The sequence below is a fragment of the Triticum aestivum genome, chromosome 3A (assembly GCF_018294505.1).
Source record: "Triticum aestivum cultivar Chinese Spring chromosome 3A, IWGSC CS RefSeq v2.1, whole genome shotgun sequence".
Taxonomy (NCBI): domain Eukaryota; kingdom Viridiplantae; phylum Streptophyta; class Magnoliopsida; order Poales; family Poaceae; genus Triticum; species Triticum aestivum.
In genome coordinates, this window is record NC_057800.1 from 37982087 (window position 1) to 38119622 (window position 137536).

Genomic DNA, 137536 nt, shown 5'->3' on the forward strand with positions numbered 1-137536 from the left:
GGCCTATCAAGGAGTATGACATGCCCCAGTAAGAGGATGGGTGAGTTAATAGGACATCATGCACATTCAAACAACAACACGCATGTTTTGATTGCCCACCGCTAATGTTTGCATATGTACTAGGAACTCTTGTGGCATTTTTGTCACAGAATGTCTAGAACATTGGGACGGGGACCGAATGACCCGCGATCTTTCATAGGTATGCTGTTATTTACGTTTGTAGATCTGCTACTATGGTCATGTAGCAACTTCGGTTCATGTAACCTTTACGTCATTTTTTACAGGCCACCGTTGACGCAAGGAGAAGACATTTCGTCACGGAGTTGATTATGTCACCTTCGAACACGATGGAGTGTGTGAAGAACAAAATTCACGAAATCGCAAGGAAAAGGCGCGCCTGAAGAATTCATGCGGCATGCAAAATTGAAGGTTTAGTGGTTTGGATTTACTCCGGTCGAAGGGTTCGACGACATTATTATCTTAGGGGTTCTATCATTTTTATGTAATAAACAGGACATCTCGAATATTGTGACACGTACATGTGTATGTGTTTGTCAGACAACTCGCTCGTATCAGACAATTCGGTCATACAATTCGCTCGGAGAAGACAATTTGGTTGTACCAATAAAGTTTTGGCTTCACTTATCAATTGTTCTTGCTTAATATTATTCTCGTTCTCCAATTTTTTATAATTGTATTTTTCACGGCTTCACTTATCAAGTGTTCTTGCTTAACATTTTTCTCATTCTCCAATTTTTTATAATAGTCTATTTTTTCTCTTCAACTGCTCTCGTAAGTTTCATATTAAAATTTTCACAATCTTTACTTTTTTTAAAACTCTACCAAGCTTAGCCTTCTGCCTTAGCTATCTGCATGTCATCATCTTGCATAATCTCCTTGTAGTTCCCCCTCATCACATGATTATGAAAAGTAGTCATGGTAGATAAGTAAATATATCGAGCCAAAATGTAGTATTACATTGATCAAAATTAATCATGTCAGCTCGTTGGCTCTATCGCGAGTTATCAGGCATCGTTTCTTTATATTTTGTTTTACAAACCCGTAGTTTTTTTATTATATGTATAATTAACTTTTTCTTTACTCACCATGATGCCAGGCACGGCCCATCTAACCAGGTGAGGGTCCCCACAGGCGGGCTATCGTGCCGGCAGCGCTACACCAGCCCATTTTGCGAGGTTCACATCTACGTTTCCCCTTTTCTCGTTTCCCTTTCCAAATCCCTAGCCCTCTCTCTCCATTTGCGCCTCCAAATCTTTACTGCGAAAGCATGACAGCGAGTTGGGCGTCGGGCGGCGGCGGCTGCGGCAAGAAGAGCGATGGCGACCGCAAGTTAGGTCGAACCCTGGGTCCTGCAAGCATGTGGGGCGGATTCAGTGGCATAGGAGGCAGCGGCGGTGGATCGAGTGGAACAGGGGCGGGGGTTTCGTGGGCCACGGCGGGCCGGGAGAACCCACGGCCAAGGTTTCTTCAGTGCTACAACCCAGCATTATCGGCCACATTTCATCACCTGTGGCCATGAAAAGCTCCATCTATGTGGTCACTAGGAAACTCCTGGTGGCCGTGTCTGCATAAATCCAGACAATTTTGGCAGCGCACTCGGGGGATGTGTGTTTGAGGTTAATCTACTAAGCATGATCTTCAAACTAGTACTGCTATTGTGGTCAAGCTGCAAAAAAGTTTAGTGTTTAACGGTTGCAGTGACAAGTTCATTTATAAAATGACTTGAATTGCTGATGATTTATTTAGGATGATATCACTTCTGAGTATGTTGAATGGGTTGATGGGGAGTGGGATAGCAAAGCAAAGGCAATCATTAAGTATCTTGCCATGAAGAATAAGAAACTGGAGACTAAGATTACAGAATATGAAGTTGGAATTAAAAGGAATGAGAAAGAAAAGAGGGCAATGGTTAAGATTCACAAGGAAATATTGCTCTATAGGGATAGGATTTTAGGATTTGGGTGTCTTATGTATCTTGGCCTGCTTGCCATTATAATCGTTGTCATAGTTAGCAAGTAGATTGTTCATAAAGTTATTGACATCATTGTAATTGACATGATGAAATGCTGGTGACTTATTTGCTATTCAGTTTATGGGCAAAGTGTAACAGAGATTGCAGCATAAATAACATGGGGCCATCATGATTGGTAGACAATGCACTTTTGGCAGGTTCTATATTTGGCAGACAATGCACTTTTGGCATGTTCTATATTTGGCAGACAATGCACTTTTGGCATGTTCTATATTTGGCAGACGATGCACTTATAGCATGTTCTATATTTGGTAAGTGATGCACATGGGGACATCACCTAGCAACACTACTGATTTATGCAGCAGCCCAGTTCATTGTGTTGTTGCAACATGTAGCAGCACCTACACCTTTGATGCAACACTGAAGCAAAGCAACATTACATATTCAAAATTCTGTAATTTAACTAAACTTGACACTTAGGGTGAGTAGTAGATATTCAGTTCTTCAGCCATAAAGAACCCAACCAAACCGTACCGATTGCATAACTTATATGCTTACATATAAAAGCTTACCTAACCAACAGCAAACCCAAAATAATGGTAACTTATATGCTGAAACATATAACAACATAACTAACTTAAGATAACGAGCAGCTTCCTCCACCTTCAGCAACTATGCCCATCTTCACTTCTTCGGAAATTTGAGGCGGGGTGAGCGGCGCACCACACACGGAGAAGCCTTCTTCTTGACCGCCGTCCTGTTCGACAGCTGCGCCACCTGATCCTGAGCCACCTCCTCCTCTTCCACCTTCACTATGTCAGGGAGGAGGGGTAGGAGCTCCACGTCGATGGGCATTGTCTTGCCACCCTCGACGGCGACCGGCGCTACCATCTGCACGGCGCCTCCTTGCCCTCCTCATGGTCATCAGGGATGACCAGTACCTCCTCCACATCGTCCTCCACGACGGCAGGACTGGCTTCGGCACGTGGCGGACCTGGTAGTCCGGGCTGACAGGTGCAGGGAGAGCGAGCTCGACGTCGACGCGCTCCGCCCTCGACGCGACGTGTGCTGGAATTGGCCGCATCGTAATGGTGGTGGAGCGGTACATCCACCACCTTGAGCACTGAACAGGGGAGTCGCTCACCGTGGCCTCTCATGTTGCCCACACGAGGAGGAGAGCCGGCGGGACGCCGCGGCCGTAGGGGAAGGCGCGCTTCTTCTCGGCATCGGTGAGGACTTTGACGAGGCCACGCGCGTGGTTGACCAATATCTCCGTGCTGGGGAACCAGCCGCACACCTCCATCAACTGCGCGCGCCACCCCTCGTCATCGCCGGCGAGCTCCACCAACGCTCTCTGCCAGCCAAGGCTTCTCTCCATGGAGGCGGCTGCAGCGATCGCCAGCGAGGGTTTTCTCGATCTACTCTAGGTGGGGATAAGAGGGGAGTTCGAACTGGCGCCCGTGGGAGGTGGGTGAGTGCATGGTGGGGAGGAGAGTGGAATAGTTACTTATTTAATGGCATTTAGGACGTGGGGAGGGGAAATGTACACTATTCTTTCTACCTCCCGCCCCGGTCATTACACAGTAAAGAATTTTTTTGATTTTTGTTTTGAGGGAAACATCTTACTTTATTTAAACAAAGTCTGGGATCTCGTCTACTAATACAATAAGGATACAATCAGGGGGTGAAAGCCTCCAAACCAAAGAAATAGAATCCCCTACAGCTACCTTAGCATGAGCCGCCCAATTAACACAGTAAATAATTGAAGCAAGTGTTCTACTCTTCTTCCTTCTCCACTTTTCTGCACATGATAAAAGACAAGGTAAGTTAATGAATGACAAAAAAATTTATATTCCACAATGCATACAAACACTTACTTCTGATTTAGTTTGCATTTCCTGCTACGTCTACTGTGTCCTAGAAATTTGCAAACGCCACACCGGGTTTTGAACTCATCAAAAGAGAGTGGTCTACCATTTTTCGAGACAGGGCGGCTCTCATCTACCTTTGTTGCACCTTTGCTTGACACTTTCATATGATCTTTAACCGCAATCATGTTGCCTTCACCATCATCCACATATTCAACTGCACACTTACTGATGTCATTTGTTTGCTTGATCAAATTTTCCTGTAGCAGATCATACTCATGACTCTTAGCTATCACATCCTTCAAACTCTCCTGTAACTGATCCCACAAAGCAGGGTGTTTGCATGCCGCATGCATAGCTTCTGACGCTAACACACTGACATGGCTATATTTCATTCTTTCCCCGGCCCCAGTCCAACCAAATCCCAATAGATCGCTTGTGCGCCTTGCGGGCAGTCCCAACCTTGCTTCTTTTGTGAATCGAACAAGAACTAAACACTTTGGTATTTCAGATATGTTCAAGTGCTTCAGTACATGGAATATGTGCTTGCAAGGTAGACCCTTTCGAATCATTCTTCTGCAACTGCACCTTATAGTTTCTGCGGAATTTTCTGGTGTATACTCCACCCAAAAATGGCGCTTCCAGTTATTCTTCCAGGACACGATGTATTGCTGTGATTCGTCTCCCAGCTTAATTTCTACAATCTCCATGCCGCCAATTTTTCTAAGATCATGTTGCAACATATAGAAGTTTGCTGGAGTGAAGACGTGAGAAGCAGCTATCTCAAGTTCCCTCCAGCTAGTAACTGGCACCGGTAAACTCTGTGAGGCCGTGCAGTCATCTCGCGCCTCGTTTTCACGGATACGCACAACGGCGTTCTCATAGTGCAAAATCATATCCACCAGGGTCATTTCACCATCTAGGTGGAGGTGAAGGCATGAGTTCATGCTTTCAGTCCGCCAGTTGATTTTCATGCCAAGCCAAAACCCCTCTCTCAGATAAGCCGCGGCCCACAGTATCCTCTTCTTATACATCCGTCTCAACCATGTTACAGTTTTTTCCGACTGCCATCTTTTGGAAAATGCGTGCCATCTCTCCTCAAACATGGCCGTGGACGTGCTGTAGTACAGAAGAGTTCGGAACTCCTTCAAGGACTTGTGACTGAGGTCAATCTTCATATTTTTCTCTATGTGCCACGTACACATATGGTGCCACATGTCTGGCAAGACTTCGCGAATTGCCTTGATCATCGCAGCATCGGCATCTGTGATAACACTCTTAGGCATCTTTGACACATGGACCTCAAAAAAGTCTGCAGAAGCCACACGTATGTCTCCTCAGTCTCGTCTGAAACTATGGCATAACCAAAAACAGTGGTCTTCCGATGATTGTTAAGACCAACAGAAGGTATGAATGGCATACCATAGCGGTTCATCTTGTACATGCTGTCAAATACAAGCACATCGCCGAAGGCCTCATAGTCATGACGAGACTGGGAGTCGCACCAGAACATCCTATTCAAATGTCCTTCCTTATCTAGCTTGTACTCGAAAAAGAAACAAGGATCCCTTTGTTTCCTACTGGCCATGACGCCTATGGCTATGGCAGCATCACCTTTTGAAAGCAACTTCCTCTTCTCCTTGGCACAAAGGTTGTATATTTCACGCCTGGTAAACCAACACCGCTGTACCATACATGTTTGCTGATGAAGCAATCCATCATGTCGTGAATTCTAATCCGTGCAGCTCCCATGGGCATTATCTCATGCTTCTGGTACTCTTTGATTTTTTCTGTGGGACCAAAGAAAACGTACCTCGTCCCGTCCTGCCAACATATGGCTATGCTTGTCCTCAAAACATTCAACATACCAAACCCCACGCTTTTGGTCAAGATTGATGGTCAGGTGCGCTTTGCAAAAGTAGCGTGTCTCGGCTCTGAGCCTACGGCTGTGTCCTTCCTCGGCTAGCAACTTGCTGTCACGTTTCCCTTGTCTGGAACAAACAAACCGCCTATAACGCATATGACGTGACTCTGTTTTGCTATACCTGACCTTATTCTTTCTAATGCTGAAACCATTATCTCTAGCATAGCCATTGTAGAAATCATACGCAGCATCGTGAGATGTAAAGGTCATTTCTATTATCTGCATGAACATATCCCTCTTATTATCTGCACTGGCAGTATCTTAGACATTCTTTGCCCCATCATCTTGTGTCACCTACACAATCAAATCATAGCCATGAAAATAGTTTTCTATGGTTTAACACTACTTACTTCCATAGAATATTGATTACACACATACCTCACTCATGATGACCGACGACTAGGACTCCCAGAATCAGGTGCATCTAATGATTCATCGTTAAGGCATGTCTCCGCGTCGGATTCACCATAATAGTCATATGCGTTATGACATTCGGTAATGAACTGAAAAATACAACACAAATACAAAATTACTTATCATATAATATTCCAGAACAAATTCAATTTGCGTGCCAACAATTTTTTTTCACTTACGTACCTGACTAATGTAATCTTCATTCGAGAGCTCCGAGTTGTTATCCTGATCATCATCAAGCTCATCGATCTATAAATTTTCAACACAAAGATTTAATGTTGTCGGATGCCACCAAAAAATTACAACAAGACAATGCCACTCACATTAAGATCGTCCCATTCGTTCCCATTCTCTGACCGATATTCACGATCTGAATTTTCATCATCTGACCAATCTTCTATCCAGTGTTTCATCAGTCCTCCAAACTCCATGTCTACCATGATATCAGTTAACTCCTCATCCGCCATTTCCTAGAACCAATAATATGTATCATCACATGTGAAAACATTATCAATGATGAAATATACAACACATAGCACACGATCACGGATGTTATGTAAACAACCGCAACCGAGGCCGTTCAGATCTGCCAAACTTAGTAAGGAAGATGGCCACGGCACCCGTCGTGATCACTTTCAATCGCGAGGAACTGCACGATCTCAAAACCTAGCTTGATCTATGATTACCTCTGCCGCCGGATACCTAGGTTAGCCGCCACATCAAATAACGATACCAGTGGTGCGCACAGCCGACGGCAACCGACGCTACGTGAACCCAGATCACGAGGAGCTGCACTACCGGAACAAGATCCACGATCGCATGTGCCGCCGGGTAGCTAGGTTACCTGCCCCGCTAGGTTAACCACTACCACTGGCGGCGGCAGTTTGTTCGATGTTGCCGCGAGCGAGACTAGAGGGGGGACGCGGGATGCGGTACCTGTGCGAGCCCTGCTCCGGTGCTCGACGTTGTCGCGCTCGCTGTCCGACGAGAAAGCCGCCGCTGGAGATCTAGTACGTGACTTATTGAGCTGCGTCAATGCTCGCGAGATTGATGGAGTTGCATGAATGATTGGATTCGGCAGGTCTTACGTGGACGTGGGTCGTGTGATGTTTTTTTTCGGACCAGGGTACTGTACGTATACGGTCTGGGTTATACAGGGCTAGACAGGGCTTGGGTCTAGGCTACGGAAGGCCAGGAAAAAAACAAACTCACGGGGACAAAAATACCCCTCCGAAATTAGGTCCGGGGGGAGCACGGGAGCAGGGCTCCTGCCTGAATCGGCCTAACTCTGCCTCCCGCGTGTGGGTGCAGCGCGCCCTGTGGTAGTGCAGTGCGTGGTGATCCACACCGCTAGCTACTGTAGTTATTGCCCACCCTGCTGCCTGGTGCATGGCATGCCGTCGGCAAAGGGTGTGTGAATGAAGGTCGTGATCACGAAGTCACACATTTAGCAACTTGCACATCAACTATGAGAGTACAAACTAGTTAGCTACAGCCGTAATCCTTCAAGTGAAAATCTGAAAATACACCTCAAACCATAGCAATCCCAACTCCTGTCTCTAAGCATAAGAGCAAGAATTGTAAGAAGGGACCAATTTTCGGTCACTCATGTGAGACCTTATCCCCATTAGAAGCTAAAGCATGCTTGAAAAAGGTAACCATGGTCAGATATAGGTAAGAAACAAAATCCATGCCAAGTTTTTATGATAAGCAGGATGTGGCCTTTTTTTTATTTTGTTCCTAGGGGGCTCCCAGTTCTGTGTCGCGGCACCCAGCAACCATGAATCATGTTAGCACGAAAAATTCCATCATGCTGACTTGCAAATAGAGTAACAAGAGCACAACTGAAGCAAAGAAGATCAAAATATGTAACAATAGATCAACATTATAGACAAAAATACAGATGAATGAATAAAAAAACTCTTTCCCCTAAATCTAACATAGCAGAGTATGCATGTCTATCTACTAAAATTCCTACACATGTAATGTAGTTTGTTTAAGATCCAATAAGATAATAACCATGTTTAACACAATTTCTTACAAACCCTACTAGGATTTATATTGTAATACTAAGAGAGAACGCCCAAAGAGCTACATGCTGTATAGATTTATTTCAAGGTCTTCCATAAATGATTATGTTTACTACAAGACCAACATAAGGCAAACTGCCATTGTTCTATCCTTACCAATTGCGGTGAATTAGTAAGAAAACTGAAATATATTTTGGCATCCCCAAAGAAGTTATTTTGTTCAAAGAACAAATTATCTGGACCGAATTCTTTTGTCATCCACAAGGAGGTTGCTCTACTCACAAAAACAAACAAAAAGAAATGAAACACCGCAATAATTAACCAAACAAAGTAGAAAGAAATTTAGAAAGTGGAGATGATTTTAACCAAATAGGGGATCAAAATATTCAGATACATCAGCCTGGCAAGACATATGAAACGACATCATCCTTCATTTTTACTAGCATTAACAAGCAATAATTCATGGTAAACTAATAATGTTGTGAGGGCCAGGTCATCGTAGTCCTCCTCCCCACCCATCAAGCCGTCAGTTTCATACCTCGACCGGGAAAATCAAGAAATTCGAGTAAATGCATTGAACATCATTCAGCAACCATACAGTTCTTAGTGTGTTGAATTCCATCCGAAAAGTAATTTAAATAGGATAGAGCCTGAACACTGAACTTAGTAACGACAATGTATATTATCTTCTCAATGCTAAAGTGACACATGCTCGAATTTTTCAATCTGACCACTGTCGAAAAGAAGCCAACCAAGAAAACTAAATAAATGTCAAGTGTTGAAGGAAAATGGTGGAGTAGCCAAGCAATCTAGAGTAGCAGGAATCCAATAATAAGACCTTACCTTCATAAAAAAATAAGGGAAGAACACTTCCTTCACAACCTTCCTACAAGTACATAACATACTCAATTGGCATTGTTTCAGTCTCATTGTTTTGCAAATAAAGTGTCATAATTACCACCTGTTTCTTTTGCCACTAATAATTACCATATCTGACTGACCTCCGGTAGTAGATTCAGGAAAAATAAACTCATCACTTACAATATAATAGCTGCACGCTCCAAGTCAAAGTAGAACAGATCACAAGGATCCTGTGACAACCAGCCATGGTCAGATCAGTTGGCTTTTAATTTCGTTCCATCTCATAATCCATTGCCCGCTCTCTCTCAATGGAATGAAACTTAGAAATGTCACAAGTTGTCATTGTTGTTAACATTCAAAAAAATAAATCAAAGGAAATCTATAATCAATTCCAATGATTGCATTAAGCTGTAAGTACATGATCTGTAAATGCTGCAAATGCAGAAGTACCACACAGCTATGCCACAGCCCTAAGAAATATTGTTGTGCTATCCTTCTTCAAACTCCTGAAGAATGTATATATATACTATCCCCAATTTCACTCACGTGTATTCACGAGGTATGATAAGCACGAATAATAAAGTATGGCAGTAACAAAAAATGACAGAAAATACATAAAGTTTCAGAGCCCCCAAACTGAAAGTGTATCATAAATTAGTGAAGAATCCAAATCACCGCCATGACTCCAGAACGGACTAATTAAAGTTTTGACATACCAGTCATAAAGTGTTTCCTTTCTCTTATACAAAAATTAAAATAGCTCTACAAATGATGTCAGAATCTGAACAATGGAAACTTGTTAGGAAATCAGTGACAAGAACTTATCTCATTAGTGGCATGATTTCATAATGAAATGATCACTTTCATATGCATTATCAATATTTTAGATCATGTTCTTCATATACATAACAGTAGACTTGTTACAAAATTCAGTAACCTTTTAAAATACTTCAAGTATCAATCCTAAAATTCAATAGTACTACGTATTATCCTGAACTTGTATTCAGAAGTGATATAAAAGTGTAGGAAGTAGTACCTAATAAATTCGAAGTTGTATAGCCTCTGTGCTAAGATTTTTTTCACCACATCGCTCCCGTTCACTTTTAGTTACAGTCAAATGCTTAGGCCACGATCAACCGGCCGGACCCGCACCTGCAGAATTAAACAAGTTGGTAGTCATTTCCGGTGAACCTGAAAGAATCTTCAGGACGTAGTCCCTAAACTACCCCATATTTCATGCCCAAGTCAAATCATTTGCATCCACTTCACCATATAATTAGTATGTAAATTTCCTATGGGCTGAAACAACTCTCAGATGTGTCCATAGTAAGCTAGCAAGCAGGAAACAGAAGACGATCTTACCAAATTTTTGCAGTTTCGATGGGCCTGAACCTGAGATTTCCGCGGGAGACACCGTGGCAAATGTGTGCCTGTGCAACCACCTATCGACCTTCACATTGTTCAAATTATCACTATCTGCCCTGATACAGCCAATCTGGTCCGTAGTTAGTGCAGAAAGATTAGTAGCAAATCAACCACAGGGCCGAGGAGATCGACAGTGCGGCTGCACGGTTGGCGGAGTCGAAGAAGAAGGGGCTCGAGCAGATTAACGCGGAGGTCCCGCTGTTGATGAGGGGCCTTCCGGGCATCCTCGCTACTTGACACTCCATGCCATGGCCTACCACATACAGAACAACACGGGAATCTCCTCCAGCGCGTGCCACGAACTTCCCACCATCCTCGCCCTGCTATAACCGCCACGGACGTCATTGAGTGACATTATGTTATGTTGCAGTTTTTGCTAGAACTTAGTGTCATTATCGAAATGTAGTAGTATAGGAAGAAGTGGGTGAGGCGAACCTACAAAAAATTATCCATCTTGAGCGGGCGAGGTTATGGCACTTAAGTGACACGAGCAAGTTGACAAGGCCTGCAACTTGCAATGCAACCAAGAGCTCCCTAGCGGTGGCGGCATGGTTTATCTATGCAACTAGAGGTCATGAAAACAGAGCGAAATTTCAGTTCTAGTAATAATGACAACATTTAAGAAAGAAAACTTTTCACCTAAATTCAGAACATGGGATCCATACCAGAACATGAAAACTTTTCATTTAGTACAAGCGCTAATATGAACCAGTCTATAGAATCAAGAAACTGTAGTACCGAAGATTACATGTGCAAATTCCAGCAGTGAATAACAGATGCTAATAAAACAGAGTCAGTCAAACTGAAATCCCAAGATTCATTGTTAGGAAGTTGGTGTGCAAATATGAATTCAACTCCTGCATTTTGCGTGAGCAACACTAAAATCTACTTGTGTCCAAGTCACGATTGTTACTTGTTCATTACTGTGCATCTATACAGAACCAGAACCAGAATTATAAAAGCATTTCAGAAATCTCCCTAAGGGTGTCACGGGTGATTCAGGCCAATCAACCCAGTGTCCCATAATTCTTCAGATCAATTGTTTATCTCAAATAGACGAGGTGTAACCCAGATCCAATAAAGTACCAAAATAAATTAAGAAAACAACTCATGGTCATGATCAGGAGTTAGATTTCAGATCGATTAGGACTGGTGGGTGCTGGTTAGGTAGATAGGTATGCAGGTGTGTCTGAGGGAAAGACGCGTGGAACAGCGATGGTAGGTAACTGATGCTGAGGGCGGCGACGGTGGCTACAGAGCTGTCGAGGTCGGGCTAGCAAGGTATTGACAGAGGGAGTCCACCAGTTCTGTCGCGATGGTAAAACCAGCGGACGGGAGGCGGGACAGGGGACGAAAAAACCCAGCAAACAAACGGTTGAAAATGGTGGGACGAAAATAAACCATACTATTCAACCAACTCAGACATTAGGAGTAGAGATTAGCATTGTGGAGATCTTTCCGTGCCGTGGATGGTCAAAACATGCAGAGACGTACGTGGTGTGGAGGTTGGACGTCTACTTCTCCCGCGTGATTCAATTCCACGATCGGTGGGAGGAGAATGCGGTTATGGCCTATTCATCGGTAGCTGTACGACTGCGCAAGTGACAACGTTAGCGCACGTATGCTAATTGAACACGAAGAGCTCATCCATCTGAAGACTATGTTAGAGTTATATTAGTGATGCCTTTTGACCTTTTGCATTCAGTCTTTTGGCATACTCCTGTAGCCTTTTGGCATCCTCATGTATGTGTATATATGTTGGCTTTGGCCTCCTAATAATACAAGTCGTTGTTCCTAACAGACTAGACCTGATTTGGACACACAAGCACAAATATTGCTCAATTTCAGTGCACTGCAGATATGAGTCGATGTATGCATATGCTTTTTCACCTTCTACCTGGCCTGACTGCTTATAAAGCAACAGAGCTTGTGATGCAAAACCTGATAGAGCAACTGAGCTCAGCATGGCAAACCTCGTGCAGGAGCTCATGCTAGAGACGCCCCCGCGGGCATGGTTTCTGTTCCTGCTCCCCCTCCTCCTCTTGTCTCTGCATCACTAGTTCACCAGAAAGACAGGATCGACAGGGCAACGCCTCCCACCTCCGTCGCCGGAGCTGCCCATCATCGGGCACCTGCACCTCGTCGGTGCCCTCCCACACGTCTCCCTCCGTGACCTCGCCAGGAAGCACGGTCTGGATGTGTTGCTCCTCCGGCTGGGCGCACTATCGACCCTCGTAGTGTCGTCACCGCGCGCCGCCGAGGACGTGCTGTGCACGAAGGACCACATCCTGGCATCGCGGCCCCCTTCCGTCGTCCCCGACATCATCATGTATGGCTCATCTGACATCGCCTTCGCGCCGTACGGCGAGTACTGGCGGCAGGCGAGGAAGCTCGTCACCACAGACATGCTCAACGTTAAGAAGGTGCAGTCTTTCCGCAGCGCCGCCATAGAGGAGGTACTGATGTTTAATGATGTTGCAATTTTAGCCGCTCTGACAGACTTTTCTTTCAATGACGTTGCAAACATTATTGTCACACTCATTTGGAAGACACTAGTACATCAGACAAGAAACAAAGGAAAACAATGACTTCCATGTCTCTCGTCAAAAAGGGACTTCCATGTGTTCCATGTCTCTTGCAAAAGAAAAAAAATGACTTCAATGTTTCCGTCTTATAATTAACAATTGCATATATGACTGTTAGCTTCTCGTAATTTAAGGCGCATGCTATCATCTCATAGGTCAACATGGCAATGGCCAAGATCAACGAGGCAGCCACAGCTGGTAGTACAGTCGACATTAGCGAGCTGCTCAACTCATACTCGAATGACATGGCGTGCCGTATCGTGTCGGGCAAGTTCAGTTTTAACATGGTCCCTCTTATCCTCTCTTTTCACATGAGAGGTAAGAGTATAAAATAGATCTTAGCCGTTGATCTCATCAATGAATGGCTTGATTGACTCTTAACTTCTTACCTCACACGAAAAAAAAGGAGGTAAGAGGGACCATGTTAAAATTTGCCCTTCCTGAAAGATGGGCGGAGCAAGTTGTTCCGGGAACTCATCAAGGACTCCTCACGGCTTGTAGGTGGGTTCAACTTGGAGGAGTACTTCCCAGCATTGGGTAGGGTTGTAGTGCTTAAGAGGGCGGTTTGTGCCAAGGCGGAAAGAGTGAGGAACAGATGGGCCAATCTGCTGGACAAAGTGATCGATGATCGTGTGAGCACGCGCAAATCAGTGTCTGATCACAAGAATGGTGATTTCGTAGATATTCTGTTGTCTATTCAGCAGGAGTATAATCTCACAAGAGAGCACATGAAAGCTCTCCTCACAGTAAGTACAGATAATACCTTTCAAATTATATACCTCGTATGTCTTTCGGTATCCCATAACTGTTAGACTGTATGTACCTAGCCTCTGTACATATATATTGTAACATTATATTGTACCCCATGGGTACATCTATATAATGAAAGAGCCACACTCCGTTTAGGGTGTCGTGCAGTTCCCAACATATTACGTTTTACATGGTATCAATGTAGTTTAAGATGGCTTCCCCTGCCTCCACCGTCGCCTCCACCGTCGTTGCGCCGACCTCTGTCGCCGCCCCTGCCATCGCTGCGCCGGCCCTTGGGTCGCCATTCCTGGCCTCGCCCCCCCCCCCTTGCGATGGCCCATGGCGCCCCTGCATCGCCTGACCCCCAAATTGGACCGGACCCTCCTGGAGATCACATCGCCCCGCCCAACGTCGTGGCGGGCAATCTCCTCCCATGCGGTGCTCCTGCAACGGCCCCTGGCGGGCCAGCACCGCCGTCGCCCTAGATGGCACCGCGGTCCAGTGCGCCTCCTGCCCCACACTACTACGGCGTCCAGTCGCCCCAACCCTACGGGGCCCCCGACGCATCTCTACCCTACGCCGCCCCACACCTACCCGGCTCCGTCACCGCCGCCCCATGTGGCTGCAGCTGCCTTGCAGTATGGGCCGCTAGCTGCAGTGTCCTACGGTGCCTCGACGGCTGGCCCTATCGGATCCTATCCGTCCTACTCGGGACCGACTGCACATCCGTTGATGGGTTTTTACGCACCGCCGCATGCTCACGGTGATCAGGCCGCAGCGTCGTCGCCGTTTTACTTCTCACACCTTCTACCGGTGAAACTCACGCCAGACAATTACTTGTCCTGGCGTGCCCAGGTGTTGCCTCTTCTGCGGAGTCGCTACCCGGAGGGCTACGTCGACAGATCCATCCCGTGTCCGCCCCATCAGCACCCTGCATATCATGCATGGGTGGCCCAAGATCAAGTCATCCTCTCCGCCATCCAGTCCTCGCTCGCTCTGAGCCTCTCGTCGCTGGTCATCTTCGCCGCTACGTCACGAGAGGTGTGGGCGGCCCTTCACACCAGCTTCGCCTCTCAGTCTCAGGCGCATGCCCACTCTATCCGCACTGAGCTAGATGAGACCAAGCTTGGTGACCTCAGCATTACGGACTACTTCAAAAAGATGAGGGGCCTCGCCGACACACTGGCTTAGATTGGCCAGTCTCCGCAGGACGAGGAGTTCACCACCTTCGTGCTTAATGGGCTTGATGATGATTATGACAATCTCGTTGAGAACGTTCATGGCCGTGACGATCCACTTCCACCTCCTGAGCTTTATGCCCGACTCCTTGGCCGCGAACAGCGCATCAAGGCGCGTCGTGTCTCACCAGGCTTCGCCTCCGCCAATGCCGCGACTCGTGGCAAACCTCCACAGTCATCATCTTCAGGTGGCAAGCCGGCACCGTCTCCACAACCGGCCTCGCGTGGCAATGCGCCATCCATCACGGGTGGAAACCATCCGGTTGCTTGCTGCTCCTCCTGCGGTGCCCCGCAGGCCTGCCAGTTGTGTGGTCTTGAGCGCCCCATCGCCTCTCGCTGTCATCTATGCTACAAGCAAGATTTTCTGGGCCTCGGCAACAATGGTAAAGGGAACGACAAGCAGGCCACCGCCGCCGTGACGAGTCATGATCATGGTCGCACTTCATCCTACTCCATTGTTCCGACATGGTATATGGACACCGGAGCTACTAACCACCTCACCGGCGAGATGGGCAAGCTCTCTACTCAGGAGCCATATCGTGGTCATGATCAGGTTCACACCACCATTGGAGCAGGTATGCACATCTCTCATGTTGGTCAGGCTTCTCTCCTTGCACACAATTTTCGCAAACTTCATCTTTCCAATGTCCTTCGTGTTCCCTCTGCTACGCGTAGTTTGTTGTCTATTCCTCAACTTACACGTGATAATAATGTCCTTACTGAGTTTCACCCTTTTCGTCTCTTTATCAAGGATCGGGACACGAGGGCTTTTCTGCTTATCGGTCGTCTTCTCCATGGCTTGTACGCACTTGATGCGCCGCGCACACCCTCCATGCAGTCTTCTCCTCAGGCGTTCAGTGGTGTCCGTGTGTCGCCCACTCACTGGCATGCGCGCCTTGGTCATCCTGTAGCTCCCATAGTTCGTCATGTGTTGCATCGTTATGAGCTACTAGTTGTGTCCAATAAAACTGCTGAAACTGTCTGTGATGCCTGTCAGCAGGGCAAGAGTCACCAACTTCTGTTTTCAGAGTCTAGTCGTGTTGTGAAACATCATCTTGAGCTTGTGTTCTCTGATGTCTGGGGTCATGCCCAGACATCCGTTGGTGGTCACAATTATTATGTCAGTTTTATTGATGCTTATAGTCGGTTTACATGGCTATGTATTATTAAACGCAAGTCTGATGTGTTAGATGGTTTTCTTCAGTTTCAAGCACACGTTGAGCGTCTCCTTAAACAGAAAATCATCCATGTTCAATCCGACTGTGGTGGTGAATACCACAACCTCAACTCGTTTTCTAACAAACTTGGATTTTGCATCGCGTGTCATGTCCTCATACACATCAGCAGAATGCTGCCGAACGTAAGCATCGTCACCTTGTTGAAACTGGCCTAACCTTACTAGCTCATGCATCCGTTCCGTTTTGGTTCTAGAGTGATGCTTTCTCCAAAGCATGTTTTCTTATTAATAGACTTCCCTCACGACTTCTGAAAATGCGAACCCCACTTGAAATCTTGCTCAATGAAATCCCAAACTACACGTTCTTCATAGTGTTTGGGTGTGCATGCTGGCCTCATCTCTGTCCATATAACAAGCGTAAGCTCGAGTTTCGGTCTAAGAAGTGTGTTTTTCTGGAGTATTGTAGGGGATGTAGCTATCAGTTATGACCCACCCAGGAGGGGCCGGGTCAGCCCCAATGGCGGGTTACACAAGAAGCCCAGTAAACATTCCAGACGATACTTTATTAAATCTTATAGAAGGCCCAAAGGCCTGGAGGCGGCTTAAGGCCCGGTATTGTGAACCGCCGTATGTAAGGAAAGGCTTGTAAAGAAAGGCATGTAAATGAATTCACCGAGCCGGACACGATTATGAGCCGGCCGGGACTCTGTAGGCCACCAGGCATCAACCTGTGTATATAAGGGGACGACCCGGCGGCGGCTTAGGGCAAGAAAGAAAAGATCGATAACCAAGCGGCGAATTAAGCCTCTTGGTGATTGAAACCCCAGCAATACCAACATAACTAGACGTAGGCTTTTACCTTCATCGTAAGGGGCCGAACTAGTATAAAACCTCTCGTGTCCCTTGTCCCGATTAACCCCTTTAAGCTTCCTAGTTGCGATGGCCCTACGGTTAAGTCCTTTCACTAGGACATCTGCCGTGACAATTCCACGACAGTTGGCGCCCACCATGGGGCCAGCGCACGGTGGATTTGAGTTCTTGAAGGGCAACTTCGAAGGGCTCAAGGGATACGCTGTGGGCCGGATGTGCAAAAGTCATCGCGGGAAGCACTACATCGACGATGAAGGTTGGGGCCCCGAGGCCGGCTCAGTTGAGTACGGGTACTGGGTACCCTTCGGCGGAATTCACGTCTTCATCGGCCGGATCGGCGAGTCAGGCCCTGAGCCGGACATCCATACCAACCTCATCGAAACGGCTCGACGCGCGAGGACCACCCGTGTTCAATCTGTCATGAAGCATGCCTTCGTAGGCTGCGTCCACGGCGTGAATACTCTGAAGGATCGGTGGAGGGCGGTGAGAGGGCCGTCTGTTCTGACACTGCATCATCAACGGGCAAGACGGACTCTTTGTACCAGCTGCAGGATGGCATGCTCGGGGGCTGTTCCGATGACAGCAGTATTCCGGACCCCCTTCAGCCGCCGAATTGGACCGGAGTCTTCATGGCAGGGACACAACCCGGGCAGAACTCCACAGCAGCAGCAGCAACAACTACCGGGTCGGCCGCGGCTGGGTCAGGAGACCCCGCGCGCCCCCGGCTCAGATTCTAATGGACCTCATGGATAAACTGACGACTCTGTTGACTACCGTGGTAGAGCCAGCGGATAAAGCCCAGCATGACGCAGAGGTGGCATGCATACGTGAAGAGATGGTGCAAGCTAAGGAAAGTCTGGCCGCAGAGGAAGTCAGGATGGCAGCAGAGCGGGCGGCTTTGGACGTTCGTGCTCAATAGCTTCAAGCAGAGACCTTCTGGCTCTCGGTGGATCTGAACGCGTCAAATGTGGTCATGAGAAGAAGGCATAAGAAAACTCAGTCACGTCTACCTCTGACGCTTGATCCTAGGAACCTATTCCATACACCCGGAGCCGGGGGAAGCAACCCGCCAGAGGCACGCCGGATCACGACACCGGGTGCACCGGTTCAGCCGCGTGCCATGGAACCACCTCGTATAATTACCGCTCCGCCTCATTAAGTACCAACGCCGTCGGGTCACTTCTCCAACCCCTTGGAAAACCTCATCGCAGCGTCGGCTCATTTGGCGGCTCTCCCGATGGAAGGTGACTCACCGGCGGCGGTCGAAACACGGAGGGTAAGAGAACTTCTTTAGACAGCTCTGGCACAACAGGATGCGTACTCCTACAGTTGAGACAGGATCCATTCAACTTATCGCCCAAGACAGAGCCCGAGCTACAGTAGGCACATGGAATCCGCGGACATGTCAAGCAATGCTCAATGCTGCAACCGGCCACATAGGCATGAGCTGGTGCAGGCTGGAGTCCTTAACTTGACGGATCAGGAGAGGATTCGACAAGAGGCGGAACGAGCAGTTCAAATGGCAGCAGATCAGGCGGCTCATCAAACTTTTCCGGCTTATCCAGCAACCTTGGTCGAGGCAGGAGTGGCCACAAGAACCGGAGGCGTCTCTTGCTTGGTGCCGTCCATACGTAATGAGCGTTTGCCAAAGGACTTTAAGGGGCCTCGTAAGGTGCCTAATTACACGGCTGACTTACAGCCCAGGGCTTGGATTGATAGTTATGAGATGGCTATGGAGTTGTTGGAGGACAACGACATAGCAATGGCCAAGTATTTCACTATGATGTTAGATAGAACAGCTCGTACTTTGTTGAAGGGGTTGCCACCCAATTCTATCGGCTCATGGGCGGAGTTGAAGGCACGGTTCATCCAGAACTTCAAAGACACGTGTAAGCAGCCTATGTCGATTGTGGACCTAACTAATTGTAAGCAAGAGGACGGTGAGTCTACAATCCATTGGGTGCACCGGGTCAAGGAGATAATACATTCGTCTGATAAGATGGATGCCGGCTCAGCAGTCTTGATGTTGGAGAAAAATTGCCGTTTTGACATGGGCCAGTTGATGGCGGCTCTCGTTGATAACCCGCAAGTATAGGGGATCACAACAGTTTTCGATAAGTAAGAGTGTCGAACCCAACGAGGAGCTAAAGGTAGAACAAATATTCCCTCAAGTTCTATCGACCACCGATACAACTCTACGCATGCTTGACGTTCGCTTTACCTAGAACAAGTATGAAACTAGATGTACTTTGTAGGTGTTGTTGAATAGGTTTGCAAGATAATAAAGAGTACGTAAATAAAAAGTAGGGCAAAGAAACAATAAAGTAAATATAGCAAGTGTGGAAAAGTGGTGGTAGGAGTTGCAAAATTGTCCCTAAGCAATTGACTACTTTACTAGACCGATAGCAAGTATTATGTGGGAGAGGCCACTGCAAGCATGTCATCCCTTACTTGGAATTCTATGCACTTATGATTGGAACTATTAGCAAGCATCCGCAACTACTAATGTTCATTAAGGTAAAACCCAACCATAGTATTAAGATATATTGGTCCCCCTTCAATCCCGTATGCATCAATTTCTATGCTAGGTTGAAGCTTCAATACATAGTCCTATCAACATACAAATAACCCTATGGTGTGATCCACACGCGCGCTCATATGATGGGCACCAAAGGACAACAACATAACCACAAGCAAATTAAATCAATCATAGCAATTTATCAACCACCGATAGGACAACGAAAATCTACTCAGACATCATAGGATGGCAACACATCATTGGATAATAATATGAAGCATAAAGCACCATGTTCAAGTACAGGGTACATCGGGTTGCGGGAGAGTGGACCGCTGTAGATAGACAGGGGGAAGGTGATGGAGATGTTGGTGAAGATGGCGGAGGTGTTGGTGAAGATCGCGGTGATGATGATGATGGCCACAGCGGCGTTCCGGCGCCACCGGAGGAGAGGAGGAGAGGGGCCCCTTTTTCCTCTTCTTCCTTGACCTCCTCCCTAGATGGGAGAAGGGTTTCCCCTCTGGTCCTTGGCTGCCATGGCATGGGAGGGGTGAGAGACCCTCCGAGATTGGATCTATCTCTCCGTTTCTCTCCAGTTCTGCGTTCTGTTCTGCTCTGTTTCACCGTTTTGTATATATATGGAGATCCGTAACTCCGATTGGCCTGAAACCTTCGCCATGATTTTTTTAGAATATTAGCTTTCTTGCGGCAAAATAAGAGCGTCAACCGCCTTACGGTGGGCTCACGAGGGTAGGGGGTGCGCCCTAAGGGGGGGCGGCCCCTGCCTCGTGACCACTTCGGGCACTGGTTCGCGTTGATTTTCCTTCGGAATTTTCCATATTTTCCAAAAATAAGCTCCGTCCGTTTTTATCCCGTTTGGACTCCATTTGATATGGATATTCTGCGAAACCAAAAACATGCAACAGACAGGAACTGGCACTGGGCACTGGATCAATATGTTAGTCCCAAAAATAATATAAAAAGTTGCCAAAAAGTATATGAAAGTTGAATAATATTGGCATGGAACAATCAAAAATTATAGATACGATGGAGACGTATCACTCGTCAAGTATGCTGATTCTGGTGGTACCAAAGACCCGGTGTCTGACGAAGAAAAGATAGTGAAGGGAAAGAAGAATGGCAACGGTAAGGCTCACCAGCATATCCCGGCAAATCAAGGAGGTAATAAGCGTAAGGCTGATGAGTTTGTCGCTAACACTAATGCACAGGGCGGAAACCAGCGGCGCAAGGGCAGGCAACCCACTCGGTAGGGCGGGTCAGGTCCCACCCTTGAGCAACTATTGAATGAACCATGTCCAAAGCACGGCACCCGAGAGAAGCCAGCCACCCACCTGTGGAAAGATTGTACAATCATGAAGGCGTTTAAAAATTCAAACGCTTTTGATGGAGGTCACGGCCCAGGTGGCGGTTCAGGTGGAGGCGGTTTCCGTGGCCCAGGCGCCGACTCGGGTGGCGGAGGATTTCACGGTCAGGGCCATCCTGGTAACCAAGGAGGATATAATCCACAACCCGGACAAGGTAATCAACAGCAACAGTCCGGATATCAGAGCAACCCGAAACAGGTGAATAGTGGGCAATACCATGTGTTCACCACTAGTTTAGGTAAGAGGGACCAGAAGCTTCACAAGAGGGTCGTTAATGCCGTTGAGCCGGCGATTCCACGTTATTTACGTTGGTCAGAGCAGCCTATTGTGTGGAGCAGAGAGGATCACCCACCTCGGGTTGATAATCCAGGTCACTTGGCCTTGGTAGTGGCGCCTCAGGTTGGTGGATACAAATTCACTATGGTACTCATGGATGGAGGCAGCAGCATCAACATCCTCTACTATGAGATGTTCCGCCGGATGGGGTTGACTGATAAGAGTCTTCAACAATCCAACACTGTTTTTCACGGTGTGGTACCTGGCAAGTCGGCATACCCAGTTGGTAAGATTGAACTGGAAGTAGCCTTTGGAGATGAGTATGACTCCAGAGCAGAAAAATTAACCTTTGAGGTAGTTAAGATCAAAAGCCCATATCATGCTCTGTTTGGACGGCCGGCTTATGCCAAGTTCATGGCTCAGCCATGCTATGTATATTTGCAGCTCATGATGCCGGGTTATAATGGTACCATTATAGTACATGGGAGCCGGAAAATAGCTTCAGAGTGTGAAGAAGGTGATGCTACCTATGCTGAATCTGTTTGTGCAACAGACGAGTTAAAGTTTTACAAGGATCACGTTGACCCGGCAGACATGACGTCGTTAAAGAAACCACTGTTGGGGATATACATAACAGGTAGGCCCACGAAGGGTCGAAATATCATGAAGCATGGGGCCCACACAACATGTGGGTCCAGGTCAATTTCATACAGACACACTATCCACTCGGACAAGCAGCATACTATCCACTCGACCAAGCAACATACCATCCACTCGGATGACGGCTCACCACTCGACCGTACGACTCACTCGGATATACGAAGACCAGCAGGCAGCAAGGCAGTCAGCATCTTTCTAATAGTGAGGGCTTAATAGCGGGCTGGCATTATGGCATTCATACCCCACTTTGTAACATAGGAGGTGAGGGGGTGGCGCACTCTATATAAGCCACCCCCCACCACTAGACAAGGGGGCTCTTCTGCCACCTCTCTCTCTTTTCACCATTGGTCTCAGGACTTAAGCTCAGGCATGGGGATCCGTCCCTCTCGCTCACACACATTGTAATCTCCGGATATATACTCAGATAAAACAAAGCCTCTCCGGAGCACGAGACGTAGGGTTGTTATCTCCACCGTGAGAGGCCCGAACTCGCTAAAACCACCGTGTCACCCATATGCATCTCGATAGATCATGCTCCGTTACCCTATACCTTATTATTGTCGGAATCGTTCCCACGACAGTTGGCGCCCACCGTGGGGCATGGCGTCTATCGAGCCATGATGCTGATGGCTTTTTCATTCATATATTTTTAATTTTATGTTCATGCTGATCATATTGTTCGTCTTCGCAGTAAGTAATTGAAGCATCTCAAAGGTAGGGGAGAAGATACATCTTCACTTGACGCTGCCGGCGTGCATGGCCGTTCACAAACGGATCAATCAGGAGATTTCTTTCTATACTATCCTCTTATAATCTAACAATCGTCTTGGATCTAAACAAGTCCGTTGTTGTCTTCCTGTACGAGCAGGCACTCATCGGGTTCAACAACTAAATCTTGTGATGAGTATATCAGACAAGAGACGAGGAAGGGAATATGGCACCGACGCGCTGCGCAAGGGTTGTAGCCATCGTCCGCACTCACGGCCAACAGCGCGCCGACCTGCTCCTCCTACTTCCTCCTCTCCATCGAGCTCGGCCCGCCCGTCAGCCGGCTGCTACGACCACAGGCGCTCGGCCAGCGCGAGGGCCCACGCCGCCCGCTTCATCTTCTGCGTCGACCTCAGCTCGCCCGTCAACCGGCTGCAGCGACCGCAGACGCTCGGCAGTCTCTCTGGCGGCGCGGGTGCTCAGCTGTGATCGAGCGGCGTCCCCAGCGGCGGCGGCAACCCCAGCGGTCGACTCACGGACCTGACACGGCACCAACGCCGGGGCTGTCCACGTCAACAAGACGGGAGCCGCCGGGTCGACTCGGCAGTCGGCACCACCTCGAGCTCCGCCCGCCCACAGACTCTCAGGAGAATGCCGTCCCGCACTGGGACCTGTCACGGGCCGCCTCACCTTGCGCTGGGTCCGAGTCAAAGCCGCTGCCGCCGGCGTTGCCAACCAGGGAGCTCTGCGCCCCTCCACTCTCCTAATCTTAATTCCTTTTCATTTATTTCCTGCATGCATGGGTCAAACGGCCGTGGGAAAGGGAAACTTCCCTTACATGCATGAAGGGCCTTAACTCTTGCTTAACTGCCGCTAATTAGCGCCTCCTGCATGTGCGTACAGGTTTTGGAGGTGGGCAACCCCATCAATGCATTGTAACGGCAGGCGTTGGCGAAACCTGGCGACCGATGGCCTTTGGCACCGCACGACGCCCTGGCGGTTCCTCGGTCCGACGTACGGCAAGCGCTCGCTGATAACCTGTATGATGGAGTCAACAGCACACGGCATCATCTGATGACGGCAGCAGCACACCGCCGCAACCGGAAGCTGGCTCTGTCGGTCTGCCCTCGCACACGACAGCGTCCTCCGCGCTGGAGGCACAAACCCGACGCGGCGTGGGGACCAGGAGTTGGCCATGCCACCCTGCTCCACAGCTTCCCCCTCCGACGTCGATGGTTCGGCGACAGCCCCTACGGGCGCTCGACTCATCCCTCATGTATCGTCTGCCCGGCGCGGCACGGGCACACACTGCCTCTGGCATCGTCCACTCGGCGGAAACTTCCACCAGTCGACGTGGTCACTCGATGGGACATGCTCACTCGGACCAAACCGGATCATAGGCACTTGGCCGCCCGTGCTCCGCTTCCTGGCCGCCCGTGCGTCATCGCTCGGCTGGACATGACCTCATCATTCGGCCGCCCTACACGCCGTGACGAAGCTGTTCGCATCTTCATCAACTTGTCCGACTCGGCCACCCCATGCATTGTCACTTGACTGGATATATCCTCGTCACTCGTCACTCGACCGGACGCGTCTTCATCACCCGGACGCCTCGCGTATCGTCGCCTCACGTGACGCTTCTACTTCATGCCCCGTGCATCGCCACTCTGCGGGACGCGTCTACATCACCCGGACCCCTCGCTCGTCGTCACTGCGGCACGCGCCTCTACTTCATCAGGACGCCCCGCGCATCGTCACTCCGGGCCACGCGTCTACATCATCTGGACGCTCCGCGCGTCGCCACTCTGCGGGACGCGTCTACGTCACTCGGACGCCTCGCTCGTCGCCACTGCGCGGCACGTGCCTCTACTTCATCAGGACGCCCCGCGCATCGTCGCTCCGGGCCTCGTCAATCGGTTGGTCACCTCATCACCACTCGGCCGCTCCGCGCGTCGCCACTCGGTTGGTCACCTCATCACCACTCGGCCGCCCCGCGCGTCGCCACTCGGTTGGTCACCTCATCACCACTCGGCCGCTCCGCGCGTCGCCACTCGGTTGGTCACCTCATCACCACTCGGCCGCTCTGCGCGTCGCGACTCGGTTGGTCACCTCATCACCACTCGGCCGCCCCGCGCGTCGCCACTCGGTTGGTCACCTCATCACCACTCGGCCGCTCCGCGCGTCGCCACTCGGTTGGTCACCTCATCACCACTGGGCCTCTCGGCGCGTCGCCACTCGGTTGATCACCTCATCACCACTCGGCCGCTCCGCGCGTCGCCACTCGGTTGGTCACCTCATCACCACTCGGCCGCTCTGCGCGTCGCCACTCGGTTGGTCACCTCATCACCACTCGGCCGCCCCGCGCGTCGCCTCTCGGTTGGTCACCTCATCACCACTCCGCCGCTCCGCGCGTCGCCACTCGGTTGGTCACCTCATCACCACTCGGCCGCTCCGCGCGTCGCCACTTGGTTGGTCACCTCATCACCACTCGGCCGCTCCGCGCGTCGCCACTCGGTTGGTCACCTCATCACCACTCGGCCGCTCTGCGCGTCGCTACTCGGTTGGTCACCTCATCACCACTCGGCCGCCCCGCGCGTCGCCACTCGGTTGGTCACCTCATCACCACTCGGCCGCTCCGCGCGTCGCCACTGGGCCGCTCTGCGCGTCGCCATCGGTTGGTCACCTCATCACCACTCGGCCGCCCCGCGCGTCGCCACTCGGTTGGTCACCTCATCACCACTCGGCCGCCCCGCGCGTCGCCACTCGGTTGGTCACCTCATCACCACTCGGCCGCTCCGGGCGTCGCCACTCGGTTGGTCACCTCATCACCACTCGCCGGCCCGCGCGTCGCCACTCGGTTGGTCACCTCATCACCACTCGCCGCCCCGCGCGTCGCCAACTCGGTTGGTCACCTCATCACCACTCGGCCGCCCCGCGCGTCGCCACTCGGTTGGTCACCTCATCACCACTCGGCCGCTCCGCGCGTCGCCACTCGTTGGTCACCTCATCACCACTCGGCCTCCCTGCGCGTCGCTACTCGGTTGGTCACCTCATCACCACTCGGCCGCCCCGCGCGTCGCCACTCGGTTGGTCACCTCATCACCACTCGGCCGCCCCGCGCGTCGCCACTCGGTTGGTCACCTCATCACCACTCGGCCGCTCCGCGCGTCGCCACTCGGTTGGTCACCTCATCACCACTCGGCCGCTCCTGCGCGCCCTCGGGCACTTCACACTCGGCCGTTGGGTCCACCGGGTCACTCATCACCACTCGGCCGCCCCGCGCGTCGCCACTCGGTTGGTCACCTCATCACCACTCGGCCGCTCCGCGCGTCGCCACTCGGTTGGTCACCTCATCACCACTCGGCCGCCCCGCGCGTCGCCAATCGGTTGGTCACCTCATCACCACTCGGCCGCCCCGCGCGTCGCCACTCGGTTGGTCACCTCATCACCACTCGGCCGCTCCGCACGTCGCCACTCGGTTGGTCACCTCATCACCACTCGGCTGCGCCCGCGCGTCGCCACTCGGTTGGTCACCTCATCACCACTGGGCCGCTCGGCGCATCGCCACTCGGTTGGTCACCTCATCACCACTCGGCCGCCCCGCGCGTCGCCACTCGGTTGGTCACCTCATCACCACTCGGTCGCCCCGCGCGTCGCCACTCGGTTGGTCACCTCATCACCACTCGGCCGCGCCGTGCGTCGCCACTCGGTTGGTCACCTCATCACCACTCGGCCGCCCTGCGCGTCGCCACTCGGTTGGTCACCTCATCACCACTCGGCCGCCCGCGCGTTGCCATCGGTTGGTCACCTCATCACCACTCGCCGCTCCGCGCGTCGCCACTCGGTTGGTCACCTCATCACCACTCGGCTGCGCCGCGCGTCGCCACTCGGTTGGTCACCTCATCACCACTCGGCCGCCCCGCGCGTCGCCCCTCGGTTGGTCACCTCATCACCACTCGGCCGCTCCGCGCGTCGCCACTCGGTTGGTCACCTCATCACCACTCGGCGCTCCGCGCGTCGCCACTCGGTTGGTCACCTCATCACCACTCGGCGGCCCCGCGCATCGCCACAAGTCGGTCACCTCATCAGCACTCGGCCGCCCCGCGCGTCGCCATCGGTTGATCACCTCATCAGCACTCGGCCGCCCCGCGCGTCGCCAATCGTTGGTCACCTCATCACCATTCGACCGCCTGCGCGCCTTCAGACAGCTAAGTCATTTTACATTCTGTTATTTTCGTCTTCCCGAGTATTCCATAATTCACACATCAGCTTCACTCGGAGGCCACACCACCGAGTGTACCTCTACGCTCGACTACTTATTTTCGCATACTTGCTTAGTACTGGTTATGTGACTCCGAAGTCCAACTTCCTTTTTTTCGCATATATCATTCACGAACACCATGTGTCGTTCTTCATTTCGAGTTTGCATCGGTCCTCCGGGGCCGCAACTCAGTCAAAACACTACACTTCCGTTTTATTTTAGCCAGTATTCCAACAAGTTCAGTAGGATTTCTCGCTTCGACAAGTGCGAACGAATCCTTCGCTCTTTTAAACTTTTGCTGGTCAACCAGCAAGCCCCTTGCACTCCCAGCGGGTGTCTATGGGTGTTATTCACACAAATCATTTCAGCACACATCAAATTTCCTCAAGAAATTATTGTGTTGACTTGTGCCATTTTTTACACAAGTTACCACGATCACTCGACGGTCCTACGCGCCAACTTCATCGCTGCTCGGACTCGGTCTCCATACTGGTCCTAGCGCACCACAACACTGACTTTGTCGCCCTATTGATTTCAAACATGTCCGGCCAACCCCTCTATGGAATTCTCTTCATCGTATCAATTATATAGACCTCGTCGGGCATGAGACAGATAAGTCCCTTTCATAATTAAACTTCACACTTCACTCTTTTGCGAGTTTGCTTCTTCCGAGCATCACTCGGAAGCTTCTCCTCATCTTTACCCAAATCCGACTCGATGAATTACAAATCATCCATTCAAAACTATATTTCTCATATTCCGACATGTCCGCTGTCGAAGCCTGTAGTATGCTCGGGGGCTACGCCGCACTCGGGGGCTGCATCTCATTTGGAATGACACTCTCCTAAGTGGTCGAGTACTTCATCACCAATCAGACCCTTCACTTCAACAAGTACATTCGATCCGTCACTTTGACAAATTGCATGATCACCCAGACACTCTGCGTGCCATCTTCGTTCCTACTCAAATTCAGTTGTCGCACCGGTCTTGTTGCGCCACAGCCACACTACACCGACCTTGTCGCTACATCAGCTTCAAAAGCATCTGGCTAACTCCTTCAAGGACCATTTTTGCCACTCAGCTGGACACTTAGTCCTTCACTCGGCCGCCCCGCGCATCGCCACTTGGTTCTGCACGTCTTCACCACTCGCCCGCCCCGCGCGGCGCCACTCGGTTTTGCACGTATTCACCACTCGACCGCGCCGCGCGTCGCCACTTGGTTCTGCACGTCTTCACCACTCGCCCGCCCCGCGCGGCGCCACTCGGTTTTGCACGTATTCAACACTCGGCCGCCCCGCGCATCGCCACTTGGTTCTGCACGTCTTCACCACTCGCCCGCCCCGCGCGGCGCCACTCGGTTTTGCACGTCTTCACCACTCGGCCGTCCCGCGCGTCGCCACTCGGTTATACACGTCCTCGCCCCTCGGCCGCCCCGCGCGTCACCATCAGTTGGACATGTCTTTACCTCTACACCCCCAGCACGGGAACGACTAAGTTACTCATATGGTCAAACCTCATATCACACTCTGTAGCAAGCTTACCTCCTTCGAGCATCACTCGGGGGCTACGCGCGGCAGTTGGCCATGTCACCCTCAGGGGTTACGCCCATTTGGTCAACCTGTTGATCACATCAAGATATTCTTCTGACCATACATGCTCGGTTCGCCGAAGATCTATAAGTGAAGTACGTCCACTTGGATAAATACCCCTTTTCATGCAAAAGGGTAAAAATGAAGCGCCATCGCTGAATCGTACAGGCGACCTTACTCATCGTTCGTACAACCACCTCGTTACGCATCCATCCGATTGATTCAATTCCAGACAAAGATATTTTCCATGCCAACTGCATGGAGGTTTACCGAGAGACTTAAACCCTCTGCCAGACTCATCTAGTCCGACAGAGGCTCGGGGACTACACCCAGTGGGTGCACTCAGCGTGCCCCCACTGGAAGAGGATTCAGAAAGAAACATTTTGCTCGATGCAAACCCATCTCCAGTATTACTCGACCTCCGAGTCAGAGAAGAACAAGTTCGATCAGTACCAGCTAAGAAGAGTTTTAGTTCTCTCATACTCCCGCCGACTGCCCACAGTCGACAGCAGTCTCGGGACTACACCCAGTGGGTGCACTCAGCGTGCCCCCACTGGAATGGTATCCACTCGGAACGGTCCGCCCAACCCGAGTGACGGCCAAACAACAACAAAAAGACAAGCTCTAAGACTCCCGCCGACTGCCCGCAGTCGACAACAGTCTCGGGGACTACACCCAGTGGGTGCACTCAGCGTGCCCCCACTGGAATGGTATCCACTCGGAACGGTCCGCCCAACCCGAGTGACGGCCAAACAACAACAAAAAGACAGGCTCTAAGACTCCCGCCGACTGCCCGCAGTCGACAGCAGTCTTGGGGACTACACCCAGTGGGTGCACTCAGCGTGCCCCCACTGGAATGGTATCCACTCGGAACGGTCCGCCCAACCCGAGTGACGGCCAAACAACAAAAAAGACACGTTCCAGGCGTGAAGAAATTCCGAGTAATCAGTTACTCGATGCAGGCCCAGCTCCAAATCACTCCAAAAAATTCTATAAGGCGAGTTTAACGCTCCTCCATGGACCTGTTTTGAACCTTCTTCTAGGACTCAAAGCGTGAAACTCACAAGTGTGGATCTGAAACCGACTCGTATTGGCGTTCCTCCGGGATAAGAATGGCATCTCTCTAAAAGAGCAGTCCATGTGTCAATCTGGTTGCACGGATTTAATGACACGCCCATACTCAGATCACGAGTTAAACCTCTCCCGAGAGATGAACGAATGTCACCAAGTTGCTCCTCGCAGACGCTTACCTCGATTAGTCGGGAAGCATGGTGCCGGAATCCATTGAGATTTTGTTCAAACCTTGGTTGTCTGAAAGCGCAGCGACATGTACCGAGTATTTCTGTAATCACTCGGACCAAACTGTGTCTTACACCAACTCGTTCTGCAAAATCGCAATCGATTCGGGGGCTAATGTTGGGGATATACATAACAGGTAGGCCCACGAAGGGTCGAAATATCATGAAGCATGGGGCCCACACAACATGTGGGTCCAGGTCAATTTCATACAGACACACTATCCACTCGGACAAGCAGCATACTATCCACTCGACCAAGCAACATACCATCCACTCGGATGACGGCTCACCACTCGACCGTACGACTCACTCTGATATACGAAGACCAGCAGGCAGCAAGGCAGTCAGCATCTTTCTAATAGTGAGGGCTTAATAGCGGGCTGGCATTATGGCATTCATACCCCACTTTGTAACATAGGAGGTGAGGGGGTGGCGCACTCTATATAAGCCACCCCCCACCACTAGACAAGGGGGCTCTTCTGCCACCTCTCTCTCTTTTCACCATTGGTCTCAGGACTTAAGCTCAGTCATGGGGATCCGTCCCTCTCGCTCACACACATTGTAATCTCCGGATATATACTCAGATAAAACAAAGCCTCTCCGGAGCACGAGACGTAGGGTTGTTATCTCCACCATGAGAGGCCCGAACTCGCTAAAACCACCGTGTCACCCATATGCATCTCGATAGATCATGCTCCGTTACCCTATACCTTATTATTGTCGGAATCGTTCCCACGACAGAGTCTGCATTCCAGTCGTCCTGTGAGACGTAGCCTGTTCACATTCACCCGACCGACCCCGAAGCAGCTCCGACCCGCATCTCCACAACACTCGACCCAAAATAGGAAGAAGCGCTCATCCAGTTCCTCCGTGAGAACTGGGACATTTTTGCATGGAAGCCCGCTGACATGCCAGGTGTTCCCAGGGGACTGGCTGAGCATCGCCTAAGAGTCGACTCGTCTGCAAAACCAGTCAAAGAGCATCTTCGGCGGTCCGCCGTCCAGAAGAGAAAGGCCATCGGTGAAGAAGTGGCTCGACTGTTGGCGGCAGGATTTATCCGAGAGATATACCACTCCGAGTGGCTCGCTAATGTCGTCATGGTTCCTAAGAAGGACAAGTCGCTCCGAATGTGCATTGATTTCAAGCACATCAACCGGGCCTGCCCGAAAGATCACTTTCCTCTCCCTCGCATAGATCAAATTGTTGACTCGACCGCGGGATGCGAGAGGTTGTCTTTTTTAGATGCTTACTCCGGGTACCACCAGATCCGTCTGTACGGGCCCGATGAGGTAAAAACAGCTTTCATCACTCCATTCGGGTGCTTCTGCTATATCACCATGCCATTCGGCCTCAAGAATGCCGGAGCCACATTTATGCGAATGATTCAGAAGTGTCTACTCACCCAAATCAGTCGGAATGTGGAAGCTTATATGGATGATATTGTTGTCAAGTCACAAAAAGGTTCCGACCTGCTCGCTGACCTCGCCGAAACATTTGCCAACCTCAGAAGGTATGATATCAAGCTCAATCCATCAAAGTGCACATTTGGAGTTCCTGGTGGCAAGTTACTCGGTTTTCTCGTTTCCGAACGGGGAATCGACGCTAACCCAGAGAAGATTGGCACTATTCTCCGAATGAAACGCCCTGTGCGAGTGCACGATGTCCAGAAGCTTACTGGATGCTTGGCCGCATTAAGTCGATTCATCTCACGACTCGGTGAAAAGGCACTGCCTCTTTACCGACTGATGAAGAAGGCTGACAAGTTCGAGTGGACTCCAGAAGCTGATGCAGCGTTTGCCGAGCTAAAAGCTCTGCTCTCCACCCAGCCGGTGCTTGCTGCTCCAATCAGCAAAGAGCCTCTGTTGCTCTACATCGCAGCCACAGGACAAGTCGTCAGTACTGTGCTAACGGTCGAGCGGGAAGAAGAAGGAAAATCTCTCAAAGTTCAGCGCCCAGTGTATTATTTGTCTGAAGTCTTGACTCCATCCAAGCAGAGATATCCTCATTATCAGAAGCTTGTGTATGGAATATACATGACCACAAAGAAGGTTGCTCATTATTTCTCTGACCATTCCATCACAGTCGTCAGCGACGCTCCACTATCAGAGATTTTGCACAACAGAGATGCAACTGGTCGAGTGGCCAAATGGGCGATTGAACTTCTTCCCCTTGATATCAAGTTTGAGGCAAAGAAAGCCATTAAGTCCCAGGCGATAGCAGATTTCCTCGCCGAGTGGATCGAACAACAGCAGCCGACTGAAGTTCACTCGGAGCATTGGACCATGTTTTTCGATGGCTCTAAGATGTTGAATGGTTCCGGTGCTGGGGTTGTCCTGGTTTCCCCCAGAGGAGATAAGCTCAGATATGTTCTCCAGATTCACTTTGATTCCTCCAACAATGAGGCAGAATATGAGGCCCTCCTATATGGGTTGCGCATGGCCATTTCACTCGGCGTCCGTCGCCTAATGGTCTATGGCGACTCGGATTTAGTGGTCAATCAGGTGATGAAAGAGTGGGACGTGAGAAGCCCAGCCATGACTGGATACTGCAGTGCAGTGAGGAAGCTGGAAAAGAAGTTCGAGGGGTTGGAGCTCCATCATATACCCCGACTGAAAAATCAAGCAGCTGATGATCTAGCAAAGATAGGTTCCAAGAGAGAAGCCATTCCGAGTGGTGTGTTCTTGGAGCATATACACACTCCGTCAGTCAAAGAAGATCCTTTCACCGAAGAAACTCCGCAGCCCAAGAGCGCCACAGATCCGACTGAAGTTGAAGTCCCAGCGGTGGTCGACTTGATCATGAAGGTTTTGGTGGTCATTCCCGACTGGACGATTCCGTATGTCGCATATATCTTGAGGAAAGAGCTTCCGGAGGATGAGGAAGAGGCTCGACAGATCGTCCGTCGATCTAAGGCCTTTACCGTAATCAAAGGACAATTATACAGAGAAAGCGCGACTGGAGTCGGTCAGAAGTGCATAACGCCAGAAGAAGGTCGACTCATCCTCAATGATATTCACTCGGGGACCTGTGGTCATCATGCGTCCTCTCGGACCATCGTGGCCAAAGCATACCGAGCCGGATTTTACTGGCCCAAGGCGAATGAGATGGCAAAAGAGATAGTAGATAAGTGCGAGGGATGTCAGTTCTACTCGAATATGTCGCACAAGCCTGCGTCAGCTTTGAAGACCATCCCACTCGTCTGGCCTTTTGCAGTTTGGGGGCTGGACATGATCGGTCCTTTGAGAACAGGACGAAGTGGCTTCACGCATGTACTGGTGGCAGTCGACAAGTTCACCAAGTGGATCGAGGCTAAACCAATCAAGAGCCTTGACACCGGTACTGCTGTTAGCTTCATCAGGGAACTAATATTCAGATATGGAGTCCCGCACAGCATCATTACGGATAACGGGTCGAACTTTGACTCAGAGGAATTCAGAGCTTTCTGCGACTCCCAGGGCACACGGGTCGACTACGCATCAGTCGCCCATCCGCAGTCGAATGGACAAGCAGAGCGAGCTAATGGACTGATTCTCAAGGGACTGAAGCCTCGACTGATGCGTGATCTCAAACACGCGGCTGGAGCTTGGGTCGACGAACTTCCATCTGTACTCTGGGGACTGCGGACCACGCCTAATCGGTCGACCGGAAGAACTCCATTCTTCTTGGTCTATGGAGCTGAAGCAGTCTTGCCGAGTGATCTTCTCCACAATGCTCCTCGAGTGGAAATCTACAACGAAGCAGAAGCTGAACAAGCGCGGCAGGACGCAGTCGACCTTTTAGAGGAAGAAAGGGAGATGGCTCTGATCCGGTCGACCATCTACCAACAAGATCTGCGCCGTTTCCACGCCCGAAATGTGAGAGGTCGAGCCTTCCAGGAAGGGGATTTGGTTCTCCGAGTGGATCAGCACAAACCACACAAGCTTGCTCCTTCTTGGGAAGGCCCCTTCATCATCACCAAGGTCCTCCACAACGGGGCGTACCGTCTTTACAACGTCGAGCATAATATCGACGAGCCCCGAGCTTGGAACGCGGAGCTACTCCGCCCATTTTACACTTAAGTTTTATCACTCGGATGAGTTGCAATAAAGTACTTCTGTAGTTCATGGACCTCAAAATAATAGTGTCATAGTTCCTCCATAATTTCTATCACTTTTTATTTTTGTCCACAATAAAATTCCCCCTCAGTGGGTGACTTAGCCGCGAATCCGTTTCGCCTAAGTTTGTAAAAATCCTAACGAGTGGTGAGCCAGACTCTCAGTCGGAGGCTTAGCTGCGAATCCGTTTCGCCTAAGTTATAAAAATCCTACCGAGTGGTAAGCCAGACTTTCACTCGGGGGCTTAGCTGCAGCCCTATGCTCACCTAAGTTGTAAAAAATCCTACTGAGTGAAGAGCAACCCTCCCACTCGGGGGCTTAGCTGCAGCCATGTGCTCGCCTAAGTTACAAAAATCCTACCGAGTGGTAAGCCTGACTTCCACTCGGAGGCTTAGCTGCGGCCCAGTGCTCGCCTAAGTTATAAAAATCCTACCGAGTGAAGAGCAACCCTCTCACTCGGGGGCTTAGCTGCAGTCCAAGGACTCGCCTAAGTTATAAAAATCCTACCGAGTGAAGAGCAACCCTCTCACTCGGGGGCTTAGCTGCAGTCCAAGCACTCGCCTAAGTTGTGAAAATCCTACCGAGTGAAGAGCAACCCTCTCACTCGGAGGCTTAGCTGCAGCCTCGTGCTCGCCTAAGTTATCAAAATCCTACCGAGTGGTAAGCTAGCCTTCCACTCGGAGGCTTAGCTGCAGCCTCGTGCTCGCCTAAGTTATAAAAATCCTACCGAGTGAAGATCAACCCTCTCACTCGGGGGCTTAGCTACAGTCCAAGCACTCGCCTAAGTTGTGAAAATCCTACCGAGTGAAGAGCAATCGTCTCACTCGGAGGCTTAGCTGCAGCCTCATGCTCGCCTAAGTTATCAAAATCCTACCGAGTGGTAAGCCAGCCTTCCACTCGGAGGCTTAGCTGCGGCCCAGTGCTCGCCTAAGTTATAAAAATCCTACCGAGTGAAGAGCAACCCTCTCACTCGGGGGCTTAGCTCCAGTCCAAGGACTCGCCTAAGTTATAAAAATCCTACCGAGTGAAGAGCAACCCTCTCACTCGGGGGCTTAGCTGCAGTCCAAGCACTCGCCTAAGTTGTGAAAATCCTACCGAGTGAAGAGCAACCCTCTCACTCGGAGGCTTAGCTGCAGCCTCGTGCTCGCCTAAGTTATCAAAATCCTACCGAGTGGTAAGCCAGCCTTCCACTCGGAGGCTTAGCTGCAGCCTCGTGCTCGCCTAAGTTATAAAAATCCTACCGAGTGAAGAACAACCCTCTCACTCGGGGGCTTAGCTACAGTCCAAGCACTCGCCTAAGTTGTGAAAATCCTACCGAGTGAAGAGCAATCCTCTCACTCGGAGGCTTAGCTGCAGCCTCATGCTCGCCTAAGTTATCAAAATCCTACCGAGTGGTAAGCCAGCCTTCCACTCGGAGGCTTAGCTGCAGCCTCGTGCTCGCCTAAGTTGTGAAAATCCTACCGAGTGAAGCGCAACCCTCTCACTCGGGGGCTTAGCTGCAGCCCTGTGCTCGCCTAAGGCACCTTGCTTTGAACCTGCAAAAGACATTCCGAGCCGAAGGCAATCGTATTCAAGCACCAAATCCAAGTTTGAATCGACATCTAAAGGAACCGAAAGTGCTCAGGCGTCAAGCCTGTTAAGGTTTGTCGGTTACAATTTCACTCGGCATACCGAGGCAAATTTAAAGCGTCGAGCCAGAAGAAGTTTTTTACCCCTCCTGTGGAGGGCTGGAAGGTGCAACAAATTCATCAAGGTCAATTCCGTCGGCGATCCGAGTGGCAGCTGTAAGGAAAGTCTCCATAAAGGACCTGAAGTCGTGCTTCTTGGTATTGGCCACCCGAAGGGCCGCCAGCTTCTCTTCTCGCGCATCTTTGCAGTGGACTCGGGCCAGACACAGAGCGACATCTGCACCACACCGAGCCGAGGACTTCTTCCACTCCTGCACTCGACCAGGGATCGTGTTCAAGCGGGCCATCAACGACTCAAGGTCATTCTGAAGCGTCTCCTCAGGCCAGAGCGTCGAGTCGATGCGAGATGTGGCGGCCTTCAGCCTTGCGAGATAGTCCACGACAGCTGCAACACGAGACTCCAGTCGGAAAACATCCATGGCAACTTCGTCATTCACCGGAGAATTGACGGGGTCGAGGTTTGGCTCCAGTCGGCTGGTTTCTTCTTCAAAGTTTTGACAAAATTCTGCAAGGATGATCACTAAGTCAAGGAGATAGTCGAATGGAAAAAGCCACAATTGGAAATATTTGCCAAACATGGAGGTTTACCTTCAAGCATAAGAAACAGCTTCTTGGCAAGGCCACTCAGGAAGGCCTCCAGTTCAGTTTTCTTCTCAGTCAATTTGCTGACTTGGACGGTCAGGGCAGCTTTATCAGTTTTCAGTCGACTGACCTCCTTGTTGGCAATCCCAAGAGCAGCTTTCAGATTGGTATTGTCTTGTTCGAGCTTGGTGACTGAAGCTAACTTCTCGTCAGCAAGCTTGATCTTCTCAGCTAGCTCAAGGTCTTTCTTCTGCTGGGCCTCCCTTACCTTACCTGCAAGTTACAGCAAGATCAGATTTTGAAACAAGCAAGGGGAAAAGCAGTCGTCAGGGTCTCACCAAACATACCTTCGGTCTCCTCCTTTGCCTTTGTCAATTTCTCCTGAACCAGCTTCAAGCTCAGCTCGACTTGAGTATGTTTTTGTTCCAGCTCTGAGTAGCGAGCCACAAGATCACAAGAGTTCTGCGAAGAACCAATCGACTAAATGTCAAAAATAATTCACTTCCGAGTGAAAAGGGAAAAACACACGTTTCTAAGACTACAGCCGAATACAAGCATTCGACCGTAGTCTCGGGGACTACACCCAGTGGGTGCACTCAGCGTGCCCCCACTAATCCTGTTGAAGACAAAGTCGACCAGTCGACCTCAAAAAAAAAAAAGAGATGCATTCTCTAAGACTCACCCAGTGGGTGCACTCAGCGTGCCCCCACCGGTTTGTGAAATCCAGTCGACATAGTCGACTGAAAGAAAAATTGACGTCATAAAGCCTAAAGCCGACTGCCAGCAGTCGACCTTAGCCTTGGGGACTACACCCAGTGGGTGCACTCAGCGTGCCTCCACCGGTTTGTGAAGTCCAGTCGACCAGTCGACTGACAGAAAGATTGACATCATAAAGCCTAAGGCCGACTGCCAGCAGTCGACCTTAGCCTTGGGGACTACACCCAGCGGGTGCACTCAGCGTGCCCCCGCTAACACGGAGTTTATTCGACACACCCAGTGGGTGACTAATATAAATTCCGGAAAAGAAAAGTTTTTGGTAGCATATCCAACAGAACAAACAGCAGTCGACTGACCTGGACATTGCTTTGGAGGGCAGAGCTGGTGTCATAGGCTGCCTGGCTCGCGTCCCGGATGGTCTTCAGCTGCTCCATCATGAGTCCCGCCTGGCGTATTGCCTCCTTCGCTGCACCAGCTTGGTCCTCTGGGACGTGGTGAGTCGTGAAGAGGGAGGGCTGCTGAGCACTCGTCAGTGGATTTGCGAAGGACACCGTGTGTCGAGCGGTGTTCTCTTCCTCCACAGTCAGAGTCTCAGGCGCCGTCACATCCTGAGGCACCTTACTGGCGGGCGTTTTCCGACTCTTACTGCGTGCCAGTGGTTCTTCATCCTCGTCGTCGTCAGGAAGATTGATAACAGTATGGGGCGGAGCTGCGAAGAAGAATCAGGATCAGAGGTCGCGAGTCAGTCGACTAAAAACGGTGTTAAGAATACAGTACCTGGGTTCGAAGTTGCCGCATCCTCCATCTCGTGGTCATCGGCCCGGGCCGAGGTCTCAGAAGTAGCAGCACTGCAACTCCAAAGGATCAGTCGACTAACTTCAGCGTCGACCAGAAATAAAGTTCACACAGAATAAGAAAATATGAGCAGCACGGTTACCCTGATATGGTAGGGATGGACACCTTCATCTTCGGCAAGAGTTTGATCGGCTTCGACGAGGCCGCCCTGGGCTGCTTCGGCGCCTTTTCAGTCGGCGCTGGAGAGGTGGTCCTAGGGCGCTTGGTCGACTGCGTCGCAACCCCCTTGCCACGTTCAGTCGAAGGGTCGTGGACGAGCTTCGACCGCCTTCCCGAGTGTGGTGGCACGACCTCCTCCTCCTCCTCTTCCTCGTCCTCGACGTCGTCTTCATCATTGACATCATCATCATCGTCGTCATCGTCCTCTGCGACATCCGAGTCCCATTCCTCCTCTTCCTGGCTCTCGCCTCCGCTCGCCTCGCCCTCCTCAGTCGAAGCTTGTGCCCCATTGGGCATCGAGTACAGCTCGGTGAGGGCCTAACAAATGCCCAGACAATGATCAGTCGACCAGTCGGCAGAGTAAACAGAGATGAATGCGACAAGAATGCAGTGGAGAGCAGGGCAAGTGTACCTTATCTGGATCACTGTTGTGGTCGAGTGGAAGAATCCGTCTGGCTCCGCGTGGGTTGTCCTTGTTTCCAGTGACGGCTACCATCCATCTTTCCAGAGTGACATCGTCGACTACTTCTGGATGGACTCTAGTCTCGTCTTCGGTCCCACAGTACAACCACATGCAGTGGCTCCGGAACTGGAGAGGCTGGATTCGACGCCTGAGGAAAACCTCCAGGAGGTCCATGCCCGTCACTCCCTCCCGAACCAACTGCACCACGCGCTCCATCAACATCTTCACGTCAGCTTTCTCCTCTGGAATCAGCTTCAGATGGGAAGGCTTGCTCACTCGGTCCATGGTGAACGGAGGGAGTCCACTCGACTGCCCTGGCGTCGACTGGACCTGGCAGTAGAACCAAGTCGACTGCCAGCCTCTGACGGACTCGGGAAAGGTCATGGGCGGGAAGGTGCTCTTATTCCTCACCTGGATCCCCAGGCCCCCACACATTTGGACGACTCGGGTTCTCTCATCACCTGGGCTCGCCTTCTTCACGGTCTGAGAGCGACACGTGAATATATGTTTGAACAAACCCCAGTGCGGTCGACAGCCCAAGAAACCCTCACACATGGACACGAATGCAGCAAGATAGGCAATGGAGTTTGGGGTAAAGTGGTGAAGCTGCGCTCCAAAGAAATTCAAGAAGCCACGGAAGAAAATACTTGGCGGCAAGGAAAACCCACGATCAACATGAGTGGCCAAAAGCACACACTCACCCTCTTCTGGCTGTGGCTCCCACTCCTTCCCCGGCAACCTCGCAGCTCCGTGAGGGATCAAGCCCTCGTTGGCCATGTCGAGGAGGTCCTTCTCTGTGATGGTCGACTGGATCCAGTCTCCTTGGACCTAGCCCTTCGGCAGGCGGGATCTGGACGAGGACCCTCCGCGGCTGGTGGATCTCCCCTTCGCCTTCTCCGACGCCGACGCCTTCTTGGCGCGCTCCAGCGCCGCCGTCTTCTCCTTGGCCATGGTCGCCGGAGAGATGCGCGAAGGGAAGTGGTGCGGGGGCGAGAGCGAGCACGCTGAGCTGGGAAGAAGGAAGCAGAGAGAGAGGGAGAATGCTGGGGCGCAGCACAGAAATCCTCGCCGGGCGCATTTATAAGGTCCCTTCCGAGGGGCTGACATATGGGCCCGGTCGATCTAATCATATCTGAGAGCAGTTATGCAGGCTGGATACATGGCGAAAAAGGCGGCGCGGAGATCAAGGCGTCTATGCCTCGTCCCATCCGAACGCCGCGGTCCGCCCCGCTTCGCGCGCGCCCCCAAATTTCGCATCCCGCGGAATCCGCGAGCAACAAATCAGTCTGTCAGACGCGGTGTTTCCGGCGATCCGTCGCTCGGAGATCGTCGAAGCCCGAAAGATCACTCGACGCAAAAACAGAATGGATCGAGTCGACTGAAGGCAAATTACTCCCTGTCAACGAAGAGATTCTTTGGTCCAGAACAACACACAACTAGAGCGCAAAGGTCAATCGGAAACGACATCGACTCCTTCTTCACTCGAAGCCTCAATCCATTCGGGGGCTAATGATGGGGTTATGTACCTAGGGTAGGGTCGTGGACCTGATCCAAGTAACTTACCCTAGGACTGCCTTAGAAGAGGTCGCCTTCCAGTCGACCAACGAGGATTCACTCGACTGGCCTGAAGGACTCGACCACGAAGACTCACTCGACCACCAGGAGGTCAAGAGGCACTCTGCACTGCAACGGCCTGTAATCAAGTAGACTTTATGATAGTAAAGGCACTTTATGTGGGGCGTTACCAGTAACGCCCCAGACTTAACTCACCTTAAACCCTCTCCTGCGTGGGCTGGCTAGGGTCCTGGCGCACTCTATATAAGCCACCCTCCTCCACAGGCAGAGGGGTTCGGCACCTTGTAATTCATACATTCATAATCCACTCGACCGCCTCCGGGCTCCGAGACGTAGGGCTGTTACTTCTTCCGAGAAGGGCCTGAACTCGTACATCCTTTGTGCTTACAACCTCTCCATAGCTAGGACCTTGCCTCTCCATACCTACCCCCCACTCTACTGTCAGGCTTAGAACCACGACAACCACCAACAGAGCATGAGCCGGTGTTGAAGTTCAAATCAGCTGATGACACCAAGATGGTTGACTTTGTGCGTGGCGACTCATCCAAGCAGTTCACCATCAGTGCAAACTTGGATCCAAAATATGAAAGCACGCTCATCGAGTTCATCCGTGAGAACCGGGACATCTTTGCATGGAAACCTTCCAACATGCCGGGTGTCCCGAGGGAACTCCTGAGCACACTCTCAATATTGATCCAAAGTTTAAACCTGTTAGACAGTTCAGGTTATCATCAGATCAAGATGGCAGTCAAAGAGCAGGAGAAGACAGCCTTTATCACTCCTTTTGGAGCTTTCTGCTATGTGTCTATGCCTTTTGGGCTTAAGAGTGCCCAGGCGACTTACCAACGGTGTGTGCAGAATTGTCTTCACAATCAAATTGGGCGTAATGTTGATGCTTATGTGGATGATATAGTGGTAAAATCCAGGAAAGAGGAAACCTTGGTCGCAGATCTGAAAGAGACCTTCAATAATCTCCGGGTCTACAAAATGATGCTTAACCCAGCCAAGTGTGTTTTTGGAGTCCCAGCCGGCAAGCTCTTGGGTTTTTTGGTGTCCAATCGAGGTATTGAACCTAACCCGAAGAAAATCAAGGCAATTACATCCCTAGCCAAGCCAACATGCATCAATGACGTTCCATGGCTGGCGGGTCGTGTTGCTGCTTTAACCCGGTTCATAAGCCGATTAGGGGAGAAGGTGATGCCTTTATATCAGATGATGAAGAAAACAGATGATTTTGTTTGGAGCCAGGCTGCAAACTCTGCTTTTGAAGATTTGAAGACACAGCTTGCTGAGCCGCCGGTCCTTGCTGCTCCAGTCGAGAAAGAGCCATTGTTGTTATACGTAGCCGCCAACTCACGAGCTGTTAGTGTGGCAATTGTGGTGGAGCGCAAGGAGGTTTACAAGGAGCATCCAGTTCAACGGCCGATTTACTATGTCAGTGAGGTGTTAATTGAATCCAAATAGCGGTACCCACATTGGCAGAAGCTCGTATATGGGGTGTTCATGGCGAGCCGGAAGCTTAAACATTATTTTCAGGGTCACCCAATCACTGTGGTCAGCTCTGCTCCTTTGGGAGACATCATTCAAAACAGAGGAGCCACTGGACGAGTCGCCAAGTGGGCCATTGAGCTTGGGTCTCATGGGTTGAAGTATGTACCACGTACTGCGATCAAATCTCAAGCACTGGTTGACTTCACTAATGATTGGACAGAGATGCAGATGTTACAAGAGAAACCAGACAACACATATTGGACTATTCATTTTGATGGGTCCAGACAGTTAGAAGGCTCGGGGGCTGGAGTTGTTTTAACCTCCCCTCGAGGTGACAAATTTTGTTATGTGTTATGGCTGATGTTTCCTTGCACTAACAATGCAGTAGAGTATGAAGCCTTGCTCCATGATCTTCGAGTGGCCAAAGAGATGAGTCTGAGCTGGGTCAGATGTCTTGCCGACTCAGATTTAGTGGCTCAACAAGTCTCAGATAAGTGGGATTCCAAAGATCCTCTCATGACAGCTTATCACGAGGAAGTTGATGTTGTTGCAGGGCATTTTAAAGGTTATCAGGTGGAGCACATTTACCGTAGGAAGAACGAAGAGGCTGATGCCTTAAGCCGGTTGGGGTCTCAATGTAAGCCCGTGCCACCTAATACCTTTTTGGATGTTTTGCATACCCGTCCATCAAGTTACCCACGGAAGAAGATCTAGCCGTTCTTGACCCAGAGGCACAGTTGGTGGCGGCTCTTCATGTCATCCCATATTGGACAGTGCCGTTCTTGGCTTACATGACCCAGGGAGAATTGCCAGCAGATGAGACCCTGGCTCGACAGATAACCCGGCGGTCTAAGTCAATGACGATTTCTGATGGAGAACTATACCATCACAGCGTCTCTGAAGCGTTTCCATGGTGTGTTTCCCCTGTAGAAGGCCAAGAAATACTTCGTGAGATCCATGATGGTGATTGTGGTCATCACGCCGGGTCAAAATCTCTGGTGGCCAAAGCTTTTCGTCACAGTTTTTACTGGTTGACGGCTCACGCTGATGCAGAGGATCTGGTCAGCAGATGAGATGGATGTCAAAAGTTCGCATGACGAGCACATGTTCCCGCCCAAGAGCTCCGGTTGATTCCAATCACTTGTCCATTTGCGGTCTGGGGGCTTGACATGGTGGGGCCTTTCAAAAGGTCTAAGGATAAAAATACACATCTTTTAGTGGTAGTTGATAAATTCACAAAGTGGGTTGAGGCAGAGCCAGTGAGTAAGTGTGATGCGGCCACGACGGTTCAGTTCATGAAAAAGGTGATCTTCCGTTTTGGTTTTCCACACAGCATTATCACTGACAATGGCACTAATCTATCTCAAGGGGCTATGGAGGAGTTTTGTCAGCGTGAGCATATCCGGCTTGATGTTTCTTCTGTAGCTCATCCTCAATCCAATGGTCAAGCTGAGAGAGCAAATCAGGAAATTTTAGAAGGTCTCAAACACCGTCTTATGGTTCCCTTGCAGTGAACGCCGGGTTGTTGGGTAGAAGAATTACCCTCGGTGCTCTGGAGTATCAATACCACACCTAACAGGTCTACAGGTTACACACCTTTCTTCATGGTGTATGGAGCAGAAGCAGTGTTGCCTAGTGACATCCGTCATGACTCGCCCCGTGTGGCAGTTATGTGGAAGCTAATAATGAACAAGCCAGACAGGATGCACTCGACTTGTTAGATGAAGAAATAGACTTAGCAGCGGCTCGATGAGCAATTTATCAACAGGACCTGCGGCATTATCACAGCCGTCAGGTTAAGTCCAGGACTTTTCAGGAAGGCGACCTCACTACTAGAAAAAGGGCTATAGATGGGATTGACACTAATGGCGCACCAGACAAGCGGTGCGCCATTAGTATATACTAATGGCGCACCAGCTTCTGATACGCCATTAAAGCTGAAACTACTAATGGCGCACCTGGCCCAGGGTGCACCATTAGTATCAAAAAAATTTTTTTGAACTAGTGCGCCTGTCCAAACATACTAATGGCGCATCCAGACACAGTGCGCCATTACTAGTTGTAACTAGTAATGGCGCACCTGTCGGAAAGTGCGCCACTAATGTTGTTTTTTTTTATTATATTTTTTATTCCTTTTTTTGCAAAACTACTAATGGCGACTGTTGGACCGTGCGCCATTACTAGTTTAAACTAGTAATGGCGCACTGTGGAACAGTGCGCCATTAGTATGTTTTTCTTGCAAAATTACTAATGGCGCACCACCAGAAGGTGCGCCATTAGTAACCTGGATTACTAATGACGCATTTAGAGTTGGTGCGCCATTAGTAAGTGGGCAGCAACAAGATATTTTGGACAGCCTCTCCTACCCACACTCACTTTCTCCCCACTTCATTCTCTCCACCTCCTCCTTGTCTCGGGTGCCTCCTCTTTTTCACCTCATTTCCACCATAGATTCATTCAATTTAAGTGGTTAAATTATCTTGTTTTGATAGGTAAGTAAGGGGGGAAGCTATATTTATGTTGTTCTCCCTACAAAAATGTGCACATGAACTTTTTGTGGCCTAGCTAGATCTATGTATATTCGTGGTGTTGCATATGTTTGTGGTGTTGCATATGTGTTTGTGTTTGGAGGTGTACCGGTATTTGAAATGCGATAGTTGCCAATATTTTGCCGGAATGTTGATTCATTTCCGTTTCGCCGAGAATTTTGGCATTAAGCATTCTTTTTGGTCCTATTTTTAGCGAAAGTCATGCCAAATTTTTTCTTGGTTCTAAAATATCGTTTTGCTCTACCCCGCAGGCGACCATGGTCCGCACGATGACCGAAGGCATCGTGAATAGGTTTTTGAGGTCCGCGAAGGCCGAGATGCTTCAAAAGAACGAGACAGAGATAATATGTCCGTGTCGAAGATGCAAGCTGAAGAGCCTTATTGCGGACCCGGAATCCGGGCAGGTGCGGGACCACCTGCTCTTGCGTGGTTTCATGGATGGCTATCGGTGGCAAGGTGATGAAGATGACTACGAAGTCGTCCATGGGGGCCGTGCAAGAAATGAGGAAGGGCAGCAAGACAACCACCGCGGCTTGGGCGGGCGAGAATACAAAGAATCCCCAGGAGATGATCACGACGGTGATGCTGTACACAGTCATCATTGAGAAGATGCAGGACATGATGATGAGGAAGATGCCGGAGCAGACGACGGGCATGATCATGAAGATGACGATGCCGGCGGAGCAGACGACGCTGGACCATCGATGGGCTGGGTGCAGGACCCTCATATTCAAGAGCTGCTTCTCAAGTAGACGGATAACGCAAGAGCTGCCGCCCGAAAGAAAGCCAAGATGGATCAACTTGAGTTAGACGCGGTTACTCCAATGTATGAAGGATGCAGGCCCGAGGATACCCGCGTGAAAGTAACGCTCATGGCTCTGGAGATGAAGGTAAAACACAAAATGAATGACGCATGCTTCGACGAGAACATGTCATTCTGGCACGAACGTCTTCCCAAGGGGAACAAGTGCCCGACCAGTTTGGAGGAGGCGAAGAAAATCGTGTGTCCTCTGGATTTACCGCACGTGAAATACCATGTGTGCATGAACAATTGCATCATTTATCGGGACGAGCACGCGGAGTCTACCATATGTACGGTCTGCGGCCTCACTCGATACAAGAAGAGGAAGAAAGCTCCTCGAAAAGTGGTGTGGTACTTTCCGATCACTCCTCGTCTGCAGCGGTATTTCGCAGACCCTAAGGTAGCAAAGCTCCTGCGTTGGCACGCGGATAGGGAGGAGAAGAAGCGTCAAGATGACGCAAATGATCCGGAGATAGATAAAAAAGACAAGATGCTGAGTCACCCTAAGGATGCGAGCCAGTGGCAAGCGTTGAACTTCGAAGACCCAGAATTTGGGAACGATCCAAGGAACATCGTGCTGGGCGCGAGCACCGATGGAGCACCGTTTGGCAGCCAGAGAAGCACACATAGCACCTGGCCTGTGTTTGTGTGGATGTACAACCTTCCCCCCTGGCTGTGCATGAAGAGGAAGTACATTCACATGAGTATGCTAATTGAAGGACCGAAACAACCAGGGAACGACATCAATCTGTATCTGGGGCTGCTGAAAGAGGAGCTTGACACGCTGTGGAAAACGCCAGCCAATACGTGGGACACCGCAGAGAAAGAATATTTCCCTATGAGAGCCGCGCAGCTCACGACGGTGCACGACTATCTCGGTTACGGATATGTCGCGGGGCAGGTGGTCCACGGATTTTCTGGATGCGTCAGGTGCATGGATGACACAACGTATCGCCAGCTAGATAGAGATCCCGGGTCTTCGAAAACCGTGTTCATGGGACATCGAAGGTGGCTTCGCGATGATGACCCATGGAGAAAGCGCAAGGATCTTTTCGATGGTGAAACCGAACCCCGAGGACGCCCGCATATGAGGAGCGGCGAGGAAATAGACGAGCTGTTGAAAAATTGGAAAGACTGCCCACTGCCGGGAAAGAAGCAAAAGGCGCCAGAGCCGGGAAAGAAGCGAAAGGCGCCAGAGCCGATGCTGAAGGTATGGAAAATGAGGTCTGTTTTCTAGGACTTGCCATACTGGAAGATCCACCGTGTGCCTCACAGCCTTGATGTCATGCATATCACGAAGAACGTGTGTGAGAGTCTGCTTGGTACCCTGCTCAACATGCCAGAGAGGACCAAAGATGGGCCGAAAGCAAGGGCAGACTTGAAATCAATGGGCATCAGGCAGGAGCTTCACGCTATATATGATGATGATGATGATGATGATGCGGCGAAGCAGGACACGGAAAGTCGTCGCAAAGGCAAAAAGGCCAAGAAGACCGGAAATGACTACCCTCCCGTGTGCTTCACTCTAAGTCAGGAGGAGATCGAGCAGTTTTTCACCTGCCTCATAGGAGTAAAACTTCCTTACGGTTACGCGGGGAAGATAAGCAGATACCTAGACCCAGCGAAGCTGAAGTTCAGCGGGATGACGTCTCACGACTATCACGTGCTGATGATGCAGATACTTCTAGTTGCAATCCGTGGGATCATGGACGCGCACGTCCGTGAAACCCTATTTGGCCTATGCAACTTTTTCGACGTCATCTCTCGGAAGTCTGTTGGCGTGAGGCAACTCAGAAGGCTACAGGAAGAGATCGTGGTGATACTATGCGAGCTTGAGATGTACTTCCCGCCCGCATTCTTCGACGTTATGGTGCATCTGCTGGTCCATATCGTGGATGATATCATCCAACTCGGGCCGACGTTCCTGCACAGCATGATGCCATTCGAAAGGATGAATTGTGTCATCAAAGGATACGTTCGCAACATGTCACGTCTAGAGGGAAGCATAGCCAGGGGCTTTCTGACCGAAGAGTGCATCTCCTACTGCACGAATTATTTAGGCATCGAGAACCCCGTTGGTCTGCCCGTCAACAGGCACCTCGGCAGGCTCGCTGGATGGGGTCACCGTGAGGGTCGCCGCGAAATGCATGTCGACTTCGAGGGTCGACTCGCCGACTTTGAAAGAGAAAACCTAGTCTCGCTACAACACATAGACGTGGTCGATCCTTGGGTGGTAGAGCACAAAACCTTTATTAAGAAGACGTACAATGACCGAGGCCAACAGAGGACGGACGGAGATATACTCAAAGAGCACAACTCATGTTTCACGCGTTGGTTCAAGCAGAAGCTTCTGTCGTACCCTTTACATGAGGATTCTTCCGCGGAAGAACAACTCATATTCGCCTTGTCACAGGGCGCCGAGCACAACCTAATGACCTATGAGGCGTACGATATCAACGGCTACACATTCTACACCGAGGCCAAGGACATGAAGAGCGATGGTTATCAGAACTCCGGGGTAACAATGGAATCCTACACCAGTAACGACAAGGACAGATACTACGGAAGGATCGAGGAGATCTGGGAGCTGAGCTACGCTGGAGAGAAGGTCCCGATGTTCCGTGTTAGATGGGCCAAGAGCATCCTAAAAGAAGACCGGTATTTCACCACCATGGTTATACCTGAAGCTAAATCCAAGACCGCGTGCGCAAACGTCACTGCGAAAAATGAGCCATGGGTACTGGCTTCCCAAGTGGACCAATGCTTCTTCATTACCGACCCATCAAAGCCCAGTCGTGTTGTCGTGAGGAGAGGCAAAAGGAAGATCATCGGAATGGATGTAGTAGCCAATGAGCAAGACTTCGACAAGTACGGCGACCCGAGGATCGAACATGACGACGATGATGAAGTAGCAGCATACACCACAAGAAGAAGCAGGACCACCCTACCTAAAGGACGTCTGTTCCACAGAAGAACTCCATTTGCAAAAAAGAAGGGCAAGAAGATTGTGAACAGATAGCTAGCTAAGATCGATTGTATTTAAATTGTAGCCTTCATTTCTCGATTGTATTTCATGGGCACTTTTTGAACTATCATGAATATTTTTAAATTTCATGGACACTCGATCTTGATCCCCCTCCATCTCGATCGCTATCCCACCTCGCCAGATCCGGTCCCCCTCGCCGCCGAGCACCCCCCGGTCCACCGGCCGCCGCCGCCGACCCCCCGCACCCTCGATTCCCCTACTCAAACGCCACCGCCGACCCCCCGCACCCCTCCCCTACTCAACCGCCGCCGCCGACCCCCCGCACCCCGCGCACCCTCCCCCGCTCCACCGGCACTACTGTTTGATGATATTTTTAAAAAAATTATTACTATCTTATAAAAAAATATTACTGCTATGATTTAAACCAGTTTGAACATATTTAAACACAAATAAGTATCAAACAGCATTTTAAATGCATAAAAAAATTGTGGAGCCTGGGAATCGAACCCAGGACCTCCTGGTGTGAGAAATGGCTGCTAACAAGTCGAGCTAGTAGAGGGAACTTGGTGTGGATCAGGTCAGGTGGAATATAACCTGTTGGCTCGAGCAGAAATAAAAAAAATACTAATGGCGCACCACGGTGAGGAGCGCCATTAGTATGGATGTACTTATGGCGCACCTAGGGGTGGTGCGCCATTAGTATTGGGCCATTGCTATAAGAAAAAAAACTACTAATGGCGCACCACGAGGTGGTGCGCCATTGCTATAGGATACCCCTTCGCCCGATCCCCCCTTCCCTCTCCCCCTCGCCAGTTCCCTCTCCCTCGATCCACCGCGCCGCTCCTTCCCTCTACCCTCCCTCCACCGTACCACCACCGCGGCCCCGACCCACTACGCCGCAGCCGCCCACGCGCCCCCGCCGCCTCCCTCTCCCCTTCCTCCCCCTCGAGCCCGCGACCTCCTCGGACGGACGGCAGCGCGAGCCTCCCCGCGCTCCCCGTGACCGCTCTCCACCGCCGCCGCCGACCCGCGCGCCCACTCCACACCCGCTCCAGCTCCCCCGCGCCCGCTCCGATGACCCCCGCGCCTGCGCCACACCTCCGCACCTCCCCACTTCCCCTCCCCTCGCGCTGCTTCACCCGACTAGGTCGTCCCCGTCGACACCGCAGCGTCCCCGCGACCACCTCGTCCCCGCGACCACCGGCCCTCCTCCGCCGCGACGACCAGGCGCCGCCGTCCGTGGTCTGCCTCGAGCTCTATCCCCGTCCGCGCGAAGATCCCCTCCACTTCGCGGGCAGGGGCTCTTTTTCTCCTACCGCTGTAGCTACAAGAGGAGAGGAGCACCGGCCAGCCACCACCGACGGACGCCTTAGTTTGGTACGACCTCGACCCCTTCACTGTTTTCTGCTTCAAAAGTAAGTTTGTAGAGCCAACAGGCATAGTATCCATTAACTGGAATTGAGCTAATTTTAATGGTATATTCAAAGTTAATATTTCGTTTAATCTAGTATACGTGTTTGGTTTTCCTAACTGATATCAATGCCATGATTTCCAAGAACAAGATATGATTGATGGGCCCCTGAAGCGATTTCCATTAACCTTCCTGTTCAAATACAGAAGCAACACCCGGCGAGTACACAAACAAAGACAATCTGTATTCACAAACTGCAGTATTTCTTCCTGTTCCACAACTTGGCGTTGTAGCTTGACATAAAGAGAATCATGAAGCACTTTTATTTTAATTAAACACCTGTAGTAGTATACTTGACTGAATTTAAACACTTGCAGTAGTACTTTGACGAGTCTGCTTGATCAACTAAATTTAAACACTTATAGTCTTTCTACTGCTGCTTGATCAACTGGAGTACTCTGGTACTTGATCAGTAGCTGTTTTGGTGTAGCAAGTGTAGCAGCTGTAGTACTCCATTTGGTACTCCATCTGGAGACTTTAACTGGATCAGATTAGGTACTCCATTTGCTGTAGTACTCTAGTTAACTGAAACTAGTGACATCACTTGAAGCAACTTAAGTCCGATTAATCAAATTCATCATACACTATTACTTGAATAAAAGATTATGTGCTTGCAGTGGAGTGCATGCGTTTTGGAGTAGCATCAGTAGCTACTGTTACTTTTCCACATGAAGTACAGTACTGGAGTAGCAAGTGTACCAGTATTATTGGAGTAAAAAATTCAGTTAAGTTGTGCAGTAGTGTGCTCCTGCTTGCTCTTCTCTGAATCTTTTAAGTTAAATGAAACCTTTTTACTCCAGTAGAATTAGATGAATTTTGTCAGTACTGTGTATTTAAATGAATCTTTTGCTGTGTATTTAAATGAAAGGGGAGTATAAATACTGTTTGGTTAAAACCAAGATTCAGTATCTTGAACTACTCCAGTTGTTTAAATTTGACTTGGTGTAGTAATCCAATACTCCGAACTGTTGATGGACAGATGGCCATTAGTTGGTGTAGTACTGCTTGGAGTAGCTTGCTGTAGAGATTTGTGTATTCTGAAGTTGAGTGCCAAAATAAACCTTGCTAGGTGAATCTTGTTTGCATTAGGAGTAATCGCTGGAAATTTACTGAATTTTGTTTCCAGTAGATACACTATTGGAGTATTGGATTACTGCCTCTGTTTTTAATTAACCACTACTAGAAAAAGGGCTATAGATGGGAGCTCTGTCAGTAGCTAACTGCCTCATGTTCTGCTCTGTGAACTGCTATGTGGTGCTGCTCATGGATGATGGTAGGAATTTATGCAAATATTCAGAGACACAAAATATTGAAGTTGCTGTAACTGATTACTTTCCCAAGTGAGAAAAATACATTCTATTCTACCTATTTCAAACTCAGTGATTGTTGCAGCCAAGAAATGCCTAGCCAATGTTAAATGGTCCTATAAATGACAGTACCCTAACAACTATTCTGCTCATGCTCTTATTTTTATTTCTTTGATGAAAGTTGGTTCTTTTCTTCCCAAGTTCACAAAAATCTTTTACATTTCTAGTGGTTGCCAAAAGCATAATATGACCAGGACAAACATAAACTTTGAGGCTGAAAGGAAATCAAGTAATGAACCACATAGGAATAGAAGGTAAACAAACTATGCTAGTTGAGAATGTACCTCAGGAGTTGATCAGAAGTGGGACATCTCAATATTTCCTGAAAACCCATATTGGCTAGGATAATTTGCTTTTATTACCTTATTTACACCAAGTTTTAGTTAAACAATGATACTTGAATAATTTTGTGCTATTTCTGTTATGGTTTTGTGGACAGTATTTGACCTTATGGTAACTAGTTGGGGTCAGGTTTTGGGGTTTTGATTATTGGTATGAAGTACTGACAGAGGATCTTATTCACACAAAGTTTTAGTTAAACACTGGTACTTGAATGATTTTGTGCTACTTTTGTTGACAGAGAATGGCATGTTAATACCATATAGGTACCCAAATAATGTTGCTATGATGTATTGGGGGAGAAATGGTCTAGTATTGCTTGAGTTGGTTTGTCCAAAATGTTGAATGATACTGCTTGGAGATGCATATATTGTTTCACCTCTTCACATGCCAATGTATTTTCCATGTTGTGATGGAGGCCTTTTTTACCTTGTCCACCCGAGAGGCCCGTGAGTTTGCTGGAATGTTGATTAACTTCCGTTCCAGCAAATTCGGGTACTCCATATGTCCTATTTTCAGCAAAGGTCATGCTGAAATTTTCTGTGAATTTTAGCATGACTTTGCTAAAAATAGGACATATGGGGTACTTGTGACTAATGCATGGGCCGGGGTATCTTAGTAGTTAATTAAGTAGGATCAAGTGCCCCGGCGTACTTGTGACTAATGCATGGCTTTTAGGGTGCCTCGGTGTCGATAAAAACTGAAATGATGAAAGCTTAGGCTTTTAGGGTGCCTCGGCGTCGAAAAACCCTCAATGATAAAAGCTTAGCTTTTAGGATGCCTCGGTGTCGACAAACCCTAAATGATGAGACCATGATCTTGTTCCTTGACAATAACCAACTTTTTCACCAAACTTTGTTCCTATTTAGAGAGAAACATGGCCAACAACGATGAGGCCGGGGGTTCGGGCGGCAAGGCATTCTGGAAGCTGTCCCAGGAGATGGAGGAACAACCTCACTTGTATGAGGACGCCGCCTTCCCCACCGATCCTGAGACCACTGATGGTACCGCCGAGGATGACCCCACTGATGCCACCACTGATGGTGCCGCTGAGGATGCCACCACTGATGATGGCAGCGCACACACAGATGGCAGCCAACCGAAGAGGCAACGGAAGGACCGGCGCCCGACCGTGCTCCGCACCCTCAAGGAGGAAGTTACTGAAGTGGACTCCGATGGGAATCCAACGGCGCCCGAACGAATAGTCAAGGGGTACTCGCTTCAGCTCGGGTGCATTCTCCGAAGCACCATCTCGATCAACACTGAGAACCTGAGGCATCCTGACTGAGGGAATTTGCGCAACCTCCTCTTCACGAAGCTGCACGAACGATACAAGTTCCCCGCTGAATTTGAAAACACAAGCCTCAAAGGGAATAAAGTGAACAATGCTGCCCTCACGAAGATGAGCAAGGCCCTGTCTACTTGGAAAAGCAATGTGAAGAGAATGATTGAGAAAGGTGAGAGTTATGAGAAGATCAAGGAGAAAAATCCTTCGATCACCGAAGATGACTACAACGACTTCAAGATCAATTGCTCGACCACCGCAAACTCCGAATCAAGTAAGTGGGGGAAAGAAATGCGGGAGCTGAACTTAGGGGAACACACACTCGGTCCCGGCGGTTACAGAGTGGCGGAGCCTATATGGGACAAGGAGGAGGCGGACCGTGCCGAGCAAGGCCTACCGCCCCTCTTCGATAAATACGGTGACAAGCAGACCAGGAACTTTGTCAGGGTCCGGTACAAGAAGGACCCGAAAACAAAGGAGCTTACCACGGATCCGAAGACCAGGGCGCTTGAGCTTGTTCTGGTAAGGAATACACCCCCGCGTAATTAGCTCCATATGGTTGCATTCTAATTAATGAAGCCAAATTTCTAAATGGTTCACATTCCTTCCGCAGGAGACTGAAATCAGTAGTGCGGGGTCGACTAAGAGCAACCCTTGGGACACCACTCTAATTAGGGCGTTGAATGTAATGAAGAACAAGGATAAGCTTAGTAAGTCGACGTCAGCTGGTCGTGTGGCCGGCAAAGGCTTGTCGACAAAATGGTCGTCATACTATAACACTGGTGGGCGAAAGGAGAAAAAGACCAGCTCGGAAAGCCAGGCGCGCGAGGTTCAAGAACTCAGGGCACAGGTGGCGCGGATTCCGGAGATTGTCCAAGAGCAAGTGCAACAACAACTCGGAGCGACGATCACCGCCATTGTGCCGACCTTGATCCAGGGGATCAGTGCGTGGATTGCGGGCGCCAACAGGGGCCGCCCCTGATTCCTAGCTTCACAGCCAGCAACTCGCAGAACGCGATGGCGGGGCCATTGGTGTCTCCGGAGGAGGCGGCATTGGTGTCTCCGACGCCGGCACGGGAGCTTAATGCACCCGGGTGTACGCCGGCCGGCACCTCTGCAGCAAGCGGCCCCTCCGTCAACTGCACGTCCGCCGTTGGCGGTGCCTCGACATTAGCCGAGCTCGACACCATCATCACGGTAACTAATTAAGCCTCTCTCGGCCGAGGACTTCATCTCCTTGCCTTTGACTGGGCACCCCTGACGCCCTACATGTTTTCGCAGGGCGCCGTCGACGTTCCGTGCACTCTCCTGCACTTCGTGAACAATGAGTTGGTCGATGTCGCCAAGGGAAAAATCGTTCAACCGGGCAACCCCTTGTTCCACGGTACCCAGATGCCACCGAAATTGTTTAGGGTTCAACTGGTTCGGGTGCTGCCAGGCTGCGACGAGTTGTTACCTCCGATTCGACCCGTCGGGGCCGACGATGATGACCCTCAGCGCCTGCCTGAGCTGGCCCCTGCTTTGGCCGAAGAGCCAGATTCGTTTGGGGGCGAGGCACACCACCCCAAAGATAACACCGCCAGTCGTGCCGGTGCCAAGTCGGCCCCATGGCAAGACCGCTGCAACGGTGCCGGACATCCCTATGCCACTGGATCCAAACATGCATATGGCACAGGATCAGAATGACGACGACGACGATACATTTGCCAATGTCGATCAGTACTTTGCCGATCATGGGTACGGTGGCGACTTCATGGGGCCTCCTTCTCAAGAACCCAACCCAACAAAAGACGTGTGCGATCTAGCTGGTACCGCGGGGAAGCCAAGTTGCAAGAGGCATCGTTTGCCGTTCAGCTCTCAGGAGATGCCTGCTGCCGACTTCACCGAGCCTCAGATAGGCGAGGTGCGAAATATTATCAGCCCCAACACACTCAAGAAGGCGGTCTGTGAGCAGAACTTGGTCCCATTACAGGAGAAGAAGAAGGCACGCAAAAGAAAGACTAACAAGGGTGCGGGCTAGCCGTCACCGAGTACGATCCGTGCTCAGGACGGGCCACCCTCACCTGAGGATATCTCGAGGAGGGTGCATGTGGCGGGTAGGCCGATGCTACCGAGAAATATGCTCGATGCTGCAACCGGTGCTATGCGGAGTCTGCATGATAGTGTTCTTTCTTTGAAGAAGCGGCGTCTCGGAGAGAAGGATGTGGCATACCCGGCTTTCGCAGCAAAGGTGCCAGAGGGCAAGGGCTTTGTGGATAACTCCATCGGGGGTACGATCGTCCTGCGGTTTGATGACATCCACCCTATGTTGAACCTTCATTCGCTACACTACACCTTCGTTCGGCTATTTTCGCTGAGTATGGAGATGCGGATCATTCGCGACAAGACCCCGGACATCGTGATAGTCGACACCTTCTACATGCGTGCCAAGATCTTGGGCAGCGCTGGGGACCGGCAAGTCGCGACTTCTTACCTCGAAGGCGTCATTCTGGCAAACCAAGATGAGGATAACTTCCTTGTGCCTTACTTTCCCGAGTAAGTCCTCCCCGCAACTGCCCCGTAACATATGAATTCTTAGATTTCGATCGTTTTTCTTTTAACATTCCGTGTTTTCTGCAGTGACACACATTGCACGCTCATCCTCCTAAGCCCCAAATATTCCATGGCCACGTATTTCGACCCGAACCGTCAGTCGAACTTAGACTACACAAATGTCAAGAAGGTTCTTGATGATGTTCTCCCCGGCTACGTCAAATCTGGAGGCACCTTCACCAGGCCTATTCGTAAGTACAACAAGCACGTGTTCTCCCACAATACGACGTTCTGCTACGTCAAGCAGCCGCCTGGCGGTCAGAAGGGTGCCTACTACGCCATCCATCACATGCGGGCGATCGTACGGGACCATCATCAACTTCTGCTACCGAGTAAACTCAAAGATTGCGCCGCGAGCATGTCGGCAATCCAGGATGCGGACATCAGACAAGAATTCTTTCGCATCCAGTCGGAGTTTGCAGAAATCATCCATCAAGATGTCCTTCGTACCTCGGGGCAGTTCTACCACAGAAATCAACCGTCCAATAGTGACATCGACACAATGCTACAAATGCAGGCTGACAACGACCGTTATTTCATGACTCCCACGATAGACGGCGGCTTCATCCACGCTCCGGTCCCTTGAGTCGAGTCAAAAGCAGTGATGCTGTGTCTAGTTCTGAAACATCGATTGGCTCATGTTGTAATTAAACTTTAATGAACTTGTAGTATGTCTGTTTGGTTTCGAGAGTCGTTCAACTTAGATGTAATCGATACTATTAATGTCTTGCTTTTCTCTTCCGATCGTTCTGTTGCATACTTATATATTGCTTATGTATTGTCTGTGAATTGGTACTAACGTTTCGTTTGGCTACTCCATAGCGATGCCGTCGTATGTCGTGTACAAGGGTAAGGTTCCCAGAGTCTACGACGACTGGGAGGAGTGTCGGAGACAGGTTCACCGATTCAGTGATAACAGTTACAAAGGGTACACCACTAGGGCCGAGGCCGAATCTAGATACGCCCGCTATCTAGCGGGAGAGGGGAGGGAGCGCTGGAGGAACCGGATGAAGACGAGTTTCATCGTGATGATGCTCATCGTGATGACCGCAGCTCTCTTCTATGTGATGGTAGTTTAGATGATCGATATCTACTTGTAATGTGAAGACAAACTCGCTACTCGCGGTCTCGAGACTTGTAATATAATGTTCTATCTTTGTTCGGTCTTTTCAATTCGAAGACTAATATGATGAATTGTATTCGGAGACTAATATGATGAATTGTATTCAGAGACTAATCTTCTATTGTATTCGATGAATCTGTTGTTGATGTGTGCTGTCTATATTTTGTCCAATTATACATTTTGTAACCTGTGCAAAAAACAGAAAATTAAAAAATAAAAAAAACCTAATATTCATACTAATGGCGCATCACATCATAGTGCACCATTAGTATGCCAAAGGATACTAATGGCGCATCATTAAACAGTGCGCCATTAGTATGCCGAAGTTACTAATGGTGCATCTTGTTGTTGTGCGCCATTAGTATACTAAAGCACCTGGGTATACATGGCCCCCTGGGAGGCATACTAATGGCGCACTATTGTATATACTAATGGCGCATCAGAGGTGCGCCATTAGTATACCAGATACTAATGGCGCACCAGTGGTGCGCCATTAGTAAAATATACTAATGGCGTGGCACTAATGGCGCACCACTAATGCGCCATTAATGGCCAAATTAGGTGCGCCATTAGTAGGCCTTTTCCTAGTAGTGCCTGGTCCTCCGGCTCATCCAGGACCTGTCAGATGCACACAAGTTATCCCCACCTTGGGAAGGACCCTTTGTGGTCAGCAAGAACTTAAACAACGGGTCATATTACCTCATTTACGTTCGAGAGCACAAAGACTCACGTAAGTCGGAGGAGGAGACCCGTCCGCTGTGGAACATTACTCAACTTCGGCCTTACTACACCTGAGCCACCGGCTCTCATCATGTACATACTTTAACATTGTATATACCATGATAAGTAATAAAGCAGGACCATCGGTCTCTTTTCTTTTCAAAGATTACACATCTTTGTTATTTCTTATTTTCAAAAGACTATTAAGGAGCTGATCATATTTGAATCAAGTCTAACATTTTTTGGTCCGGCTTATGATCGTATTCGAATCTAGCTGCAATTATTATGGTCACTTGGGGGCTTCCTGTTCAAACATAGGTTGTATTCGAACCAAAGAGAACATAGCTGTCGTAACCCTCTTGATCAGCTCAAGGCCAAACTGATTAGGGTTCTTCTTGATCGTATCCGAATCATAGCTTAACCCCTTTTGGCTCCGACTTGGATCATATTCGAATCAGGGTCGTTAAAAATCTCTCAAGGTCATTCGGGGGCTTCCTGTTCAAACATAGGTCGTATTCGAACCAAAGAGAACATAGCTGTCGGTACCCTCTTGATCGGCGCAACGCCAAAGCCACTGGGGGCTATATGGTCGTATTCAAACCTTAGCTTAACCCCTTTGGTCCGGTTTACTGATCGTATTCGAATCAGAAGCCACCAACCTTTAAATATAAAGTTAAATCATACTTGTTACCTGTTATTTGCCTTCTAGTTTTTTGTTGTCTCAATTTCACAAATAATTAGCCTGATCTTCTTCGCCGGCTGGACTATTTGACAACAAGGCCACCAAGGTATGATGATCATTAAGTACTCAGAAGCATTGACTTCTCAGAAAGATTGATTTATCAACATTAATACCCGGGTTATTAGAGCCGGTGGTCTAAGGATCAAAGGTACAAGTATGGCTATCATTTATATGCAATTGCCTGCTGCATTAACCAAAGGGTTAGTTTCAGCCTTGTCCTTTATTTATATATGTTTCTATTTTCTATTATGGCAAACACATTGGCTATAAGCCGGGTGTTTTAACCCGTTCGGTTCTAAGCCGCCAAGCTAGTCTTTTCTCTTGTATCTACAGGAACAGAGCTAAAGTGTTGCAGAAACAATCATCAAATATGATGCATATATTGCCATCAGGAAATACGGAGTCACACACAGTGTTTTATACACGATGGCATATGCAAGGCATTCAGTGTTTTCACAGCTAAACTATTACAAGGCTTTTATAAGCCCATGAAGATGGTTATTGCTCCTCCCTTGCCGGTGCACCACCCCCTGTTGACTGGAAGCTAGGTTTTGACCAGTCAAAACCATTCACGGCGACAAATTCTGCTTCCTCATCAATCAGGCCGGCAGGATCAACTTCCGGGGCAAATGTGTTTTCACGAACAGGAGGGATTAAATCTGTCACTTTGTACGAGGGAGTAGCCATCTTCTTATTTTCAATATCAAAACCCGGCTGATACTTGTTGATGTTGGTTTTATCTCCAAGGATAGTCGCCTGAGGTCGGACTCCGCGCACGCAAGCCATGAAGTCGCCCTGCTCAAAAGGAGATCCGTCTTTCTTCATGGTAGGATATCCTCTGGCCACGTCCACCGGGTCTAGATCTAGCACCCAAGCCTTGGAGTGGCTCAGGGCACTCAAAGCTCCGGCTCTCGCACAAGAGTGCTTCACTTCTTGAAACCTGGTGGGTAGGATTGACAGTTTCTTCAAGACGTCATTGAGCCGGTTGGGTCCTTGATTGGCAGGAGAGATGGCTGCAAGTGCCCGTTGTGCGCCAATATACAGTTGCTCCACTAAGGTGTACACGACCTTCAGTTTAATCACATTATCTTGGCTCAGATTCTTGCTTCGTGGGCATTCATATATTTTATAAATGAAGTCAGCTGGCGGCTTATATTCCGGATCAGCAAACAGTATACAAGGTTAAAGACAGACAACTTACCAAATATGGCGGCCACCTTCTGAGACACCCGGCCCTATAAACCGTTCAGCTCTGTTGAAACCTCTTCAAGGGCTGCTTCGGCCTTCTCGGCGCATTGTGTCAGAAGCGTTTTTTTCCTTTGCCCAGGTTTTCTTCTTGGCAGTGAGGCTGGTCTTTAAATTTTCTGTCTCGGAGAGACTTATTTGCAATTTGGAGTTAGCAGACTTAATTTCTGCCTCCTGACTCGCTAACCGGGTCTTCGCATCTGTCAATTGCGAGCTCAGTTCAGATAAGGCATTCTACAAAAATGTACACACAGGAGTTCAGATTTCGCTTAAGGTCCAAAAAAACAAGATTCAAGTCTCTAGTACTTTACAAAAAGTACTTGACACTTGGGAGCTAATGTATGCCAAAACAATTTCTTATGATTCTGAAGACATACTTTAAGTCCCAAGTACTTTACAAAGTAGCGGCACTTTGCACTTGGGGGTTAATGTATGATATTCAGCAAGTTTCTCAAGGTTAATCTGGATTATGAAGTTCTTTGAATACGGTACAAGACAATTTAAAGTACCGGCTCATTTTTAAAAATGAACCGGCCCTTGGGGACTACATGTGAAGCTTTGCTCTATTTTATTGAACTTAAGAAAAGTTTCAAAAGTAAAAAGTCTTGGCCTATATTATAAAGTCTACAGATCATTCCGGTTCTCTCATAATCTGAAGACTTGGGGGCTGGCAGAATATAGATAAACTAGAAGAACATACCTTGTATTTCAGCTATAACTGTTTGACCATTTCGATCTCTGAGTCATGACTGGAGTGCACATGGTTGAGATAGCCGGATAAAATATCATTGGCATTTAGATGATCATAATGTGCACCGTGAAAACGCACTTTCTGCCTCTCCAATGCTTCTTATTTCGCCATGTGGCAAGCCAGCACGGTTGGATTCCCCGGTTCAACAAAACGGCTCCCGGTGATCAAAACATCTTGTGCAGACGGTGATGGCAGGTTGGCCGAGCTCGATGGACCAGTTGTGGAAGGGTTGACGGTGGTATCATCAACTGGCGGCGCAAGAGGATTTGCTTCCGCATTGACATGCGGGTCTTCTGGAGTTTCAATTGCTGGAGGAGAAGGTGGCCTCGCCAGTTCAGGTGCAAGGATTAGCGGGTCTTCCACCGGCTTAATCACCTTGGCCTTCTTAGACTTAGCTTGGCCACTAAGTGAAATATTATTGACTGTCACTATAAAGAGACAATTTGACAAACACTAAAGACAAAGGATTTTCCTTACCCAGGGGCAGTCTTGAAGGCCGGAAATTGGGTCTGAGACGAGTCGCCAGACGAGTGAGACACCTCCTACAAAGATAAAACAAAGTAAGTAATGCAAGGAAGGGGATCCATTAACAGAAAATCAAAGACAAAGAAATAAACCTCATTCTGGCGTTTTTGAGGAGTTTGTTGAAGAACAATGTGCGGTTCGTCTTCGGTCCGAGCTTGATGGCGGCTCTCATGTTGCTGCTTTTTCAAAAGAAAGTGAGGGTCTAGATAAGCCAAAGGGTGTGAAAACCTTACTTTCTGGGTTACGACTCGAAGTTTCTGTCTTGGCAAATGGGCTGAGTCGGAGGAAATAGTTACCTGTTCTTCCACGGCCTGACTGGCCCCAGTGTCATCCTGGTAATGATTAGTGTTAATAATAAGATTATTAAAAAATTGGCCAAGGGAGAGTCAAGGGCTACCTCCGACTCAGAAGAATCGTCAAGCTTCATCCAATCTTCAGCAATGTTCTTCTTCTTCTTTTTTGACCTCTGGGTCGTTTTCTTGGCGTTTATGGCTGCGGCTCTTGCTTTCTTGGCAGCCTCGTGGTCATATTTAACTTTCCAAGAGTTGGAGTTGGCCTGCAGACAGGTAAAAACAACATGAAAAGTTAGGCAAGTATTAAACAATACGGCTGGGAAAAATACAAAGCAGAGAGATCAGAATATCCTTACTTCTGGCACCAGGTTAAGCTTGCATAAAGGGTTTCACCCGACAATACTGCAAGCTTCATATTTCCCGTTCACCAGAAGGGTTGATATTGAAACAATATCTTATTCTGTTATTTGAACGGGGCTGTGACGAAGAGACTCATCCGGGCCTCCACCATACTCATACATCAGCTTTGACCGACGGCTTAGAGGGATGACCCGCCATGAGATCCAGCAGCGGGTCAGATCAACTCTAGTTAACTCGTTCCCTAATAGAGCATTAATCCTTTTGATGGATGGTATCAGCTTATTGCGTTCAGCGGCAGTGAGTTTATCAGGGAGCACAAACTTGGAGTCAAGACGTTCGGGGCGATAACCCGGCAGTGGCCTCTCATTTGCTGGTGAAATGTCTTGGCAGTAGAACCAAGTATGATTCCAGTCTTTCAGATGACTCGGCAAGACTATGAGGGGGAAGACAGCGCCCTGCCGGCGCTGAATTGAGATGCCTCCAAGTTCTAAGCTAAGGCCGTTGGTGCACTCGTTCTACCGGTTCAGATAAAAGTATTCTCTAAATAGCTCGACGGTAGGCTCTTGTTGAAGATATACCTCACAGAGCACTTGGAAGTTACAGATGTTAGATATGGAATTGGGCCCAATATCTTGAGGGTGGATTTTGAAAAAGTGGAGGACCTCTCTGAAGGACTTTGAGCCGGGCAGTGAGAAGCCATGGTTCATATGGTCAGTAAAAACAATCACTTCACCAGCCCTTGGATTGGGCCGTTCTTCGTCCAGGTTAGGGGCACGGAAAGACATGACGTCTTTTCCTAGCAGAAATCCTATGATGAAGAATTCCTTCAAACGTTCCTCAGTTACGGTTGAGGGAACCCAGTTATAGATGGTTGGTGCTTTGGGCGACATGATGTTCAAAGACGAACTGAAAAGAAAGGCAACATGTCGGTTCAATTCAATGGTGAAGTTAACAGTTAAATGATGATAATACAGGGAAGTAATGGCGGCTTAGTTAAGGGCTAATGTCATATATGGAAAAGTAAGCCGGCACAGTAAGCCACCATGACTACAGATATTTGAAGAAAGTAAATTCAGCTATGTGTTGAGACAAACAAGTTTCCTAATTGCTGGGTATAATTCCTGATCAAATGGCTATTCAAAATCCAAAAAATTCTAGACCTAAAAAGTTTGGCGCGGAGGAGTCTGTAAGTTCTAATGAGGTCTTTGAACCAGAGAAAGGGATCTGTGGGTATCAAGAGTAGGCACAAAACCACTACCGCACAAGCATACACATATTTTTGGATAAAGAAGAACTGCGGTGGGAGAACTACGAAGAACTCCCATGAACCATGAAGAACACACAGGAGCCTGGAAACTCTAATGCATATTTGAGAAACGAAAGGAAGAAAACTTACATTCGCAGGTCTTCCACGGAGTTCACCGCCATTTCTCTGGACCGATTCAGGTTGATGCAGCGGCCAAGGTCAAGGGAGACGAAGGAGAAGCGCGACGGCGGTGAGGTTGGAGCGGCAGGAGGGTTGCGAGAGGAAGAAGACAGAGAGAGAGAAGAATGAGGAAGGCCGAAGCGTGCCTATTGCTACCTCCTTTAGCACTGCGTTGGTTTTCCCCAAAGAGGAAGAGATGATGCAGCAAAGTAGCATAAGTATTTCCCTCAGTTTTTGAGAACCAAGGTATCAATCCAGTAGGAGGCTATGGGGAAGTCCCTCATACCTGCACAAAACAAATAAATCCTCGCAACCAACGCAAATAGGGGTTGTCAATCCCTATAGGGCCACTTACGAGAGTGAGATCTGATAGATATGATAAGATAATATTTTTGGTATTATTATGATAAAGATGCAAAGTAAAATAAAGGCAACGTAATTAAATAGCAAACCAAATAATTAAGTAGTAGGAGATTAATATGATAAAGATAGACCCGGGGGCCATAGGTTTCACTAGTGGCTTCTCTCGAGAGCATAAGTATTCTATGGTGGGTGAACAAATTACTGTTGAGCAATTGACAGAATTGAGCATAGTTATGAGAATATCTAGGTATGATCATGTATATAGGCATCACGTCCGAGACAAGTAGACCGACTCCTGCCTGCATCTACTACTATTACTCCACTCATCGACCGCTATCCAGCATGCATCTAGAGTATTAAGTTAAAAAACAGGGTAACGCCTTAAGCAGGATGACATGATGTAGAGGGATAGACTCATGCAATATGAAGAAAGCCCCATCTTGTTATCGTCAATGGCAACAATGCAATACGTGCCTTGCTACCCTTACTGTCACCGGGAAAGGACACCGCAAGATTGAACCTAAAGCTAAGCACTTCTCCCATTGCAAGAAAGATCAATCTAGTAGGCCAAACCAAACTGATAATTCGAAGAGACTTGCAAAGATAACCAATCATACATAAAAGAATTTAAAGAAGATTCAAATGTTATTCATAGATAGACTTGATCATAAACCCACAATTCATCGGTCTCAACAAACACATCGCAAAACGAAGATTACATCGAATAGATCTCCACAAGAGAGAGGGAGAACATTGTATTGAGATCCAAAAAGAGAGAAGAAGCCATCTAGCTACTAACTATGGACCCATAGGTCTGAAGTAAACTACTCACACTTCATCGGAGAGGCTATGGTGATGATGTAGAAGCCCTTCGTGATCAATGCCCCCTCCGGCGGAGCTCCGGAACAGGCCCCAAGATAGGATCTCGTGGATACCGAAAGTTACGGCGGTGGATTTAGGGTTTTTGGCTCCTGTTATGATCATTTGGGGGTACGTTGATATATATATAGGAGGAGGAAGTACGTCGGTGGAGCAACAGGGGGCCCACGAGGGTGGAGGGCGCGCCTGGGGGGAGGCGCGTCCCACTACCTCGTGGCCTCCTGTTAGTTGGCTTGACGTAGGGTCCAAGTCTCCTGAGTTGTATTCAGTGAAAAAATCACGTTCCCGAAGGTTTCATTCCGTTTGGACTCCGTTTGATATTCCTTTTCTTCGAAACCCTAAAACAGGCAAAAAACATCAATTCTGGGCTGGGCCTCCGGTTAATAGGTTAGTCCCAAAATAATATAAAGTGGATAATAAAGCACAATAATGTCCAAAACAGTAGATAATATAGCATGGAGCAATCAAAAATTATAGATACGTTGGAGACGTATCAAGCATCCCCAAGCTTAATTCCTGCACGTCCTCGAGTAGGTAAACGATAAAAACAGAATTTTTGATGCAGAGTGCTACTTGGCATAATTTTAATGTAATTCTTCTTAATTGTGGTATAAATATTCAGATCCGAAAGATTCAAGACAAAAGTGCATATTGACATAAAAATGATAATACTTCAAGCATACTAACTAAGAAATTATGTCTTCTCAAAATAACATGGCCAAAGAAAGTTCATCCCTACAAAATCATATGGTTTAGTCATGTTTCATTTTCATCACACAAGATTGCTATCATCATGCACAACCCCGATGACAAGCCAAGCAATTGTTTCATACTTTAGTAATCTCAAACCTATAAACTTTCACACAATATATGAGCCCGAGCCATGGACATAGCACTATAGGTGGAATAAAATATAATGAGGGGGGTTATGTGGAGAAGACAAAAAAAAGAGGAAGTCTCACATCAACGAGGCTAATCAATGGGCTATGGAGATGCCCACCGATTGATGTTAATGCAAGGAGTAGGGGTTGCCATGCAACGGATGCACTAGAGCTATAAATGAATGAAATCTCAACAAAATAAACTAGTTGGTGTGCATCCAACTTGCTTGTTCACGAAGACCTAGGGCACTTGAGGAGGCCCATTGTTGGAATATACAAGCCAAGTTCTATAATGAAAAATTCCCACTAGTATATGAAAGTGATAACATGAGAGACTCTATACTGTGAAGATCATGGTGCTACTTTGAAGCACAAGTGTGGCAAAGGATAGTAACATTGTCTCTTCTCTCTTTTTCTCTCATTTTTTTCTTTTTTTGGGCCTTTTCTCTTTTTTTATGGCCTTTCTCTTTTTTTTGGGCCTTCTCTTTTATATGGCCTTTCCTTTTTTTTATATTCCTCACTTGGGACAATGCTCTAGAAAATGATGATCATCACACTTCTATTTATTTACAACTCAATGATTACAACTTGATACTAGAACAAAGATGACTCTATATGAATGCCTCCGCGGTGTACCGGGATATGCAATGAACCAAGAGTGACATGTATGAAAGAATTATGAACGGTGGCTTTGCCACAAATACTATGTCAACTACATGATCATGCTAAGCAATATGAAAATGATGAGTGTGTCATGATGAACGGAATGATGGAAAGTTGCATGGCAATATATCTCGGAATGGCTATGGAAATGCCATAATAGGTAGGTATGGTGGCTGTTTTGAGGAAGATATAAGGAGGTTTATGTGTGAAAGAGCATATTGTATCACGGGGTTTGGATGCACCGACAAAGTTTGCGCCAACTCTCAATGTGAGAAAGGGCAATGCACGGTACCGAAGAGGCTAGCAAGGATGGAAGGGTGAGAGTGCGTATAATCCATGGACTCAACATTAGTCATAAAGAACTCACATACTTATTGCAAAAATCTACAAGTCATCAAAAACCTCGGTACTACGCGCATGCTCCTAGGGGGATAGATTGGTAGGAAAAGATCATCGCTCGTCCCCGACCGCCACTCATAAGGAAGACAATCAAATAACACCGCATGTTTCAAATTTTTTGCATAACGTTTACCATGCGTGCATGCTACGGGACTTGCAAACCTCAACACAAGTATTTCTCAATTTCAAAACTAATCAACTAGCACGACTTTGATAGTATTACCTCCATGTCTCAAAACAATCATCAAGCATCAAACTTCTCTTAGTATTTAACACACTCATAAGAAAGTTTTATTATTAATCTTGCATACCAAGCATATTAGGATTTTAAGAAAATTACCATGCTATTAAGACTCTCAACATAATCTAAGTGAAGCATGAGAGATCAATAGTTTCTATAAAACAAATCCACCACCGTGCTCTAAAAGATATAAGTGAAGCACTAGAGCAAAATTATATAACTCAAAAGATATAAGCGAAGCACATAGAGTATTCTAACAAATTCCAAATCATGTATGGCTCTCTCAAAAGATGTGTACAGAAAGGATGATTGTGGTGAACTAATAAGCAAAGACTCAAATCCAAGATGCTCCAAGTAAAACATATATCATGTGGTAAATAAAAATATAGCTCCAAGTAAAGTGACCGATAGAAGTAGACGAAAGAGGGGATGCCTTCCGGGGCATCCCAAGCTTTGGCTTTTAGGCGTCCTTAGATTATCTTGGGGGTTCCATGGGCATCCCCAAGCTTAGGCTCTTGCCACTACTTGTTCCATAATCCATCAAATCTTTACCCAAAACTTGAAAACTTCACAACACAAAACTTAAAGTAGAAAATCTCGTGAGCTCCGTTAGCGAATGAAAACAAAGACCACTTCAAGGTACTGTAATGAACTAATTCTTTATTTATATGGGTGTTATACCTACTGTATTCCAACTTCTCTATGGTTTATAAACTAATTTACTAGCCATAGATTCATCAAAATAAGCAAACAACACACGCAAAACAGAATCTGTCAAAAACAGAACAGTCTGTAGTAATCTGTAGCTAGCACAAGATCTGGAACCCCAAAAATTCTAAAATAAATTGCTGGACGTGAAACATTCATCTATTAATCATATTCAAAAGGAATTAACTAAATAGAACCTTCCAAATAAAAATGACAGCAGTTCTCGTAAGCGCTAAAGTTTATGTTTTTTACAGCAAGTTCAACAAGACTTTCCCCAAGTCTTCCCAACGGTTCTACTTGGCACAAAAACTAATTAAACAAAAAAACACAACCAAAACAGAGGCTAAATAATTTATTTATTAAATAAAATCAAGGACTAATATTGGGTTGTCTCCCAACAAGCGCTTTTCTTTAAAGCCTTATAGCTAGTCATCGATAATTTTAATGATGCTCACATGAAAGACAAGAATTGAAGCACAAAAGGAGCATCATAAAGCATGTGACAAACACATATAAGTATAACATAATTCTATGCATAGGCATCTTATAGGCAAACAAATTATCAAGGCACGCAAAAACTAGCATATGCAAGGAAGCGAAAAGAAACAATAGCAATCTCAACATAATGAGAGGTAATTTAGTAACATAAAAATTTCTACCACCATATTTTCCTCTCTCATAATAATTACATGTAGGATCATAAGCGAATACAACAATATATCTATCACATAAAATAATCTCAACATGACCCACATGCATGCAAAGTTGACACTCTTCTGAAATAGTGGGATCAACATTAACTAAAGTCATGACCTTTCCAAACCCACTTTCAATATTATTGCAAACACTATAATCAATCTCATATTCATCATGGGGTTTAAATAAATTTTCAAGATCAAAAGAAGAATCACCCCAATCATGATCATTGCAACAAGTGGAGGACATAGCAAAACTAGCATCCCCAAGCTTAGGGTGTTGCATATTATTAGCATAATTGACATTAATAGATTTTATAATAGCATAATTGCAATCATGCTTTTTATTCAAAGATCTATCGTGAATTACTTCATAAAGTACTTCATCACAATTTTCAGATTCGCGAATTTCAAGCAAAACTTCATAAAGATAATCGAGTGCACAAAACTCACTAGCAATTGGTTCATCATAATTGGATCTCTTAAAAAGATTAGCAAGCAGATGAGGATCCATAGATCTTAGGTTCTCTGTTTAGTAATAAATAAACAACTATTCCAACCATACGAGCAAACAAGAAATGGGCAAAAAGAGGCAAATAGATAAAGAGAGGGAGGATAGAGAGAGAGGGCGAATAAAACGGCAAGGGTGAATTGGGGGGAGAAGAAAACGAGAGGCAAATGGCAAATAATGTAATGCGGGAGATAACGGTACGTGATGGGTACTTGGTATGTTGACTTTTGCGTAGACCTCCCTGGCAACGGCGCCATAAATCCTTCTTGCTACCTCTTTTAGCACTACGTTGGTTTTCCCCAAAGAGGAAGGGATGATGCAGCAAAGTAGCATAAGTATTTCCCTTAGTTTTTGAGAACGAAGGAATCAACCTAGTAGGAAGCTACGCCCGAGCCACTCGTACCTGCAGAAAACAAATAAATTCTCGCAACCAAAGCAAATAGGGGTTGTCAATCCCTATAGCGGTAGGGACCCAGAGAGCTGCCTTCGCTTTTGGCGTTCCTTCGTAGATCTACGGATTTCACCCCTACACACGAAATTCCACTCTCCTCTGTCTCACTCAAGTGAATTGGTTGGCCACTTACGAGAGTGAGATCTGATAGATATGATAAGATAATATTTTTGGTATTTTTATGATAAAGATGCAAAGTAAAATAAAGGCAACGTAAATAGCAAAGTAAATAACTAAGTAGTAGAAGATTAATATGATAAAGATAGACCCGGGGGCCATAGGTTTCACTAGTGGCTTCTCTCGAGAGCATAAGTATTCTATGGTGGGTGAACAAATTACTATTGAGCAATGGACAGAATTGAGCATAGTTATGAGAATATCTAGGTATGATCATGTATATAGGCATCACGTCCGAGACAAGTAGACCGACTCTACAAGTAGACCGCTATCCAACATGCATCTAGAGTATTAAGTTAAAAACAGAGTAACGCCTTAAGCAAGATGACATGATGTAGAGGGATAGACTCATGCAATATGAAGAAAAAACCATCTTGTTATCCTCGATGGCAACAATACGATAGGTGCCTTGCTGCCCTTACTGTCACCGGGAAAGGACACCGCAAGATTGAACCCAAAGCTAAGCACTTCTCCCATTGCAAGGAAGATCAATCTAGTAGGCCAAACCAACCTGATAATTCGAAGAGACTTGCAAAGATAACCAATCATATAGAAAAGAATTCAGAGAATATTCAAATATTATTCATAGATAGACTTGATCATAAACCCACAATTCATCGGTCTCAACAAACACACCGCAAAAAGAAGATTACATCGAATAGATCTCCACAAGAGAGGGGGAGAACATTGTATCGAGATCCAAAAAGAGAGAAGAAGCCATCTAGCTACTATCTATGGACCCATAGGTCTGAAGTAAACTAGTCACACTTCATCGGAGAAGCTATGGTGTTGATGTATAAGCCGTCCATGATCGATGCCCCTCCAGTGGAGCTTTGGAACAGGCCCGAAGATGGGATCTCGTGGATACCAAAAGTTATAGTGGTGGAATTAGGGTTTTTTGCTCCTGTTCTGATCGTTTGGGGGTACGTGGATATATATAGGAGGAAGAAGTACGTCGGTGGAGCAACAGGGGGCCCACGAGGGTGGAGGGCGCGCCTAGGGGGCAGGTGCGCCCCCCTACCACATGGCCTCCTGTTAGTTGTCTTGACGTAGGGTCCAAGTCTCCTGAGTTGTATTCGGTGAGAAAATCACGTTCCCGAAGGTTTCATTCCGTTTGGACTCCTTTGATATTCCTTTTCCTCGAAACCTTAAAACAGGCGAAAAATAGCAATTCTGGGCTGGGCATCCGGTTAATAGGATAGTGCCAAAAATAATATAAAAGTGGATAATAAAGCCCAATAATGTCCAAAAGAGTAGATAATATAGCATGGAGCAATCAAAAATTATAGATACGTTGGAGGCGTATCACCTATTTATAAGGAAAATGTGAACAGACGGGTACGAAAAACGAGGGATAGCCGAGTAATGGTTATCCAACTAAACAGACGCCTCGATTCTCGGGAGACATTAAAGATGAAGATCCGTTGGGAAATGATGTCATAAAAGTTTTTTGCATTTTCAAAAGATGATGTCACGATGGGTTACAAAAACTTCTACGAGGATAAGAGGGATTTTTGTCTAAGTATTGAAGATTGACAAAGACCGAAGTTCGAAGTCAACCTGGGGCCTAATGTTGGGGATGTAGCTTTCAGTTATGACCCGCCCAGGAGGGGCCGGGTCAGCCCCAATGGCGGGTTACACAAGAAGCCTAGTAAACATTCCAGACGATAGTTTATAAAATCTTATAGAAGGTCCAAAGGCCTGGAGGCGGCTTAAGGCCCGGTATTTTGAACCGCCGTATGTAAGGAAAGAATTGTAAAGAAAGGCATGTAAAGGAAGTCACCGAGCCGGACACGATTATGAGCCGGCCGGGACTCTTTAGGCCACCAGGCGTCAACCCGTGTATATAAGGGGACAACCCGGTGGCGGCTTAGGGCAAGAAACAAGAGATCAATAACCAAGCCGGCGAGTTAAGCCTCTTGGTGATCGAAACCCCAGCAATACCAACACAACTCGACATAGGCTTTTACCTTCATCGTAAGGGGACGAACAAGTATAAAACCTCTCGTGTCCCTTGTCCCGATTAACCCCTTTAAGCTTCCTAGTTGTGATGGCACTATGACTAAGTCCTTTCGCTAGGACATCTGCCGTGACAATTCCACGACAGTTGGCGCCCACCGTGGGGCCGGCGCACGATGGATTTGAGTTCTTGAAGGGCAACTTCGATGGGCTCAAGGGATACGGTGTGGGCCAGATGACCAAGAGTCGTCGCGGCAAGCTCTACATCGACGACAAAGGCTGGGGCCCTTAGGCCAGCTAAGTTAAGTACGGGTACCGAGTCCCCTTAGGTGGAATTCACGTCTTCATCGGCCGGATCGGGGAGTCGGGCCCTGAGCCGGACGTCCACACCAACCACATCGAAACGGCTCGGCGCGCGAGGACCACCCATGTTCAATCTGTCGTGAAGCATGCCTTCGTAGGCTGCATCCACGGCGGTGAATACTCTAAAGGATCGGTGGAGGGCGGTGAGATGACCGTCTGTTCTGACACTGCATCATCAAGGGACGAGATGAACTCTTTGTACCACCTCCAGGATGGCATGCTCGGGGGCTGTCCCGATGACAGCAGTATTCCGGACCCCCTTGAGCCGTAGAATTGGACCGGAGTCTTCATGGCAGGGACACAGCCCGGGCAGAACTCCACAGCAGCAGCGGCAACAGCTACCGGGTCGACCGCGGCTGGATCAGGAGACCCCGCGCGCCCCCTGGCTCAGATTCTAATGGACCTCATGGATAAACTGACGACTCTGTGGACTGTCGTGGTAAAGTCGGCGGATAAAGCCGAACATGATGCAGAGGTGGCACGCGTACGTGAAGAGATGGTGCAAGCTAAGGAAAGTCTGGCCGCAGAGAAAGTCAGGATGGCAGCAGAGCGGGCGGCTTTGGACGTTCGTGCTCAACAGCTTCCAGCAGAGACCTTCCGGCTCTCGGTGGATGAAGAAGGCATAAGAAAACTCATTCACGTCTACCTCTGACGCTTGATCCTAGGAACCTATTCCATACACCCAGAGCTAGGGGAAGCAACCCGCCAGAGGCACGCCGGATCACGACACCCGGCGCACCGATTCAGCCGCGTGCCATGGAACCAGCTCGTATAATTACCGCTCCGCCTCATTACATACCAACACCGCTGGGTCACTTCTCCAACCCCTTGGAAAACCTCATCGCAGCGTCGGCTCGTTTGGCGGCTCTCCCAATGGAAAGTGACTCACCGGCGGCGGTCAAAACGCGGAGGGTAAGAGAACTTCTTCAGACAGCTCTGGCACAGCAGGATGCGTACTCCTATAGTCGAGACAGGATCCATTCAACTCCTCTCCCAAGCCGGAGTGCGAGCTACAGTAGGCACATGGAATCCGCGGACATGTCAAGCAATGCTCAACGCCGCAACCGGCCACACAGGCATGAGCCAGTGCAGGCTGAAGCCCTTAACTTGGTGGATCTAGAGAGGATTCGACAAGAGGCGGAACGAGCAGTTCAAATGGCAGCAGATCGGGCGGCTCATCAAACTATTCCGGCTTATCCAGCAACCTCGATCGAGGCAGGAGTGGCCACAAGAACCGGAGGCGTCCCTTGCTTGCTGCCGGCCATACGTAATGAGCCTTTGCCAAAGGACTTTAAGGGGCCTCGTAAGGTGCCTAATTACACGGCTGACTTACAGCCCGGGGCTTGGATTGAGAGTTATGAGATGGCTATGGAGTTGTTGGAGGTCAGCGACGCAGCAATGGCCAAGTATTTCACTATGATGTTAGATGGAACAACTCGTACTTGGTTGAAGGGGTTGCCACCCGATTTTATCAGCTCATGGGCGGAGTTGAAGGTCCAGTTCATCCAGAACTTCAAACACATGTGTAAGCAACCTATGTAGATTGTGGACCTAACTGATTGTAAACAAGACGACGGTGAGTCTACAACCCATTGGGTGTGCCAGGTCAAGGAGATAATACATTCGTCTGATAAGATGGATGCCAGCTCAGCAGTCTTGATGTTGGAGAAAAATTGCAGTTTTGAACCTCTGAAGCAGAAGTTGGGGCGGCTCAAACGTGACTGCAATGACATGGGCCAGTTGATGGCGGCTCTCGTCTAGTATGCTGATTCTGATAGTACCAAAGACCTGGTGTCTGACGAAGAAAAGACAGCGAAGGGAAAGAAGAACGACAACGGCAAGTGTCACTAGCGTGACCCGGCAAAACATGGAGGTAATAAGCGTAAGGCTGATGAGTTTGTTGCTAACACTAATGCACAGGGAGGAAACCAACAAGGCAAGGGCAGGCAACCCCCTCGTTCAGGCGGGTCAGGTCCCACCCTTGAGCAACTATTGAATGAACCTTGTCCAAAGCATGGCGCCCGAGAGAAGCCAGCCACCCACCTGTGGAAAGATTGTACAATCATGAAGGCATTTAAAAATTCAAACGCGTTTGATGGAGGTCACTGGTACGTCTCCAACGTATCTTTAATTTTTGATTGCTCCATGCTATATTATCTACTGTTTTGGACTATATTTGGCTTTATTTTCCACTTTTATATTATTTTTGGGACTAACCTGTTAACCGGAGGCCCAACCTAGAATTGCTGGTTTTTTTTGCCTATTTCAGTACTTTGGAGGAACAGAATATCAAACGAAGTCCAAACGGGATAAAACCTTCGGGAACGTGATTTTATCACCGAACGTGATCCAGGAGACTTGGACCCTACTCCAAGGAGTCAAAGAGGCGGTCACGAGGGTGGGGGGCACCCCCTAGGGCGTGCCCCCCTGCCTCGTGGGCCCCTCGGTGCTCCACCAACGTACTCCTTCCTCCTATATATACCTACGTACCCCCAAACGACCAGAAAAGGAGCCAAAAACCTAATTCCACCGCCGCAACTTTCTGTATCCACGAGATCCCATCTTGGGGCCTGTTCCGGAGCTCCGTCGGAGAGGGCCGTCATCACGGAGGGCTTCTACATCATCATAGCCTCTCCGATGAAATGTGACTAGTTTACCTCAGACCTTCGGGTCCATAGTTAGTAGCTAGATGGCTTCTTCTCTCTTTTTGGATCTCAATACAAAGTTATCCCCCTCTCTTGTGGAGATCTATTCGGTGTAATCTTCTTCTTTTTGCGGTGTTTGTTGCGACCGATGAGTTGTGGGTTTATGATCAAGTCTATCTATGAATAATATTTGAATCTTCTCTGAATTCTTTTTATGTATGATTGGTTATCTTTGCAAGTCTCTTCGAATTATCCGTTTGGTTTGGCCAACTAGATTGGTAGTTCTTGCCATGGGAGAAGTGCTTAGCTTTGGGTTCGATCTTGCGGTGTAACATCCCAAATTTTCAATTTGGAATGTTATACATAGATCATCCATGCATACCATGATTTTGTGCATTTCCGTTCCGCAATCCTTGAAATCCTAAGCAACTCAAGGACCCATGGAGAGAGTTGAGTATTTTCCGGTTTTCATATTTTATTTTTATCAAATAATGAAATGAGGATTTTGATTTTAATAATTTTTCTCTCCAAGAAATATTTCGTATTAAATCAAATGAGTGGAGAAAATATGACTTCTCCAAAATAATTGAAATATCGGAGGAATAATATTAAAATAATTTATTGGATATTATTTGGATTTTATTTGCATTAGAAAAATTGCATGTTTTCAAAATTGCATTTTAGGGCCAAGAAAATGTCCAACTCGTCCTAAATATTTTATTTAGACGGTGAAAATTTGTTTTGGCATTTTTAGGTTTTTATTTATTTATTTTTTTAGATTTATTTCGGTTGGCAAAGTTTAAAAAAAAGGTGTTTCCGCGCCGACTGGGCCTAAGGCCCAGCCGTGCCAGGCCGCCGCCGCCGCCTCCTGCGCGCGCGCGCGCCACCGCCGCCGCCACTCGGACCGTAGTCCGAGTTGGACTCCGCCTCCGCCGCGCCTTGCCCCCTCCTCCAAGTCGCTGCCCCCCCCCCCCCTTATATACACCACCACCCCGCCCCAACACCACCATCGCCGCCGCCCGCGCCGCTTGCCGCCACCACCGCCTGCCGCCGCCACCGCCACAGATCGCGCTGCCACCGAGCGCCGCCGCCCGCCGCTGCCTCGCCTCGCCGGACCTCTCGCCAGTGGTAGCCGCCGCCCCCCGCTGCCGGTTTTCTTAAAGACCGTTCGGTTTTTTTAGAAACCCTAGATCCGTTTTTTCGGATCCACCGGGTTTTTCTTTTTTCTCTCGGTTCTTCTAGTTAGCGGACGTTCGTTCGAACGTTCATTTTAATGAATGATTCCTCGCCTGTTAGTTACATCTAACGAACGCTCATTCGTTAGTCTATTCGTGAGTTTTCTTTTATCAGACTTATTCCGCGATTTTCTCTGATCGTGATTTCTGACCCGATCTTAGATTCTGTTTATCTTTTCGCTCATTTATCGGAATCAGGCGATTCAAGCGCCTCAAGTTTCGTCTCGAAACCCTCTTTCCGTTTAACCAACTCAAACAAGTTTTTGCTACTATAAAATTTGACCTAGTTTCAGATTAGTAAACGAAGTTGTTTTCTTTCGTCGTTTGACTTTCGTTGCATCGTTTGATTTGATTCTTTTTGCGTACCGGAGTTCTTAAGTTGAAATTTCTGGTCAACCTCTCTTATTTGAGTTTTGCTTGTGCATCGTTGCTTTTACTTATGTATGTTATTGTTTGCTTGCGATAGAATTCCCAGAGTGCGAAGCGTGTTACTACGAGTCTCTAGGATTCGCGGATCGTCAGCAAGGCAAGTAACACTTTGATCATATCCCATTATTAACCAGTTGTTATGCATTAGTTCCAATCCTCAAACATTGCATGATTAGGATGTCATTAACTTGTGGGTTGGGAAGTAGTTGCTGAGGTAGAACCTATTGACCTGTTATATTCAAACCCTTGGGAGTTACTACGTATTGCTTATATTGCTATGCTATGCTCGTAGACGTGGTTTGGGTTTGAGTGAAATTCATGACAGATGTGAGATTGTTAAATAATGGTTCAACTTAAGGTGGCAACTTAATCAAACAACTGGGTGGATTGAGGCACCTGGGGAACCCATTGTTGTCCATATTTTTTGGAAATCCCGGGGTACCCGTGTGATCTTCCTATGGACCGCCACCCAGGCTCAAAGGGAACTGAGATGATTCATGCTAGAAACTTCCGTGTGCAGCCACAAGCTATTATGGGCTCTAGCATAGTTGAGTAAGTTACGTGAAGCTCTTTAAGAGGTAGATCAGCAGGTAGTGGGTTTTGTAGGTTTGGTATGGTCTACCCGGAGTAGAGAGTTAACGTTTCTCAAAGACTGTGTCTCGGTCATCCGTTTCTCAAACACCATGTAGTGTGAGAAATCCAACGGAGGCGGTCGAGTCTTGTGGGGAAAAGTGCGCAAACCTCTGCAGAGTGTACAATCTAATCATGGTTAGTCGTGTCCCCGGTTATGGACAATTCTTGAGTATCTAGTACTTGGGTTATCACATGTATCTCGCCATGTTTAATTAATACTGTTGGGTTGTTAATCACTTTAATTAGGATTGAGTTGGGGGTACCTTCTCAATGATGTTTCAACCACCATGATAGTTAAATAAAAATACATTCCTTTGTTGTAGGGAAAAATTGGCTTTTCGCAAAACTATAACCATAGAGCTTTCCACTAGCCATATATGCATGTAGTGATAGCATTATTTTGTTCTTGCTCTACTATGTTACTTTGCCAGCATATTCCATGTGCTGACCAGTTTTCGGGCTGCAACGTATTATGTTGCAGACTTTTCAAACGAGGAGTAAGGTTCGTTAGGTCGTTGCCGTGCAGCTCAGCTATGCCGTTGGAGTTGATGGACTCACCCTATCTTCCAAGGCTTCCGCTGTTATCGCATTAGATGGACTTAAGCCATATTATTGTAATAAGTTCTCTTTGGAGTCATTCGATGTAATAGTGTGTGATTGCTACTCTGTTATAAATCCTTCGAGTACTGTGTGTGTCAGCATTACCGATCCAGGGATGACACTGAAGCACAGAGACTTGACCATCTGAGGTCGGGTCGCCACAAGATAGTATCCGAGCACACGCTGAGTGTAGGACACGACCACTAAGATAAACCCTAGGTCACACTTCTCTTCTCATTTCTGACTCCTCTCCATTTTCTACTCTTTAGGATGACGGAGATGAAGAACAAGTTTGCACAACCGGATGAAGACACACCTTTTGGACGCCACTTGAAGGAAGTCACTAGGTACTTGAATATTGGAATACCAAGCTTCACCGGGACGTACAACGCCACTTTACCTGAAGAGGAGCGCTGTATGATTCAAGTACAAGTTCCAGGAAGGATGTTCTCGCCAACTTCTAAACCCATAGAATTTTCCTTCGACGCACGAACCTGGAGTTTAGGAAAGAGTATGGAAGCTCACATCACCATGGGACGCATTGGAGAAGTTTATGACAGGGAGCTTAAGGACACTATCTACCAAATATGTGGGCGCCGAGACAAGCAATGGGAAGTAATTAGCACAAAGAAGGATAGATCCATTGCAGCTTTCATCCACGAGTTAAACCAGCACATTCGACGTCAGGAGAACCAGATGTGTGCGGACATGATGGACTTGAAGAAGGCGAAGACTAGGATCATCGACGACACCGATTCCGATCCTAGTGATGATGACCTTGAAGACAAAGCTGGAGCAGACATCATGGAGTCTTCCACTGATCAAAATTTCTAGATGACTACCATATATCACTAGTATTCCCCCATGTATATAGTAGTAGTGAGCACTTGTGCGATAGTTGTAGATCGTTTGTGTGCCCTTGCTTGATTGATTGAGTGAAATGATTGTGTTTGTCTCATGTGCATATGGGTAGTGCCTTCTCATTAGACCCCTTTTCTATTCTAAATCTCTCCCATCTAAACCCACACTAGTAGAAAATAGGGCTTTGGTCCAGGCCGGGTCAGCCCATTAGTCCCGGTTCAGTCCAGAACCGGGACCGATGGGGGCATTGGACCTGGTTCGTGAGCCCAGGGGGCCGGCCGGGCCACATGGGCCATTGGTCCCGGTTCATCTAGACCTATTGGTCCCGGTTGGTGGGACGAACCAGGACCAATGGGTCTTGCTCCTGGCCCACCATAATTGGTCCCGGTTGGTGGCTTGAACCGGGACCAAAGGCTCCCCTTTAGTCCCGGTTCATGCCACCAACCGGGACCAATGAGGTTCCTATATATACCCCCTCGCATAAGAGCAGAGCACACTGCTCTGTTTTTTTCTAGCCGAGGGGGAGAGGGCTTGGTGGTGCTCTAGCTCACCTCCTATGCACACAAGGTGTTCGATGGAATGCCCGAGCCACACTACTTAATCTTTCTCCTCTCCAAGCTCGACCTCCAAGCTCCATTTTCAACAATATTTGTCTAGGTTTAGCGGTCCGTCACGCCCCGTCCCCGTCATCACCGCCGTCGATCACCCGCGCCGAGCTCATCGCCGGCATCACCATGGTGAGCCCCTTGTTCTTATCTTCTTTCTGAAAGGAAAAATATTCTTATTTGTATGTTTACATAGATACTTGTATTATTTGCTTACTTTTATTATTGCATCTTATATAGTGCGATGGTTTTGTTATCCGCCCCCGTCGGCCCTCGTCTTGTCTATGATTCGGATGTGGTATATATATTATCTTTATAACTATTGGTTCATTTATTGTTTATGAAAATTATGCCGACCAACGTGACATAGATTTTATTTATGTAGGATGTATGTGAATCGGAAATGCCAACCGACCCTATTGTCGAGAGATTAAATTTAGTTGAAGAAGAAAACAATTTGTTGAAGGAAAAAATAAAAAAATTGAGGAGGAGAAGATGATATTGGAGTTGCGTGTTGCAGATGTCGTCGATGATCACAAGATCAAGATGGATGCAATGCGCTTGCAGATTAGGAAGATTAGAAAATATGCCATTCATACCGAGGCTTGGTATCATTATGCCGTTGGATCAATTGTTACCTTGGTTGCGATTATGATCGCATTTGTTTTCGCATAGAAATGTTTTACATAGTTTCAATGTATGGTTTAATTAATTAGATGCTCTGGAGACCTATATGTTGTTAGATGAGAACTATGTATGCACTTTCATTTTAATGTGATGATGAACTTCTATTAATTTGGACACTTAATTATATATAATGCACGCAGATGAACCAGCAATGGATGTACGGTGACAGACACACCTGCGAGTACATTAAGGGCGTGCATGTGTTTCTCGATGCGGCTGGGGCAAACAAGCAGAATGGTTTTATGTGTTGTCCATGCACTGAATGTGGGAATACGAGGTCTTACTCTAACCGGAAAATCCTTCACTCCCACCTGCTTTACAAGGGTTTCATTCCACACTATAGTGTTTGGACGAGGCACGGAGAAATAGGGGTTATGTTGGAAGACGGAGAAGAAGAAGAGTACGATGACAACAATGTGCCCCCTGAAAATGGTGATGCTGCAATGGGGGAGCTGGTGAAGTTCAAGAGGAACCAGACGATGTGCCCAATGATGCTGCAACGGGTGAAGCTGCTGAAGATCAAGAGGAACCAGACAATGTGCCCGATGATGATGATCTCCGCCGGGTCATTGTCCATGCAAGGACGCAATGCGAAAGTCAAAAGGAGAAGCTGAAGTTCGATCGCATGTTAGAGGATCACAATAAAGGGTTGTACCCCAATTGCGAAGATGGCAACACAAAGCTCGGTACCGTACTGGAATTGCTGCAGTGGAAGGCAGAGAATGCTGTGGCCGACAAAGGATTTGGGAAGCTACTGAAAATATTGAAGAAGATGCTTCCAAAGGATAACGAATTGCCCGACAGTACATACGCAGCAAAGAAGGTCGTATGCCCTCTAGGATTGGAGGTGGAGAATATACATGCATGCCCTAATGACTGCATCCTCTACCTTAGTGCATACAAGGATCTGAACGCATGCCCGGTATGCGGTGCATTGCGGTATAAGATCAGACGAGATGACCCTGGTGATGTTAACGGCGAGCCCCCCATGAAGAGGGTTCCTGCGAAGGAGATGTGGTATGCTCCTATAATACCACGGTTGAAACGTCTGTTTCGAAACGAAGGCATGCCAAGTTGATGCGATGGCACAGTGAGAACCGAAAGAAAGATGGGAAGTTGAGAGCACCCGCTAACAGTTCGCAGTGGAGAAAAATAGAGAGAATGTACTGGGATGAGTTTGCAAAGGACCCAAGGAATGTATGGTTTGCTTTAAGCGCGGATGGCATTAATCCTTTCGGGGAGCAGAGCAGCAATCACAGCACCTGGCCCGTGACTCTATGTATGTATAACCTTCCACCTTGGATGTGCATGAAGCGGAAGTTCATTATGATGCCAGTTCTCATCCAAGGCCCTAAGCAACCCGGCAATGACATTGATGTGTACCTAAGGCCATTAGTTGAAGAACTTTTACAGCTGTGGAATGGAAACGGTGTACGTACGTGGGATGAGCACAGACAGGAGGAATTTAACCTAAAGGCGTTGCTGTTCGTGACCATCAACGATTGGCCCGCTCTCAGTAACCTTTCAGGACAGACAAACAAAGGATACCACGCATGCACGCACTATTTAGATGACACTGAAAGTATATACCTGGACAAATGCAGGAAGAATGTGTACCTGGGCCATCGTCGATTTCTTCCGACCAACCATCAATGTCGAAAGAAAGGCAAGCATTTCAAAGGCGAGACAGATCATCGGAAGAAGCCCGCCATGCGTACCGGTGATCACATACTTGCTATGGTCAATGATTTAAACGTAATCTTTGGAAAGGGTCCCGGTGGACTAGATGTTCTGAATGACGCCGAGGGACACGCACCCATGTGGAAGAAGAAATCTGTATTTTGGGACCTACCCTACTGGAAAGACCTAGAGGTCCGCTCTTCAATCAACGTGATGCACATGACGAAGAACCTTTGCGTGAACCTGCTAGGCTTCTTGGGCGTGTATGGGAAGACAAAAGATACACCTGAGGCATGGGAGGACCTGCAACGTTTGCACGAAAAAGACGGCATGCCTCCGAAGCAGTATAAAGGTCCTGCCAGCTACGCTCTTACGATAGAAGAGAAAGAAATCTTCTTTGAATGCCTGCTCAGTATGAAGGTCACGACTGGCTTCTCGTCGAATATAAAGGGAATAATAAATATGCCAGAGAAAAAGTTTCAGAACCTGAAGTCTCATGACTGCCACATGATTATGATGGAACTGCTTCCGGTTGCATTAAGGGGGCTTCTGCCGAAAAACGTCCGATTAGCCATTGTGAAGCTATGTGCATTCCTCAATGCAATCTCTTAGAAGGTGATCGATCCAGAAATCGTACCAAGGCTAAGGAGTGATGTGGCGCAATGTCATGTTAGTTTCGAGCTGGTGTTCCCACCATCCTTCTTCAATATCATGAAGCACGTCCTAGTTCATCTAGTCGATGAGATTGTTATCCTGGCGCCCTTATTTCTACACCATATGTTCCCCTTTGAGAGGTTCATGGGAGTCCTAAAGAAATATGTCCGTAACCGTGATAGGCCAGAAGGAAGCATCTCCATGGGCCATCAAAAAGAGGATGTTATCGGGTTTTATGTTAACTTCATTCCTGGCCTTAAGAAGATAGGTCTCCCAAAATCGTGGTATCAGGGGAGACTGACTGGAAAAGGCACTCTTGGAAGTGACTCAATAATATGCAGGGACGGATATTCTTGGTCTCAAGCACACTACACAGTTCTACAGAACTCTACCTTGGTGACCCCGTATGTCGATGAACACAAGAACAGTCTGCGCTCCAAACACCCGGAGCAGTGCGACGACTGGATTACATGTGAACACATCAGGACTTTCAGTAGTTGGTTGGAAACACGTCCTAGAGGTGACAACACTGTTTGTGATGAGTTGTAATTGTTGTCCAGGGGACCATCTTTGACTGTATTGACTTACAAAGGATACGAAATAAATGGGAATAGATTTTACATGATCGCCCAGGATCAAAAGAGCACCAACCAAAACAGCGGTGTCCGCTTTGATGCAGCAACCGAGAGTGGAAAGGATACATATTATGATTAAATAGTGGACATATGGGAACTTGACTATGGACCTGATTTTAAGGTCCCTTTGTTTAAGTGCAAATGGGTCAATCTGTTAGGCGGCGGGGTACAGGTAGACCCACAGTACGGAATGACAACAGTGGATTTGAAAAATCTTGGGTACACTAACAAACCATTTGTCATAACCAATGATGTGGCACATGTTATCTATGTGAATGACATGTCTACCAAACCGAGAAAAAGAAAAGATAAGGAAGTGAATACATCATACGATGAGCCAAAGCGCCACATAGTGATTTCAGGAAAAAGGGACATTCTGGGAGTGGACGGCAAGACAGACATGTCTGAAGATTATGAAAAGTTTCATGAAATTCGTCCCTTCAATGTCAAGGCTGACCCAAGCATCCTGATAAACGATGAAGATTATCCATGGTTACAGCGCAATAAGCAAATGACACAAGTGAAGAAAAAGTGAAGACTTTCTCCCGCAACTATTATGATGATACCATGCCAACTTTGTAACACACGAGTATGCTATGCCAACTTTTTCAGAGAAAGGGTTGAAAATTGATGATGTGGCTTTGAATGGTGCATTTTGAACACAGAAAAAATATGGAGTTCAAATAAGTTCAAGAAAATGAAATCCCTTTGTAACAGATGATCTTTCGTCCGAAACCCTGAAACTTCGAAAGAGATCGTCCGAAACCCTAAAAGCAAAAAAGAAAACACTAAAAAACTATAAGTATTTAGTACAAATAAAAAAAGAAAAAGCAAAAAAGAAAACAAAAGAAGAAAACAAAAAAAATCAAATTTTAAAACTAATGGCACTAACAGAAAGTTTATAATTTTGTGACCTAAAAGCAAAAAGAAATCACTAAAAAACTATAAGTATTTAGTACAAATAAAAAAATAAAAGGAAAAAAAGAAAACAAAAAAAATGCCACCTACTAGGCCTCCACGGCCTGAATACGACTAGAAACCCTTCCATGGGCCAGGATTCAGGCCCACAGAAGGCCTAGCAGGCCCAATAGGGATAGCAGTGCACAGATTAGGCCCGTAACCCTGCAGTTGAGAGGAGCTCGAGTGGGTGGGCGCAGCAGTGCTTATAAACCACTGCGATCCCCTCTCAACTAGCGAGGTGGGACTAAACTTATGACCGCACAGCGCCAGCACAGGACATTTGGTCCCGGTTGGTAGCACCAGCCGGGACCATAGGGGGGCATTGGTCCCGGTTGGTGGCACGAACCGGGATGAATGGCCACCTACGGTCCCGATTCGAGCCACCAACCGGGACCAAAGGCCTCTGTTTCCCGCCCTTTGGGCTGCTGAAAAGAGACCTTTGGTCCCGGTTAGTGGCATGAACCGGGACCATAGGTGGGCATTCGTCCCGGTTCATGCCACGAACCGGGACCATAGCTGCCTGGATATACCCACCACTTAGCAGTTCCAGATTTCATCGCCATTTGCCCCCTAACGACGCCGAGCTCATTGACGCTGCCAGGCTGCCCGTGCTCGCCATCGCCGCCCCGAGGTCGCCGTCGTCGTCCCCGCCCGCTCCTCGTTGCCACCACCGCCGCCCGCTCCTCGAGCCCGCGCCGCCCCCGAGCCCTTGCCGCCCTCGAGCCCGCGCCGCCTTTGAGCCCGCGCCGCCCGGGAGCTCGCCGTTGTCCCCGAGCCATCCTCCCCGAGCTCACGCCGCCCCTCGAGCTTGCCGTCATCCCCAAGCCCGCGCCACCCCGAGCCCGTGCCGCCACCGATCTCGACGTCGTCCCCGAGCCCTCCTCCCCGAGCCCGTGCTGCCCCGACGCCATCCGCCGCTCTCGCCGCCCCCGTCGTCGCCCTCGCCGGTCAACCTCACTGTGAGCCAACGCGCGCCACCCTAGTTTATCATTTTTTTCATTTTTTTTGTTCGTATATATAATGTATATATGTATGTGGCTATATGTATGTATATATAGATGTCCATATTTGTTCATATATATAGATGTTCATTTTTTTGTTCAGAGCATTTTTTGTTCATATATGTATTTTTTTGTTTATGTGTATTTTTTTTGTTCATAGCATTTTTTTGTTCATATTTTTTTCATAGCATTATTTCCATGTATATATGTATGTGGCTATGTATGTATAGATGGATAGCATTTTTTCCATGTATGTATGTCATTGTCGATATACCCCCTCCCCGTTAACTTCGACAAGAGGGGGTCGATATAACGCTCCCCGATAACTTCGACATGAGGGGGGGGGTTGATATACCCCCTCCCTGATAACTTCGACATGAGGGGGGGGTTGAGAACTAGTATAGGGGGTCGAGGGTTGAGAACTAGTTTAGGGGGTCAAGGGTCGGGAACGTCGGACATTCATGAGAGAGGCGAGGAAGAAGGGGAAGAAGAGAGAGAGAAGAAGAGGAGAAGAAGAAGAGGAAGTCTTCTCCTCTATTCTTTATTCTCTTCTTTTTTCTTCTTCTTCCTATATGTATTAGTTTTTTTTATTTAGGTTGTTAATTAGTAGATATTAATTTTGTTCATATATGTATGGATGCATGTGATATGTATGTATGTATGTATCGGGTATGTCATTGTTGATATACCCCTACCCGATAACTTCGACATGAGGGGGTCGAGAGGGGGTCTAGGGTCGCCGAGGGGTCGAGGGTCGTCGAACATGACAGGAAGAAGAGGATAAAAAAAGAAGAGGAAGAAGAAAAAAAAGAGGAGAAGAAAGAATTCTCCTCTATTCTTTCTTCTCCTCTTTTTTTTTCTTCTTCTTCCTCTTTTTTTATCGGGAACGAGGGTCATCGAGGGTCGCCGAGCGGTAGAGGAAACCCTAAATAGCAAGTATCGTCGGTGTGAGATACATGTGGCCGTCGGTGTCGGACAGTACATCCACGTCCCACAAGTGACGCGGGCTTCGATGCCCATGTCAGTTGTGGGACGTGGATGTAGTGTTCGACACCGACGGCCACATGTATCTCACACCCATGATACTTGCTATTTAGGGTTTCCTCTACCGCTCGGTGACCCTCGACGACCCTCATTCCCGATAAAAAAAAGAGGAAGAAGAAGAAACAAGAGGAGAAGAAAGAATAGAGGAGTTCTTACTCCTCTATTCTTTCTTCTCCTCTGTTTTTTCTTCTTCCTCTTCTTTTTTTATCCTTGAAGCGTTGTCGAGGCCACCCCAAACCCTAGAGAAGCAGCGTCGAGGCCACCCCAAACCCTAGAGAAGCAGCGTCAAGGCCACTAATTAATATTAATTCTACGTTTGCCACTAATATATCCATCTGTCATGTTTGAATAATAATTGCCATGTTGTAAATATTTGTAGAAACTCTGGACACCGCCCGAGACGAAGTACAAGAAGAGTTGTTGGGGGACATAATCGCACGAGGAGGTGATGCCGTCTGCTCGTTGTTTCTCAACGACACCGATGGTCTGAAAGCAGCTGGCTATGATTATGATGGCTCCGGTGACCTAATGCCGGTGCAAGAAGGAGACCGTGAGGACGGCTCCGGTGACCCAATGTCGGCGCAAGAAGGAGACCGTGATGACGTCTCCGGTGACCGAACCGAGTCCGGCCAGGTATATATATTAGTTAAGCTTCTGCTGACTTGCTAATTGATGCATTCATTGTTTTGGTATGTACACATATTAATTAAGTCTTTGTTCTTTTTTCTAGCCCTCCAGATCGAGCACAACTTCGGTAAAGAGACGAGGCCCGAAGAAAAAGTTGATCTCGGATGAAAAGTTTAAGATCATAGCAATCGCGCCAGATGGCCAACCGATTGAACCCCTCCGGACAAAGAGCGCATTTGTTGCTCAGTGCAAGGTTTTGGTTAGGGACACGATCTCGATCAGCATACAGAAGACCTTGAGGTGTCTTATGTCAATGATATGCAGAAAAATGATCTTTGGACTGAGCTGAAGTCAAATTTCACCCTACCGCCAGAGGATGATCCGGAGAAGCCAGTTAAAGAGCAATTAATCAAGTCTTTTGCTCTTAAGAGGATGGCAGAACTATTCAGGAGGTGGAAGAAAGAGCTGAATAAGTTTGTCAAAAATAAAGAGACACCAGAATTCAATGGCAGATATGAGAAGATCAGAGATCACTGGCCCGCATTTGTGGCCCACAAGACATCGGAAAAGAGTAAGAGGATGTCGGCGACAAACAAGCAAAATGCTGCCAAGAAGGAGCATCACCATCGCACTGGGTCAGGTGGCTACCTCGTAGCCCGGCCTAAGTGGGCCAAGACTAAGAATGATTTGGTTGATAAAGGGATCGAACCAGAGACAATTAACTGGCCAGACCGTTGCCGGACTTGGTTCTTCGGGGCTGGCGGAACCTTGGACCCTATATCAAGGAAGTGCATTTGGACGAACGATCAAATGGACATACCAGTCAAGAAGCTTCAGAAGTATATCGAAGCAGCGCACCAAGGGACGTTCTTTCCAGACAGAGAGAACGACGAGCTCACAATGGCCCTCGGGAATCCTGAGCACCCTGGACGGACACGAGGCATGCCAGGCTCCATTCCGTGGAAGGTTGGATTTCTGGACGCAGGCGGTTACAAATGCCAGGAGAGGAGAAAAAAAGTGCAGCAGACCCAAATGCAGGCGCTGCAAGCAAGGGTACAAGTGATAGAGGAACGAGAAGCAAATCATAGCAAACGAACTGCCGAAGCTTTCCCCGAAGCTACCCCGCCATCTCAGCGGAGAAGGAGCATGGCTTCCACCAAGCTACTTCAGCCGGAGCATGTCTTGACGGTTCCTGCCAGCTATCCCATGGATGCTATCACGGAGTCTCAAAATTGCCACCTTATGACACAATGGATGAATTTGAAGGTCAAGGCGGCTGTTAGCTCTGTTTATCCTACTGAACCCGGTGCAACTTTTCACTGCCGGCCGATTCCAGAAGGATATGCTAGGGTGATGGTGGATGGAATAACGGAGGGATTTGAGGACCTCCAGCTTGACCACCCTACCGGTGAAGGGGAGACTAGGCTGGGTTCTGCTCTGAAGACTCCATGCCTATGGCGGAAGGAGCTCATCAACCTTCTGAACTGGACGCCTCCGCCTCCTCCTCCTCCTCCGGCGAGTCAGGGCACTCCGCCTCCTCCACCGCCTCCTCCTCCGGCGAGTGATGATCAGGGCACTTGGCTGGCTCCTTATCCGGCGCATGGCCGTACTCTGCCTCCTTCTCCGCCTGCGCTAGCACGCCTGAGCAGCCAGCCTCCTCCTTCTCCGCCTAGTCAGCAAGGGCGGAAGAGACCTGCCGTCGCTCTGGGTGCTCCGGCGTGTCGTAGTCCTTCTCCTCTGCCTCATAAGCAAGTAAAGAAGACAACCGCTCCGTCTGCTCTGTCGGCATCTAGCAGTACATCTAGAGGCGGGAGGACATACAGATTCGGCCCTTCTCTGAAGAATCCAGAGAAGTTAACATACGAGAGGACCCCGGAGGAGAATGCCGAGATCACGTGAGAAGAAGTGAGGAACTTCTTTGAATGGGTGAAAGCAAAGAAACATCCACCTCCAGAGGAGAAGGTAGATCCGGTGAAAGCGAAGCACACTCTGGCTGCCCTGACAAAACCACCCAAGTCTCCGCCGAAAGGAAACTATGAGCGCATTATTGGATAGGAATTTGCCGAAGTGGAGCGGTCGGGAAGTACTATCAGTGATCAAAGGCTGAAAGAATGACGAGCTGGGAAACAAATTGCACAGCTCGGCGAACAAGCGAAGCAATCATACCCCCCGCTCAAGGTGCCTAGCGACATCATACCCCCCGCTAATGATCTGAGGATGGTGCCCGGTTATAGCAATCTATGATTTCATGGAGGTGCAGATACAAAGAAACGAGTACGGGAAGCCTCTCGTCAAAGATGAAAGATCTCTATCAACGATGATGCGAAGATTGCATGATTGGTACTTGAAAATCTGCAGAGAGTCTGGGGGAGGAGTACTTTGTATGTGAGAGTTAAAAAGGAGCATGACCTCGTTGGAATTGATCTGTTGCCTGTTCCATTTGAGGAGTTCTTTCAGTTTTTCAATCAATTGGCCCTCGATAAAGCAACGGTCACCTGCTACTGTCTGTAAGTAGTACCACTTTTGTCATTAAGTCTCTCTATATAGCTCAGCTCTTTCATTGCATGTATTTATAATTATCCTCACTATATTATGCAGATTGAAGATCGTCGAATTGAAGAAACGACAAATCGGTGATATTGAGTTCATTAACACAAATATCATAGATGCAACTCAGGTTAAATTTCATGCCGCAGATACCGAGGCCAACTTGCTACGATCGTTGGTAATAAATGAAAACAAAGATATAATACTCTTTCCTTACAACTTTAAGTGAGTGTTACTGTCTTGTGCGTATTCAGTTTCCCTTATATATTAGTCAAGGTTATAGTAATGTAATTGATGAGTTATGCATGCGTGTGCAGTTTCCACTATATTCTCCTAGAGATTAAGCTTGAGCAGGGACTAGTAACCGTCTTAGACTCAAGACAAAAAGATCCCCAGGACTATGCGAACATGACTCAAATGCTCGAGAAGTAAGTTAAATCGATCATTATCCACCATATTAGCAACTTTGTTCATTTCTTGATATATCAAGTAATTGTTCTTTTTCTGGCAGGGTTTGGAAAAAATTCACCAAAAAAGCTCCGGGACTCCCGAAGAAGCTACAATTTAGACACCCGAAAGAAAGTACTATAGTAGCATGTTCCACGCATCTCCTATTGATTCAAGCGCTAGTTTCATCAATACCATTTGGCATTCTTGCTTATCAGTTTGACTGACCTCTATTTCTTGTAAAGTGGTTGTGGTAGGAACAAGGGAATGATTTCTGTGGATACTATGTTTGCGAGTCCATCCGCCACACGACCTGTGAGCGGGGCTACTCTGACGAACAATATGAAGTGCGTAAATAACAACATTCACAATTTTATGTTATTACCATCATTTGTGTTGAGTTTCATTCATTCATATATATATATATATATATATATATATATATATGTATTGACCCCCTTCTTCAAATTAGATGTTTCGGAAGCGGGATGAACTCCTAGCACCAGCTCGCATGCGAGCAATTCAAGAGGAATTGGCGGCATTCTTTCTTGACCCTGAGTCCGTATGTTAGGAGATTATATTTGTAAGAGATAATTATTGTATATATGTAGCCGGTAGTGTCGGATAGATATACGAGAACTTGTTGTTCGACCAATCTCTCGGAGAAGGAGAGGTGGTCGATATCACTTCTCTCTGTATGCATATATGTTCATGACGATCTTCTGTTTCCTTCGTTTGCTTACTAGCTAGCTAGCGTGTCTAGTCCTCTCTATACGTATGTATAGTATGTAGCGTCGACCAAGCACGGACATAAGAGAGGACACTTCTCTCTATTAATTATACCTAGCTAACACAATATATGAAACAACTAAATTAACCCCCCCCCTTCCAAAAAAACAAAAACCCCAGCCACAGAAATGCTGACGCGTGGATGCCTACTGGTCCCGGTTGGTGCCAACATCCGGGACCAAAGGGTCTCCTGCCTGGGCTCCGCGCACAGGCCATGTGGAGGCCCATCTGTCCCGGTTCTGGATTGAACCGGTACTAAAGGGACAGGGCATTAGTACCGACCCTTCAGTCCCGGTTCAGGAACCGGGACAAAAGGCCCTTACGAACCGGGACAACAGGCCCTTTTTCTACTAGTGCCATCAGATGCCTCCGAGACGTGACACCGGTTTTGCCTTCCCGCTGGAGCTCACCTAGTTGATCCAGCAGCAGAATGCCTTGATGCAATTGCTAGTTCAGAACCAGGGCAACAACAACAACAACAACAACAACAACCCACCGCCAGTGGACAACCAAGCCCGTTTTCTAAGGTTACAGCCGCCGGTGTCTTCCAGTAGCACCGAGCCTATAGTTGTTGATGATTGGCTATGCCTTATTGGAAGGGAGTTGACCAGCGCAGGTTCCACAGATGCTGAGAGGGCGCGCTTTGCCCCACATCAATTGGATGGACCAGCAGCCTCATGGTGGGAAAATTACACAACCACTTTTCCTGTAGCCAACGTCACTTGGGACCAGTTTCAGCAAGCTTTCCGCACCGCCCATGTCTCAACTGGAGCTATGCAGATGAAGAAGCGGGAGTTTCGCAACCTACGCCAGGGGAATCGTACTGTGGCTCAGTACATGCATGAGTTTAGCAAGTTATCACGCTATGCCCCTGATGATGTGGCCACAGATGCCGCGAAGCAGGAGAAGTTTATGGAAGGGCTGAATGATGAGATGAGCATGCAGTTGATGGTAGCAACCTTCAACAACTACTAGGAGTTGGTAGATAAGGCTCTTGTGATTGAAGGGAAACAGCAGCAGATTGAGATCCGCAAGAGAAAGTATGGACAAGGGAAGTATAACTCAGGAGCTCAGCAGAAGCCTCGCCTAACCCCGAACTCGAGAGGACTTGTTCATAACCATGGAGGTCACAACCACACTGGAGGAGGATCACATAACCACAGTGGTGCTAAGAATGGGACGGGGAACGAAGCTAACAAAAATCAGAACCGCTCCAACCCGTCCACTCCCGCCAAAAGAGACTTAAGTCAGGTTACCTGTTTTAAGTGTGGGAAGACAGGGCACTATGCCAATGATTGCCCCGAAGGAAGGAATGGAAACGGAAATGCAAGCGCTGGGAAGAAGCCCAATCCATTCAACAAAGGACAAGTGAACCACATTAACGTGGAGGAGGTTGAAGAGCAGCCGGACGCGGTAATAGGTAAGTTTTTGGTTAAGTCATTTACCGCTCTTGTTCTTTTCGATACTGGTGCATCGCATTCATACATATGAAGGGGATTCGTGGATAAGTTTAAACTACCAAACCAAACCCTTAGGCCCCCTCTCTTAGTGAGTTCACCCGGAGCAGAGTATATGGCTAGCCGATGGTGTGACCAGATACCCTTAACCATTGGTACACATGTGTTCCCGTCCGACCTAATTATCTTGGAGTCGCAAGGATTGGATGTGATATTGGGTATGGACTGGATGTCAAAGTTTGGAGGACACATTGACTGTGCTAGTAAGTCGATTTATCTCACCACTCCGGAAGGAAAACAGATTAAGTATGTATCTAGGCATGTGCCTAGGAGGAGTCAAGTGAATGCCCTTACGGGAGTTGTTCAGGAGGAAGTGCCGGTAGTAAAGGATTACCCGGATGTGTTCCCAGAGGAGTTACCAGGCATGCCATCGGACAGAGACATTGAGTTTTTGATAGAGCTGTTACCAGGAACATGACCAATATCCAAGAGACCCTATCGAATGCCCGCGAGTGATCTGGAGGAAATTAAGAAACAGATCAAGGATTTATTGGAGAAAGGATACATCCGAAGAAGTTCATCACCTTGGGGAGCCCCAGTACTTTTGGTTGATAAGAAAGATAAATCCCTAAGGATGGTTGTTGATAATCGAGCCTTGAATGAAGTGACGATAAATAACAAGTACCCATTGCCGATGATCAATAATCTGTTTGATCAGTTGCAAGGAGCTAAAGTGTTCTCAAAGATCGATTTATGATCAGGGTATCATCAGTTGAAGATACGAGAGAAGGACATACCAAAGACGGCATTCACAACGCGATATGGATTATACGAGTACACGGTCATGTCGCTTGGACTGACTAACGCCCCTGCCTATTTCATGAGCATGATGAACAAGTTGTTCATGGAGTATTTGGACAAGTTTGTTGTGGTGTTTATTGATGATATCATGGTATACTCGAAGAACGAGGAGGAGCACAAAGAGCATTTGTGTTTAGTTCTCGAGAAGCTCAGGGAACACCAGTTGTATGCTAAGTTTAGCAAATGCGTGTTTTGGCTGAAGAAAGTCGGATTCCTTGGACATGTTATATCAGGAGAAGGTATAGCAGTAGACCCCAGCAAGGTTCAGTCAGTCACTGAATGGTTGGCACCCACCTCAGTTAGCGAGATCCGCAGTTTTCTTGGACTCGCGGGATACTACCGGAGATTCATTGAGAATTTTTCCAAGATTGCAAAACCAATGACTGAAGTGTTGAAGAAGGATACCAAGTTTAACTGGACAGAAGATTGTGAAGCAAGTTTCCAGGAGTTGAAGAAACGTTTGACTACAACCCCAGTGCTAGTACTGCCAGATATACATAAGGAGTTCCAAGTGTATTGCGACGCCTCTCGCTTAGGACTTGGATGTGTGCTTATGCAGGACGAAAGAGTTGTTTCGTATGCCTCACGACAACTAAAACATCATGAGTTGAATTATGCTACACATAATTTGGAGCTAGTAGCCGTAGTGCATGCGTTGAAGACTTGGAGACATTACCTTATTGGAAACCGTTGTGATGTGTACACGGATCACAAGAGTTTGAAGTACATCTTTACCTAGAAGGAGCTGAACCTTAGGCAGAGGAGATGGTTGGATCTTATAAAGGATTATGACATGAAGCTACACTATCATCCAGGAAAGGCCAATGTCGTAGCAAACGCATTGAGTCAGAAGAGTTATGCTAATATCCTTGAAAGTAAAGGACTGCCGAAGGAATTTGCAAAGGACATCATGGAACTTCGATTAGAGATTGTACCTAGAAGGTTCATTGCCACAATGGAGGTTCAGTCGACATTGCTGGACAAGATTCGGGAAGCTCAAAAAGATGATAAAGAGATTGCCGAGATAAAGGAGAAGGTGGGCAAAGGAAAGGCCAAAGGTTTTCATGAGGATGAGCACGATACCCTATGGTTTGAGGACCGTATTTACGTGCCCAACAACCAGGAGATCAGGAAGTTAATACTTCAAGAGGCCCATGACTCACCATACTCGATACACCCCAGAAACACCAAGATGTATTTGGATTTGAAGGAACGTTTTTGGGGGACTGGTATGAAGAAGGATATTGCCAAGTATGTAGCCGTATGTGATGTATGTCAGAGAGTTAAGGAAGAACATCAGAAGCCAACATGACTGTTACAGCCTATGCCGATACCCGAATGGAAGTGGGATAAACTTGGCATGGACTTTATCACCGGATTACCTAGGACTAAAACAGGATATGATTCCATATGGGTAGTAGTTGATCGTTTGACCAAAGTAGCTCACTTCATCCCAGTGAAAACCACCTATAAAAGTGCAAAGTTGGCCAAGATCTATATGTCCAGGATCGTATGTCTACATGGAGTTTCGAGGACCATCGTATCGGATCGAGGAACACAGTTTACTTCAAAGTTATGGCATCAGTTACACCAGACTTTGGGAATGAGATTGGAGTTCAGTACAGCATTTCACCCGCAGACAGATGGACAGACTGAGAGAGTCAATCAAATTATGGAGGACATGTTGAGAGCCTGTGCGGTAGATTATGGATCTAGTTGGGATGACAATTTGCCGTATGCAGAGTTCTCATCCCACAATAGCTACCAAGCTAGTTTGAAGATGGCACCGTTTGAAGCCTTGTATGGACGCAGGTGCAGAACACCGTTGATGTGGCATGAGGTAGGAGACCGACAGTTGTTTGGACCAAACTTGATTAAAGAATCTAAGGAGAAGGTAAAACTGATCCGAGACTGACTGAAGATTGCTCAGTCCAGGCAGAAGAGTTAGAGCATATCTGCGAGTATCGCCCTGGCGAGGAGTGAAACATTTTGGAGTTAAGTGAAAGTTAGCCCCGAGATTTGTAGGACCGTATCGCATTTTGGAACGGATGGGAGATGTTGCCTACAAGTTGGAGTTACCTGAGGGATTGTCAGGAGTCCATGATGTGTTCCACGTTTCACACTGAAGAAGTGTCATGCTGAGATGGCTGATATATCATTAAGAGATACAGTACCCTTGGAGGCGATTCAGTTGGACAGTGATTTGACTTGCGGGAAGAAGCCAGTTAAAATTCTTGAGTTTGCCAACAGAGTCACCCACAGTAAGGTTATCAAGTTTTGCAAAGTTCAGTGGAGCCACCATACCGAGGATGAAGCCACCTGGGAACGAGAGGATGATCTCCGCAAGGACCACCCATACCTATTTTCTAGCGAACCCGAATCTCGAGGGCAAGATTCATCTTAAGGGTGGTAGGTTTGTAACATCCCAAATTTTCAATTTGGAATGTTATAAATAGATCATCCATGCATACCATCATTTAGTGCATTTCCGTTCCGCAATCCTCGAAATCCTAAGCAACTCAAGGACCCATGGAGAGAGTTGGGGATTTTCCGGTTTTCATATTTGATTTTTATCAAATAATGAAACGAGGATTTTGATTTTAATAATTTTTCTCTCCGAGAAATATTTCATATTAAATCAAATGAGTGGAGATAATATGACTTCTACAAAATAATTGAAATATCGGAGGAAGAATATTAAAATCATTTATTGGATTTTATTTTATTTTATTCGGATTTTATTTGCATTAGAAAAATTGCACGTTTTCAAAATTGCATTTTAGGGCCAAGAAAATGTCCAACTCGTCCTAAATATTTTATTTAGACGGTGAAAATTTGTTTTGGCATTTTTAGTTTTTTTTTTTTTTTTTACATTTTATTTCGGTCGGCCAAGTTTAAAAAAAAGGTGTTTCCGCGGCGACTGGGCCTAAGGCCCAGCCGCGCCAGGCCGCCGCCACCGCCTCCTGCATGCGCGCGCGCCTCCGCCGCCGCCACTCGGACCGGAGTTCGAGTTGGACTTCGCCTCCGCCGCGCCTTGCCCCCTCCTCGAAGTCGCTGCCCCCCCCTTATATACGCCACCACCCTGCCCCAACACCACCACCACCGCCGCCCGCGCCGCCACGCCCCACCGCCCGCGCCGCTTGCCGCCACCGCCTGCCGCCGCCACCGCCGCAGCTCGTGCCGCCGCTGAGCGCCGCCGCCCCGCAAGCCGCCGCCTGCCACTGCCTCGCTTCGCCGGACCTCTCACCGGAGGTAGCCGCCGGACCCCGTTGCCGGTTTTTTTAAAGACCGTTCGGTTTTTTAAGAAACCCTAGATCCGTTTTTTTCGGATCCGCCGGTTTTTTCTTTTTTTTTCTCGGTTCTTCTAGTTAGCGGACGTTCGCCCGAATGTTCATTTTAACGAACGATTCCTCGCCCGTTAGTTACAACTAACGAACGCTCGTTCGTTAGTCTGTTCGTGAGTTTTCTTTTATCGGACTTATTCCGCGATTTTCTCTGATCGCAACTTCTGATCCGATCTTAGATTATGTTTATCTTTTCGCTCGTTTATCGGAATCAGGCGATTCAAGCGCCTGAAGTTTCGCCTCGAAACCCTCTTTCCGTTTAACCAACTCAAACAAGTTTTTGCTACTGTACAATTTGACCTAGTTTCAGATTAGTAAACGAAGTGGTTTTCTTTCATCGTTTGACTTTCGTTGCTTCGTTTGATTTGATTCTTTTTGCGTACCGGAGTTCTTAAGTTGAACTTTCTGGTCAACCTCTCTTATTTGAGTTTTGCTTGTGCATCGTTGCTTGTTACTTATGTATGTTATTGTTTGCTTGCGATAGAATTCCCGGAGTGCGAAGCGTGTTACTACGAGTCTCTAGGATTCGCGTATCGTCAGCCAGGCAAGTAACACTTTGATCATATCCCATTATGACGCAGTTTTTATGCATTAGTTCCAATCCTCAAACATTGCATGCTCTGGATGTCATTAACTTGTGGGTTGGGAAGTAGTTGCTGAGGTAGAACCTATTGCCCTATTATATTCAAACCCTTGGGAGTTACTTCTATGTATTGCTTATATTGCTATGCTATGCTCGTAGACGTGGTTTGGGTTTGAGTGAAATTCATGACAGATGTGAGATTTTTAAATAATGGTTCAACTTAAGGTGGCAACTTAATCAAACAACTGGGTGGATCGAGGCACCTGGGGAACCCAGTGTTGTCTGTATTTTTTGGAAATCCCGGGGTACCCATGTGATCTTCCTATGGACTGCCACCCAGGCTCAAAGGGAACAGAGATGATTCATACAAGAAACTTCCGTGTGCAGCCACAAGCTATTATGGGCTCTAGCATAGTTGAGTAAGTTACGTGAAGCTCTTGAAGAGGTAGATCAGCAGGTAGTGGGTTTTGTAGGTTTGGTATGGTCTACCCGGAGTAGAGAGTTAACGTTTCTGAAAGACTGTGTCTCGGTCATCCGTTCTCAAACACCATGTAGTGCGAGAAATCCAACGGAGGCGATCGAGTCTTGTGGGGAAAAGTGCGTAAACCTCTGCAGAGTGTACAATCTAATCATGGTTAGCCTTGTCCCCGGTTATGGACAATTCTTGAGTATCTAGTACTTGGGTTATCACATGTATCTCACCATGTTTAATTAATATTGTTGGGTTGTTAATCACTTTAATTGGGATTGAGTTGGGGGTACCTTCTCAATGATGTTTCAACCACCATGATAGTTAAATAAAAATCTATTCCTTTGTTGAAGGGAAAAATTGGCTTTTCGCGAAACTATAACCATAGAGCTTTCCACCAGCCATATATGCATGTAGTGATAGCATTATTTTGTTCTTGCTCTACTGTGTTACTTTGCCAGCATATTCCATGTGCCGACCCATTTTCGGGCTGCAACGTATTATGTTGCAGACTTTTCAGACGAGGAGTAAGGTTCGTTAGGTCATTGCCGTGCAGCTCAGCTATGCCATTGGAGTTGATGGACTCACCCTATCTTCCAAGACTTCCGTTGTTATCGCATTAGATGGCCTTGAGCCATATTATTGTAATAAGTTCTCTTTGGAGTCATTCGATGTAATAGTGTGTGATTGCTACTCTGTTATAAATCCTTCGAGTATTGTGTGTGTCAGCATTACTGATCCAGGGATGACACTGAAGCACAGAGACTTGACCATCTGAGCTCGGGTCGCCACATGCAGTGTCCTTTCCCAGTGACAGAAGGGGCAGCAAGGCACGTATTGCATCGTTCCCATCGAGGATAACAAGATGGGGTTTATTTCATATTGCATGAATTTATCTCTCTACATCATGTCATCTTGCTTAAAGCGTTACTCTGTTTTTTAACTTAATACTCTAGATGCATGCTGGATAGCGGTCGATGAGTGGAGTAGTAGTAGTAGATGCGGAATCGTTTCGGTCTACTTGTCACGGACATGATGCCTATATACATGATGATGCCTAGATATTCACATAACTATGCTCAATTCTGTCAATTGCTCAACAGTAATTTGTTCACCCACCTAAGAATACTTATGCTCTTGAGAGAAGCCACTAGTGAAACCTATGGCCCCCGGGTCTATTCTCATCATATTAATCTCCATCACTGTAATCTTGCTTTGCTTTTTACTTTGCCTTTAACTTTTCACTTTGCATCTCTATACCAAAAATTCCAAAAATATTATATCTATCAGATCTCACTCTCGTAAGTGACCGTGAAGGGATTGCCAACCCCTAATCGCGTAGGTTGCGAGAAGCTATCGTTTTGTGCAGGTACGAGGGACTTGAGTGTGGCCTCCTATTGGATTGATACCTTGGTTCTCAAAAACTGAGGGAAATACTTACGCTACTCTGTTGCATCATCCCTTCCTCTTCGGGGAAATCCAACGCAAGCTCAAGAGGTAGCAGTCACGGCCCACGTGGCGGTGCAGGTGGAGGCAGTTTCCATGGCCCGGGCGCCGGCTCGGGTGGAGAAGGATTTCACGGTCAGGGCCATCCTGGTAACCAAGGAGGATATAATCCACAACCCGGCCAACTTAATCAGCAGCAACAGTCCGGATATCAGAGCAACCCGAAACAGCTGAATAGTGGGCAATACCATGTGTTCACCACTAGTTTATGTAAGAGGGACCAGAAGCTTCACAAGAGGGTCGTTAATGCCGTTGAGCCGGCGATTCCATGTTATTTACGTTGGTCAGAGCAGCCTATTGTGTGGAGCATAAAGGATCACCCACCCCGGGTAGATAATCTGGGTCACTTGGCCTTGGTAGTGGCGCCTCAGGTTGGTGGATACAAATTCACTAAGGTACTCATGGATAGAGGCAGCAGCATCAACATCCTCTACTATGAGACATTCCGCCGGACGGGGTTGACTGATAAGAGTCTTAAACAATCCAACACTGTTTTTCACGGTGTGGTACCTGGCAAATCGGGATACCCGGTTGGTAAGATTGAACTGGAAGCAGCCTTTGGAGATGAGTATGACTCCAGAGTAGAAAAATTAACCTTTGAGGTGGTTAAGATCAAAAGCCCATATCATGCTCTGTTTGGACGACCGTCTTATGCCAAATTCATGGCTCGGCCGTGCTATGTATATTTGCAGCTCAAGATGCCGGGTTATAAGGGCACCATTACAGTACATGGGAGCCGGAAAATAGCTTTAGAGTGTGAAGAAGGTGATGCTGCCTATGCTGAATCTATTTGTGCAATAGAGGAGTTAAAGTTTTACAAGGATCACGTTGACCCGGCAGACATGATGTCGTTAAAGAAACCAGCAACAGAGCATGAGCCGGTGTTGAAGTTCAAATCCGCTGATGACACCAAGATGGATGACTTTGTGCCTGGCGACTCATCCAAGCAGTTCATCATGAGTGCAAACTTGGATCCAAAATAGGAAAGCGCGCTCATCGAGTTCAGCCGTGAGAACCGGGACATCTTTGCATGGAAACCTTCCGACATGCCGGGTGTCCCGAGGGAACTCACTGAGCACACTCTCACTATTGATCCAAAGTTTAAACCTGTTAGACAGTTTCTCTGACGGTTCAATGAAGAAAGGCGCAATGCCATTGGAGAAGAGGTGGCCCGGCTCTTGGCGGAAATGTTCATTGTAGAAGCCTTTCACCAAGAGTGGTTAGCCAACCCGGTGCTTGTACTCCAAAAGAACGGCACCTGGCGTATGTGTGTGGATTACCCTGATTTAAACAAGGCTTGTCCGGCTGACCCTTTTACCCTCCCCCGTATTGATCAGATCATCGATGCGACGGCGAGTTGCACATGTTTGAGTTTCTTGGATGCTTATTCAGGTTATCATCAGATCAAGATGGCAGTCGAAGATCAAGAGAAGACGGCTTTTATCACTCCTTTTGCATCTTTCTGCTATGTGTCTATGCCTTTTGGGCTTAAGAGTGCCCATGCGACTTACCAACGGTGTGTGCAGAATTGTCTTCACAATCAAATTGGGCATAATGTTCATGCTTATGTGGATGATATAGTGGTAAAATCTAGGAAAGAGGAAACCTTGGTCGCAGATCTGAAAGAGACCTTCGATAATCTCCGGGTCTACAAAATGATGCTTAACCCGGCCAAGTGTGTTTTTGGAGTTCCAGCCGGCAAGCTCTTGGGTTTTTTGGTGTCCAACCGAGGTATTGAAGCTAACCCGGAGAAAATCAAGGCAATTACATCCCTGGCCAAGCCAACATGCATCAATGACGTTCAACGGCTGGCGGGTCGTGTTGCTGCTTGAAACCGGTTCATAAGCCGGTTAGGGGGGAAGGCGATGCCTTTATATCAGATGATGAAGAAAACAAATGATTTTGTTTGCAGCGAGGCTGCAAACTCTGCTTTTGAAGATTTGAAGACATAGCGTGCTGAGCCGCCGGTCCTTGCTGCTCCAGTCGAGAAAGAGCCGTTGTTGTTATACGTAGCCGCCAACTCACGAGCTGTTAGTGTGGCGATTGTGGTGGAGCGCAAGGAGGTTGGCAAGGAGCAACCGGTTCAATGAAGTGTGTTTCGAGTTTCAGTCTAAGAAGTGTGTTTTTCTCGGGTATAGTTCCCTCCACAAAGGGTACAAGTGCCTACATGTTCCAACAAACAGCGTCTACATTTCTCGTGATGTTGTGTTTGATGAAAATGTGTTTCCCTTTCGTGCACTTCCGACTCACTCTACCACTTCTATATCATCAGTGCATGTGTCTACACCTTTGCCTGATCAATTTGTGGATGTTGCATATGCCCCTGCGTTGCTTCCTAATCATGCTGCAGGTATTCGACGCGGCGCCCGTCTCGAGCTTCTTGATGATCAGGTCGTGGACGTAACTCGTGTTCCGAGCGTGCATGCGCCATCCATGACAGGTGGCGCTGATACGTCTCCAACGTATCTATAATTTTTGATTGCTCCATGCCATATTATCTACTGTTTTGGACATTATTGGGCTTTATTATCAACTTTTATATTATTTTCAGGACTAACCTATTAACCGGAAGCCCAGCCCAGAATTGTTGTTTTTTTGCCTATTTTAGGGTTTCGAAGAAATGCAATATCAAACCGAGTCCAAACGGAATGAAACCTTTGAGAACGTGATTCTCTCAACGAACAAGACCCAGGAGACTTGGACCCTACGTCAAGACACAAAAGAGGAGGCCACGAGGTAGGGGCGTGCCTACCCCCCCCCCCCCCCCCCACCCCTCCCCAGGTGCGCCCTCCACCCTCATGGACCCCCTGTTGCTCCACCGACGTACTCCTTCCTCCTATATATACCTACGTACCCCCAAACGATCAGATACGGAGCCAAAACCCTAATTCCACCGCCACAACTTTCTGTATCCACGAGATCCCATCTTGGGGCCTGTTCCGGAGCTCCGCCAGAGGGGGCATCGATCACGGAGGGCTTCTACATCAACACCATAGCCCCTCCGATGAAGTGTGAGTAGTTTACCTCAGACCTACGAGTCCATAGTTAGTAGCTAGATGGCTTCTTCTCTCTTTTTGGATCTCAATACAATGTTCTCCCCCTCTCTTGTGGAGATCTATTCGATGTAATCTTCTTTTTGTGGTGTGTTTGTTGAGAACGATGAATTGTGGGTTTATGATCAAGTCTATCTATCAACAATATTTGAATCTTCTCTGAATTCTTTTATGTATGATTGGTTATCTTTGCAAGTCTCTTCGAATTATAAGTTTGGTTTGGCCTACTAGATTGATCTTTCTTGCAATGGGAGAAGTGCTAAGCTTTGGGTTCAATCTTGCGGTGTCCTTTCCCAATGACAGTAGGGGCAGCAAGGCACGTATTGTATTGTTGCCATCGAGGATAACAAGATGGGGTTTTCATCATATTGCATGAGTTTATCCCTATAAATCATGTCATCTTGCTTAAGGCGTTACTTTGTTTTCATTAACTTAATACTCTAGATGCATGCTGGATAGCGGTCGATGAGTGGAGTAATAGTAGTAGATGCAGGCAGGAGTCGGTCTACTTGTCTCGGACGTGATGCCTATATACATGATCATACCTAGATATTCTCATAACTATGCTAAATTCTGTCAATTGCTCAACAGTAATTCGTTCACCCACCGTAGAATACTTATGCTCTTGAGAGAAGCCACTAGTGAAACCTATGGCCCCCGGGTATCTTCATCATATTAATCTACCAATACTTAGTTATTTCCTTTTGCTTTTACTTTGCTTTTATTTTACTTTGCATCTTTATCATAAAAATACCAAAAATATTATCTTATCATATCTATCAGATCTCACTCTCGTAAGTGGCCGTGTAGGGATTAACAACCCCTTATCGTGTTGGTTGCGAGGATTTATTTGTTTTGTGCAGGTGCGAGGGACTCACGCGTAGCCTCCTACTGGATTGATACCTTGGTTCTCAAAAACTAAGGGAAATACTTACGCTACTTTGCTGCATCATCCCTTCCTCTTCGGGGAAAACCAAAACAGTGCTCAAGAGGTAGCAGGCGCCCGCCAACCCGCTACCGCCTCACCTGTGGAGGCTGCCTCGCGGGTCCCCGGCTCGCCCGACCCATGCGCGCTCGCGCCTGGCTCGCGGGTCACCGTCTCGACTGGGCCGGTGCTGGCCTCGCCTGGCTCGCCTGGGCCAGCTCTGGCCTCGTCCATCTCACCGGGGCCCACCTCGCCTGGCTCGCCTAGGCCGGCTCTGGCCTCGCCTGGCTCACCTGGACTGGTGCTGGGCTCACCAGCCGGTGCCTCGCCCGGCCCGACAGTGCTGTCACCTGCCCCGACAAGCCCTACTTCGGTGTCCAGATCGCTGACAGGATCTGTCTCGGCCTCCTTCGAGTCGGACTCGCCGGGTCCCACGCCGTCCTCGTCGCCGCAGCCTGCGGTTGTTCTTCGTCCTTGAACATGGAGCCAGCACGGCATTTTTTGTCCGAAGGAACGCACGGATGGTACGGTTGTGTGGCTTGCTGCATGCATGGCCCATGCTACTGCCGATCCCACTGCAGAGCCTCGCCACTTTCAGGCTGCATTGAGCATCCCTCACTTGCATGCTGCCATGGAACAGGAAGTTCAGGCTCTTCACAAGAATGACACCTGGCGTCTTGTTCCTCCAGTATCTGGTGTCAATGTCATTGATTCCAGGTGGGTGTTTAAAGTCAAGAGACATGCTAATGGTTCCATCGAACGATACAAGGCACGGCTAGTCGCCAAGGGTTTCAAACAGAGGTATGGTCTTGATTATGAAGACACGTTCAGTCAAGTCATCAAACCTACTACCATTCGATTATTGGTGTCTCTTGCTGTTACTCGTGGGTGGTTCCTTCGTCAGCTTGATGTGCAGAACGCTTTTCTCCATGGCATTCTAGAGGAGGAGGTTTATATGCGTCAGCCGCCTGGTTTCGTTGACCCGGCACGTCCTCATCATCTCTGTCGACTGGTTAAGGCGCTATATGGACTCAAGCAGGCCCCTCGCGCATGGCATGCTCGCCTTGGATCTGTTCTTTGGGCCCTTGGGTTTACTCCCTCCACTGCTGATACGTCATTGTTTCTCCTACAGCGTCCTAAGGTTACGATGTCTCTCCTGGTTTATGTTGATGACATCATTCTCATCAGTTCCTCTGTTGCTGCTGCTGATCGCCTTGTGACTTCTCTCAGTGATAACTTTGTTGTCAAGGATTTAGGTGCACTGCATTTTTTCCTTGGTCGGGAGGTTTCTCTTTCTTCTATTGGGCTTACTCTTACTCAGAAGAAGTACTCCCTGGACTTGTTGCGGCGTGCTGGAATGCTTCAGTGCAAACAGTTTGTCACTCCGATGTCTGCCACTGATCGGTCGTCTGCTCTTGATGGGGACTCTCAATCTCGTCTGATGATGCCACTGAGTATCGCAGTCTTGTTGGTAGTCTGCAATACCTTACTATTACCAGGCCTGATATCTCTTATGCAGTCAACCGTGTGTGTCAATTTCTGCATGCTCCCATGACATCTCATTGGTCAGCTGTGAAGCGTATTTTTTTCGCTATGTCTGCCTTACTGCCTCCTATGGTTTGCTTCTTCAGCCTGCACCCTCATGTGAGCTCTCAGCTTTCTCTGATGCAGACTGGGCTGGTAGTCCTGATGACAGGCGATCTACAGGGGGATATGCGGTATTCCTTGGCTCTAACTTGATCGCCTGTAATGCTCGTAAGCAGGCCACAGTCTCTCGCAGTAGTACTGAAGCTGAGTATAAAGTTGTCGCTGACGCAACTGCTGAGATCATATGGGTACAGTCTCTGTTGAGAGAGTTGCGTGTCTCTCCGGCTCAGCCTCCAGTTTTGTGGTGTGACAACATCGGTGCTACTTATCTCTCATCTAACCCGGTGTTCCATGCTCGAACAAAACACATTGAGGTTGACTATCATTTTGTTCGGGAACGTGTTGCACAGAAACTACTCTGTATCAAGTTTACCTCATCCAAGGATCAACTTGCTGACATCTTCACAAAGCCTCTTCCACAACCACAGTTTGTAGGCTGTAGGCGCAATCTTAACTTGCTTTGTACTTCAGGCCACAATTCAGATTGAGGGAGGGTGTTAGACTGTATATACGTAGCATCTGTACATATATATTGTAACATTGTATTGTACCCCATGGGTACCTCTATACAATGAAAGAGCCACACCCCGTTTAGGGTGTCGTGCAGTTCCCTACAGGATGTATTTTTCGGTGCAACAGACACGTCAGCTAATGTCCTCGAATTCACCTTGGCTGAGCTCATGAGGAGGCCGCACTTCATGGGAAAGCTACAAGATGAAGTGAGGAGTATCGTACCCCGGGGACAAGAAATTGTGAGCGCAACTGAATCGAACAACATGGTGTACCTGAGAGCAGTAATAAAAGAGTCTCTCAGGTTGTATCCTATTGCACCTCTCCTTGCTTCGCACCTTGCCATGGCTGACTGTACCATCGACGAATACATGGTTCCCGCAGGGACGCGTGTCGTCGTCAATGCATGGGCCATTGGGAGGGATTCAAGCTCCTGGGAGGATGCTGAAGAGTTCATACCTGAAAGATTTACAGATGAAGGAAATGCTAGGAATGTCAACATTAAGGGGAATGATTTTCATTTCTTGCCATTCGGGGCAGGACGAAGGATATGCCCTGGTATAAACCTCGGAATCGCCTTTGTTGAGCTTATGTTGGCAAACATCGTGAACCATTTTGACTGGGAACTTCCGATTGGGGTTGAGAGAAAAGATATCGATATGACAGAGGTGTTTGGGATAAGCATTCGTAGGAAGGAGAAACTATTGTTGATTCCAAAGTCACGCATGTAAAATCGAGCTAAGCTAAATACTTTGTGTTTATCAGTATAACTGTTTTCTTGGGAAGAAGGTGTTACAAGGGAAAATGGTGCCAATAAATAATGGCCAATTCTTGCTTGTATAGATACAAATATTGTTGTTTAGAACGTTGACAATCGTCAATGCACATGTTTGACCACTACTTTTATCATTACATAAATATGAAATAAAAGAGAAAAGACATAATGTCGAAGTACTTTTAAAGTAAACTAGCATGGTTGCCAGCACAAATGCACGTGCAACATGCTAGTCGTCTATTACTTTTGTGATTCACATTTCTTATTGTTATCTTATATACAGCATAACATCCATTGGGACAATACAAAATGAAAACTCACATGCTTCGTAGACCGTAAAAATCACATGCTTAGTAGAACTCTAAATCATACAGATACCAAGGACAATGAATCTCTACACTTGCAAACAGCTCTGGAAAACAAACCAGCACATATATCGTACACGCATCTACCATGACATGTATTTTCAGATTTAAAGTTGATTCACAGCTCGGGAAACAAAGACTAATGATATACAATTATACAAATAAGTAGAACAAGCATCTACGATGGCACAAAATTACAGATCTAAATTTGATCCGCAGGACCCTATGGAACAAGTTTAGATCTAAATTTGATCATCTTTATCCTCAACTTCGAGTACGTTCTCTACTTCCTCAATATCACAATGCCTAGAGACTCCGAAACCTAGAAGAAGATTGCCGAGGATGCAGTTACCGCCGTCGCGGCTTTGACTTGGCCAACTGGTGGGTATTACGGACTTATGGTTCGCCTGCGCCTGTACTGGGCTGCCTGTTAGTTGGGCCTCTGTCACCGAAGAGGTATGTTGCCAGGTCCGACTCCATCTCCAATACTCCATCGCTATTATTCCTATTCCTATAAAAAAATAAATCTCCATCGCTATTTGCTGATCTCCTTCCTTTCTACTCCATATCACGATCACGCTGCGCTGTCGGGACAGTCCCGATCTCTTTCCTATTTGATCAAGTCCTTCCTCTTTTGATCCAGAAACATCGTCTTTCGTCCAATCCTTCCTGCTCCCATCGCCTTCTCCCACACGAAGTATCGTGGAGCACGCACAACCATGACGAGATCGGCAGGGACTCCTTTGGCCTTCCACAGGTCGATGCATAGGCACATAAAAAGGCTTCTTGACTCCCTGGATCGAAGCACCAAGTCAATTCAGCGATGTGGGGTGCGCCCCGCGTCATCGTCTTTGGTGGTGTTCTACCGTGGCGGGCATGAAACCCTAAAGCTGCCAACAGCTTTGACGAAGACGGGAGCAACATCGGCGCCGTGTTGATCGAAGTTGAAGCAATGGCGGCGACGGGAACAAGCTGCACGGCTGCGGCGGCAGCAGCCACATCAGCGACATGAACAATCTAACGGGAGCAGGCTACCTTCATGTGGGGTGCGGGCGTGCGGCACTGCGTCGTCGTCGTTGGTCGTGTTCTAACTGTGGCGGGCGCCGTATCATTCTTCTTGCCGCCAGTGTTGCGACGAGTCTCCTTGGTGCATGTGTTGCAGGCCGCCGTCGTGGACTTGAATAACTGGAGCTTTTGCGGAAGGAGTGGGACGTTGGCCGCTCGAGGCGGCCGTGATCAGGGTTGACCGCTCGAGGCCGTGATCGGGGAAGACAACGAGGAGGAGGTTGCGGAGGATAGGGCGGAGGGAAAGACACCGAGAGGCCGTGATCCGTCACAGAGATTGTGCGGCACGTCGGGTAGGCACCGTTCCTGGTGCAGCTGGAGGTTGTTACTTTGCGGCGGCGTGACCACGCGAGCCCGTGTCTAACTCTCTTCCGCGTCTAATAGTGCTAGTGGTCGTCGTCGATACCATGCTTGAGGAATAACGAGAGGAAAGGCGATCAGGTCGGTTGCAATGTCAGGCTACGATTAACTTTACGTTGGTGATTATGGTCGTGACTTGCTCGATTACTAACATGGTGTCCAAGTTCCTCCAAAGATTCCATTACCTAGGAGGCTAGGACGGCCAAAGCGCAAGACAGATGCGGCCCAAATCACGAGCCTTAATAAACTCCTAATCCTTCTCCTAGGGCATGCAGGCAGTGTTGTATGTACTTCTGATTTATCTGGATGATGTCCTCCTACATACAACTAGAGATCAGATATGTTATTTCCTAGCATGGCCTGAAGGGCGCTGCTTGCAGCAGTGGTGCCAAAAATTTCTGCCCATATGTACTCATGAGTCTTCCTGGTGCGTACTTAGTCTCACCATGTTTTATTTGATATATGTTGGTAATTTTCTCAGTTGATTTCGAAATAGTAGAGAGCGTACAGATTAGGATCATTGTCAGGCCACCTCAAGCTTGCCGGCACCAGCTACCAGTGTCCAAAAAAAAAACTCTAGGTATCCTCGTGTGCCGCTTATTAGTGTTAACAATTAATGTTTTCCAACTGAGTATTTGTGTTCTAAATTATTATTCTTACTCATGATAGACTGACATGAAGTTCCACTTTCAGGACATGCATGCGGCCGGGTGTGCCTTAATGCATAGTTAAAACAATATATATATATATATATATATATATATATATATATATATATATATATTCCCTTTCTTTTTTTGAGCATCAGTACAGACACAAGCGCTCATATACACGCGCATACACTCACCCCTATGAACGCATACATGCACACCCTACCCCTATGAGCACCTCCGAGAGACTGAGCCGGCATATCATCTTGAGATTTACGAAGTCACGGTTCTTTTTATAGAGTATTGATAGAACCTTCTTTACATTAAGTTGTCATTTGGTTTCACAAGTTTTTTTTACACTAATTCAGTTTCATTGTTTATGTTTTCCAAAAACATGTTGTCCTGCTCCTCCCATCCATAAGTATAACTCAAGGGTATCATGTTCGTTTTTCTAATTATCGAATTAATATTGTCTAGACTCTCTCAAAACTATATTTTTCTGTCCCAGTGTTGTTTCCGTTGGTATTTGTTCCAATGACTTTTTTTTGCTTGGGAGTCTGTTGTAATTGTCAGTCGATCAATATTGCAAGTGATTACAGTTTCTTAAACGTATTTTTCAATTTTCATGATTATTTACGTTCTTGGTATGCTTATGATTTCCTTCATGCATGCATCAAGATTATCATGGTTCCAAGTAGGAGTTGATTGAAAGGTTTCTAATACACAATATTCACTAGCAAGTTCATCGATGGAATGTCCACCTAAGCTATATAGCAAGGGGGTTGAGTAATTCATGCCATATTTGCATTCCTACTCTCCCTCTCTCGTCCTTAACCCAATCTGAATCACAAGTTCTCGTGCACGACATTGCTCCACCCAAAGCATCTAATATCGTCGTTTCGACTTCGCCAGAACTTTGTCTGTCTATGCTCCACCCAATGTATGATGTTTATGTGCCTTCAATTGTTGAATGACATAACCCATTCATTCATTACGTTGGCTTGGTTTCTTTCTTTCTTTCTTAATTCCACTATCACTCTTTATGCATTCATTTTTGTGTGTGTGTGTGCGGGATTGGGGGGGGGGGGCGACACATGCAAATTCCGAGAGTGTGCATGGAGGGCCCGTCACCAGCGAGGAGGAGCACCAAGACAAATGAGATTACAAGTCAATGCAGGGTAGGGTTGATCACATTCATCGTGACCATGGGTGATGTGGTGAAGAGAAGTGGCAAAAAAGATGAGTTTCTTGAGGCGTACGAGGATCTGTTCCTCCCGTTGCAACGCACGGGCATATGTGCTAGTATGAATTAAATCGTCGGAAAATTGCTAATTTATCCAACAACCACCACCGCTGCCTCTCTGTGTCTGCACGCAAGATCTTGGACACCGTTGACAATAGGCGAGGGTATCCTCGCGCTAAGATATAGTGGATGGGTGGGGAGAAGGAAGGCTGCAATGAGCCCTGACGGCCGTACGAGCAGAAGGAGGTACGCTCGTCAGGATCGCCATCAGAAGTCGCCTCTCTAGACTCCTGTTTATTCTCTCTTATCTGTTCCATTATGGGTGGATGGTGTATCCCTGTTATCCATTTACGGTAGAAAAATGATGTAGCGCATGAGTTAGCTACCTTTTTCTTTGCGCAACTCATGAGTTAGCTACCTTGGATGATGATAGAATATCTCCTCCTAATACATGGCTAGATTCGGCCCGGTGGCTGTAATTCCTATGCTTATAAAGGATTAAGGATGCAACCATTCTGATAAATGAATAAAGAAGGTTTGAAGTGTCAAAAAAATATAAACCGACGATGAATATGTGTGTGGACGGTGTATCTCTGTATATCCATGTGCGGTAGAAAAATCACTCTCGGACAAAAATCGAGCCTATCAAAACACACCGTGCTCCACTTGTCTTTCTCATCACATGCACGGTCCTTTTCTACGGTGGGTAAATTTCCGGTGCCGTGGATGGTCAAAACTTGAGTGCCGTGGTGCGCTTGGGCTTCTACTTCTCCCGCGTGATTGATTGAATTCCACAACCTCCCGGCCGGAGAAGCTTTGCTATGGCCTGTAAATGCCTACGGAGTAGGCGCTGGCTGGACGTACGAACGACTGACAGCTTATACTGATTGAGACCGATTGTACGACGTGTTAGTCCATGTCCATCTGGAAGACTATAAAACGTGGACACTACATCAATCTGGATATTGCTCCAAGTTCAGTGCACCACAGATATGTATCTAAGCAACTGAGCTTGTGGTGCTCAGTCCTCTCCTCACCGAAGCTGTCCCGCTTTTCCCGCGTGACTGAATTCCACGACCGGCACAAAGGACGACCTGCTGGCTAGACGAGTGAGTGGCAGCGTACGTTAACAAACGTATGCTGATTGAGTACGAAGCTAGAGCTTATCCATCTGGAATGCTAGACTTGCCTCGGAGTCTTGACACACCAGCACCAATATATCGCTACAAATTCATTGCACCAAAGATATTAGTACTAACTAGTAACTACTCCCTTCCTCCCATGCATAATGTAGGACGTTTCTTTACGCTAGTGTCAAAAAATATCCAATATACACTGGTAGAAAAAGGGCCTGTTGTCCCGGTCCGTAAGGGCCTTTTGTTCCGGTTCTGGAACCGGGACTAAAGGGTCGGTGCTAATGCCATGTCCCTTTAGTCCCGGTTCAATCCAGAACCGGGACAGATGCACCACCGGACTCGCGGGCTATGCCTACGGCCCAGGGCCGTCGGCATAGGTCCATTGCCGTCGGCATAGATCTATGCCTACGGCTGCCGTCGGCATAGCCCCGTCGGCGTAGATCATGTCAGCGTAGATGTGTCAGACCGTCGGCGTAGTATATCCGTCGGCATAGGAGCATATGCCGACGGCCGTGGGGCAGCGGTCGGCATAGTTTAGCCGTCGGCGTTGTTTTCCGTCTGACGGCAACGGACGGCGCCGTCAACAGCGCTGGCGATTCAGGGGACGACACGTGGCGCATGTATGCCGACGGCTTGGCCGTCGGCATAGATGGAAATCTATGCCGACAGCCTAGCCGTCAGCATACCTACGCCACGTGTCGTCCCCCGGCTTCTCCTGGCGGCAGGGCTATGCCTACGGCAAAGCCGTCGGCATAGATTTCCATCTATGCCGACGGCTTTGCCGTAGGCATATCTCTGCCACGTGGCAGCTCCTGGTTTCTCCTGGCAGCAGGGCTATGCCTACGGCAAAGCCGTCGGCATAGTTTTTCATATATGCCTACGGCTTTGCTGTAGGCATAGATGTGCCACGTGGCAAGCCCTGGTAACTCCTGGGCGTATATATGCCGACGGCTTTGCCGTAGGCATAGTTTTTTTTGTTTTTTTTTATTTTCCCTGTTTTCTCTTTTCCAATTCATTTGACAACATTTCAAAACAGAACAATATGAAATTATGCAGAAATATGACAATTCATCATGTGAACATACTCAAGTTCATCTAAACATACTCAAGTTCACCATCATCATCTAAACATACTCAAGTTCATCACATCATCTAAAGATCATCACCGATGGAAGTTCATGAACATAAAAGTAGTGCAAGACATGAAACATGATAAAAGTAGGAATATGAAAGGCATGGCACGATGGCCACATGCACGGAATCATCAAGCAAGAGCACCCCCGCCAAAACCACCACCTCCGCCAAAACCACCACCACCACCTCCGCCAAAACTGCCATCGCGACCACCACCACTCTGCCAGATCGGAGTGACTGGGGTCGACGGAGCAGGAGTCGAGCCACCGGTCCCCTACATGTTTCAGAAAAGATTCTAACGGTAAATATGATATGATAGTGTTTCATGAACGAGAACTAGTTTGCTAGTAGTTAGGCAAATGTACTAACCGGACCATCACTGCCTAGTGCCACCCATTCATCGAACGTGGGCACGTGCGGGGGTTCTCCCGCAGGTGGTGGTGGGGGTCCCATTTGTGGTGGATCCGTGCGGTTAGTCCAAGACACCAACATAGCCTGAATGTTAGTTAAACAAGCAAACTAGAAGATCAGAAGGAATGAAAGTGCAAAAATTTAGGTTGGTTTTAAGAGGGCAAAACTAACCGTCATCATCTGACGGTTGTAATCATCGTTTGCCTTCACTCGTTTCAAGTACTCCCGCACCTCGAGATTCCTATGCTCGACAAACTCCTTATATGCCTACATAATTTAGGTTGTTTCTAAGTGAGCAATGCTGAAAATAAACTGAGAATGCAAGATAGAAAAAGATAAAGAGGAAGTACTTACAGCATGCTGGCGGGCTAAGGGAGTCTGTGAACGCCCCGTACTCTCTAACTGGCTCGGGTTGCTAGCCCGAAGCCGTGTGTACGAGATCGAAGGAGTGATCAAGCCATCGAAACACGGATACCGGCCATTCTTCTTCCCCTGGATGGCCACCACCGCCGTGTCGTCGATCTGAGACTGGGCGACCTCAGCAACAGGAACATCCGGATGCAACTCCTGATAGTGATGAATGTAAGACCCCAGGTGCTCCTCGGTCTTGCCGTAGTACTGGCTCTCGCCCTCCTTGCGATGACTCCGCTCGCGGGCCAGCTTCCACGACTCCATGTCTGAGAGCGGCCTCTTCAACTTGTCCTCCTACAACGTCAAATAGAAGTCAGCCATACATAAGAACATGACGTAAAGAAGAACAAAAATGCATCATGCACATAGATATACCTTCATGGCCTTGAAGCCCCAGTGGTTCCTGTTTCCTTGGCCGTGTGTCCCGTCGTCTCCACGGTTAGCCCGGGCCTTGATGCTCTTGGCAGCAAACTCTGCATCGGCGCCGAGCCACCTATCCACCAAACTCGCCCATCCGTCATGCCTTCCATAGCACCAACGAGGAACAACCTATGCAAATTTTGGAAGCATGACATGTGAGCACGAAACATATAGTTGACTGCTTGAAACAATGAAAAGTTAGTAATAGTTACCATCATGAACTGCTCCTTGCTCAAGGTAAGTCGTAGCTTCTGCGCTTGAGTTTTGGCATCTTTTGTTGCAGGTAGTAGTGGTAGTACTGCGAGACGGCAACCCAGCGCACCTCGTACTGCAACTGACGAGCTTTCTTCTTCGCAGCCGCAAGCAAGACCACGTCGGCTCTGGCCTTGTGCTCGTCAAGAACTCTATAGAGTTGCTGCAATCATGCAAAACCAGAAGCAAACAAGGCATGAGTTGAGTGATTCAATGATAAACTATGAACGAAACTGAAGACAAGTGATTCAGAAGAGAACTTACCCAAAATTTGGTGATCACGGCCTTAGCGGTCGTCCCGTACTCCGCGTTGCTGCAAGCCTCGTAGTGGGCCCAGCTCGTGGCCAAAACCCGCTGCTGCGGGTCCCTGTCTGGCCGCGGGCAGAATAGGCCAGGCCAAAACTCCTTCAACAGGACAGTGATAAGGCCGTTCGGTTTACGGCCCTTTCCGTGAAGGATCCAGTTTCTGCAAAAGAATCAAATGATTGCCATGTGTACAATAAGAAAATGTTGTCATGTGCTGAAAATATGATTGAGAGGCACTTACTCTGTCCCCACAGGTTCAATGAGCCACTTGTGCTCCTCGATAGAAGGTGGTGTAGGTAGTCCGGCATTACCACGCAGCCACCCCTGCGAAGAACCCGGTGGCAAGTCACCCCACAACGCGGGATCAACCTCCCCTCCACCCTCCTCGGCCTCCTCCTCACCCTCCTCCTCGGCCTCCTCCTCCTCACCCTCCTCCTCGGCCTCCTCCTCCTCGCCATCAGGAATGTACTCCTCCTCCTCAGACTCAGAAGGTGCCTCTGTATAGGAGGGCATCAAAGAAGACCCTCCTATTTCAGACACGGCCCGGAGTTTTTTGCCCCGGTTGCCTCTCCCCCCACCTCCTCCTCCTCTAGGGGCTCTCCCCCCACCACCTCCTCCTCTAGGGTCTCCTCCCCCAACCCCTCCACCTCCCTGTGAGGTGTCATCCTCGTGTAGTCGGGAGGGAACCTTGTGGGCTCGTCCACTCCGAGTAAGTCCTTTAAATTTACTGAGGAAACTAGCGCCGCTGGACTTGCCCATGATTATTAAACCTGCATTGAGAAGAGAATAAACAATTAGTAAGGATATCAATTAAACAAGCATACAGGAAAAACATTAATACCAGAAGAGCACATTAAGCATACTATTGTAATGATCATTAAAAGAACTTACATTTTCTAGAACCCATATGAATCGTCACTATTGTAATCTATTTGTGGACCGGTCTCATCATCACTATCACGCATATCTTCTTCGTTGTCTGACGGAGGTGGAGGCTCTTCCTCATCGTCAGCGTCTTCATTTAACTTTTCAAGCATAATTATGTCTCTTTGATTCACAACTGCCTCACCATCAATTCGTGCGTCGTCGTCGTTTGGGTCCAGGTCAACATAACCCAAGTCATCATCCTCGTTGCTTTCGGACCACGTCATCATGTTCCTCTTGATAGAACACTCCCTCGTATGTCATGGGGTTTATGTTGTAGTAATCATCATCGTTCGGGTCCGGTAGCTTACCATGCGGCGACACCTTGAACACAACTTCCCAACCCTTTAGGTACTCTTTCTGGCATGGGTAAGGCAGATAATATACTTGTGTGGCCTGGGTAGCGGCGATAAAGAGATCAGCTCCGGCATAGACGGTTGATGGTTTAACTTCAACTAAACCAACAGAAGGCGTATGTCTCAGACCCTTTTTGGGGTCGAACCATCGGCATTTGAACACAGTGAGACTTAGGTGTCCGCGGCCACATTTGAATGTAAGCTCGTATATTTTTCCTACCCTTCCGTAGTAATCTACTTTATTATCTCCTTCAGTGAAGACTCCGGTATTTATGGTTTTGGGATCAGGCCGACTGTTCTGGTGCTCCTCTGTATGGAAGCGATACCCATTCACATCATACTTTTCGCATGTCATGACGACAGGATCAAAACCCATGGAAACCCATCTCAATTCTTCATCCATTGATTCGGTCGGATCATTTCCCTACAAGTTTAATTGAAATTATAGGGTGCATGAGTTTAATTGAAATTACAGGGTGCATGAGTTTAATTGAAATTATAGGGTGCATGAGTTTAATTGAAAGTGTGAAAAATTACTTTCTCCATGAACCACGCAACGAAATTTTTCCTTCCATCAGCACCCTTTCGGAGAAGAGCAAGTGCCTCCGCTTCAGTAGGAGGCAGCATTCCCGTCCATTCTTCTTCAACGAATCGACTACAATAAGAAAAGCGGTATAAGAACTAGGCAAAGTGAACATAACGAATTGACTAAAAGAATGGTGCAAAGGTATTACCTCATCCACTCATCCTCAACTTCCTTGATGTTGTGCAAGATATAGAACATGACATCCTCCCACTCATCTCGTGGCATGAGATAAGGTTTCGAGCATCCAGCCCTACCACCTTGCCCGATGAATAGAGGCAACTTGGGTTTATACTTGGGTTCTTCTGTATTGTATCGAGACACCTTATTGTGCAACGTGGGAACATGGTCCGGATAGTAGGCTGTCCTGAGGTCTGCCACCTCCTCTAGGATAACTGCCTCAGCTATGGAAGCTTCAATCTTAGCTTTGTTTCCACATTTCTGTCTCAGATGCTTGTTCTGTCTCTCAGGGCCGTACTGCCAACGATTCTGCACAGGGCCCCCCAACAATACCTCGTTCGGGAGGTGCAAAATGAGATGTGTCATCGGAGTAAAGAAGCCTGGCGGGAAGATCTTCTCTAGCTTGCATATCAACTCCGGCGCCTTCTTATGCATTTCTTTTATCTTCTCAGGACATACTTCTTTAGCACAAAGCGTGCGGAAGAAATGGCTTAACTCCGCAAGCACACGCCAGACACGCTCGGGAACATAGCCCCGAACCATCACCGGCATAATCCGCTCAATCCATACATGATAGTCATGACTCTTGAGCCCGGTCACTCTGCCCGTTGAAAGATTGACCCCCTTACTTATATTCGACGCATAACCATCAGTGAACTTCACGACGTGTTTCAGCCACTTGAATGCCTCCATCTTATGATCCTTTTTAAGTACGAAGTCAGCATCTAGCTTGAACCAAGATTTTCGACTGCCTGTGGGAGGCTGCATGTGTAGACGTGGTCTATCACAAATATTCTGTTGATCAACTCTAGCATTAACATTATCCTTTGTCTTATCAGGAATGTTGAGGATCATGCGAAAAAGGGACTCTGCGACATTCTTTTCGGTGTGCATCACGTCTATGTTGTATGGAAGTTTGAGGTCCTTAAAATAGGGAAGCTGCGTGAAGGGGGTAATGTGAGTCCAGTTGTGCGTCTCACCATATCCTTCAAAAAAATTCCCTTTACCTTTTCCTTTTCCTTTGCCCTCGCCCTCGTCTTCGCCTGTGGCTTTGCCTTTGCCTTTCCCTTCACCGGTAGGCTTAAGAGCTTTCAGCTGAGCAAGCACATCCGCACCAGAAAACGTTGGAATCTCGTTTACTTCATGGACAACTTTGCTTGTCTTCCCTATCAGGATGGTCTGGAGGGAGGAACTGTCGATGCAGGTCAAATGCAACATACTTGCCACCCTTCTTCAGCCAAATGAAAATCAAGGCCTGCATGCACACTGGGCAAGGCATCTTTCCACTTGTACACCATCCGCAGAACAAGGCATAACCGAGAAAGTCATGCAGAAATTTTTCTGCAGATGTCGGTCGTATGTCAACCTCGGGAAGTACCAAGAATGGTGCAAATCATCCACCAACGGCTGCATAAACACACTCAAATTCTTCCCCGGATATTCAGGCCCCGGAATTATAAGCGACAGGAACATGGTCTTGCGTTGCATTATGGCGCCGGGAAGGAGATTCAGCGGAATAACAAATACGGGCCAACAGCTGTATGGATTAGACGACATACCATATGGATTGAACCCATCACCTGTTATAGCAATTCTGACATTCCCAGCCTCGGCTGCTTCCTCCGGGTACTCTATATCGAATGACTTCCATGCTTCACCTCCTGATGGATGTACAATTTTTTTTGGATTGTACCTTTTCCCTTCCTTGTGCCACTTCATCATTTTGGCAGACTCCTCGGTGATGAAAAGGCGCTGCAGTCTTTTTATAAAATCAAGATACCGAAGAACCATCACAGGGATTTTTAGCTGCTGCTTCTGACCATGCTTATCGACCACCTCAATATACCGAGAGGAACCGCACTTCCTACAGTACCTGTCATCCGCATACTCATGCCTAAACAAAAGGCAATTCTTTGGACAAACATGTATTTTCTCATAGTCCATCGAGAGCGCCTTCATGATTTTCTTTGTATCGTACATGGTTTTCGGCAGTTCATGGCCCTCAGGCAGGCTATTAGCCCATACTCCCAGAAATGCTTCGAAGCAACCTCGGCTACACCGTACTCAGCCTTGACTCCATCAGTTGCGAGATGGCATCCAGCACAGACAGCTTGGCACCCTCATAGAGAGGTTTCTTTGACGAGGCCAAGATTTCCAGGAAGGCCTTTGCGGTTTCCTCCGGCTCCTCCGGTTCATTCGCTGAATGTGACGGAGGTGTCGGCTGTGAAGCAAAGACATCATCTAGCATATCTCTAACCCCATCGTCCTCATAACCAGTGACGCGTTGTCGTATCACATCCTCTCTACCACGGTCCCGCTGGGCAAAGTTTATTGGCATATTAAAGTTGGGCATAAATCCATGCGTGCGAAGGTGCTTAGTCATCTCACTCTTATCTCTGCGGATACGCCTCTTACATCTGGCACACGGGCATTCTGGCACCATCCTCATTGGACTACGGAATATCTCTTTCAAAAACACATCAGTTTTCTCGACCCACTCTGTTGTTACTTGATTCCGACGGAAAAACCCACTATACATCCACTGATTATCTACCATCTCTGCTTTATTGGAAGCCACACAACAAAATTAAGGATTCATTTAAATTACTCACATCAATATTTTATTTTTTACAAGGTTGACGAGAAACGACATTTAATCCACCTACATCTCTAATAGGTAAAGATGGGTCCTAATCCCACCCGAGAATGTGTAGATTGAGTACGTTGTCCATGCTCTACCCCATTCCGAGACAAAATTTCGGCAGCACCTCCCCGCTGTTCTCCAAATACACGTCTCGGCAAAATGCCGAGAGAATGTGCATCCGGAGAACAACAGGGAGGCGCCGCCGAAATCCTGTCTCGGAACGGGGTAGAGCATGAACAACGTACCCAATCTACACATCCTCGGGCTGTCCGTGGAAAGCGCTGGACAATCCGAAAGAGCTGCGGTGATAAATATGCAATTGAATGCATATTTATCGATGCAACCCTTTCGGACGGGAGACCTAGGTTACGCGACTTGATGTGAAAATTTAATCTAGTGACATGGAAAAAAGTGGACGAGGTCATGGAATTGTTGCTCACCCTCCGATGTAGTCGATCAAAGGAGACGGACGATCGTGGACCAACACCTCCAACGTCGACAATCACTCCACGAAGATGGAACACCACAAATCCTGTTAATTACACCGAGTGAAAAAAATTTAGGTCATCACCTCACATTAAGCATTGATACTTTTAACTATGAAAAAAATCATGTTTCGTCAAGTGTCAAATTTTGTCCTTCAATTTTTTTAGCAACATCATCATGATTAAATAACCACTGATCATATCATAATTTTGCAGCACATCTCACATAGCTACTTAACATTAAGCACTGACACTTAAAACTATGAAAAAAATCTTATTTTGTCAAGTGTCAAATTTTGTCCGGTTCAATTTTTTTGACAAGATCATCATGATAAAAATAATCACTCATCTTATATCAATTTTAGAGCACATCTCAAATGACAAGATCATCATGATAAAAATAATGCAAACTAACAATCTAACATCCTAACATCCAACATTCAACTATATATCAACCTAACAACCTAACATCTAACATCTAACCTAACAATCTAACATCCAACATCCATCCATGCATTAATTCATCCATCCAACAGTAGAAAAAAATGGAAAAAAAATGAAAAAAGCGTAGCTCACCGAGAGGGGCGTGGCAGGGGGCGAGGCGGTGGAGGGGATGGTGAGGCAGGGGCGGTCGGGGACGGGAGGGACGGGGCCAGACGGAGCCGCAGCCGGCTCTAGGAGCCGCGGCCCGCGGGGTCGGGAGAGGCCGGGGCGCCGGGGTCGGGGGAGGCCGGCGCAGTGGCGGGGTCGGGGGAGGCCGGTGCAGCGCGTGGTCGGGGGAGGCCGGGGCGACGGCGGGTGGAGACGGCGGCGCCGGCCGGTGTGGAGGCGGGGGCGGCGACACGGCTGTGGAGGCGGGGAGGGCAGCGGGCGTGGTGGAGGTGGGGAGGGCGGCGGCGGTAGGGGGAGGTGGGGGGTGCGGCGGCGGCGGCAGGTCGGGGTGGGGGGTGCGGCGGCGGCACATGTCGGGGTCGGGGGGTGCGGCGGCGGCAGCTCGGATTGTGGGGAGACAGTGAGTGGATGGGGGGTAACGCGAGTGGATAAGGTCAACTATGCCGACGGCTAAGCCGTCGGCATAGCTTAGGGCGCCACATGGCACCTATGCCGACGGCTTAGCCGTAGGCATACTTTTTTTTCTTTTTTATTAACCACGTCACCGATCCGCGTGTAAGCTTCCCTATGGCCGCAGCTATGCCGACGGCAATTTTTTTTTTTACTTTTCTTATTTTGTATAAATTTTATAATGTTTTCTTATTTTTTATAAATATTTTAATGTTTTCTTATACATATTTTTTACATGCAGAACATTATTTAAAATGTACCATACATTTTCTTTAATGATTTGGAACATTATTTTTAATGACATGATCTTTTTTTATATTGTACAACAATTTTCTAAAATATCACGTATATTTTTTTCTATGGTCTCGTGAAAGGTGATACATAGGAGAGCAACTGACTGAGGGGTACCGTTACCGAGTGCCTGATCCGGTAACTATGCGAGTGCCTGATCCGTCTACTACCGTGTCGTCGCCGTCCGTTAAGGGGGGCCACGCCCCGGAGACGCGTGCCGCCTCTTCGGACATGCCACCACACCACCCCGCATGTATGAGGGCCCGGTGCGACGCTCCGGTGGCATTGCTACCCCCAGGGCCCCCGACCTGCCTAACCCTGTAGCGTTTGACCACGGGATCTAGCCCTTTGACTTTGCACGGACGGGATTTGACCAGTGGACCTCTCCACCCGGTTGTGTTAGGTCAGCCCATAGGAACACTTTGGAGCAACATCCGGGTCAGACCCACAGCAAGATCCCCTCCGTGTAGACCCGACGCGTCCGTTTCCCCCCTCCAGGTGCTGGCGGTGGCGCCGTCCGTGAGGGGGGCCAAACCCCGGAGACGCGTGCCGCCTCTTCGGACATGCCACCACACCACCCCGCATGTATGAGGGCCCGGTGCGACGCTCCGGTGGCATTGCTACCCCCAGGGCCCCCGTCTCGCCTAGCCCTGTAGCGTTTGACCACGGGATCTAGCCCTTTGACTTTGCACGGACGGGCTTTGACCAGCGGACCTCCCCACCCGGTTGTGTTAGGTCAGCCCATAGGAACACTTTGGAGCAACATCCGGGCCAGACCCACAACAAGATCCCCTCCGTGTAGACCCGACGCGTCCGTTTCCCCCCTCCAAGTGTCGGCGGTGGCGCCGTCCGTGAGGGGGGCCAAACCCCGGAGACGCGTGCCGCCTCTTCGGACATGCCACCACACCACCCCGCATGTATGAGGGCCCGGTGTGATGCTCCGGTGGCATTGCTACCCCCCCAGGGCCGCTGTCCTCCCTAACCCTAGAGCGGTTGACCACGAGATCTTGCCCTTTGACTTTCCACGAACAGGCTTTGAACAGTGGACCTCTCCACCCGGTTGTGTTAGGTCAGCTCAGAGGGACACCTGGGAGCAACATCCGGGCCAAACCGACAGCTACATCCCCTCCGTGTAGACCCGATGCGTCCGTTTCCCCCCTCCAGGTGCCGGCGGCGGCGCCGTCCGTGAGGGGGGGCACACCCGGACACGCGTGTCGGGCGTTTGCAACCACCACAACACTTCCAAACACATGAGAGGCTGCCTACACAAGATTTGGCGGCATGCTAGCCCCCGGAGGCCGCCGTCCACAGCCGTAGACGCGCGAAGGGCAATCCGCGTAGAGGGGATTTTTCGGATACTTCTCCATCACCAAAAATTATGAAAAAAATAGTATCGTTCCTATAGCACATGTGCACACGTTGTGCAAAAAAACTCATGATTTTATCGCGTTCCGAGTATTTAATAATATTCACGCCGCATTGTTACCGCAGGATGGCTACTACCGTGTCATCACCGTCTGTTAGGGGGGGCCACGCCCGGAGACGCGTGCCGCCTCTTTGGACATGCCACCACACCACCCCGCATGTATGAGGGCCCGGTGCGATGCTCCGGTGGCATTTCTACCCCCGAGGGCCCCCAACCCACCTAATCCTGTAGCGTTTGAGCACGGGATCTAGCCCTTTGACTTTCCACGGACGGGATTTGACCAGTGGACCTCTCCACCCGGTTGTGTTAGGTCAGCCCATAGGAACACTTTGGAGCAACATCTGGGCCAGACCCACAGCAAGATCCCCTCCGTGTAGACCCGACGCGTCCGTTTCCCCCCTCCAGGTGCCGACGCTGGCGCCGTCCGTGAGGGGGGCCAAACCCCGGAGACGCGTGCCGCCTCTTCGGACATTCCACCACACCACCCCGCATGTATGAGGGCCCGGTGCGATGCTCCGGTGGCATTGCTACCCCCCCAGGGCCCCTGTCCTGCCTAACCCTAGAGCGGTTGACCACGAGATCTTGCCCTTTGACTTTCCACGGACAGGCTTTGAACAGTGGACCTCTCCACCCGGTTGTGTTAGGTCAGCTCAGAGGGACACCTGGGAGCAACACCCGGGCCAAACCGATAGCTACATCCCCTCCGTGTAGACCCGATGCGTCCGTTTTCCCCCTCCAGGTGCCGGCGGCGGCGCCGTCCGTTAGGGGGGCCACGCCCCTGAGATGCGTGCCGCCTCTTTGAACATGCCACAACACCACCTCGCACATGTATGAGGGTCCGGTACGATGCTCCGGTGGCATTGCTACCCCCCCCCCCCAGGGCCCCCGTCCCGTCTAACCATGGAGAGTTTGACCACGAGATCTAGCCTTTTGACTTCCCACGGATGGGCTTTGACCAGTGGACCTCTACACCCGGTTGTATCAGGTCACCCGTAGGGACACCCGGGAGCAACATCCGGGCCAAGCCAACAGCTACATCCACCGTGTAGACCCGACGCGTCCGTTTCCCCCCTCCAGGTGCCGGCGCCGTCCATGAGGGGGGCACACCGCGGACGTGAGGGGGGTCAGACTCTGGAGACGGGTGTCGGGCGTTTGCAACCGCCACAAAACTTTTGCCGGCATAGCTGTTTTTGATTTTAATAAAATATAATGATCTATATTCAAAAGAACATGACCGCACATTATTAACGTGCTCGAAAAATACAAACCATATATATATATATATATATATATTCATAATATATGAAAAAATACAAACTACATATATATTCATATGTATGTTTATATTTAACATGCTACATGTTAGTTTATACAATAATACATAAAAAAGCTTAAAAGAATACATATGAAAAAAAAGTCTACCTATGCCGACGGCTATGCCGTCGCCATAGAGACGGCCAGGTTTTAGGCGGCGGGCGGCGTGCCGCGGATTGCTGACGTGGCATGTATGCCGACGGCAGCCGTCGGCTTAGCTCATGGACGGTGCGCCGCGGATCTGTGACGTGGCATGACGATATATGCCGACGGCCGGCCGTCCAGGCCGTCGGCATAGATTTGACGACGTTAGCCGCTGGTCACGGGCGGGGTCGCCGGGCCCACGGGTATGCCGACGGCCTGGTTATGCCGACGGCTGCTGTCGCCATGTTCGCAGCTGGGCTGACGACATATGTATGCCGACGGTTGCCGTCGGCTTAGCTCGTGGTAGCCCGACGGCCAAGGTACGCCGACGGCCAAGACGTGGTTGTTGGCATAGCGCAAAGTAGGCCGACGGCAGCCGTCGGCATTGATTTGGCCGTCGGGGTAGGGCCAGTTTCCGATAGTGATGGGCCTCCACGTGGCCTGTGCGCGGAGCCCAGGCAGGAGACCCTTTGATCCCGGTTGGTGGCACAAACCGGGACCAATAGGCATCCATGCGTCAGTATTTCTATGGTTGGGGTTTTTGTTTTTTTTAAAGGGGGGGGGTTGAGGGTTTGGGGGGTTAATTTAGGTGTTTCATATATTGTGCTAGCTAACTATAATTAATAGAGAGAAGTGTCCTCTCTTATGTCCGTGCTTGGTCGACGCTACGTACTATACATACGTATAGAGAGGACTAGACACGCTAGCTAGCTAGTAAGCAAACGAAGGAAACAGAAGATCGTCATGAACATATATGCATACAGAGAGAAGTGATATCGACCACCTCTCCTTCTCCGAGAGATTGGTCGAACAACAAGTTCTCGTATATCTATCCGACACTACCGGCTACATATATACAATAATTATCTCTTACAAATATAATCATACGGACTCAGGGTCCACATAGTATTCTCCGTCTTCAGGGATCACGTGATCAAGAAAGAATGCCGCCAATTCCTCTTGAATTGCTCGCATGCGAGCTGATGCTAGGAGTTCATCCCGCTTCCGAAACATCTAATTTAAAGAAGGGGGTCAATACATATATATATGAATGAATGAAACTCAACACAAATGATGGTAATAAAATAAAATTGTGATTGTTGTTATTTACGTACTTCATATTGTTCATCAGTGTAGCCCCGCTCACAGGTCATGTGACGGATGGACTCGCAAACATAGTATCCACAGAAATCATTCCCTTATTCCTGCCACAACCACTTTACAAGAAATAGATGTCAATCAAACTGATAAGCAAGAATGTCAAATGGTATTGATGAAACTAGCGCTTGAATGACTAGTAGATGCGCGGAACATGCTACTATAGTACTTACTTTCGGGTGTCTAAATTGCAGCTCCTTCGGCAGTCCCCGAGCTTTTCTGGTGAATTTTCTCCAAACCCTGCCGGACAAAGAAAACAATTACTTGATATATCCGGAAATGAACAAAGTTGCTTTATATGGTGGATAATGATCGATTTAACTTACTTCTCGAGTATTTGAGTCATGCCGCCTAACAGATTGACCCATTTGCACTTAAACAAAGGGACCTTAAAATCAGGTCCGTAGTCAAGTTCCCATATGTCCACTATGTAACCATAATATGTGTCCTTTCCGCTCTCGGTTGCTGCATCAAAGCGGACACCGCTGTTTTGGTTGGTGCTCTTTTGATCTTGGGCGATCGTGTAAAATGTATTCCCATTTATCTCGTATCCTTTGTAAGTCAATATAGTCAAAGATGGTCCCCTGGACAACAAGTACAACTCATCACAAACAGTGTTGTCACCGCTGAGACGTGTTTCCAACCAACTGCTGAAAGTCCTGATGTGTTCACATGTAATCCAGTCGTTGCACTGCTCCGGGTGTTTGGAGCGTAGACTTTTCTTGTGTTCATCGACATACGGGGTCACCAAGGTAGAGTTCTGTAGAACTGTGTAGTTTTCTTGAGACCAAGAATATCCGTCCCTGAATATTATTGAGTCTCTTCCAAGAGTGCCTTTTCCAGTTAGTCTCCCCTCATACCGCGATTTAGGGAGACCTATCTTCTTAAGGCCAGGAATGAAGTCAACACAAAACCCGATAACATCCTCTGTTTAATGGCCAATGGAGATGCTTCCTTCTGGCCTAGCGCGGTTATGGACATATTTCTTTAGGACTCCCATGAACCTCTCACAGGGGAACATATTGTGTAGAAATACGGGCCCCGGGATGACAATCTCGTCGACTAGATGAACTAGGACGTGCGTCATGATATTGAAGAAGGATGGTGGGAACACCAGCTCGAAATAGACAAGACATTGCGCCAAATCACTCCTTAGCCTTGGTATGATTTCTGGATCGATCACCTTCTGAGAGATTGCATTGAGGAATGCACATAGCTTCACAATGGCTAATCGGACGTTTTTCGGTAGAAGCCCCCTCAATGCAACCGGAAGCAGTTGCGTCATAATCACGTGGCAGTCATGAGACTTTAGGTTATGAAACTTTTTCTCTGGCATATTTATTATTCCCTTTATATTCGACGAGAAGCAAGTCGTGACCTTCATACTGAGCAGGCATTCAAAGAAGATTTCTTTCTCTTCTTTCGTAAGAGCGTAGCTGGCAGGACCTTTATACTGCTTCGGAGGCATGCCGTCTTTTTCGTGCAAACATTGCAGGTCCTCCCGTGCCTCAGGTGTATCTTTTGTCTTCCCATACATGCCCAAGAAGCCTAGCAGGTTCACGCAAAGGTTCTTCGTCATGTGCATCACGTCGATTGAGGAGCGGACCTCTATGTCTTTCCAGTAGGGTAGGTCCCAAAATATAGCTTTCTTCTTCCACATGGGTGCGTGTCCCTCAGCGTCATTCGGAACAGCTAGTCCACCAGGACCCTTTCCAAAGATTACGTAGTGTAAATCATTGACCATAGCAAGCACGTGATCACCGGTGCGCATGGCGGGCTTCTTCCGGTGATCTGCCTCGCCTTTGAAATGCTTGCCTTTCTTTCGACATTGATGGTTGGTCGGAAGAAATCGACGATGGCCCAGGTACACATTCTTCTTGCATTTGTCCAGGTATATACTTTCAGTGTCATCTAAACAGTGCGTGCATGCGTGGTATCCTTTGTTTGTCTGTCCTGAAAGGTTACTGAGAGCGGGCCAATCGTTGATGGTCACGAACAACAACGTCTTAAGGTTAAATTTCTCCTATATGTGCTCATCCCACATACGTACACCGTTTCCATTCCACAACTGTAAAAGTTCTTCAACTAATGGCCTTAGGTACACATCAATTTCGTTGCCGGTTTGCTTAGGGCCTTGGATGAGAACTGGCATCATAATGAACTTCCGCTTCACGCACATCCAAGGAGGAAGGTTGTACATACATAGAGTCACGGGCCAGGTGTTGTGATTGCTGCTCTGCTCCCCGAAAGGATTAATGCCATCCGCGCTTAAAGCAAACCATACATTCCTTGGGTCCTTTGCAAACTCATCCCAGTACTTTCCCTCGATTTTTCTCCACTGCGACCTGTCAGCGGGTGCTCTCAACTTCCCATGTTTCTTTCGGTTCTCACTGTGCTATCGCATCAACTTGGCATGCTCTTCGTTTCTGAACAGACGTTTCAACCGTGGTATTATAGGAGCATACCACATGACCTTCGCAGGAACCCTCTTCCTGGGGGGCTCGCCGTCAACATCACCAGGGTCATCTCATCTGATCTTATACCGCAATGCACCACATACCGGGCATGCGTTCAGATCCTTGTATGCACCGCGGTAGAGGATGCAGTCGTTAGGGCATGCATGTATCTTCTCCACCTCCAATCCTAGAGGGCATACGACCTTCTTTGCTGCGTATGTACTGTCGGGCAATTCCTTATCCTTTGGAAGCTTCTTCTTCAATATTTTCAGTAGCTTCTCAAATCCTTTGTCAGCCACAGCATTCTCTTCCTTCCACTGCAGCAATTCCAGTACGGTACCGAGCTTTGTGTTGCCATCTTCGCAATTGGGGTATAACCCTTTTTGTGATCCTCTAACATGCAATCGAACTTCAGCTTCTCCTTTTGACTTTCGCATTGCGTCCTTGCATCGACAATGACCCGGCGGAGATCATCATCGGGCACATCGTCTGGTTCCTCTTAATCTTCAGCAGCTTCACCCGTTGCAGCATCATTGGGCACATCGTCTGGTTCCTCTTGATCTTCAACAACTCCCCCCATTGCAGCATCACCGTATTCAGGGGGCACATTGTTGTCATCGTACTCTTCTTCTTCGCCGTCTTCCAACATAACCCCTATTTCTCCGTGCCTCGTCCAAACATTATAGTGTGGAATGAAACCCTTGTAAAGCAGGTGGGAGTGAAGGATTTACCGGTTAGAGTAAGACCTCGTATTCCCACATTCAGTGCATGGACAACACATAAAACCATTCTGCTTGTTTGCCTCAGCCGCATCGAGAAACTCATGCATGCCCTTAATGTACTCGCGGGTTTGTCTATCACCGTACATCCATTGTCGGTTCATCTGCATGCATTATATATAATTAAGTGTCAAAATTAATAGAAGTTCATCATCACATTAAAACCAAAGTGCGAGAACTATGTATGCACTTTGGTTTTAATGTGATGATGAACTTCTATTAATTTGGACACTTAATTATATATAATGCACGCAGATGAACCGGCAATGGATGTACAGTCAAAATTAATAGAAGTTCATCATCACATTAAAACCATTCTGCTTGTTTGCCTCAGCCGCATGTGAGAAATCTTGGGTACATTGATGAACCGTTCGTCCTAGCCAATGATGTGGCACAGGTTATCTATGTGAAGGACATGTCTACCAAACCGAGAAAAATAAAAGATAGCCATGAACCGTTCATCCTAGCCAATGATGACGGCAAGACAGGCATGTCTGAAGATTATGAAAAGTTTCATGAAATTCCTCCCTTCAATGTCAAGGCTGACCCAAGCATCCTGATAAACAATGAAGATTATCCATGGTTACGGCGCAATAATCAAATGACACAAGCGAAGAAAAAGTGAAGACTTTCTCCCGCAACTATTATGATGATACCATGCCAACTTTGTAACACACGAACATGCTATGTGGGTGAAATTATGATACCATCCCAACTTTCAACTTTTTCAGAGTTCATTTGAAATGATTTCATGTCTTATCGTTCGTCCCTCGTAATACCATGACCATTAGTCCCTGGCCCATGCCAACTTTCAACTTTCAACTTTCTAAAACTAATGGCACTAACAGAAAGTTTATAATTTTGCTCCTCGCCCCTGGCCCATGACCATTAGTCCCGGTTTGTGCCACAAACCGGGACTAAAGGGTTGGTCCTCGTTGTGGGCAGAGTTTAGTCCCACCTCGCCAACCGAAGGGGGCTCACACCGGTTTATAAGCCCTTCCCTCTCTGCCTTGTTGAGCAACTCTCAAAGTGAAAATAGATGCCCTAATAGAGAAAAGTTTAACCTAAATTCATAGTGAATTTCTCTGAAATTCATAGAAATTTACTAGGAATTTAGGTTGAATTTTCTCTATAAGCGCATCTATTCTCATTTTTTAGTAAGTTAATCACAAACTTGTGATTCAAACAATATTCAAAGAATTCAAATTTTAACTATTCAAATTTGAAACCTAATGGCACTAACAGAAAGTTTGTATTTTTTCTAAAACTAATGGCACTAACAGAAAGTTTATAATTTTTCTAACCTAAAAGCAAACAGAATTAAAAATTAAAGCAAAAAACAAAAGAAAATAAATAATGCAAAAAAAAATCAAAAAAACAGGAAAAAAACTATTTTTATAGTAAAGTTAATCACAAAATAAAATATATAAAGCAACAAAGAAAACAAAAAAACTAAAAAAGTGTTTTCAAATTTGAAAACTAATGGCACTAACAGAAAGTTTATAATTTTTCTAAAACTAAAAGCAAAAAGAATAAAAAAAATAAAGCAAGAAACAAAAGAAAATAAATAATGCAAAAAACAAAACAAAAAAACTGGATAAAAATAGCAACAATAAGTATTTTGTTGTAAGTAGAAACAAAATAAAATAAATAAAGCAACAGAAAGTTTATAATTTTGCTGTCGTAAAAGCAAAAAGAATTAAAAAATAAAGAAAAAAACAAAAGAAAATAAATAATACAGAAAACAAAACAAAAAATTGAAAAAAAATAAAAATAGCAGCAATAAGTATTTTGTTGTAAGTATAAACAAAATAAAATAAATAAAGCAACAAAGAAAACAAAAAAACAAAAAAAGTGCCACCTACTAGGCACCCACGGGCTGAATACGACTAGAAACCCTACCATGGGCCAGGATTCAGGCCCGCGGGAGGCCCAGTAGGCCCATAGGCACACATTGCACGGTTAGGCCGGAAAGCCTGCTTTAGAGAGGAGCTTGAGAGGGAAGGCGCACCGCACCTTATTAACAGGTGTGGATCCCTCTCAACTAGAAAGATGGGACTAAACATTTGGACGCGGGGCAGCACAAGGCCTTTGGTCCCGGTTGGTGGCACCAATCGGGACTAAAGGGGGCATTGGTCACGGTTGGTGACACCAACCGTGACCAATGCCCCCTTTAGTCCCGGTTGGTGCCACCAACCGGGACCAAAGGCCGCCGCTTCCCGCCCTTTGGGCTGCTGAAAAGAGGCCTTTGGTCCCGGTTGGTAGCACCAACCGGGACTAAAGGGGGGCATTGGTCACCGTTTGTGACATGAACCGTGACCAATTCCCTAGCTATATAAGCAACACTTAGTAAATTTTCACCATTTCCCTCGCCAGTTGCCCCGACGACGACGAGCTCATCGACGTCGCCAGGCTGCCCTGACGCCGTCCGCCGCCCCTGCCGTCGCCCGTGCCTCGCCGTCGCGTCTCTGTCGCCGTCGCCGAGCCCGCGCGCCCCTGCCCTCGCCCCCGAGCGGGCCTCCGCCGTCCCCGAGCCTAGCTTCTTCCTCATCACCGACGCCACCTCGCGGTGAGCGCCGCCCCGTTCCCCTGCTCCTCCCCCTGTACTGGCTGTCGTCCCGCTGCGCGCTGCCATCGCGCTGCCGCCCCTTCCCTTCGCTGCCGCCGCGTGCTGCCCCTGCCTTGCGCGGCCGCCACGCACCGCCCCTGCCCTTCGCTGCCGCCCCTACCCTTCGCTGCCGCCGCGCGCCGCCCCTGCCTTGCGCGGCCGCTGCGCCGCCCCTGCCCTGCCGTGCCACCGCCCCTGCCCTTCATTTTTTGAAGTTTAATTTTTTGTTCATATATATATATATATATATATATATATATATATAATGTATATGTGTATGTACGTATGTGGCTATGTGTATGCATATGTTCATAGAAAATTTTGTATAATGTATATGTGTATGTATAATGTATATGTGTATGTATATGTGTATGTTAGTTTAATTTTTTTGTTCATAGAATTTTTTTTCATATATATATAGAAAGTTTTTTGTTCATAGAAAGTTTTTTCTTCATATATAGAAAGTTAGAAGAAAATTTAGAATATGCTAAAATTTATAAGAAACAGAAGGATAGGAAAGAAGAAAATAAGAAGAGGAAAGAAAGAAGAAGAGGAGAGGAAAAGAAAAGGAGAAATAAATAAGAAGAAGAAAAAAGAAGAAAAAGAAGAGGAGAAGAAGAAAGGAATAGTGGAGAGGAAGAGAAAATAGAATATTCTATTTTCTCTTCTTCTCCACTATTCCTTTCTTCTTCTCTTTTTTTTCTTCTTTTTTTCTTCGATCTTCTCCTCTAGCTATTCCTTTCTTCTTCTCCTCTTTTTTCTTCTTCTTCTTCTTCTTCTTAATTTATATCGGGAATGAGGGTGTCGAGGATCGCCGAGGGGTCGAGGGTCATTAAGGAGTCAAGGGTCGAGGGTTTCAGGGTCGAGGGTTCGAGGGTTCTATAGGGTCGAGGGATCGAGGGTCGAGGGTTCCAGGGTCGTCTAGGGGTCGAGGGTTCCAAGGTCGTCGAGGGTTTGAGGGGTCGAGGATCGCCGAGGGGTCGAGAGAGGTTTCCTAGTGTCAAAGTATCGAAGAAATCCATGGATTCGTCATTAGCCGGAAGTAACCAGGGCATGACGAAGTCCTCCAAAGTTATTTTGGAATGGTGTCCCGGATAGGATAATTTGCCTTTTTGTATGAATTTCAGCAAAAGCCTTCCAAATAACGATATTTGGAAGGTTCTTGCTGAACTTTGTACCAAAAAGCGAATTATCCTATCTAGGACTCCGTTCCAAAATAACTCTGGAGAGCTTCGTACCATCATGCACCTGTTACTTTCGCCTAATGATGAAGACATGGTTTTGTTGAATCCTTTGACACTAGGCAACCTCCCGACCCCTCGGCGATCCTCTCGAACATGAGAGGAAGAAGAGGATCGCCGAGGGGTCGAGGGTTCCAAGGTCGTCGAGGGTTCGAGGGGTCGAGGATCGCCGAGGGGTCGAGAGAGGTTTCCTAGTGTCAAAGTATTGAAGAAATCCATGGCTTCATCATTAGCCGGAAGTAACTAGGGCATGACGAAGTCCTCCAAAGTTATTTTGGAATGGTGTCCCGGATAGGATAATTTGCCTTTTTGTATGAATTTCAGCAAAGGCCTTCCAAATAACAATATTTGGAAGGTTCTTGCTGAACTTTGTACCAAAAAGCGAATTATCCTATCTAGGACTCCGTTCCAAAATAACTTTGGAGAGCTTCATACCATCATGCACCTGTTACTTTCGCCTAATGATGAAGACATGGTTTTGTTGAATCCTTTGACACTAGGCAACCTCCCGACCCCTTGGCGATCCTCTAGAACAGGAGAGGAAGAAGAGGATAAAAAAGAAGAGGAAGAAAAAAAAAGAGGAGAAGAAAGAATAGAGGAGTTCTTCTCCTCTTTTTTTTCTTCTTCTTCCACTTTTTTTATTGGGAACAAGGGTCGTCGAGGGACATAGATGTAGTGTCGTCGTTGTCGATATACCCCCTCCCGATAGCTTCAACACGTGGGGGGGGGTCGATATTACCCCCTCCTTGAAGCGCTCTCGAGGCCACCCCAAACCCTTGAAGCGTTGTCGAGGCCACCCCAAACCCTAGAGAAGCAGCATCGAGGCCACTAATTAATATATATGATTCCTTACTATGATTAGGTAGCTAGTTCTACGTTTGCCACTAATATATCCATCTGTCATGTTTGAATAATAATTGCCATGTTGTAAATATTTGTAGAAACTATGGACACCTCCCGAGACGAAGCAAAAGAAGCGTTGTTGAGGGACATAATCGTAGAAGGAAGTGATGTCGTCTGGTTGTTTCTCAATGACACCGATGGTCTGGAAGGAGAGGGTGAAGAAGCTGGCTACGGTGACCTAATGCCGGTGCAAAAAGAAGAACATGAGGACGGCTCCGGTGACCCAATGCCGGTGCAAGAAGGAGACCGTGATGATGGCTCCGGTGACCGAACCGAGTCCGGCCAGGTATATATATTAGTTAAGCTTGTGCTGACTAGCTTATCGATGCATTCATTGTTTTGGTATGTACACATATTAATTAAGTCTTTGTTCTTTTTTCTAGCCCTCCGGATCGAGCACAACTTCGGTAAAGAGACAAGGCCCGAAGAAAAAGTTGAGCTCGGATGAAAGGTTTGAGATCATAGCAATCGCGCCCGACGGCCAACCGATTGAACCCATCCAAACAAAGAACGCATTTGTTGCTCAGTGCGGGGTTCTGGTTAGGGACAAGATCCCGATCAGCATCCAGCAATGGTTTAAGCCGGCTACAGAAGACCCTGAGGTGTCTTATGTCAATGATATGCAGAAAAATGATCTTTGGACTGAGCTGAAGTCAAATTTCACCCTACCGCCAGAGCATAATCCAGAGAACCCAGTTAAAGAGCAATTAATCAAGTCTTTTGCTCTTAAGAGGATGGCAGAACTATTTAGGAGGTGGAATAAAGAGCTGTATAAGTTTGTCGAAAATAATGAGACACCAGAATTCAAGGGCAGATATGAGAAGATCAGAGATCACTGGCCCGCATTTGTGGCCCACAAGACATCGGAAAAGAGTAAGAAGATGTCGGCAACAAACAAGCAAAATGCTGCGAAGATGAAGCATCACCATCGCAGGGGTCAGGTGGCTACCTCGTAGCCTGGCCTAAGTGGGCCAAGACTGAGAATGATCTGGTTGATAAAGGGATCGAACCAGAGACAATTAACTGGCTAGACCGTTGCTAGACTTGGTTCTTCGGGGCTGGCGGAACCTTGGACCCTGTAACAGGGAAGTGCATTTGGACGAACGATCAAATGGACATACCAGTCAGGAAGCTTCAGCAGTATATCGAAGTAGCGCAGCAAGGGACGTTCTTTCCAGACAGAGAGAACGACGAGCTCACAATGGCCCTCGGGAATCCTGAGCACCCTGGACGGACACGAGGCACGCCAGGCTCCATTCGGTGGAACGTTGGGTTTCCGGACGCAGGCGGTTACAAATCCCATGAGAGAAGGAAAAAAGTGCAGCAGACCCAAATGCAGGCGCTGCAAGCAAGGGTACAAGCGATAGAGGAACGAGAAGCAAATCGCAGCAAATGTACTGCCAAAGCTTCCACCGAAGCTACCCCGCCATCTTAGTGGAGAAGCAGCGTGGATTCCACCGAGCTGCTTCAGCCGGAGCATGCCTTGACGGCTCCTGCCAGCTATCCCGTGGATGCTATCACGGAGTCTCAAAATTGCCACCTTATGATGCAATGGATGAATTTGAAGGTCAAGGCAGCTATTGGCACTGTTTATCCTACTGAACCCGGCGCAACTTTTCACTGCCGGCCGATTCCAGAAGGATATGCTAGGGTGATGGTGGATGAAATAATAGAGGGATCTGAGGACCTCCAGCTTGACCACCCTACCGGTGAAGGGGAGACTAGGCTGGGGTCTGCTCTGAAGACTCCATGCCTATGGCGGAAGGAGCTCATCAACCTTCCGAACTGGACGCCTTCGCCTCCTCCTCCTCCTCCGGCAAGTCAGGGCACTCCGCCTCCTCCACCGCCTCCTCCTCCAGTGAGTCAGGGCACTCCGCCTCCTCCACCGCCTCCTCCTCCGGCGAGTGACGATCAGGGCACTCGATCGTCTCCTTCTCCAGCACGTGGCGGCACTCCGCCTCCTTCTCCTCCTGCGCCAACGCGCCCGAGCAGCTAGCCTCCTCCTTCTCCTCCTCGTCAGCAAGGGCGGAAGAGACCTACCGCTGCTCCGGCTGCTCCGGCGTGTCGTAGTCCTTCTCCTCCGCCTCGTAAGCAAGTAAAGAAGACAACCGCTCCGTCTACTCAGCCGGCGTCTAGCAGTACAGCCAGAGGCGGGAGGAAATACAGATTTGTCCTTCTCTGAAGACTCCACAGAAGTTACCATACGAGAGGACCCCGGAGGAGAACGCCGAGATCGCACGAGAAGAAGTGAGGAATTTCTTTGAAGGGGTGAAAGCAAAGAAACATCCACCTCCGGAGGAGAAGGTAGATCCGGTGAAAGCGAAGCACACTCTGGCTGCCATGACAAAACCACCCAAGTCTCCACCGAAAGGAAACTATGAGCGCATTATTGGAAAGGAATTTGCCGAAGCGGAGCGGTCGGGAAGTACTGTTAGTGATCAAAGGCTGAAAGAACGACGAGCTGGGAAACGAATTGCCCAGCTCGGCGAACAAGCGAAGCAATCGTGCCCCCCGCTCAAGGTACCTAGCGACAACGTCGCTAATGATCCGAGGATGGTGCCCGGTTATAGCAATCTTGCCAATTACCTGCCCGACGATGTACATTATGAACCCATGGAGGTGCAGATACAAAGATACGAGTACGGGAAGCCTCTCATCAAAGATGAAAGATCTCTATCAACGATGATGCGAAGATTGCATGATTGGTACTTGAATATCTGCAGAGACTCTGGGGGAGGAGTACTTTGTATGTGATAGTTAAAAAGGAGCATGACCTCGTTGGAATTAAACTATTTCCTATTCCATTTGAGGAGTTCTTTCAGTTTTTCAATCAATTGGCCCTCGATAAAACAACGGTCGCCTGCTACTGTCTGTAAGTAGTACTACTTCTGTCATTAAGTTTCTCTATATGGCTCAGCTCTTTCATTGCATGTATTTATTATCATCCTCACTATATAATGCAGATTGAAGATTGCCGAATTGAAGAAAAGACAAGTCGGGGATATTGGGTTCATTAACACATATCTCATAGATGCAACTCAGGTTAAATTTCATGTCGTAGCTACCGAGGCCAACTTGCTACGATCGTTGGTAATAAATGAAAACAAAGATGTAATACTCTTTCCTTATAACTTCAAGTGAGTGTTACTGCCTTGTGCGTATTCGGTTTCCCTTATATATTAGTCAAGGTTATAGTAATGTAATTGATGAGTTATGAATGCGTGTGCAGTTTCCACTATATTCTCCTAGAGATTAAGCTTGAGCAGGGAGTAGTAACCATCTTAGACTCAAGACGAAAGGATCCCTAGGACTATGGAGACATGACTCAAATACTCGAGAAGTAAGTTAAATCGATCATTATCCACCATATTAGCAAGTTTGTTCATTTCCTGATATATCAAGTAATTGTTTTCGTTGTCCGGCAGGGTTTGGAGAAAATTCACCAGAAAAGCTCCGGGACTGCCGAAGGAGCTGCAATTTAGACACCCGAAAGTATTAATATAGTAGCATGTTCCGCGCATCTACTAGTGATTCAAGCACTAGTTTCATCAATACCATTTGGCATTCTTGCTTATCAGTTTGATTGACCTCTATTTCTTGTAAAGTGGTTGTGGCAGGAACAAGGGAATGATTTCTGTGGATACTACGTTTGCGAGTCCATCCGCCACACGACCTGTGAGCGGGGCTACACTGACGAACAATATGAAGTACGTAAATAACAACAATCACAATTTTATTTTATGACCATCATTTGTGTTGAGTTTCATTCATTCATATATATATATGTATTGACCCCTTCTTTAAATTACATGTTTCGGAAGAGGGATGAACTCCTAGCACCAGCTCGCCTGCGAGCAATTCAAGAGGAATTGGCTGCATTCTTTCTTGACCACGTGATCGCTGAAGACGGAGAATACTATGTGGACCATGAGTCCGTATGATTATATTTGTAAGAGATAATTATTGTATATATGTAGCCGGTAGTGTCGGATAGATATACGAGAACTTGTTGTTCGACCAATCTCTCAGAGAAGGAGAGGTGGTCGATATCACTTCTCTCTGTATGCATATATGTTCATGATGATCTTCTGTTTCCTTCGTTTGCTTACTAGCTAGCTAGCGTGTCTAGTCCTCTCTATACGTATGTATAGTACGTAGCGTCGACCAAGCACGGACATAAGAGAGGACACTTCTCTCTATTAATTATAGCTAGCTAACACAATATATGAAACACCTAAATTAACCCCCCAACCCCCCCCCCCCCACTTTCAAAAAAAACAAAAACCCCAGCCACAGAAATGCTGACGCGTGGATGCCTAATGGTCCCGGTTGGTGCCACCAACCGGGACCAAAGGATCTCCTGCCTGGGCTCCGCGCACAGGCCACGTGGAGGCCCACCTGTCCCGGTTCTGGATTGAACCGGGACTAAAGGGACAGGGCATTAGTACCGACCCTTTAGTCCCGGTTCCAGAACTGGGACAAAAGGCCCTTACGAACCGGGACAACAGACCCTTTTTCTACCAGTGTACAAGGTACTCCTCCCCCCAGACTCTCTGCACATTTTCAAGTACCAATCATGCAATCTTCGCATCATCGTTGATAGAGATCTTTCATCTTTGACGAGAGGCTTCCCGTACTCGTATCTTTCTATCCGCACCTCCATGAAATCATAATGTACATCATCGGCCAGGTAATCTCCAAGATTGCTATAACCGGGCACCATCCTCGGATCATTAGCGACGATGTCGCTAGGCACCTTGAGCGGGGGGCACGATTGCTTCGCTTGTTTGCCGAGCTGGGCAATTTGTTTCCCAGCTCGTCGTTCTTTTAGCCTTTGATCACTGACAGTACTTCTCGACCGCTCCGCTTCGGTAAATTCCTTTCCAATAATGCGCTCATAGTTGCCTTTCGGTGGAGACTTGGGTGGTTTTGTCAGGGCAGCCAGAGTGCGCTTCGCTTTCACCGGATCTACCTTCTCCTCCGGAGGTGGATGTTTCTTTGCTTTCACCCCTTCAAAGAAGTTCCTCACTTCTTCTCGCGCGATCTTGGCGTTCTCCTCCGAGGTCCTCTCGTATGGTAACTTCTCTGGAGTCTTCAGAGAAGGACCGAATTTGTATGTCCTCCCGCCTCTGGCTGTACTGCTAGACGCCGGCAGAACAGACGGAGCGGCTGTCTTCTTTACTTGCTTACGAGGCGGAGGAGAATCACTACGACGCGCCGGAGAAGCCGGAGCGGCGGCAGGTCTCTTCCTCCCTTGCTGACGAGGCGGAGAAGGAGGAGGCTAGCTGCTCGGGCACGCCGGCGCGGGCGTACAAGGAGGCCGAGTGCCGCCACGCGCCGGAGAAGGAGTCGGCCGAGTGCCCTGATCGTCACTCGCCGGAGGAGGAGGCGGTGGAGTCGGCGAAGTGCCCTGACTCGCCGGAGGAGGAGGAGGAGGAGACGGAGTCGTCCAGTTTGGAAGGTTGATGAGCTCCGTCCGCCATAGGCATGGAGTCTTCAGAGTAGAACCCAGCCAAGTCTCCCCTTCACCTATAGGGTGGTCAAGCTGGAGGTCCTCAAATCCCTCCGTTATTTCATCCTCTATCATCCTAGCATATCCTTCTGTAATCGGCCGGCAGTGAAAAGTTGCGCCGGGTTCAGTAGGAAAAACAGAGCCAACAGCCGCCTTGACCTTCATATTAATCCATTGCATCATAAGGTGGCAATTTCCAGACTCAGTGATAGCATCCACGGGATAGCTGGCATGAGCCGTCAAGACATGCTCCGGCTGAAGCAGCTTGGTGGAAGCCACACTGCTTCTCCACTGAGATGGTGGGGTAGCTTCGGGGGAAGCTTCACCAGTTCGTTTGCTACGATTTGCTTCTTGTTCCTCTATCGCTTGTACCCTAGCGTGCTGCACCTGCAGTTGCGTCTGCTCCACTTTCTTCCTCCTCTCGTGGCATTTGTACCCGCCTACGTCTTGAAACCCAGCCTTCCACAGAATGGAGCTTGGCGTGTCTCATGTCCTTCCAGGGTGCTCGGGATTGCCGAGGGCCATTGTGAGCTCGTCGTTCTCTCTGTCTGGAACGAACGTCCCTTGCTGCGCTGGTTCGATATAGTGCTTAAGCCTCTTGACTGGTATTTCCATTTGCTCGTCCGTCCAAATGCACTTCCCTGATACACGGTCCAAGTTTCCACCAGCCCCGAAGAACCAAGTCCGGCAACGATCTGGCCAGTTAATTGTCTCTGCTTCGATCCCTTTATCAACCAGATCATTCTCAGTCTTGGCCCACTTAGGCCGGGCTACGAGGTAGCCACCTGACCCCGTGCGATGGTGATGCTTCTTCTTCGCAACATTTTGCTTGTTTGTCGCCGACATCTTCTTACTCTTTTCCGATGTCTTGTGGGCCACAAATGCGGGCCAGTGATCTCTGATCTTCTCATATCTGCCCTTGAATTCTGGTGTCTCTTTGTTCTCGACAAACTTATTCTGCTCTTTCTTCCACCTCCTGAATAGTTCTGCCATCCTCTTAAGAGCAAAAGACTTGATTAATTGCTCTTTAACTGGTTTCTCCGGATCATCCTCTGCCGGTAGGGTGAAATTTGACTTTAGCTCAGTCCAAAGATCATTTTTCTGCATATCATTGACATAAGACACCTCAAGGTCTTCTGTAGCCGGCTTTAACCATTGCTGGATGCTGATCGGGATCTTGTCCCTAACCAGAGCCCCGCACTGAGCAACAAATGCGCTCTTTGTCCGGAGGTGTTCAATCGGTTGGCCGTCGGGCGCGATTGCTATGATTTCAAACCTTTCATCCGAGCTCAACTTTCTCTTCGGGGCTCGTCTCTTTACCGAAGTTGTGCTCTATCCGGAGGGCTAGAAAAAAGAACAAAGACTTAATTAATATGTGTACATACCAAAACAATGAATGCATCAATTAGCTAGTCAGCACAAGCTTAACTAATATATATACCTGGCCGGACTCGGTTCGGTCACCGGAGACGTCATCACGGTCTCCTTCTTGCACCGGCATTGGGTCACCGGAGCCGTCCTCACGGTCTCCTTCTTGCATCGGCATTAGGTCACCAGAGCCATCATAATCATAGCCAGTTGCTTCCAGACCATCGGTGTCATTGAGAAACAACGAGCAGATGGCATCACTTCCTCGTGCGATTATGTCCCCCAACAACTCTTCTTGTCCTTCGTCTCGGGCGGTGTCCATAGTTTCTACAAATATTTACAGCATGGAAATTATTATTCAAACATGATAGATAAATATATTAGTGGCAAACGTAGAACTAATATTAATTAGTGGCCTCGACGCTGCTTCTCTAGGGTTTGGGGTGGCCTCGACGTTGCTTCTCTAGGGTTTGGGGTGGCCTCGACAATGCTTCAATGATAAAAAAATAAGAGGAAGAAGAAGAAAAAAAAGAGGAGAAGACTCCTCTATTCTTTCTTCTCCTCTTTTTTTCTTCTTCTTCCTCTTTTTTTTATCGGGAACGAGGGTCGTCGAGGGTCGCCGAGCGGTAGAGGAAACCCTAAATAGCAAGTATCGTGGGTGTGAGATACATGTGGCCGCCGGTGTTGGACGCTACATCCATGTCCCACAAGTGACACTACCCCCCCCTCGTGTTGAAGTTATCGGAAGGTGGTATATATATCTATATATCGACCCTCCCCCCTCGTGTTGAAATTATCGGGAGGGGGTATATCGACCCCCCCC

The 137536-nt window shown here is 48.0% G+C and overlaps 1 pseudogene; it reads left to right on the forward strand.

The window, feature by feature from the left end:
• Nucleotides 1–12477: 12477 nt before the first annotated feature.
• On the forward strand, nt 12478–103482 carry LOC123057762 (indole-2-monooxygenase-like; annotated as a pseudogene).
• Nucleotides 103483–137536: the final 34054 nt, after the last annotated feature.